Source organism: Calidris pugnax, unplaced genomic scaffold (assembly GCF_001431845.1).
Source record: "Calidris pugnax isolate Ruff unplaced genomic scaffold, ASM143184v1 scaffold470, whole genome shotgun sequence".
Taxonomy (NCBI): Eukaryota; Metazoa; Chordata; class Aves; order Charadriiformes; family Scolopacidae; genus Calidris; species Calidris pugnax.
This window is the reverse complement of record NW_015092761.1, coordinates 3,243-137,239: the sequence shown is the minus strand read 5'-3', so window position 1 is coordinate 137,239 and position 133,997 is coordinate 3,243. Positions and strand designations below refer to the sequence as shown.

At 45.7% G+C, this 133,997-nt stretch overlaps 8 protein-coding genes across 12 annotated transcripts in view; 6 read left to right on the top strand and 2 right to left on the bottom strand.

Annotated features, from left to right (window-relative positions):
- The window catches only part of MAP2K4 (mitogen-activated protein kinase kinase 4), a 92,051-nt gene extending 91,783 nt beyond the window's left edge, over positions 1-268 (bottom strand). The window contains exon 1 of the mRNA XM_014962667.1: positions 120-268. Coding sequence (XP_014818153.1) covers positions 120-195 — 76 coding nt within the window. The 5' untranslated portion in view covers positions 196-268. The remainder of the gene's footprint in view (positions 1-119) is intronic.
- Positions 269-9,774: 9,506 nt separating this feature from the next.
- On the top strand, positions 9,775-15,899 carry TMEM220 (transmembrane protein 220). Its single transcript, XM_014962683.1, has 6 exons — positions 9,775-9,864; positions 9,987-10,016; positions 11,462-11,522; positions 13,429-13,552; positions 14,346-14,405; positions 15,212-15,899. The coding sequence occupies exons 1-6, from the start codon at positions 9,793-9,795 to the stop codon at positions 15,342-15,344; spliced, it is 480 nt and encodes a 159-aa protein (XP_014818169.1). The 5' UTR covers positions 9,775-9,792; the 3' UTR covers positions 15,345-15,899.
- A 168-nt stretch (positions 15,900-16,067) lies between these two features.
- On the bottom strand, positions 16,068-18,182 carry ADPRM (ADP-ribose/CDP-alcohol diphosphatase, manganese-dependent). The gene is made up of 3 exons (XM_014962682.1): positions 17,607-18,182; positions 16,920-17,036; positions 16,068-16,674 (listed from the first exon to the last, which is right to left on the bottom strand). Exons 1-3 carry the CDS (start codon positions 18,169-18,171, stop codon positions 16,379-16,381), a joined length of 978 nt encoding a protein of 325 aa, XP_014818168.1. The 5' UTR covers positions 18,172-18,182; the 3' UTR covers positions 16,068-16,378.
- Positions 18,183-18,282: 100 nt separating this feature from the next.
- LOC106900569 (protein SCO1 homolog, mitochondrial) lies at positions 18,283-26,655 on the top strand. Of its 2 annotated transcripts, none has more exons than XM_014962660.1 (6): positions 18,283-18,328; positions 18,449-18,539; positions 20,375-20,572; positions 21,464-21,556; positions 21,670-21,785; positions 25,714-26,655. In XM_014962660.1, the coding sequence occupies exons 2-6, from the start codon at positions 18,509-18,511 to the stop codon at positions 25,840-25,842; spliced, it is 567 nt and encodes a 188-aa protein (XP_014818146.1). In that variant the 5' UTR covers positions 18,283-18,328; positions 18,449-18,508; the 3' UTR covers positions 25,843-26,655. The 2 variants fall into 2 exon arrangements, with proteins under 2 accessions (XP_014818146.1, XP_014818147.1); XM_014962661.1 differs by having other exon boundaries at positions 18,313-18,328; positions 18,446-18,539.
- Positions 26,656-43,248: 16,593 nt separating this feature from the next.
- Positions 43,249-46,329, top strand: LOC106900564 (myosin-3-like). The gene is made up of 6 exons (XM_014962651.1): positions 43,249-44,089; positions 44,176-44,332; positions 45,109-45,136; positions 45,214-45,322; positions 45,846-45,938; positions 46,258-46,329. The coding sequence occupies exons 1-6, from the start codon at positions 43,979-43,981 to the stop codon at positions 46,327-46,329; spliced, it is 570 nt and encodes a 189-aa protein (XP_014818137.1). The 5' UTR covers positions 43,249-43,978.
- A 930-nt stretch (positions 46,330-47,259) lies between these two features.
- On the top strand, positions 47,260-79,135 carry LOC106900568 (myosin-3-like). Of its 4 annotated transcripts, none has more exons than XM_014962657.1 (31): positions 47,260-47,972; positions 48,053-48,191; positions 48,754-48,872; positions 49,078-49,227; positions 49,657-49,827; positions 50,467-50,776; positions 50,946-51,022; positions 51,972-52,059; positions 52,151-52,268; positions 53,978-54,101; positions 54,193-54,329; positions 54,406-54,661; positions 54,848-55,090; positions 55,472-55,648; positions 55,729-55,874; positions 55,964-56,054; positions 56,436-56,825; positions 56,934-57,060; positions 59,304-59,422; positions 59,790-59,986; positions 60,187-60,370; positions 60,605-60,770; positions 61,388-61,512; positions 61,708-62,016; positions 62,102-62,305; positions 62,521-62,646; positions 63,975-64,145; positions 64,238-64,342; positions 64,419-64,514; positions 64,638-64,775; positions 79,030-79,135. In XM_014962657.1, the coding sequence occupies exons 1-31, from the start codon at positions 47,724-47,726 to the stop codon at positions 79,084-79,086; spliced, it is 5,109 nt and encodes a 1,702-aa protein (XP_014818143.1). In that variant the 5' UTR covers positions 47,260-47,723; the 3' UTR covers positions 79,087-79,135. The 4 variants fall into 4 exon arrangements, with proteins under 4 accessions (XP_014818143.1, XP_014818144.1, XP_014818142.1 ...); XM_014962658.1 differs by lacking the exon at positions 79,030-79,135 and adding an exon at positions 67,232-67,689; XM_014962656.1 differs by lacking the exon at positions 79,030-79,135 and adding an exon at positions 65,771-66,610.
- Positions 79,136-79,862: 727 nt separating this feature from the next.
- Positions 79,863-104,983, top strand: LOC106900570 (myosin heavy chain, skeletal muscle, adult-like). The gene is made up of 40 exons (XM_014962662.1): positions 79,863-79,981; positions 85,651-85,698; positions 86,978-87,218; positions 87,306-87,449; positions 87,545-87,701; positions 88,250-88,277; positions 88,376-88,487; positions 88,581-88,673; positions 88,799-88,862; positions 88,955-89,053; positions 89,153-89,256; positions 89,342-89,480; positions 90,448-90,566; positions 90,667-90,816; positions 91,195-91,365; positions 92,724-93,033; positions 93,143-93,219; positions 95,600-95,687; positions 95,782-95,899; positions 96,165-96,288; positions 96,731-96,867; positions 96,958-97,213; positions 98,549-98,791; positions 98,947-99,123; positions 99,209-99,354; positions 99,442-99,532; positions 99,621-100,010; positions 100,260-100,386; positions 100,481-100,599; positions 100,883-101,079; positions 101,445-101,628; positions 101,715-101,880; positions 102,043-102,167; positions 102,331-102,639; positions 102,799-103,002; positions 103,263-103,388; positions 103,484-103,654; positions 103,741-103,845; positions 103,989-104,084; positions 104,685-104,983. Exons 3-40 carry the CDS (start codon positions 87,012-87,014, stop codon positions 104,835-104,837), a joined length of 5,826 nt encoding a protein of 1,941 aa, XP_014818148.1. The 5' UTR covers positions 79,863-79,981; positions 85,651-85,698; positions 86,978-87,011; the 3' UTR covers positions 104,838-104,983.
- Positions 104,984-119,000: 14,017 nt separating this feature from the next.
- The window catches only part of LOC106900563 (myosin heavy chain, skeletal muscle, adult-like), a 17,561-nt gene continuing 2,564 nt past the window's right edge, over positions 119,001-133,997 (top strand). The window contains exons 1-25 of the mRNA XM_014962650.1: positions 119,001-119,207; positions 119,295-119,438; positions 119,534-119,690; positions 122,133-122,160; positions 122,259-122,373; positions 122,459-122,551; positions 122,677-122,740; positions 122,823-122,921; positions 123,013-123,116; positions 123,207-123,345; positions 124,071-124,189; positions 124,288-124,437; positions 127,313-127,483; positions 127,923-128,232; positions 128,380-128,456; positions 129,163-129,250; positions 129,341-129,458; positions 129,612-129,735; positions 129,820-129,956; positions 130,057-130,312; positions 132,534-132,776; positions 132,932-133,108; positions 133,194-133,339; positions 133,427-133,517; positions 133,606-133,995. Of these exons, the coding sequence (XP_014818136.1) occupies positions 119,001-119,207; positions 119,295-119,438; positions 119,534-119,690; positions 122,133-122,160; positions 122,259-122,373; positions 122,459-122,551; positions 122,677-122,740; positions 122,823-122,921; positions 123,013-123,116; positions 123,207-123,345; positions 124,071-124,189; positions 124,288-124,437; positions 127,313-127,483; positions 127,923-128,232; positions 128,380-128,456; positions 129,163-129,250; positions 129,341-129,458; positions 129,612-129,735; positions 129,820-129,956; positions 130,057-130,312; positions 132,534-132,776; positions 132,932-133,108; positions 133,194-133,339; positions 133,427-133,517; positions 133,606-133,995 (3,747 nt within the window). The remainder of the gene's footprint in view (positions 119,208-119,294; positions 119,439-119,533; positions 119,691-122,132; positions 122,161-122,258; positions 122,374-122,458; positions 122,552-122,676; positions 122,741-122,822; positions 122,922-123,012; positions 123,117-123,206; positions 123,346-124,070; positions 124,190-124,287; positions 124,438-127,312; positions 127,484-127,922; positions 128,233-128,379; positions 128,457-129,162; positions 129,251-129,340; positions 129,459-129,611; positions 129,736-129,819; positions 129,957-130,056; positions 130,313-132,533; positions 132,777-132,931; positions 133,109-133,193; positions 133,340-133,426; positions 133,518-133,605; positions 133,996-133,997) is intronic.

Below are 133,997 nucleotides of genomic sequence, written 5' to 3'. Positions count from 1 at the left end.
GGGGGGGTTATGGCCCACTCCGTTCGCCCGCAGCCCCCTCCCGGAGTCCCCGCCGCGGTGTGCCCGGCCCCGGCAGCCCCCGGGTCGGGGGGCCCGGTCCGCTCCCCCGCCTCTCCCACCTGCGAGCTCCGGGAGCGGCCCCGGGGGCCGACAGCTGGTCCGAGCTGTGTTATCCCGTTTCTCGTCTTCGCCCATGGCTTCTCCTCCCACTCAAGCAGCTACTTGCAAACTTCTCATGTCTTCCCCGGGACCTCTTCCCTGCCCACGGCACAGCTTCCTCCTCTGGTTTCCACGATGCCCAGGGCATCATCCTCTTCTGCCACCATCAGTCTCCTCCACTTTTTCTTTCCTCCCTTAAGCACTGCAGTTCATTCCAGCACATTATTTCTTATCCAACCTCTAACTCCAGCGAACTTACAGCCTTTATTCGTAGGGACAGCACGTGCCAGGAATTAGAGCAGCGAAATGGGTCCCCCAGAGACGTGGGCTCTCTCTCCAGCCCACTGCATGATTTGGGTGAGTCCACCTACAAGAGTCCTCATTTCCTCATCTATGTAACAGAAATAATATTGACCTCCTTTATGAGCTGAGATCCACTGATGACAGAGAGCTAGACAGCAGCATGCAGGCTCTCCCTCCTCCTTTGCCCAGGCTTCTTCATGCTTCTTGCGAAGGTGGTGGTGGAGCAAACACCTCAAGTCCTGAAAATGCACTGTATGTGCTTCCAGAAGCTCACAACCCTCACCTTTTGTGCAGATACAATGGGGAAAGAGATCTGGGGCAAGAGCTGCCTCCCTTTCTGACCTTCATTTTTTCTTCTGTCTCTACCAACTCAGCTCATATTTATTTATTGTGCCTCACGTTAAGGCCAAGATTTTTCTTTCCTCTTGTGTTTTGAGCTTGGGAAAGCATCTTCTCCCATCCTAGAGTTTTCTGGTTTCCCTGCTCAGCTGCATGTGGGCTCAGGGTGATGGGCTGAGACCCAAGCAGTAGTCTCTGGGGCACAAAAGGAGCCTGGCCTTCTGCTCGAATGCTGCTCTTCGGGGAATATCATAGAATCATAGAATTGTATCTCATGCTCCACAGAGCTCACCTTTGTCAGGAGGTGGGAGAAAGGCACAGAGCTGGTATTGACTACCTCCCTCTTTCTGCTCTATCCTCCCAACTGCTGCTAGTGCAGCAAAGTCATATTCTTCCCTGCCAGGGACGCAGTTTTCTTTTGGCTTGGGGAACACCATCACCACCTCAAGCACTCAGCCCAAAATCCCAGTAACCTATTTGCTAGGTTTGAACTTAGGCTGCTACCCTGCGCTGTCTTTCAAACCCACCACTTTGGTTGGAGAGGAGCAGGAAGCATTTGCACCCACAAGAACAGCCCTTCTTGAATGTGGTCTTTGTGGGCACCATGGGTGGTAACAATCAGCGCCAGCCCCTGGCAGATCCTGTAACAGAGGCCACAGACCCCACATGCAGCAGCACGACCACACGTGTCCAGGTGAAGGTGTCCCCTTATCCTCTCTCCCATATTCCCACATGGGACACCTCACTGCCTAGCACAAAGTGGGATCCCAACCCCTTATCTCTACCTACTGAACACCAGGGAGCATCAAGGATGGCTGTTCTGCGTGGAGTGGAGCATCACACAGTGGACGGGCAGCAGCCTCAGCAGCAAGACCCCAGACCCAGGCAGGGCAGGTGCCATGGCAGGAACCAGGTTCAGCCTGGACTCCAGACAAGTCTCCTGCAACAAGGCAGGTCTGAGGTTAAGTCAAGTCCCAGGGCAGTCTCTGGCTAATGGCCCCAGGACACGGCCAGGCACAGCTCTCATGTAGTTTAGGTGGGGACCAAAGTAAAAGCTTTGGCTAAAAACAGCTCCCAAGGGAAAGAGTGAAGAGTGCTTCTCCCAGTTTTTCTTCAAAGTGCTCCAAATCCACCTGATGCTTATTAAACTGCTTGCTCTTACCAGCAATACGCCTGAAATGATGAGAGTTAAACCTGGGGGGGGAGGGGAGGAGGAGATGTAGTCCAGGTCCTGACACAAAAGACCTTCCCCCCACCCCTAGTTCCACAACTTTCCTTTCGCTTCCCTCTCACTCCAGCCTTACCCGAGCGCACAGGTCCAAAGCTGGCATCTTGCAGGCTACGATGCAGAAACCCAGCGCTGGTTGCAAATGCTGGCCTCCGCCTCGTGCCACCTGCCTGTGGTTTGCTTACAATTACGTAAAATCATACTCTTTATCCTTCTCCCCCCTGCAAATCTGGGAGGATCAACACTACCTGTCCTGACAGATGTTTGTGAAACCTGCTCTTAAAGACCTCCAATTGTGGAGATTGTGCCATCCCCCAGCAATCTGTTCTGGCACACTTCTATCCTGACGTTATCTGAAAGCCTAACTTAAGCTTTTTTGTCTGAGCTGAAATCCTTTCTGTCCTGTGCTGCTTGCTGGGGCCATGGCCTTTGAAATGACCTCTTGAGGCACTTGATGAAAGTGGTGTTTCCCTTCCCCTCCTCGCTCCCGCTTTCTCTACTACAGACTACATCAACTCGATTCTTCACGTTTTCTGTGCCTCCCAGCCTCCTCACTGACCCCCTCTGACTTGTTTTTTCTGTTGATCTGTAGTTTTGAAGTGCAGTGTCCCCAGCTAGGCATGTCACTCCAGCGGGCCTGGGGGGCTCCACCGCTGGCTCACAGGCTCTAGCGTGGTGCCTTTCCCATTGCTGGTGTTCCGTTTGCTCTCCATTACACCTCGGACTCTTTTGTGAAAAACTGCATCCCCCTGGTTGTTCCCTCACTTGTCTTTGCTGCTCACTGTTCATAAAGGTTATGCTTGAAGTTGTACCTGTTGGATTCTCCCTCAGCGGTTTCAGGCCATTTGTCACTCTAGTGCTGAGTTCCGTTGTCTTTGCCGTCTTTCACAGCCTGGAGTAATTTGCAGGTTTAATAAGGCAATCGTGGCTGTTAATCATCCAGGCTGTTAACTGAAGTAATTAAAAAAGATCTGGCATCAGAATGGACTCGGGAAAAAATGCCTTCAATATGTCCTTCCATTTTGACAACTACTGATAATTAGCACTTGAGGTACAATTATCTCATGTGTGGTCGTATCTCCTTAAGAGAGGTCAACATATGTGACATCTACTACTTTTCACTTTATGCCGAAAAATTTGTGCCACACTAGACTGGTTTGTCAGCATTTGCTCCTGACGAGTCCATGGTGGCTCTTGTCTATCCTGTCGTACTTTGGGTGCAAACAAGTGCCTTGTTTAACAAGTTGTTCCAGAACTTTTCTAGGAATTGAGAAGGATTGTAAATTAGGATTAAAGAAAGCAGCTGAGAAAGCATAAACAAGATCTACTTGAGTGAGCTCTATAGAACTAATGAGGCAGGAAGAAGGTTGTTAATATAGATTTATAATAATGAGGAGGAGAAGGAGGTCTTGAACACTTCAGATGTGTATCCCCCAAAGGCAGTAAATCGGGTAACGTGGGGCTCCTCCCCTTCTCAGTGAGGTGGGCTCCATCCTGTCCTGCTCATGGCTCCTGACCCACCTGTGGAGGAAACTAAAACCAAAGCCCTTTTGGCTCTATCAGCTGTGTAACCCTGCATTGTTCCCGCATGTCCCCATCTGAATTGCAGTCGGGGTCCTAGGGCCAGGACACACAGCAAAGCCCTGAGCCCTTCACCAGCCGCCAGGAACCTCTGAACCAGCTTTGATCTGATCAAAACCAATCTGTGGTCCTTCATGGCAGCATCATCAGTGTCCACCGGGATGAGTGTCATTATGGAGTGGGTCCCTGGGGTGGGTGTCTTTGGCAGTGTTTCAGTAAATCTTTGGTACAGGCTCTTGGGAAGCAGCCTGGCTCTCCCAATATCACAGCTTGGCTGCTGCATCCATCCCAGTGATACTCTTATTTAGAATCTTAAAATCGTTATGATTGGAAGAGACCCTTAAGATCATCAAACCCAGCCATGAACCCGGTGCTGCTGAGTTACCACTGACCCACGTCCCTCAGCACCACGTCTGCCCGGCTTTTAAATACTTCCAGGGATGGCTACTCCCACTGCCCTGGGCAGCCTCTTCCAAGGCTTTACAACCCTTTTGGTGAAGAAATTGTTCCCAATATTAATCCTAAACCTCCCCTGGTGCAACTTGAGGCTGTTTCCTCTTGTCCCATGGCCTGTTCCTTGGGAGAAGAGACCGACCCCCCCCTGGCTACACCCTCCTTTCAGGGAGTTGGAGAGAGCCAGAAGGTCTCCCCTCAGCCTCCTTTTCTCCAGGCTGAACACCCCCAGCTCCCTCAGCCTCTCCTCACAAGACTTGTGCTCCAGACCCCTCTGAAGCTTCTGGCCTTTCCAGGAGGAGCTGCTGAACTGAAGATAAGCTTGGGCTTCTGAGGGCAAAGTAGCAGACTCCAGAGAGGAATAAGGAGGGAAAATGTTTTATCTAATATTGAGGAACTAATTTTCAAGTAGCTCTAATTATATTCAAGGGCACTAAATGTTCTTCGCCTCCCTCTTACGGGAGAAAGCAGTATTGCTGGAGACTCTTCAGACTGAGTCTCCTCTGTCCCTGGAGAGGGGTGGTTGTGGGAAGTGCTTGTGACAGTTGGTAAAGCTTTAAAGTCAATAGCCTCGACCTTTTATTTTCAGTAAGAACAGCAAACACTCTAAATTCTTTTTATTTCTAAAATATATACTACAGCTGGATTGCTTTGGAATTAGAGCAACAGAGAACCAGACAGATACAGATGCCACGGTTGGTAAAACAATCCCCTCTTTCCCCCCCATCCTCATGGGAGACAACCGGCCTTTTGCCCTCTCCTGCTCCTGAGCCTCTGGACTTTGCTCACTAACAAAGCTGCCAAACCCTCCATACCATCCCCCCCGCGTGCCCAGGTGTCCTGGGTTGAGAGACAGGACTAACTTTTCTTCTAATGCTGGGGAAAATGGCACTTTTAGAAGACTCTAGTGTCTGAATTTGTGAAAATATTTACTTGATAGCCAGCCAGGCTCTGTGGGATTCAAGGTTTTAGTCTTTTCAAGCCTTGCCAGGTGCAGGGACAAGGAGGAGCAAGGCCTGGGCATTTGACCCAGGCTGGCCAACAGGATTATTTCATACCATGAACGGCACATTCAATATAAATTAGAAAAGTTTGCTGCGTATCTCTCTCTCCCTTGATGGCGGCGGGTCCAGACAACTCCTTGCCTGGTGCCGGAGCCCTGAGGCCTTCCCTTCCTCCTGAAGCCATTGCGCTGGCAGTGTCCGCCATTTGCTGTCCCTGCTGGGAGTGCACGGCTTCCTGCTGAGAGAATGGGCTGAGTATAATTCTTTTATATCTTATATCAGTATTGGGATTAATACTGTTTCTTTAGTATTATTGTTGATTTTTTAGTCTTAGTCTATTAAATCTATTTATATTTCAATCCTTGTGTTTCCTTGTATTCCCCGATTCCCCTTTCCGGGTGGGGAGGGGTCATCGGGTGATAAAATAATTGTCTAAACGACAATAGATTGTTACGGGTTTTCTCAAACCGTAACACTAGGAGAAGCTGCTTTCTGCCAGCCCCTTCCCCTCAGTAGAAGTCCTGTCCCACCCCACGCAGAGCCTGCCCAGCTGTTGCTTTGCCTCTCTCCCAGTCTCCACCAGTTTCTCCCAGCTGCTCTCCCAGCACCGAGCAGCACAGCCACAGGAGGGCTGTGGGTTTGTGCAGTACCTTGTGACCAGATGAGTGAAAGAGCCATGGAGTTCGTCACAGCTGAGTTTTCTTTTCTATTCTATATATTACTCTAATGAAAAACACAGTCTCTTACATTCTTCTCTCTTCTTAACGCCACTGTTACTTTTTAATCCTTGACACTTCCATTTTCTAGCTTGAGATACCTCCCCTGCCTTAGAAAATACATTCAAAAGCCTATCTTGGACCTGGAAACGAAGCCTGGAAGCAATTAATCACGCAAACACATTACTGGGTTCATTACTTGAGCTCTGCTCCTTCTGAGGTGAGGGGAAGGGACAGAAGATCTGGGGATGGAGGTTACACTACAAAGACAAATGGGTGGTGAGTGCTCTCCAGTGAGCTCCTGCCTCCTTAAAACACCCAAACCAGGAGCGTGGTGCAGCCCATGGTGCCCCAGCAAGGGCGTGCAGCTCCATGGGGACCTGCTGAGAAACTGCAGGAACGTTTGGACTGTTGCTCTTGCTAATCCATGCATAAAGCTGAGTTTGGTAAGAGGACAACAAACTGTAGCGTGTAGTTCCCCAGCTTTCCTTAAAGCATTTGCAGTCCCTTCCCAGAGGACTTGTGAACAGGAGCTGTACTCTTAAGGGTGCCTGTATAGAGTGGTTTAATTTTTCCTGGGCTTCGGGATGGGAATGGGAATAAATTTAAATGTCGGGAGGGATTTAGTTATAGTGAACGTGGCCTGCTGTTCTGCCCGCAGCTGCCAGCAGTTGTTTAATGTACAGAATAACACAATTATTGTGAAGCATAAAGCCTACTCAGTGGAGCTGTAACAATGGCAGCCTTTTACAAAGATGGCTCTTACTTCTCTGCGACTTTCTCCGCAGTAATTTCATCTCTCATAACCCACTTGAGGAAAGACTCAGTTGAAAATAAGAAGAGATGAGCATTAATCCTCTCCGCAAATGGGGACACATTCACACGTCCTCTGCACAACAGTTCAGCAAGATTTAGTCCTAGGGGACTTTATTATGCTGTTACTGAAATCAGTGGGAGAAATGACCCAACAGAGACTCAGGTTTGGTTGATGGATGTGGTAGATAAAACATTGCCAAAGGGTCCACCTTTGGTTCATCTTTAATTATCACTTTCGGTCATAAATGATAGGCGAATGATGAAGCAGGACTGTTCTGCTGGGTTCTCCTTTTTGTTCTCCAGACAACACAAAAAGGCCGAATCTCTTCTTAAATACAAAACTAATCCTGGACCACTGAGTCATTACAAAAATTTCCATTTAAATCTCAATCTCTTGGCAAGGAAAAGAAAGAAGTCTCCTCTTACCCCTGACTCATTACTCCTCCCCCACACCCACGGGTCTTCAACATCTCCAAATTTCCCAGCCCTGGCATAGCTGTGACACCCAGTGCCACCTCTGTTCATGGCCCTGGGGCGACAGAAGACACTTGCGACAAGCTCATTGGGCATCCTGGGGGTGCTCACTTTCACCAAGTGACAGGAGGCCTTTCTGGAAATGGTTCCTTCTCTCTTGCTGTGCCAACTCTCAGGCAGCTTACTGATTTCCATGGTAGAGAAAAAACACTTTCAGATATCTACTGCCAAAATCTCTCTCCCATGTGGGTGGATATCGGTGGGCTCATAATGTCCTTCGCAACCAAACAGGACGGTTCTTGGCTGTGAGGACAGACTGGACAGAAACTCAGTCAAAACCTCCCTGCTCGTAGTCAGTTTTGACACAAACTGCAGGATTTGCAGTAGGTCCTCATTTTGCCTTCCCGATGCTGAAAAATGAATATCTAGTCTTGCATAGTCCTGCCTGACCTCAGGTATCCCTCAGAATAGCAGTAACAATTGGTCCCTGCCCAGCACTGTCACCATCACTATCTGATCCTCCCATCCAGACTGTTCCCAACCCCTGCCCAGGGACTCTCCGTGCTGAGGCATGTCCCACCCCCATCAGCCCCCGTGGTGACAGACAGTGCAGCTCCACAGCCTCTCAGCCTCAACCAGTCTGCCCCCGGGCTCTGCACCCCAGCCCTCCCTGCTGCCCCAACACCACCTTCCCACCCCCCGGCCACCAGCACGCACCTCCCAAACTGCTCAAGGAGCTTGGCAGGGAGCAGTGAGGGCCAGCTGCTGCCTAAGGGACGGGTGCTGGGAGACACCATGGCCAATGCCCGTCCCACCACCCTGGCATGGGGCAAGCAGTGCAGGCGGAGGGGCTGCAGCCAGATCCAGCAGAGAGCCCAGACCATCAGCCAAGTTTGTGGAGAAAAAGCAAGCCTGAGGTCAAGCTGAGAAGTCAACCTATGGGCCAGGGTCAGGATAAGACCAGCACCAAACATCGCCCAGTGCTGGCCAGTGAGATCCATGGTGATGAGGCAGCTCTGAGGGCAAGCTGGGAAGTCAGCCCATGGGCCAAGGACTAGATCACAGGTTCCAAGGGCCAACCCAGGGCAGGCTGTGGCGGAGCTGGAGATAGGAGCTCCTCCGGCCGCGCGGTCAGGGGCCGTGGGGCCCCTCGCAAGAGGCTCATACTTTTGCGTAACTGCTTGCCAGTTCTCCAGCACAAGTTTGTTCACGTGTATTCACTGAGACAAAGAGGGAATTCTCTTTCAAGTACATGAGTTACCACAGAAAGATGAAAATGTTGCTATGAAGGCATAGCTGGAGGTCTTGAGTCCAGCAGCCCACTTGAAGCAAGACTGTCACATCAGATCAGATGAACTTTGCCTCAATAAGCCTTGGAAGTCTCCAAGGAGGGAGATTACACAGTCTGTCTGGGTCACCTGCTGCAGGCTGCACAACCCTCCTGATGAGGATATTTGTCCAGTCAAAACCTTCCAAGAAACCATTTGTGGCCGCTGCCCCTTGGTATATCACCTGATGCCAGAAAGGAAAATGTGGCTCTGTTATCTCTGCGGCCCCTGCACAGTCAGTTACACGGTATTACTGGATTTTGCTTCCTCTTTGCCCACTTCTGCTCAGAGGCCATGTTCTCTGAACTCCTGACCATCCTGGCTACCATCTGCAGAACCTCAATCCAGGTTTTCCACATCCTTCTTCAGGGGGTCCCTGGGCAGGACTGAAAGTTGCAGGAACACCAGCACAGGGTCAAAGAGGGAATTACAACTCCCTGCAATGTACTGGTCACGCTTCTCTTCATGGAGCCCAGGACCTACTTGGAATTATTTGCCTGAGGAGCTCACTGATGGACAACCCGTTTATGTGCAGACTGGCTTGTGTGATACAACCAGTGATACAACTGGTGATGCAACCGGTGAAGACAGAACAACCCTTGCTTTCCTGTAATTACTGGAATACACACATTGTAGCTAGCACTGCTTAATTTCATAGAATCATAGAATTGTCTTGGTTGGAAGAGACCTTGAAAGATCATCAAATCCAACCATGAACCTGGCACTGCTGAGTTACCACTAACCCATGTCTCTCAGAACCACATCTGCCCAGCTTTTAAATACCTCCAGGGATGGTGACCCCACCACTGCCCTGGGCAGCCTCTTCCAAGGCTTGATAACTTTTTTGGTGAAGAAATTTTCCCAAATATTCATCCAAACTTCCCCTGGTTCTTGTCCCATGGCCTGTTCCTTGGGAGAAGAGACCGACCCCCCCTGGCTACACCCTCCTTTCAGGGAGTTGGAGAGAGCAAGAAGGTCTCCCCTCAGCCTCCTTTTCTCCAGGCTGAACACCCCCAGCTCCCTCAGCCTCTCCTCACAAGATCTGTGCTCCAGACCCCTCACCAGCTCTGTTGCCCTTCGCTGGACCCGCTCCAGCACCTCGATGTCTTTCCATAACTCTGGATTTTGGCTCCATTTTGAAAACAGCTATTTTTCAGTCTCTAACAATCTCTCTAAAGTACCACTAGCTGTGACCGACCCGGGCTCAGCAGCCACGGCCCCACCGCGCCCCCCGCCTCTGCGCCGACCCGCGTCCCCCGGCAGGAGCTGCGGGACCCGGCACCACCGGGCGGGACCCCGGAGCCCGGCTCCGCCCCGCGCCCTGTCCCGCGGCTCCGCCTCCGGCCCCGGAGCCCCCGCCTCGTCCCGTCCCGGCGGCGGCGGTGCCGGCCATGGCGGGTGGGCTGTGGCGGCTCTGCAATCTGCTGATGGCCGCCTTCTTCGGGCTGGCGGCCGCCGTGCAGGTGAGGGCGGGGCGGCCCGGGCTGGGGGGGGGCCTGCCCCGCTCCCCCGCCGTGCCCTCCTGCGGAGCGCGGCCCCGGGCGGGCGGCGGCCGCCGGTCTCAGTGCCCGTTTCCCGGCTGCAGGTGAACGACCCCGACGCCGCGCTGTGGACAGTGAGTACGGGCCACCGGAGCGGGGCGGGCGCCGGGGGCGGCCCTTCACCGCCCTACACCGCCCCTCCCAGGGGGCCCCGCCGGCCCCGGCCCCGCTCCGCCGCAGGCGCCTGGTCCCACCCGGGGCCGCCGGAGGAAACCGCCTGCCTTCGGCCGAGGAGCGAGCAGGCACCGGGAACACCGTCTGTGCTGCAGCTACAGCCGGAATCCCAGCCTGCTTCCAGGACCTCCCGTGTTCTACCCCGGCAGAGCGGTGGTTCCCTGTGCAGAAGGCCCCAAACTCCTCTCCACCGCCCAGCTCCGGGCCCCAGCCTCCCCCGACCGGCCCGTGTCCCCACGGCCACCTCTGCTTGCCTTGAGCCACCGGCTGGGCTGCCTCCCGCCACCGCTCAGCTCGGCAGGGTCTCCTCGCTCTGGCGGGGAAATCTGGAGACAAACCCTCTCCCTCTCCGCTTTGCCAGCCCTTTCTCGGGCACCCGAACAGCCCGGTGGGGCTGGCCCACTGCGTGTGGGCCTTGGAGCTGGGGGGCAAGAGGGAACGGCTCTGTCTGTGGCAGGAGCTGCTGGGTGGGCAGGGGCCAGTCCCTTCACATCCCTTGTGCCGGGGAAGATCCCTTGTACAGGATGATCCCACTGGGCTGCGGCAGCAAAGGGTGCTCTTGCGCCTAGGGGAGCCAGCTCAGAACGGGTGGAGGGTTTGAGGGTGAGGGGGTGCCCCATAGAGGCTTTCCCTGGGGGATCAAGATGCAGGTCAGGGCCTCTGCAGGGGCCGGTTGGGCAGCGATGACTTGGTAACCCAGAAGCTGAGGAGCAAAGACTGGCACTCAGCTGATGGCCCAGGGTTTGGGGTGGTGATGGTGAAAATGCTGGGAGGGCTGGAGCCCCTCTGCTGTGAGGACAGGCTGAGAGAGTTGAGGGGGTTCAGCCTGGAGAAGAGAAGCCTCCGGCCCCTTCCAGGCCCTAAAGGGGCTGCAGGAGAGATGGGGAGGGACTCCTGATCAGGGAGGGGAGTCATAGGATGAGAGGGAATGGTTTTAAACTGAAAGAGGGGAGATTGAGACAAAAACTCAGGAAGAAATCTTTCACTCTGAGGGCAGTGAGACCCTGGCCCAGATTGTCCAGAGAAGCTGTGGCTGCCCCATCCCTGGAGGGGTTCAAGGCCAGGTTGGATGGGGCTTTGGGCAACCTGGTCTGGTGGGAGGTGGCCCTGCCCAGGGCAGGGGGGTTGGAATGAGATGATCTTCGAGGTCCCTTCCAATCCACACCATTCTGTGGCTCTAAGACGGACGCTGGTGGTGCCAGAAGGTGCCAGAAGGACTGGGGCTGGTGGCTGTCCTGTGCTTCTGACAAACTGCTGTGAAGGAAGAGGCATCCATGTGGATGGGGCTGCTGCTTCCTTACCCTGCTAAACTCTGCTACAGAGCAGACTTACGTCTCATTAACAGGTTGTCTACTTGGTGCCAGCTGCCCTGACGCTGCTTGTCAGCATTAAGCCCTCAATAACAGGTATGATATTGGTGTCCAAAACAGAGTCTTTGCTTAAATTTTGCCTCCAAGAGGTTTGTTTTTTTTTTTTAATTGCATCACAGTCTAAGATCAGGCCACATGGTAACACGTCCTGCTATCTTTTGAGGGCAGAAAGCTGTGAGACCTGCTTCTACAGAAGCTGGTCCCTGGTTTAGTGCTCATGGCAGGCCATGCTGCAGCTGAACAGAGGAGCCCTGCGTGGAGGCCTTCTGCTGGATGGACCTCTGCACCCTGGGTCCAGAGCCTGAGTGCAGCACAGGCCTGGGAGCGTGCTGCAAACCTGGCTCTGTTGCTGATGTTAGCACATTTTGCTTATCTACCTCATAGAGGAGCAGTTGAGCCTTGCACAGTCCTTTGAAAGAGCTGAAGGTCCTGCTGAGTATGAGGTGTTCCAGCATGGGCAGCGACGGGGACCTGTAGAGGCTTTGGTGCGGTGCCTGAGTTTCCAAGTGCGCGTGCCAGGGGGGCTAAGGCCACATCACACCTTGAGAGAATCTGGCAGATCAGATTTGGTACAGAACTCCAGAAAATAGTTCACTTTTTATATTTTCATCCAGTAGAGATAACTGTAAAATAATGCCATTTTATATACACAAAGTGACTGTATCTTTTCTGGATGTATACTTACTCTGAATAAACTAAACCCACACTTAGCCAAAAAAGCAGTTCCCCCCACATGCATGCTGTTGTCACACATCTCACCGGTGCAGTCTCTCAGCGTTCTGGCTGACTGGCACATATAGAGTGGTTGCATTCATAAAGCCAGAGCCCATGAGGGTTTTGTTGACCCTGGTTTTGAACATTTCGGGGGGGGTTATTTGTGTGATGGGTGTAGCTTTGACATAAGGGTGTTTCGCTGGTCAGGAGAATCTCCATGTTCAATTCACAAATAGGTTTTTGTTACTTGTGCCGAGATCTGTGGAAAATAAAGATTAAAATAGCACAGCTATTGTAGAACTGGACATCTCTGTAAATTCACTAAGGGGTATTTGCCGTTCGGGTCTGTGGAAGACCCAGATTCTGCCTCTGCTGAGCTGCAGTAAGTTCAGCCACATGGGGAATCAAGTACACCATTGGGTCATGCTGAGCTCCTGAATTTTGGCAGCTCATCATCTTTTCTGCTTGACTGGAGGGTCACTGCTCAGAAATGTCTGCTTTGTACTTTACATTTTTTTATGCTGACATTGCTGAGATGAGCGAGAAGTACCCGTGTCGTTTGCTCACCTCTCCCCAACAAACCCCTGGGAATGGACATGGGAAACCACAAGCATCTGTGGGCCCACTGAGATATTTCACATCATCTGTATTTGTCTGTTTGAAAACATCAGTCCCTGGGTAGAGATGCCATTGGTGTTGCTCATTGTCACAGGCAAAGCTCAGGCAGAGGCTCCAGGGGAGCGTGAGGGAAGATGCTCCTGCAGGGGGGTGGTGGCCTGGTGCCCAATGGCTGGCTGGGAGCTGGGCTCCCTCCCCGGGCCCTGGTGGTCCCCTGGGTCACGCTGAACGTCTGGTTATGGCTGTGAGCTCCGGAAAGGCCATTCCTCCTGCTTAAGAGACCTTTCAGTTGTAATCCACTTTGTGATTATTTTTTTTCCATGCCTGTTGAATGCTGGAGCCTGTTTTGTTTGCTGGAGAGAACAGGAAGCTTTTCATTGAGGTGCTGCTGCCAAGAAGTTGCGTTCCTGGCATAGCAAGCCCCAAGCCCACTAGTGTTTATTTTCAACAGCACATTTTAGCAGCTTTCACTGGTCTAAATTCCACCTTCTTGCCCAAGATTTGTGTTTCCTGGAGGCATCTTTTTTAGCAACTCAGTTGCTTTTTCATTTCTAGGCTGTATTTCATGCTACGTCACAATTGCTGGCGGTCTATTTTTTTTTTTCCTCAGATAATAGTGTTTGGAAGAGCCTCTGTGACCTTCATTCTGCTGGTTGTATTGTTGGGACTATTGCCTTGGCTTGCTCTTTGTTTGCCTATGCTCAAGGAAACATTTTGCAGGAAGAGGAAGGCAGGTAAGCAGGGACTTTTGTTTTGCCCTGCAGGAATTCAACTCGCCAGGCTCTCTCCGCCTGGTCACCTTTCTAAACTGGATTTGTTGGGTTGTGTCAGTGAGTGCTGCAGATCCTGGGGGAAACAAACCAAGGAGGAGGGACCATAGTGCTCCAAACCAGCGATTTGTTGGACAGAACTGCTGAAGGGCGAGTGAACAGTCGTGACTGATGATCGCAGCAGTTAGATTTGAGCGGGGGCAGTTCTGGCTTTCAAAGGTCAGGGCACAAGCACAACGAGACAGCTCTATGTTCTCTTGCTGGAGCTGTAGGAATGGGAATTAACGTTTAAAAACTCTGGAGGTGATACCATATGCACGATATCGCAGCATGGGCTGCGAGTCTCCCAATTGCAGGGGAGGATTCTCATTCGGTTGCTGCCTGAAGCAGGCGCTTGCGCAGTATGGAGGGGCAGCGCTGGCAGCTGCTGTGGCTCCTCACGGTCTGAAGCTGCTTTGCTCTGTGTTAATGGGGGAAATGGGCTGTGGAATGTAAGTTTAGCAGCAGAACAAAGATTGGAAGCATGAATTTCTGCAGCTGTATAGTCAGGTCATGTGTGTTCACAGATTTGTGGTGAGAGGCCAATTTATACCACGTAAATACCTTTATAATTATAGTCCTAGTAAAATATATTGAACTTCTCCAAAAGGAGGCAGTGCATACTTACACTACTGTTCTGGAGGCAAAATCTGTATTTTTTAAAAGTAAACATCTGCTTGTATTATTTTCTGATCTGTTTTTTTGTTTGGCTTTTTAGAGAGTTATTTGGTCTGGTGATTATTACAATATGGATGAGTCTTTGTCGCAGTTCAGCAAAGTAAGTTTTGTTTCCTCTTTCTTTAATCCAGTCATATGTTCACAGTTAGTGACCTGCTTCTTGAAAACACAGAGTTGATTTATGCTGCTTGTTTTTCTGCTTCTCCTCACTGTCTGAACCTTCTCAGATACCTAAGCAGTAGTAGCTGCTGCTACAGCCTGTATATCTTGCACAGATAAAAGTCTGTGGGGGGTAAGTAAAACTACACGAAACTTTTTTCTGCTCCCCCTGCCATAATGGGCAGGGGACATTCTCCCTTTGCCCCCTTTCTGTTGAGCAGGCTCATGAGCGTTGGCCACAACTGCTAATGAACTGCAAAGCCTTTTTGGCCGTTGCTCCCAATTTACAGAACTTTCTGGTGAGGGTCTCTGTACTGGTGTTGGCTGCGCCCACCGGAGCAGGCGGGTGATGCAGACAGGGCTGGCAGAGGGCTCTGGGCTCCAGCCTCCCCAGGACTGTGCCCCAGCAGCTTTGCTGAACTCCTGTCAGCTGGGAGCGTGAGAAATCCCAACCTGCAGAACAGGACCTCTGTGCTGGGAACACACGTCACAGGGGCCTGGGGCCAGCAGGGTGCTTCTCTTCTTTTTCACCTGGTTTATGTAGCCTGAGGTGGCAGAAAAACCACTTCTGCTGGCACAAGGTGCCTCTCCAGTAAGGGACTCTGCTGCAGCATCCACGGGAGCTACATCGACGTGGCCAAAGACTCTCTGTTGTCTTCGGCGAATGTAGTCTCATTCCAACCGCAGCCAGGTTGTGAGTGTTTCACAGCAGTCTGAAGGAGCTCTGATGGATTTGCTTCTTTACAGGAGTCCCCTGGGTGGAGTTCGCCTGATTGCAGCAGTTGTGGTCACCCTCTGCCCCTTTGTTTCGTGGCTGTACATTTATGTGAACAAAGAGATGCGAGCATCGTGGCCAACGCACTGTAAAACAGTGATTTAAGCGGGTAGGAGAAAGCGTACAATAAATATTCTGACCTTACTTGCCTTTGCTTTTGGTTCTTAATAAAACGTTAGTGTCAGTGTGACAGGACCCGAAACTGCCTGGTGGCTTCTAGTAATGTCATTGGAGATTTGTTAAAAAAGTTGAGGAACACCGTCAAATCCGAGTAGAGAATTTTTCTATGGAAACTGTTGTTCAGAAGCTGCCTTCTTCATACGTTTTCAAAGCACTGTTGGTCTAATGTGTGTTCTAATGATATATTCAAGATACCTTGGCATCCCTGGATTGCTCTCCAACCCCCTTGAACTTTGGGAAATCTTTTCTATAACATAAGGGAAAAGTAAAGCATTTGTTTCAATAAATGACTATTTACAACCATAAAACTTGCAGATATTTGCCTGGATGGTCCCTTGAGCCTAATTGAAAAATTCAGCTGTCTGTATTTCTGTTCCTACACTAAAATCATACGGTAGAATATATCTGAAGAAATATTTTTGCTGTTATCTGAAAATCACTGGTTTTACAGAATGATAAATACTATTTTTCTAAATGAAAGCTTCTGTATCTTTATTTTCTGTGAGATGTGTGCTCAAGACTGCCACCAGCAGACACGGTCATGATCACAGCTCTGCTCTCACAGAGTTTCTGTCCCCCGAGAGCAGGACAACCCACAAGGCAGCCAGTGACAGTCAGTCCCAGCCAAGGAAGCAGAGGCAACTGCTGTGGACATTCGTAATATGGTTTGCATTTTTTCACAATAAATAACAACCTAGTCAGGATTGGGTGTTTCAAGTCAACATTCTACATTCAAGTATATTGATTTCAAATGTGGTTACTGGCCTTCTCTCTTCTCCATGAAGAAACCAGGCCTGTTTTCTTATAGAAATGTAATTTCTAAAATTCTGTATCTGAGAGAAAAATGTTTGAGTTAAAGCTATAAGGATCAGCCATGCACATCTTTGTACAAACAAATAATAAGCTGAATCCCCTGCTTTCGTTGGAGTACTTTCTGAAGAAAAGCAAGTTGTATTTGCTTACTGTCTCCAGAAACGCATAACTCTCTCTGAAATCCTGCCCCTTCCCTTTAACACCATTTTATCTTCATAGACATAAACAGTTCCAAAGGCATTGCTTTCTGGTGGGGTTTCAATAACCCCCTCCAAAGTCAGATGATGAATTCCATGAGAGTCTAAGCAATAGCCACCATCGTGCTGGTGCCCTGCAAGAAAGCAGACCACGCTCTGATGGGAGTGTATGACTGAAAGGGCGTCTTCGTAATTCCAGGCCAGGGAAACTCTGTCTGAAGCATCAGGATGAATGGGCAGGTGACCTGCAGTTGAGAGGGAAAGAAGCAGCAGAATTACTTTAAGCATAACTAAGCTGTGCCTTCCTTGCTGGGAAGCTCAGACAGCCAACTGTATGCAGAAAGCTCACCGGAGCGCGAGACATGGTTGCTCTTCTGCTTCACAGGTTACACATGTACCTCAGTGGAGCTACAAAGCTGCTACATGTTTTCCTCAGCTGACGTACATTGGCTAAATTACTTTTTTGCATATATCCCCCATATCTACCTACCCATAACTATAACTTTTTCTTGGTTTTCATCAGAGAACTTGAGGATTTCATTGAACCAGTCCAGCTGGGCTTGGCTAAATCCTCCATTAAACTCAACAAACTGAGGTTCTTTGAGTCCTGCAATGAAGAATAAGAGAAAGTTAGGCATAGGCGCATACACCTCTTGTGGCTTCCCAATTTGCTTGCCTTATGTAAGTCTGCTTACAATAGATGGTTTACTCTTATAACCTTTTTTTTTCTTTCCCTTTTTCATCTCTTGGATCAAAATTCCAGCCTTCTTGTACAAAACAAGAGAAGATTCAGTTTTGGTTACACTGCGCACACAGGATTTCCACACTTGTGTCCCTCCCCAGGTATGGGATAGGGTGGGCATCACTTGGTGCTTTGCAATAGCAGCTGCACCAACTGCCTTTTGCTCTGATACCACAGAGCACGCAGCACAACATAAACCCATACCAAAAAGCACCAGAGCAGCATGACAGGGATGGGGAAGCATCTGCTGTACTGCTTAGAGACCCACTGACCGTAGTCAGGCGATAGCAGGGAGGCAGAGGAGGTGGGCAGAAACATGGCAACACACCTCAGCCCCCCGGGAACCAGATGTCAGCCCCAGGAGCTGCCATATAGCTCTGGGAAGTGGAGACTCAGCTGTCCATGCTCCCTGGCAAAGGCTGTAACTGGGGGTACCTGCAGGGCTGTTGAGGTTGTCGTTGGGGTTCTTCTCCCGCAGCAGCTGCAGGGACTCCTGGTAGCGGGGGCTGTCCGACTCCCTGCCAAGGATGCTCAGGTCATAGGCGTCGAGCACCACGACACGGAACCGCACAGCGGGGCTGAAGTGATAGGCCTGGCAGTCCCCAGCTGTCGGGCCAGCCATGGCACCATCGGGCCGGCTGTTGAGGCCGGTGTGGGCCAGGCGGGCCCGGCTGAAGTTATAGAACTCGTGGTTGCCCCAGGCGTGATGCACCGGCACCTGCAGCCGCTCCAGCGCTGCCAGCACCTGCGCTAGGGCACCCTCGGCCTCGCCGCGCCGGGCGTTAAGGCCATCGATGCTGTCGCCCAGCTGCAGCACGAAGGCGAGCGGCGGCCTCTCAGCCGCCCACGCTTCCACAGCGTCCCGCAGCAGCTGGAGGCTCTGCCGGTAATACCGCCGCCGGCACCCGCTGAAGTCGTAGCCGTCCTCCGCGTCCGCATACTGGATGTCCGCGATGACGCCGAAGGCGAATAGCGGCGGTGGCGGCTGCACCGCCTCCATAGCGGCGGCGGCGGCGGCTTCCGGCTGAGGGGAGGGCGGAAGGGGCGGGCGCGGAAGAGGAGGACACAAGATGGCGGCGCTGTGCTACTGGCGGGCCGCGTTGTTATGGCGGCTGCCGCCGTCGGGCAGCGGCCCACGGACGGGTGCGGAGAGGAGGGTGAGTGAGGGAACGAGGGAGCCGCGTCCGCAACTCATCGGAGGAGCCTGGGGCGGCGGGACGGGCTGAGCACTCCCCTCACCTTCCCTTTCCAGTCACTAACCAGCTTCTCCTCAGCAGCTGGTGTCGTGGCGGTCGCTGGCGGCCACCTTCGTGCTGTGCGGGGCGCTGCTGGCCGCCATGAAGAAGGTGAAGCGGCAGAAGGAGGAGGGTGAGTGTAGGCCGTGGGGGAGCGGACCCTTCCCGCCTCAGGGGGACCCGGCCTGGGCTGCCGGCCTGGAAAAGCAGCGAGAGTGTCATATTTAATATTCATATGTTGTGTTGTTTTTTGGGGTTTTTTTTGGTGTATTCAGCTGTATTTTAGCCACTTAGGGTGAATTGCGCCCTGCTACACCCAATGCAGCTTTGCACCTCTGTCTAGATAAGTGCCACAGACAACTTCTTCAAAAATTCAAAAACACCTTCAAGGTTAAGCGTTTTAAAATTCTTCAAATGTGTGTTTTGCCGCGGGAATGGCTGCATTTGGCTCCAGACGCTGGGTGGGGTCCCCGTGCAGGTGGAGCTCCTGCTCTCTGGTATTTCCCTGTCCTGCTGGGACTGCCCACTGGCTTCATCTTCATGTTCTTAAAGCTGAAAATCAGTTGAATTAAAGAATAAGGTTAAGTATGGCTTGAAGGTTTGTTTGACATAACTAGGCTGCTCTTGCCCTATATATGAGTTAGTAAATATTGTGTGTTTTTGTTTCTTTAACGTGGCTGAGCACAAGCAGGGGCCTAACCCCCTGCAGAGCTATGCTAAGTAACAAGACAGGAAGGTACATATGCAGGTAGCAATCGTGTAGGCCAGCGCAGTGTTATCTTGTAGAAAAAACTTATCTCTGAAGAATGGGGATCTCCAAGAGGGAGGTAGCACATGGTAATGAATTATTGGAAACTAATGAATATGTTAATTAGTTCTCACATGAATATGTATGTCTGGTGCATCAAGAAGCATGTGACCAGCAGGTCAAGAGAGGTTATCCTGCCCCTCTGCTCTGCCCTGGTGAGGCCCAGTCTGGAGGACTGTATCCAGTTCTGGGCTCCCCGGTTCAAAATGGACAGGGAACTGCTGGAGAGGGGACAGTAAAGGGCTACGAAAATGATGAGGGGCCTGGAGCATCTCCTTTACGAGGAGAGGCTGAGGGACTTGGGTCTTTTTAGTCTGGAGAAGACTGAGGGGGCATCTGATCAATGCTTGTAAGCACTCAAAGGGAGGGTGTCAAGAGGATGGGGCCAGTCTGTTTTCAGTGGTGTCCATGGATAGGACAAGAGGAAATGGGCACAAACTTGAGTATAAGAAGTTCCACCTAAACATGAGGAGGAACTTCTTTCCTGTGAGGGTGACAGAGCCCTGGAAGAGGCTGCCCAGAGAGGTGTTAGAGTCTCCTTCTCTGGAGACATTAAAAACCCACCTGGATACATTCCTGTAGGACCTGCTCTGGGTGGACCTGCTTTGGCAGGGAGTTAGACTAGATGTTCTCCAGAGGTCCCTTCCAACCCCTGTGATTCTGTGGTGTGCATATTTGTTGTTAAACTAACTTTGTCTGGCACGCGTATTTGGAGGATCGATTCCCTGTGTGTCTAGCACTGCAGTAAAGGATACCTGCTTAATAGTCATCCCGACTATTGAGTCCTGATTTTGTCTTTTGCAACATCACAGTGATACTTTTAGCTTTTAGCTACAGTTTGCAAAGTATTCAGTATTGCAGTTCAGCTTGCAAAGGATGTTGATTTTTCTGTCTAACAGCAAGCTAGAGAGATTCCTCCTCCCCTCCCCTCCCCTCGACAATAAACTAAATTATTATGTTCCAAAAAGAATTTAGTGATTTATTTGATTTTACTGAAAATGGAACGCTTTCTGGAAGTCTTGTCCCCATTAGGCTTCTGCAGGATGGGTACTGGTAGATCTGGAAGCCCCGGCCATGGCTCTGCGGCGGCTCCTGAGGCTCAGCGGGGGAGCAGCACGGATGTGCCAGGGCTGTGCTTGATCCCCTCCTGTTGTTTGTAGAGCTGGAGAAGGAACGGAACCGAGGCATTGGGAAACCGCTGCTAGGAGGGCCCTTCTCACTCGTTAGCCACGAGGGACAGCCCAGAACCAACAAGGACTACATTGGCCAGTGGGTGCTGATCTACTTCGGCTTCACACACTGCCCGGACATCTGTCCTGATGAACTGGAGAAAATGATTGAAGTGGTAGATGAAATTGGTAAGGGAATTCAGCTGGCATAGTGGTCCTTTTCATGGGAGGTCCAGTTTACTGTGGTAAAATATCACAAACCATAATAAGTGATGATCTTTTTAAAAACAAATGCTGTTGGCTACTCTTTCATAGTTGAATTAATTGCTAAGTGATACATACATCAGTTTGTCTATCACTAGGATCTGATATTTAGAGTGAGACAGGACAGATCTTTCCATAACAGGGGACTTCTTGTTAACAAAATTTGGCAGTGGCAGGTTACAGGGAATGGTGCCATTGCATTATGTTTTTGCCAAGAAGTGGCTGTGGGGTGTATTTGTTTTGTTTTTCCCTCTATACGTTCTGAGAACAAATGTCAGTGAGAGTCCCTTCTGAGAGCGACTGTGCTGTGGAGTGGAGGTTGAGGGAAGGATGTGTGACAGAGGAGGGTTTCTCAGCCTGCAGGCCCTGCAGAATTACGAAGCAGGGTAATGGCAACCAAGCAGGGACTGAAGTGAAGAAAATACAGTGAAGGCTGTGGCTGGAACATGAGGGAAAGAGCCTGAATTGTGTCTTTGCCTATGCTGCTCCACCATGACAGGTGTGCTTTCGTTGTATCAGCCAGCATGCTTTGATAAAGACATCGTGCCCCGGCATTTTCTGCATCGGAGCCAATTTGTCATCTCCCCTAAGCAGGGCAGGGTCTCCAGGTGAGAGGACCCAGCACAAGCACAGAGCATTGGATTTCATGGCATTTGCTTCATTCACAAACCATGTAAATTAGGCTACACAAACTGGCTTTTTTTGGTCATGTAGGGTAGGCTTGGATTGAGGTTACGGTAGCTTGGCTGTGAGCTTGTTTGAAGGGAGGTGAGAAATGACTTTTTCTAAGAAATATAACAACTGTTAATGTCACAGATAGAATTCCATCTTTGCCTAACCTGACCCCACTCTTCATCACCATTGATCCTGAGAGGGACAACGAAGAAGCCATTGCCAGATATGTTAAAGGTATTACTATTTTCTTCCTCCATGTCTTACAGAACATTATAGAGAGCACTGAAAAGGAGGCTCTTGATGGGATTCTTTTCACTAAAATGCCTAAATGTCTTCTTTCTGTCTAGAATTTTCTCCGAAGCTGATCGGATTGACTGGTACCAAGGCACAGATTGACCAAGTGGCCAAAGCTTACCGTGTGTATTACAGCGAAGGTCCCAAAGATGAAGACAGTGATTACATAGTGAGTAAATGTAGGGCCTTTGCCTAATGAAAGGCTTTGGATAAGAGCAGAATATAGATTTTAAAACCAGAAGGCATTTGTTGCAATCTGCTGAAGTCCTACTTGACAGAGCCCTGTTGCACCGCTGTGTTAAGCTGTATTTTAGAGGTCTTGCTCAGAATCAAGGTGCCCTCTTACAAGCTCAGAACCTCACTGAAACACGTTTTAAAAATGTACAGTCCCAGGCCTGCACACAGAGCAGCGTGGGAGCCAGCAAGCCTGGCAGTCATTTGAACTTTTTGCTGTTGTACAGTGTTCTTGTCTGGCTGTTTTCCTTTGTGCTCCAGAGTGAAAATGGAAATGGGGAATTAAGACAATAGGAAGAGGGAGAAATGAGTGGTGAAATTGAGCGACAACTCATTCCCTGCCAAACTGAAACCAAGGAGTGGGGTTTTCCTGGCAAGAGGCTTGGGTGATGCAAAGTCTATGTGCAGATATACTGGAGCGGTCTTCCTCCTGCATCAAATGAGCTCGAAAAGAGAGCATGTTAAAGCTAAATTAAGTGGGAATAAAATAAATAGAGTAATGGTGTGAAGGGGAGGAAACTGAGGTTTAAGTGAGGCAAAACTGAGTGGTTGAAGTCTTGCTCTCTGGAAATGAATAGGACTGGCCAGAGAGCTCAGCTGCTGCCAACACCTTCCTGCTGCCCCATCCTGACCAGACTGGAAGAGTAAAGTAGGTACAGGTAATATGACGAGTGCGGATACATGTTATATGAACTTCAGGTTTTTTTTTCATCGTTACAAGAAGTAAGGACATCAGAGAAAACTAAAAACAGGTTCAAAAGGTGATGGTTCTTGTTGGAAATGGGCACATGAGAAGTGGCATCCCTCACTTCAGATGCAATAGTAGAAGTTTATGGGAGTCCACAGGAAGAATTGTTGGTAGTCTTTGGAAAAAGCAGTCTGTTGATGATTATGAAATACACAGAAAGCTTGCCTCACTCAGGAAGTCTGTGGGATAAAATGTTTTGGAAACTGGGAGATGATAGATGAAGGGAGCATATTTTTGGTGCTGGTTTTATACTTTTCTTTAAAACCACCACTATTTCAGGTAGGATGCTGAGGCAAATTGGTCTTGGTCTGATCCAGTATTACCTATTCTTAATCTGTTTTATTTGCTGCAGTCAGGTGGTTTGAAAAATTATCCATGCGGACAAAAAGATTGGTGGAACAAAAAGGTGGTACATAGAAAGAAAGCAGGTGATCTCAGTAGAGCAAAGGTGGAGTCACACTGGTGATGTGTGCTGAGCTGCGGTACTAACGGGTGTGAAGTGGGAGATCAAAAACTTGTTTTCACTTAAAGTGACAACTCAGTAGCTGCTGACATCTGTGTCTAAGATACTGTGTTTCAATGGAGGAGAGAAGCTTGCTAGAGCAATTCAACATGAAGGGAAACCATCAATCTGAAGATAGTGCTTAAAATCAGATTTGTAAAAGGGAGCTGGCAGAAATGCAAGAATAGGTAATAGGAACAGGATTGGCAGAGGATGCCTGCTTGGGACAGGGGAAGAAATCAGTAGAATCTGACACGAAATGAGTCAACTGGGGTTGAGGAGAGATGATGGGGAGAAGCCAAAGAGCTGAAGGAGTGCTCCTCCTGATGAAGTAAACCACACCTGGATTCCAGCAGACCACACCTGGATTCTGGCATGGCTGTGAAGGGGTTTGGCCAAGGAAGAGAACAGGTGACAGCAACTTTGTGGGAGGCTGGAGGGTGAAACCAAGCTGGAGAGTGTGACTAGAGGTGTCGTGAAGTAGGAGAAGGGATTTGGGATCCAGTGGGAATACTGCTGGTCTGTGCTGGGGTCGTGAGAAGGGAAGGGCTGTGAGGAGGAAAGGCCAGTGAGCTGGCAGCAGGAGGGCAGCCCGAGAGCCCCAGCTGTGGTGCCAAGGAGGAAGAGGGTTCCCGCATCTCCTGGGGACTTGTGGCAGGCTCTCGGTTGAGAGGCAGTGAGCTTTGTGTGCCCAGGGCAGGAGGGCCAGGCGACACGGAGCTCAGTAGCCACAACAGCAGACCTGGGAGGGAGAGCTTGAAGCTGGGCTTGTGCCTGCCTGAGACTTACCCAGGAAATTACTACTCTGCCATTGCTTTTTTTCCCTCTCACTATGTTGTGCCGGTTGGTGATTAGGGCTGACGGTGGTGCAGGAGCGGGTTCTGTTTCCTTGCAGGCTGCTGGGAGGTGGGAAGAAGAAGAGGGGCACTATGGCCAGTTAAACTTCGCAGCTCGTTCTGGCTTGAAAAGAGCATTGAGATAAGCATTTAGAAATTATAATTTCTAAACTTGTGTTTGAAGTTTTCAAGTATTACTTGATTAGTACAACTTCCTATTTAATAATCTCAATTTTATAATTCTCAGTACCAGAATATCCAATTTACTTGTTTTAGTCTGTGGTTTAGAAGATGGCATTGAAACCTGAATGATGATTGTACGTGCATAGAAGTGGGAACAGCACAGGCTTCAGGCACAGCTTGAAGAACAGTGGTGTTTTTCACACAAACTGCACTCCATCCTGATGGTATTTAATCTTCCATAGGCCGGGGAGTTAAGATGCTCTGAACAGGCTATCTGGTTTTTGGTGGTTTTTCTTTTTTTGGCTAGTTTCCAGTTGAAGGATCTAAGTTGTTTGATTTCCAAATTGAACATTTGAAATTAGATTAAAATACTTGAATTAAACATTCTTAAATAAAATTTTGAGAAACGTTCTTTCAGTGACAGAAATCCCATTAAGTTTAACGCATACTTTTAGCTGGTGGTACTGGAAATGTTTATGTGATTTCTTAATTTCAGACACAGTTGTACTCTCACTGCATAAGTACATTTCAGTTCTTTTTCTTCAGGGGCAGTGAGGAGATGTAGTGACTTGAGCAGCTGCAGGTTCATTACCTCCATTTTCGTTATTTTGTGATTTTCCTTATGGTGTCACAGTTAGATGCAGACGGTACTTACAGTGGCATTTTAAATAAATCTACAGTGGAGTTAGTTTTTACATGAATCAAATTGGAATACCTTGAAGGATTAAGTAATTGTTACTTTGAACTTTTTTTAAAGTTATTTCACTGCGGACGGTAGAGGGAGCCCCCTCCCAGCACATGTGTTTCCTTCTGCCCAGCTCCTGTGTCCCCGTGGTGCTCTCAGTCCCAGTGTTTGCACTGACAGTAGGCTTGGTTTAACAAAATACTTCTGTTTGTATAGATTTATGTCATAGTAGCAGCAGGAGCTTTGAATACCTTGTAGGGGTCATGAAGCTTTATGAGAAGTAGAGGGAAACTGGGAAAAGTGGGCGGGGAAAGACCATTACCCCGCAGGTTTGCCCCAGCCTGGTCTGTGCTGCACAGAAGACCTGTCTAATGCTTATGCATTCCTCACACGTTCTGAGTATGCAACTAGTTTTATTTCTTTTGTTGGCTAAAACAAGAAGAGGTTGGTGGGGTGGTGCTTAGGTTTTCCTTCTCTTACTTTACCTTCTTGGTGAGAAGCCTTGTCAGACCACTGAGCCAAAGCCTGGACGGGTTGCTGGGGCTGCTGACTTTGAGAGATGTGTGGGATGTTGCAGTATTTAAAGGGTGGCCACAAAGATGATGGAGACTCCCTTTTTACAAGGTCTAACATGGAAAAGATGAGGAGTAATGGGTACAAGTTAATCCTGGGGAGATTCCAATTTTTCACAATGGGAACAATCAGCCATTGGAATAATCTCCCCAGGGAAGTAGTGGATTCCCCAATATTGAACACATTTAAGATTCAGCTACAGGGTGCAGGGCCATCTTGTCTAGACCATGCTTTTGCCAAGAAAGGTTGGTTAATATGATCCTTGACGTTCCTTCCAAACTGATGTTCTATGATTTTATGGTCTTTTTTACCAAGCCACGATGTGCTCTCTTGCAGGTGGATCACACGATAATAATGTACCTCCTTGGGCCAGATGGCGACTTTGTGGACTATTATGGCCAGAATAAGAGGAGCACTGAGATTTCTGCTTCTATTGCTGCACACATGAGAAAATACAGATCCTAAAATGCAAGGTCCTCAAAGATTGATGTGAACATCACCTGTAGGTTGGCTACAGTTAAAGCAGAAGCATATGAGTGCAACCTCCTGTCACCACATGCCTCCTTTCTTCCAAATAGGAAGGGCAGCCATACTTCTGCAAAATCCTGTTATCAAAAATCTCTACAGAGCCTTCACTATTATTTGCAGCAAGATCTAGGCTACAGAATGAAATTTGGGACTTCTCTGAAACATAGTTGGAGCAAAAAATGGAAAACACTTCTTGTTTGGAAAGACCATGTGTATCAGTAGTAAAATTAATTGGTATATGTTGGCAAGACATCAGGACAGTTAATGCAGAAGGATGATTACTTGATGAAAAGCCATATGGGCCATGCATTCTTGGAGGACCCCTGCCTTCTTTTTTTCTGCACTGTTTTGCCTTCTGGGAGAGACAGTTACAGTATTAAAAGCAGCAGAGCCTTAAGAGTAGTTCTTTGTCAAGGTTAAGAACGTGAAGAGCACTGAAAGCATCAACAGCTTCCACACATGGGACCAGCCCTGTACTGTGCCTGATCTCTTCTTCATTTAAGTACAGAAATGTTTTTTCTGAGTGATTTTTCCTGGTGAATGCTGTTAACTTACAAGGTAATGATTAATAGGTGGCAAATAGGTTATTCTTCTGGTCTAAATGGTTTTATGTATAGTTGGCCTGATTGTGCTACAGTGAACAGTGATGTGGGGAGGATGAAAGGGGTCTGTGTCCATGCATAGGGTTGTCAGTCAGATAAATTTTATGCAGTGCAGCATTTGAAAATAAAGATTGCTTTGTATAAGTAATTTGTATATATTTTTTTTTTCCCCTTAGGGTTGACTAGAGTATCATCAGAATTTTGTATACTGGTCAAGCTTCATATTCTTGTGCTGTTTTCTCTCTTACTAGAAGGTAGTGTTTCTCTACAGGACTGCGAATTGTAAGCTGAATGTGCTTTTTTAAAGTAGCTGAACCCCAGAGAATGGCCCACGGGAGACAAAAGTCCCAGAGTGCTTCAAACTGAACACACGCATTTCTGCTGGTAGCACTGGCATTGTGTGTGGGGCTGGAAGAGAGCATTCCTGTCCGAGAGAAGGTGCAACGTCTATGGTAAATTCCCATCTTTCCAAAACCCTGAAAAACAATAAACTTAGCCTGTTCCAGTGCAATTATAAAACATGATAAAGAGATGTAGATCCACATCAGCTGCCCTATACTGTGGTGACCTCCTGAAGGTATAGGGTAGGTTACTCTGATAGAGTATGTCTAAGGCAATCTTCTGATAAAGCTCTGTCAAGGCAGGAAGATTCTTGAAGTTCTAAGATAGATATTTTATTTCCCTGCCCACCCACTCTCCCTCAAATTCTAGATAAAGAAGAGGTTTTTTTTCTGTTTTATAGGATCAGCAATAATTTTTCAGTATCATTGTACAGTGGGAGTTGAGTGTCTTAGTAGAACTAAACTCAGCAGCTGAAAAGGAATTTAGTTGTTGTTTTGGGTTTTTTTTTTTTTCTTCCTTGTGCTTGCTGGCACGATTGCAGTGGGCAGTAAGAGCGGCTACCAAAGGAATTTCTTCTGTCAATTTCAGGCTATGTGAGATCCAAGGTGTTATCAAGAAGATGAGTGTCTGTGGTAAGTGGCACCCTGGAAATAATGATTTTTATTTTCATGGGGTGGTTGCCAGTGTCAGCGTTGTTTCTGAAAAGCCTTTCCTCATCTTTTTTTTTTTTCTTTGCAATCCTGGAGGTAACTTATTTTCAAAACTTTCCTTACGGAGCTGACTTTTGGCACCTACTACTCTGCATTTTTTTGTCCGGGTGGCTGTGCAGCAGTTCATTCTGAAATAAGACAGGCCATGGTTTGACCTGCTGGTTCGGGGGAAGCTGGGCCGGGGGCTTCCGGAGCTCCCTTCCAACCGGCACTTCTGTCTTTCTATGAAACCTGCCTTGTTGGGACTGTGCTCGCTTAGTGCTCGGAGCCTCCCCGCTCCAGAGGAGAGTGTGTTGGTTTCTTTTTTTCATTGTTTCATTATCAGGGAAAATCGCCTCCTTTTTGAACTTCTGGTGGAGCTGTTTTGAGGATGACTTGTGCAATACAGTGCATTAGGGTATAGAAAGTGGTAAATGATATTTATCTGTTCTTTTAATGACCTCTCATGTAGCGTAAGTCCCCAAGTTCTTATTTACTTGCATTGGGGAAATACTTTTTTTTTCTCTCTGAACAAGTCAGAAATAATCTGAATATTTTCCTTGGGGGTCGGAGGGAAATTTTTCCTGTCTTGCTGCAGCTTCTGTATTAGAAGCATTCCTCTCTATTTTGTGTTAATTGAAAATACTGATGTAGAAGAGTTGGTGGGAATGTGACTAAGAAATGGAGCGGCTGATCTGGGAGGGGATTTTGTTTGCCTCGTTAAAGTCTGTGCTTCTCTTGATTACAGCAAAATGCTCAAAATACCCTGTGGAGAAAAGATGAATTTTAATACTACAATTTGAGTCTTTCAGGACTGAAAAGATTCATAATACACATTTTTTTCAGCTATATCTGTCTCCAAAAGGAATGGGAAAGAGATGATATTTCCAAGCTAAAAATGCAGCAGGTTGATCATAGGGCTAAGGGTGAGAGAGGGTATATTTATTTAAAACTCATTTTACTGAACTGACCACTGAACAGAGGAGTGCTTCCAATGTAAAGTATGCGGTAGCCTCTGCCAGGAGCAGGGCTTGGCCTGGGGACCCCTCTCCTGGCAGCGTGAGGGGTCTCTACCAGCAGTGGTCACCGAAATGCCAGGGCTGCACATCGTGCCCTGCAGGGTGTCTCCCTGCCACCCCGCTGTGCAGCCTCCTGGGCCTGAGACCTCCCTTTGGGTTTGGGGGCTCTTATTGCCCCTCCACTTTTCACATGTGTTAAAAACGTGGCAGCTTCCTTGAGTCTTCCTCTGACTTGCTGCACTGGTGGGGCTTTGCGTGGCGTGGAAGGGACGTGTTTGCGCTCTGCAGCAGGAGGTGGGTTTAAGGGAGAGGGTTTAACTGATGTAAAGAAAACTAGTTTCAAAAATGTCATGAGAGGGACTGGGCAGGCGGGGTCTGGGCACAGTGATCTTCAGCAGGTTCTGGTCACTTGATACCAGCAGCAGGAAAGTGTTGCCATCTGCAGAATTTATAAGCAAGTGTGGTGTTGCCTCTGCCAGGTCATGGATAAAGGTGTTAAACGGGAAAGCTCTGAGGACTGACCAACACATATCACCCACTGCAGTCATCCCCTGATTTTTATTGCCCAGCTGGGTTCTCCACCCAGCCAGACAATAAACTCCCAGCTGGGACACAGGAATGTTGTGGCAGACACTTCTGAGAGCTGAGGTTGGGCAGCATCCACTGCTTTCCCCGCAGCCCTGGCTCTGGCCCTTCTGTCAGAGAAGCCTCGGGAATATCAGATGGGAGTTACCTCTTGGTAAATCCACACTGACGGTTCCTGGTCACCTTCTCTTTTTCATGCCCAGAAGTGTGCTCCAGACACATCTCTGTGGGTTTTTTCCCTCTTCATTGATTTTTTTTTTTTTTTTTTTTTCCTCGTGCACTTCACAAAGAAGTCAGGAAAACGAGGCCTTCTCTTAGCTGGATTCTTTGGAGAGGGTCCGGGAGCCAGACTGGCTGTTAGTCCACAGTCATCAGGGCAAAATCTCCAAATCAGGTTGTATTTTTCAATACTCTTGTCATGTGTGCTGCCCGTGAGTAAACACTCCGTATGCCTGCCACAGTAGCCAGAAGGGCTCAGTCCACATCCGGGTTTGATCCTAAGGAGAATTGCTCTGGATCAAATGGCCTGTGATACAGGGATTTATCTGGGGCTCTGGACCCACCTGCATGGCCACGGCAGAGAGGACATGGCTCCCTGGCCTCATCCAGTTAGTGCCTGGTCCTTAGCATTCCCTTCAAAGCAGCTTATTCCAACCAGGAGCTGCTGAGCAGCCCCACTCCCTGCTTGTCTGGAGCAGGACCTGTGTCCCAGCATGGGGCTGGCCACTTTTGGAGCCCATCTCCTGCTTCAGCCTTGCCTTGCCTGGGCCGTTGAGGACTCGCCTGGGCCACGTGTGCTCACACGGTGCTGTGGCTGCAGTCCCCTGGGTCTCTGAATGGTGGTAGTGTCTTTACTCACTTGTGACTGTCCTCAACCAGAGCAGCCTGCTGTGCCCTGGAGGGACTGTCCAGGACAAATCCCACAGCGCTGGATGCTGCCTCCGAGTGAACTCCCCATCTGAGGGAGTAACTCACACAAGAGAGGGAAAATAGACATCTCTGCTGTCTGGCACCGAGGTACAGTGTCCTGGTAGACTCCGGATCCACGGACATCGATCATCTTCCTTGAGCACTTCTGTTCAGGAAACGCTTCCTGAGGGGCTGACGAGTCTCTCGAGGAGGAGCTTGCAGGGGCTCCTGAGCTGGGGGCTGACCTGTCACCAGGCATGCTCTGCTCAGCATGGATTTGTACCAGCACCTTCTTGGACACAAAGATAAGCCCAGGAGCGCTCCAAAGCGCGAAGCAGCCTGCCTGGCTCAGGGACAGCAGCAGTGAGGGTGCCAGGGGGCAGGGACGGGCTCTGACTGCACAGCTCAGGATGGCTCCTCTGGCCTGGGTGCGGGGCTGCTCGCTGGGAAGCTGCCTTGGTCCATTGCGTCCCTCTTCCTGAGTGCTAGGGGTGCAGGGAGGGAGCAGGGAGGTTACTGCAAGGCACAGCAGGATTAAATATGGGCTACAGCAGATGGTGCAGAGGGCACCAAAAAATGCTAGTGTGAGGCCAAGGGATGGGACCTGGGGCAACAGCGGGGTGCAGAGAAGACCAAGGTGTGCAGTTGAGCTGACCCCTGGCCATGTGGCTGTCCCGCTGCTCGTCTCCTCCATGGTGGCTGCCCCACACCCTGCATCCTTTCAGGCTTTTCCCAGCCCTATCGCTTTTCCCTGACCCCCCTGGGGTGCTGCTCACCCAGGGGTTCCGCTGATGGAAACTCAGGCTCCTGAAGCACTCGGGGCTCGGGCTCAGGCTCCTCAGTGCTGACAGAAACCCCACAGCCAGCCCTGCTTGCTGACATTTTATCATAGAATAGAATCATAGAATCATCTAGGTTGGAAGGGACCTTCAAGATCATCTAGTCCAACCGTCAACCCCACTCTGACAAACCATCACTAAACCATGCGCCCCAGCACCATGTCAACCCATCTTTTGAACACCTCCAGGGATGGTGCCTCAACCACTTCCCTGGGCAGCCCATTCCAATGCCTGAGAACCCTTTCACTGTAAAAATTTTTCCTTATATCCAACCTGAACCTCCCCTGGCACAACTAGAGGCCATTTCATCTAGTCCTGTCACATGTGACTTGGGAGAAGAGACCGACCCCCCCTGGCTACACCCTCCTTTCAGGGAGTTGGAGAGAGCAAGAAGGTCTCCCCTCAGCCTCCTTTTCTTCAGGCTGAACACCCCCAGCTCCCTCAGCCTCTCCTCACAAGACTTGTGCTCTAATATTGGCAATGACTGTCTGAGCACTGCCAGAGCACTGCAAGCCACAGTGCAACGAAGCCATTGTCCTGGCAGTCCTTCAGGAGCTGCAGCTGGTGGCACTGAGCTACCTGGTCATTGAAGAAAGCTGGCTGAAACTTAGTGTCTTCCTGCAGCCACCCAAAACCATTTAATCCTTGCTGCTTGTTACTTATTACAGTCTGAGGAAAAAACAGAATCATCATGGTTGGAAGGGACCTTTGAGATCATTAAGTCCAACCATAAAAAAAAAAAACCCAAACCAAAAAACCCACACACACCACCAAAACAAAAAAACGAACACCCTATCACCACAACAATCACCACACCCAACAATCCCAGGCACTAGAGCATGCCCTGAAGAGCCACATCTACACGTTTCTTAAATACCTCCAGGGATGGTGACTCCACCACCTCCCTGGGCAGGCTGTTCCAGGGCCTGACCACTCCTTCACTAAAGTAATTCTTCCCAAGATCTAATCTAAACCTCCCCTGCTGCAACTTCAGACCATTTCCTCTGCTCCTGTCATTATTCCCTTGGGAGAAGAGGCCAACCCCCACCTCTCTACACCCTCCTTTCAGGTAGTTGTAGAGGGCAATGAGGTCTCCCCTCAGCCTCCTCTTCTCCAAACTCAACATGCCCAGTTCCCTCAGCCTCTCCTCGCAGGACTTGTTCTCCAGACCCCTCCCCAGCTTGGTGGCTCTCCTCTGGACACCCTCCAGCAGCTCAATGTCCTTCTTGTGGTGAGGGGCCCAGAACTGAACCCAGCCCTCGAGGTGAGGCCTCACCAGTGCCCAGTCCAGAGGCACCATCACTGCCCTGCTCCTGCTGGCCACGCTGCTCCTGACACGGCCGGGATGCTGTTGGCCTTCTTGGCCACCTGGGCACCCTGCTGGCTCATGTTAAGCTGGCTGTCCACCAGCACCTCCTGTTTTGCTGGATTTGTCCTCGGTTTGTTGGCCTAAAAAGAAAAGCAAAACGCTTACTATATCCCCCTAGAAGAAAATTTAAAACATTTAGTTTAGTTCAAACAGAAACTGATTTTTTTGAAGCAAGAGTATCTAGCCCCTGACTTCTAGCAGCTCTGCATCAGCTGGACACATTCCTGGGAGTGTGAGGATCCGTGCTGATGAGACCTGGGCAGGAATGATTGCATCTGTCTCTGTGCAAGAGCCAGCTCATTCCGTGTTTTAAGCTGTGTATTACTAGTTTAATAAAGAAAGTTCCTTCAGCGTGCCAGGGAACTTACTCAGCTGCAGCTTACAAAACCTCCTTGTTCTCCCAAAGTTCTTTGTGCAAAAATAGATGGGCACCAACCAGTAAATCCACCTTTAATTTGTGGGGGTATATTGAGTCATGAGTGCCCTTATCTGACTGAAGGGCAGTAATAAAAGCTCCCTGGCAGAACCAGGAGCAGAGAGCCTTGCAAGGCAATGCAGTTTGCTGTGACAGCACCCTCGTGACCTTCACCTTGGGACAGCTCTTTGTCTACAAATGGTATTGGCAGTGTGGAGCAACAGATAGAACTGCAGCTGCTGTTCCCTAGGCCTCTTAGATGTGCACCTACAAGTGTGCTCTGGGGGCTTTCTGCAGTGCCCTGGGGCGGGTTTTGGCGGTGAGGAAGGTGTCCTCTGCCTGTGAGGACTTGAAGCAGGTTATTGTTGCCCTCGGTCTCACCCTAAATTTCATCTTTCCCTGGGACATCATCTCACGCCTGCCCAAACACCAAGCAGCAGAGCTTATGGCAGTCCTGGTTGGGTGGGATGGTGTCAGTGCTTCTTCACAAGGGGCAATCTTGTACCCTGTTGTGAGGCAGCTGCCCACTTGCCCCAACCCGCCGAGCTGTTGGCCCATTAGCAGGAGCAATCTGCTGGCGTGGTGGTGGGGAGAGGCAGGGTAGCCCTGGGCACAGGGAGTGCTGTGTCCAGAGGAGCAAGGAGTCCAGAGTCTGAGCTAAGAAAGAAGATCCAGGCACTTGACAAGTAAAACCAAAAGGCTGCTTTTCCCTATCCAGCTTGTGCAAGACCAAGAAATAAGCATCCTTGGCTTTTAAAAGAAAATACTAGGAATGAATGTTGCCCTGTGTAACACCGTTGGCTCCCATATCCTCTGAAATGGCCTGTGTGTGCTCAGACGTTTCTTCATCATGGTTAGGGTTACCTAAGGGTAGGGTTGTAACTGTGGAGCTTGGGTGTAATTTGCTGGGATTTGGCCCTCTCATTTTCCATACCTACTAGGGGCATTTTGCAGTAACCAGCATCCTGGGCAGGCACTGTTGTATCCTCCAGCAAGCTGTGGTCCCTGCAGCTCTTTCTGGGTCTTCTCACCAGTGGCTGGGACAGATGCAGCAGATGCCCCATTGCTTGCCATGACTCATCAGTTCAGCCTCAGCCAGCTGATGAGATGCCCTCCTGGCCAGGTCCTGCTGGCTCCAGGGCAGAAGAGAGCTGCCACCATTCCCTTGCCCACCCTGTGCATGGGAGCTGTGTCCCCCTTACTCAGGGGTATGAGACCTACATCCCACATCCAAGCCTTGGTCCGTGAAGTGAGACACAGAGGCACTCATCAGCCTGGGAGACATCCCTGGAAAGAGAGGGATAGCCCCAGAGCATGGAGGTCTCTGGAGGGTGATTAGCAGGACATTAGCAGGACTATGCTGGGTCCCCATATGGTACTCTGCATTGGATGATCTTAGGGACCAAATCAGAGAGAAGGGCTTTGCAAGGAGTGGCACTGTCTGCTATTGGTATTGACTCTGTGGTCTTCATTTTGGTTTTGGCTGTGTTAGATACAGGCTGGTGAGAAGATAAAACATCCCTCCTCATCCACTGATGCTTTGTACCTGTCCTGGTCTGAGCCACACAGGACTAATTTATCTTCTAATGCTTGGGAAAACTGAACTTTTAGAAGACTCTAGTGTCTGAATTGGTGACAGTATTTACTTTATAGCCAGTCACGGTATGTGGGTGTCAAGGTCTCAGTGCTTCTGAGCTCCCCAGGTGCGGGCATGAGGAGGAATTAGACCCGGGCACTTGACCCAAGCTACCAACGGGGTGATTTCATACCATGAATGTCATATTCAATATAAATTAGAATGTTTGCTGAGGAGTTTGCTCTCTCTCTCTTTCTCTCTCCCTCTCCCTCTCCCTCTCCCTCTCCCTTGATGGCTGCCATCCTGAGAACTCCTTGCCCCGGTGCCGGAGCCCTGAGCCCTCCCCTTCCTCCCGAAGCCGCAGCGCTCGCAGGGTCCCACACGGGCTGTCCCTGCGGGGAGAGCACGGCTTCTGCTGGGGAATGGGCTGGGGATGGTCCTTGTGTATTTTATATTGGTAGCGGGAGCAATAGTGGTTCTTTAGTGTTATTAATGTTAATTATTTAGTCCTATTCTCTTAAATATGTTTATATGTCAGCCCTTGGGTTTCCTTGTTTTTTCCCAACTCCCCTTCCTGGATGGGCAGGAGTCATTGGGAGAGAGTGATTGTCTAAACGACAATAAATTGTTGAGGGTTCCTTAACCATAGCAGCACTACACTATTTCTTAACTTCATTTATATTTTTAGTGCGCTTTGTTCACATTTGAAAAGAGGCCTATTAAAGGGAGCCATTGCTCTGAACATGGGTGTGCAGCTAAACTCTCGCTCCCAGGCAACAGGCACCTTGAATCAAGATTCTGGAGGACTGCGATGACCTGGGTTCACAGCAACAAGCTCTGTTCATCTCGCCCAGACTGCTCTGCCCCAGCACTGGCAGCTTTGGGTTTTCCAGAGGGCCCACAGGATCCTCCACAAATGCAGAGGTGGCACTTGTGTGTGGCATGCGTAGGTAATGGCTTTGTGGGTAGAAGACTGATCCTGCATGATCTAGGGATTTAGGCGAAATAAATGAGCTGTCCTTCAGCCCTGGGAGCCCAGTAAGAAGTTCGTCTCTACAGGAATTGTACCAAAATCTAGATGTTATACTGGGAGAAAAGTGGCCTTCAGCTGAGCTCCTGGAACCAGGTTTTCTTCAGCTGCCCCTGCTTCTGACACTGGCTCTTAACATCTATCTCCACTTATTCTAGGAAGGTGAGAGACATCAGCTGAAAATCCCCATGATAAGGGGGATAAAGGTCTGATTTCAGGTCTCCCCTTTCCTGGCTGCTGGTCCTGCTGGGAGCGACCGAAGCCAGCCTGGTCAGATGGGCTGATCTCCCCTCAAGCCCTCCAAAGGCAGTGCCAGTCTCCGGGACCATTGCTGAGGGCTTGGGTTCTCAGCATCGTCACTCAGCTCAGGCTAAACAGATCCCCCCTTTTTTTAGCAGAGTTTGTGAATTGTCCTTCTGAGGTGCTTAACAATCCCCTGCACAGTACAAGGAGCTTCATGTCCAGCCCCTGGGGTTTGGATTTCACCCTGAAAGTACCCAGAAGCTGGCACCCAGATGTCCACAGCCTGCTTTGAGCCTGGCCCAGCCTCTTTCCATTAGAGAAGGCAAATCATTCATGTGTGATCTACTCTGCAGAGCAGGAAGAAAAACCACCTTGGCAGAGTGAAAAATTGAGTATTTCTAGAGCACTGAATCACAGAATCTTCATGGTTGAAAGGGACCTTTGAGATCATTAAGTCCAACCATACACACACACAAAAAAAAGAAAAAAACCAACCCAACAATCTCGGGCACTAGAGCATGCCCTAAAGTGCCACATCTACACGTTTCTTAAATCCCTCCAGGGATGGTGACTCCACCACCTCCCTGGGCAGGCTGTTCCAGGGCCTGACCACCCCTTCACTAAAGTAATTCTTCCCAATATCTAATCTAAACCTCCCCTGCTGCAACTTCAGACCATTTCCTCTGCTCCTGTCATTATTCCCTTGGGAGAAGAGGCCAACCCCCACCTCTCTACACCCTCCTTTCAGGTAGTTGTAGAGGGCAATGAGGTCTCCCCTCAGCCTCCTCTTCTCCAAACTCAACATGCCCAGTTCCCTCAGCCTCTCCTCGCAGGACTTGTTCTCCAGACCCCTCCCCAGCTTGGTGGCTCTCCTCTGGACACCCTCCAGCAGCTCAATGTCCTTCCTGTGGTGAGGGGCCCAGAACTGAACCCAGCCCTCGAGGTGAGGCCTCACCAGTGCCCAGTCCAGAGGCACCATCACTGCCCTGCTCCTGCTGGCCACGCTGCTCCTGACACGGCCGGGATGCCGTTGGCCTTCTTGGCCACCTTGGCACACTGCTGGCTCATGTTAAGCTGGCTGTCCACCAACACTCTTAGGTCTTTTGCTGCTGGACAGCTTTCCGGCCCCTCCTCCCTGAGCCTGTAGCGATGCCTGGGGTTGTTGTGACCGAAATGCAGGACCTGGCACTTGGCCTTGGCCCATCAATCCAACCTGTCCAGGTCCTTCTGTCAAGCCTTTGCTCTACAGTTGCTCTCTGGAAAACTCCAGACACATGGAATGCAAGCAGTAATCTTTCTTCAGATATTGCTGAAATTTTGGGATTTCCTTGGTTGCGTTGAAGGACCTGCAGTGTCCCATTCATTCAACTCCCATTGCAATTTATAAAAAAAAAATCTAAAAAGTTTTAGATCTATCATTCATACAACTTGTCAAACACGTAAAGGCTCCAAAACACAGGCAATTTTAAACATAGAAAAGTTAGTACACTTATTTCTTCAGCCAGAAAAATCTAATGCATGTCTTTAAGACAAAAAAAATCCTCAAAAATCTAGATGTGAAAATTCATCTGCACTCTCCGAGCCTCTCGGCTTTCCTGCTTTGTGTAGTGTAACATGCACAGTTTTCATGTCTCAGCCCTTGATTCAGGCTTCCTTCTGAGAGGATTTTACAGCAACTATTATCTTGAGAAATATTTTCATACAATAATGGAGAACTGCTCGAAATAAGACTGTGACTGTTAAAATGAGAAGTGGGGCCTTTTCAAATAGCAGTCATGTAACAACAATGGCTGTTGTAGCTGGTTGCCTAGTCAAAGATAAGAAATACTTAGAGATCTGCAAGTAATTAATGTGTATTTTTTTAGCTACTAACCCTTACTGGGCTGGGTAGAACATGAAATGATGCTACAGCTTGTGGTTACACTGGATGGCCCTGGTTTAGAGCATTTGAGAGAATGGCTGTGTGCAAGTGCTTTTGAACACTCCTGTATGTTGTTGGTGCAGAGCTCAGCAGGTGCCTGGGACTAGTTGGTAGCAGGGGCTGGCTACCTGTGGGTCACTGCTCATTGGTAATTGTTTTCCTGCACTCTGCTCCCAGCAGGGCACCAGACCCAGCGAGAGGACATGGGGAGGGTGCCTCTCACCCCCTGCAGGCACTCTTTGCTGGGACCCTGCAGCCAGGTGTGGGGAGTGGGTCCCGGCCACCTGCTTTCGGGCATGTCTGAATCACACTGACAATTCAGTACCAGGACAAAGCCCCGAAATGATGGGTGGTCTGATGTGTGTCGGCTTTTTGCAAACACTCAGTACATCCTCTGTCCTGAGATCACAGCGGATGCTTGCTAAAAAAAGGTTTCCCTCATCCTCCAGGCTTAGGGGGATTCTAGGAATTCATGGTTCATGAGATATGTGGCTGTGGTGTCCATTTTTAGTGACCTTAAATGAAATTAAGGGCAACATGGAACATGTTTGTCAAAACACCAGTGACAATGACGCTCCTGCATAACCACAGGGTCAGCTTTCCTTGGGCAAACATAGGCAGGGCCAGCCATCTGAGAGATGACACGATGTCCCGCCTGCTGCAGAAGCAGCTGCAGGTGCCCCAGGGTGCTCCAGCTGGGAACAGTGCTTGGGGTGGGAGCTGTTTGGGGTGGGCCTTGGGCTTCATGTGAATCCTGTAGGCTTTGTCCTGGGGAGGGAAGGCTGGATCTGCAGCCCTGGACAAGTGTGTATTCCGTGCAGAGGGCAAATGGGTGACACTGAACAGTGACAGAAGATGACCAAATCAGGCAGGATGGCTCGGGGCAGAGGACACCCTTCCGCTCATGCACCAGAAGCTACCTCTACCCGTTCAGGCATGAAGGCTCCCACCTCTCCTGCCCACTGCTGTCCTCACCAGCCCTGCCTGGTGAGCTCAACTTGCAGCCACTGCAAGTTTGGTCAGCTCTGTACTGACCAAATAGAGCATTTGGGACTGGAAGACCTCCTTTCAAAGCCCACCCTGGCCCAAGGGGGGTTCATACACACTTTGCAAGAGTTTATGAGTTGTGCAGGAGTCAGTGAGGGGTTTATCTCACTGAAAACGTGCAACCGAGAGCACAGTTTGTGGGGCCAGAGAGAGAGTAACCCAGCAGAGACCTCAGCTCTGGGTCCCGCCTGACCCCCGACCTCTCCTGTGGAGCTGGAGAGCCTCACTACAATTTTGTTTTTCTCCATGTTTTCCCATTTTTTTCTGTGCTTCTCAGGGCACACATGTAGAGTGAGGTGGACTTTGTGATGGTTTGGCAGCGTGGTCCTGGGAGTCTGTGGCACAGCCCTGCTCTGGGGGAAGGAGGAGGGTGTCTGAGCCTGTGCTGGCCATGCCTTGCTGCCAGCCCTCAGTCCGTGCTGCCCAAGCAAGAGTTGCATTGGTGCAGTGGATGTTTGCACAAGCTGCTTCTCCTCAGGCACCGCTCTGCCTGTCCGCAGGCATGGCCGAGGCTGTGGCCCTGGGGATTCACACGAAAGCAGTGGTCCGAGTCACGAGTGCTCAGTGTTTTGGTGGTACTATGGCCCCTTACCAATAACCTTCTCACCTGGGAATTGCAATCAGTTGTGTCTGAGAACCTGATAGTACCATGGGACATGGCTGCTGCAGCTGCTTTTGGCAGCAAGGGTAGTGAATGTCCCAGGCAGCCAAAGTGGTATTTGAAGCTAAATTTCTGTAGCATATTCAGGGTTTGGCATTCACAAAATATCCATCTCTAGCTAAGATTTGGGTGTTGTTCTTTCTGATTAGCCTCTCTTTCGCCATGATTTGTCACGGCATATTTTAGTCACGGCCTCTCCTCCCATCCTCCCTGACCCATGCAGTGATGGGAAGCCACAAGGATTGCTACAAATGATCCTACATGAATTCTTATCACCTTTTTCCCCTCCTGTGGCCTTGCCCTCCACCTCACGGGTAGCTACTTTGTGTTCCCTTGCCACTGTGCAACTGGCCAGCCCTCCCGTGAACAGGAGCAGTGGGGCAGGTCTCTCCTGGACTATAATTTCTTTGACATATTGGTGAGAGCAAGTGTGAGTGAAGTTCTGGCTGTGGTCATAGCTGGCAGAAAAGCATGCTCTCAGCAGAGGAAATTCTCACAATAAAGAGCCTACAAACCCCAGTTAGGTCCCGAAGTTACTAAAATTGGAAAAAAGAGCTTCTCCTTTCTTTACATACTGTATATGGCAGAAAATGAACATGAATTGGTGAGCACACAGGAGTGCCAATTCCTTCCTTCCAAATATAGGGAAGGGGCCGAGCTAAGGGAAGGGGCTGAGCCTATTTAAGCAGTCAGGTAGAAAGCCCTTGTTGGTGGCTCCTGATGCCCTGTCCATGCTCATGGCCATGCTGTGACCTGCAGAGTGTGGGAGGCTCCTGCCACAGGTGCTGTTCCCCATGCCTGGGGTTTCCCAAGGCTGTAGCACTGTGGTGGGAAATCTACCGTAAATTCCCCGCTGGACCATTCCTTGGGTAAGGAACAACTGGTGTCTGTGGTTTGCTTTGCTAGTCCTCAGCTGGACATAGTGCTCGCAGTAAGTCAGTGGGAGGTACTGGGTCTTTGGAGAGGCTGTAGCTCCACTGGAGTCTGACTTTTCACTTTTTCTCTTTCAGAGATCAGAAATGTCAGCTAGTTCCATCCTTCTTTCTGTTGACTGATTGTTAAGGTGAGAATTTAAGCCACGAAAACTAATAGCTTGCCCAGACTGGCATTAGCTGGCTCTTCCCTTGCACTCACTGTGGGCAGGTCCCCATTTTTCCCCCTGCATGAGCTGCTCTAACAGGCCATGGCACATGTCCATTCCTGCCGCGATGGCTGTCTACCAGAGGACTAGGACAGGCTCGCTGTTAAAAGGGAGTGGGGGAAATCATAAATGGAGAACTCAAAGAAAAACGGGCTCCAGGGATTCAGTCTTACTAAAGACAACGTGAGTCCTTCAGAGATACCTGTCCTTTGCCGCACTTCCCCAGGGAGCTCTCCTGTTCTTTCAGCCATGCGGTCCCCAACCCTTTCCTTGGGGCCATGAAGGGTGGCAGCTCTTCTTTGTTCCTTTGTACATTCCAGCTTTGAAAGGCAAGTATTTCCCTCAAGACCTTGCAGCATGCATCCAAGAGATGGGAAGGGTGCTCTCAGAGCATCCAGCTTGGGAGAGCAGGTGGACGTTCAGCTCCACTCTGCTTGACTCTAAGGACAGCACCACAGCAGGGTCTGTCTTTCAGCTTCAGGCATGAGCAGAGACGCTGTCATGGAAGTTTTTGGTGAGGCTGCACCATACCTTCGCAAATCAGAGAAGGAGAGAATAGAAGCTCAGAACCAGCCATTTGATGCCAAGACCTACTGCTTTGTGGCTGACCCCGAGGTGGAGTACACCAAAGGGAAGATCAAGGCTGCACAGGATGGGAAGATAACTGTTGAGACAGAGGATGGCAGGGTAAGTGGGTTCCTCCTGGCCCTCCTCCCTGCCCAGGATGGCAAGGAACACAGAAAGACCTAGACTAGCTCAGGTGAGAAATCTGCACTGCCCAGTGTCTGTCCTGCCCTCTGACTGGGATCAACCCAGCCTCCAGAGGAAGGCATTGCTCTGGATGCTGGGATGAAGGTATCCGTTGGGTAATAACTCTTGGTTTAGGCTTTAAAGACCAGGAAATACTCTGGTACAGGTTGGGTTGTAGCCTTGCCAGTTTTAGTATTCCTCAACCTTTGCTTCTAACTCTTTCTCATCTAACACTGTCATATCCACCGATAAATTCCTTCCTTTACTGGTGGCAGAGCAGGAAGCCACTTTGAAAGTCCCCTTTGCATGTGAAATTCTTCTCAGTGTCACTGGCTGTGAACAGTTTCCTAAAAGAGCCTCCCAGATGTTCATCTTGCAAAAACACTGCAATGTCTTATCAGCTTTTGTCAGAATAGCTGCAACAGCCCAAAGAACTACCTCAACCCAACATCTTGACTGTAGGTGCTACCAAATTATTAAGAATAAAGCAAATAAAGATTAAAGCAGTCGTCATTGGCTCAGCCCTGGCCTCCAGCAGTCCCAGGTGTGTGATGAGCAGATGCTGCAGCAGACTGCTCTGTGCAAGGGTCTGCCTTTCTCAGGGCCAGCTTTTTTACATCCATTTGAGCTTTTTGGCGCTGTAGTGTCCTGTGGGAAAGATTTCCACAGTTTAAAATTGGAGTCTGTCTAGAGTGTTTCCTTTTTCTGCAATATGCAGCCTGGTAATTTCTGCTTATTTTTTCATAAGGAGTAAAAATGAGTAATGCTTCCTTGCTCTGCCATTCCTGACTTTGCAAACTTGAAAAGTATCTCCTTTTCACCCCCAAATCCCAATTGAGTTATGCTATCCTCATAGAAAAGCTGTTTCATACCTGTGACCTTCTTTGTTTCTCTATATATCGTGATCAGTAATGAAGGTGTTAATGAACTGTCAGACACATACCACATAAAACTCTTCTACCTTTCTTTTCTAATAATTCCTACTATTCTAGAGCTTCCTGCCCTCTTCTGAGCATTGACGTTATGATCGAAAACTCTGTAGTGACTCCCATATATGTCCTGTGAGTGGAAGTTAATGCACGATCTCTTATTCTATGCAGAGACTTCCTGTGAATCCTAATGACTCAAGTGTTTAGACTTTAGAAAGGTATTTCTTTAGAAAGGTAAAGAACACTTTAGAAAGGTATTTAGGGACACATATCACAAAGCTACTTTTGAAAACTGTGGCTGTAATTCTTGCTTTGTCAAAAAAAGGCCAAGATCATTCCACTAGCCAGGACCTGATCTTGGAAATGGTGTCAATCTTTCCAAATCAAATATGATTGCAGTAACACTACTTCCTCCTTGGATTGGACTAGTCAGCTTGGACCAGTCCACGGGAGCAGCAGTTACAGCATAAAAGCAACAGATAAAAACAATGGGAAAAGCCACCTGGAGAAGTGATGTCCTGGTTTGAGGTAAAACAGAACTAATTTTCTGTTCAGTAATTTTACTTTTTGAGCTAGGCCTCTTCTGACTAACTAAACTCTGAAATTAACAGCATATTGTTCAGAAACTGTTCACTCTTACAGTGATAAGACCTGATTATACCAAGGAATGGTATGCAGAGAGGCCCCTGCTTATACTTATTGCTATAACAACCAAGGTCAGGTAAATTTGTTATTTGCCCCATTGGAGGGTCGGAAGCAGAAAAGCGTAGAGGGGTCCCACCTGTAGGGAGGAACGGACAGGACAGGTGACCCAAACCTGACCAACAGGGTATTCCATCCCATCCGCATCATGCTCAGTATAAAAGCTGAGGGATCAAAGGGTCAGCTCTCTTCCTTCAATGGCCGACGTCCGAGGAGGACCCTGTCTGTTCGTCTGCCTTTGATCCCGATCCGAGCGCTCCTGACTCCAGATCTGGAATCTGGCTCCTGTCCATCCCTGAGTCCGGTCTGGGACTTTCCCCTGTGCGCCGGCCGGTGACGTGATCGTCATGCTGGGAGCTTGATACGGTTTTGTATATACTGTATACATTTGTATTTTATTTTACTTTTTTTTTCTCTTTCCTTTTTTTTTCTTATTTCATTATTTATTTATATTTTTATTAAAGTAGTTTAGTTTTTTTTTTAAACTCATAGTTTTTTTTATCTCCCTCTTCCTCTCCTCTCTTTTCCTTGTGGGGGGGGAGGGGCCATCTGTCATTCTGGTTGGTCAATTTGGTCAAAACCACGACAAGTGACTACGGGATTTTCATGTTACTTCATGGTTCAGTGTGGCCAAGATAAGCTGCTGCCATCTGTGTACATCTGCTTTCCTTCACATCTGCCCCCTCAGCACACCCACAGGCTCTGGCTGTGTGACAGGGCACTCATCCACAGCATTAGACCAGTAGACGGTGCCATTTGGTAGGGCAAGAGCCTTTGTTTAATTAGGAATGGCAACAGGCCAGAGTGGAACAAATCTGTTCTAAGGAAAGACTTGCTGCTGCTGAATCTCATGCCGTTAGTGTCTGTCATCTCCGGCATCGCGCGATGTGAGTCTCAGAGCATGAAAGGTTCTCAGCCAGCAGTTGTGAGCCCAGCAGTTACAGCCATGAGCAGCAGCCACCTGAAGTTCATAAGCAGCAGTAATGTGAAGAAAGATCTGTTCAGCACAGACTCTGCCTGTGTGGTTGTGGCAATTCCAGGACAGTAAGTTTACATCCTGTAAATTTGTCAGTGTTGTAGAGTTCCCAGCTGGCAGCAGTATCTGCCCTGTAATAGCCATATCTTGTTTTACACAGTTTAATGAAAGAAAAATATGAATTCGAGAAGTCTTACAAATGTTATTACTTCTCTGTGTTTGTGTCTCTGTATAAACATGGAAGGAGCATCAAGAGTTGCTGAATCAAGGTTAACTCTTTCTTTCTGAATTGTAGACGCTTGCTGTCAGACCTGAGGATGTATATGCCATGAACCCACCTAAGTTTGACAGAATTGAGGATGTGGCCATGTTGACCCATCTGCATGAACCTGCTGTCCTCTACAACCTCAAGGACCGCTACAGCTCCTGGATGATCTATGTAAGTTCCCTCTTACAGCAAAGAAGAAAATCCAGCTGCTAGGAGATGACTTCAGTGACTCTTCTGTTCTGTTTTTTTTCCTGCAGACCTACTCGGGTCTCTTCTGCGTCACTGTCAACCCCTACAAGTGGCTGCCGGTGTACAACCCGGAGGTGGTGTTGGCCTACCGAGGCAAGAAGCGCCAGGAGGCCCCTCCACACATCTTCTCCATCTCTGACAACGCCTATCAGTTCATGTTAAATGGTGAGCTTTTCTTTTTTGACTGGACTCATAGAAAAAAACTGCTTCAGAAACACTGCTTCTACCAAATGCCTTTCCTTATCTGCCACACACTCAGTTGCCTTTGCCAGCTCTTACAGTGTGCTGCCCTAATTCCTTGTTCTGTGTCGTGTTGCCGATTATCTGCTTAGGCTCCCAACTATTATGCTATGGAACTAGATGTGCCTATTTTATCGTTAGATGATGCAAAACCCTCTCAAGACAGTTTTCCCTGTCTCCTGAAATGGGTTTTTTATTTTTTAAATGCTGTACTGTTGTTCTGCACATTATCTGTGTTTCTGGTCTAAGTACCAAGCTAAGCACTGTAATGGCAACCACTGCAGAGGGTAGTTGCAGTTGGATAGGATGCGCTATCGGGAGGTCCCTAGTCAGCACACCAGCACATGGCTTCAAGCAACAGCAGGTAGGTTCAGAACAGAGCTGGAAGAAATATTTTCACCAAAATACGTGTATTTATTTTGAATCAAGACCTGTCTTGTATTAAATAGTACTAAAGGCAAAGAAAGGTAAAGACAGAAGCAAAGAGGAGAGTGCAGGATGGAGGAAAGGTGAAGGAGAGAAGACAAAAAGTGGAGTACAGGGAGGGGAAGAGAGAAGAAGAAAAAGACCATGCATCTTTTCAGTTTTGCTTGCAGAGATTTTGTTTCTTTCCCTCTGATGGGCACTAGGTCATGGGTTTCCTGAGAAGCAGCACTTTTCCCCCCAGCTTTTCTGACTGCAGTTATTTTTCTCTTTGACAGATCGTGAAAATCAGTCTGTCCTAATCACGTAAGTACATCTGGCACTTTGAGCTTTGTCTCCAACAAAAAGTGGGCAGATAATTCTTCTGTGTTTTCTTTTGACAGTGGAGAATCCGGTGCAGGGAAGACAGTGAACACGAAGCGTGTCATACAGTACTTTGCAACAATTGCAGCAAGTGGGGACATAGCCAAGAAGAAGGAGTCCTGGATAAAGGTGTGAGGAAGGAAGTCTTGGTAGAGAGGCAGTTCGGGATGTTACCGACTTTTGGCTGCAGACAGCACTGGTGACAAACATTTACCTCAAAATATGAAGTATCTTTTATTAGCTTCAGCCACTCCCTCAAAGGCAAGTAAGGCAGGGACTGATATGCAGTTAGGACCACAGCAAATACCAGAGCTGCCACGGTCACTGCCCAGGTGTAGCTTTATCTGGACTGAGACCAGGCCTGGGAGTTTGGTGTTCTGGAAGAATCAGATGCTCCAGTTTCCTCACATGAGGAGTCTGTCCCTGTGGCTGAGAGATGAGAGTGGGAAAAATTCTGAAAAAGAGCAAAATTAATTATTTACACATACTGGTGGTTCTTGGCACTACAGTTGAGAAGATGCCATGGTAACGCTGTACCGCTGAAATGGAGGGCACGTAGTTGCACATGTAATCAGGCAAGCCACAGCGGAGTAACTTTTTCCTACCACATAGTCCATGGTGCTTTTCAGTAATTATTCAAATATTCTTGCAGGGTACACTTGAGGATCAAATCATCAGCGCTAACCCACTGCTGGAGGCCTTCGGGAATGCCAAGACTGTGAGAAATGACAACTCCTCGCGCTTTGTGAGTTGTCATTTTTCTCTCTGCCCTCCTGCATTTCTAAGCCTGTTTGCCTGCTTCTTACTTGCAACTGGGAGTCACTGGGCTGGGAGAAATGTTCTCGCTAACAAATTTCTTGGTTGGTTGTCAGATACTGATGTGTTTACAGCTCATGCTCATAGCTGTGTGGGCAGCAACAAACTCTTTCCCTTTATCCATCTTTGAATATCTAAGATAATTCAGTCTGATTTGGAGATTCTCTCACTGGGATTGAAGACAGAATCACTCTGGCATGTTAACCTGAGAATCCTGTGCTGACAACTACCTTTTGTCTGCTTCCCAGGGTAAATTCATTCGTATTCATTTTGGTACTTCTGGAAAACTGGCCTCTGGTGACATTGAGACGTGTGAGTAAATGAGGGAGACTTACTGCTTTCCTGTAAAGTAAAAAAGAGCTTGAAAAATTTGTATGTTCATACATATTACAGACTTGCTGGAAAAATCAAGAGTCACATTCCAGCTGAAAGCTGAGAGAAGCTACCACATCTTCTACCAGATCCTCTCTAATAAGAAGCCTGAACTGCTTGGTAAGGACTGTCATCACCTGGTGATATTTTACAGTATAATCAATATGGGAAACTTTTCCCAAAAAATGTCAGCTCAGTGACAGAAGGTCTGTCACACCTTGTGTCCCAGGCATCCAGCTTCCCCTTTTGGCAGATGCCGCAGGCTGTGCAAAGCACTGAAGCTTTGATCATATGTTTATTTATGTCATACACATTCCAACATCAGTGATGACTGGGCAACCATAGCTGTACACAGCACTTTTATCTCTGTATAATAGTGTTGCACTAGGGTTTACTTCACCTCCAATTTATCTTTCTGGGTAAGTTCTAACGCAAACTTTACAGGCTGGGGGTGGGTGGCAACTTTACTCTGCCTTAGACCTTGCGTTTCCTGCTGGTGTGGAAAGTCCAACTTATGTGGGCCAGATCCTGTGAATAATCTTCAGTAGAAAGGTAAGAAATTCCATGGTTGCAGGATGGCCAGATACCCTGATCTACAAACCATTTATCTGAACTCTTCACCATATGGGCAAAAGTTCTCCCCCCTTCTCAGCATAGCCCCTCCAGCCTTTCCCCCAATCCCACACCCATGGCATACCCTCCCCGTGCCCGCATCTGTCCCAAACCCTTTTGCAACACAACTACTGCACTCATCCTCACCTCACTCTGCCCATCCCTCCCAACTGCCCACTGAGCATTTCCCAAGGTGGACCTCCGAGCCCCACTCTCCCTCTTTGTGCCCTGCCAACATTTAACGTCTCTCTCTTCCCTTCCCAGAACCTGCCGTGTGCCAGGGGACTGCCTGCCTATGCAAGGACACAGGCTGATTTATCTTCAGTGTATGGAGGGCTTTCTCTCCTGCACCCTGCACAACCCCACTGCACATCCGCACACCTTCACTTCTCCTCTTACTCTGCCGTAGGATTCAGGACTGAAAATGAGTTGTTAATTTTGGCCTCAATTAGGTGGAGATAAATGCATGTGTTTGCATTACTTATGTGCAGAAGCACACAACTCCAATGGGTGCAAGGGACATTCAGGATGGGTTAATATATGTCATGTATGAGGATAAGCACATGAACTCTTACCTAAAAGTATCTTATTCTTAAAAGCTGTTTCTTTGGATGGCTCTTCTTCCTTGTCTGCCAGTGCTGAACGTTCAGCTCCCAGTTCAGAGCATATTGAACTGGTAAGACCAAGAACCTGTCCGGGACTTTCTGCTTATCCAGGGGAAGGCAGATGAATGGCTTTACTCAGTCTTTCTTGTCCTTTAATAGAAAACCATGGATTTGGGGATACGAAAGGAAAAAGAGCCTGTGAAACCTTGCTGAGCCACTGTTTCATTTCACTGCCAGAGTCTGGCTCTCACTCCTTTGTTTGCCTTTCAGAGATGCTTCTCATCACAGCCAACCCGTATGACTACCCCTTCATCAGCCAAGGGGAGATTTCTGTGGCCAGCATTGATGACCAGGAGGAGCTTATTTCCACAGATGTGAGTACACTTAGCAAGGAGAGACAGTATCACTTTTATCATCACCACCATTATAATCAGTGGGTCCATCTGGTGCGCAGGCAGCCATCGACACTTTGGGCTTCAGCCCTGATGAGAGAGTGGGGATTTACAAACTGACAGGGGCAATTCTGCACTACGGGAACATGAAGTTCAAGCAGAAACCACGTGAGGAGCAGGCAGAGCCAGATGGCACAGAAGGTAATGTCTTCATGGCTTGGAGTGATGCACTCCCAACTGTTTTCATACCATTTTTCACTAGATATACAAAGAGTCTTCCAGGAAAGAAGCAGTTGTTCCTTGATAAACATAAAAAGGAGGTTCAACCTTCAACTTACCACCTCCTGTAGAGTCACTTTCTGCATCCACTTTACCACTTTATTCCTGATGGCTCTGCTGAACCACCTTCTGCCTGGGCCACATTACCGTAGTGTTCACCAGTTTCTGGTAACATGTCCAGATTTGTTCTAGTTGGGTGACATTGTGGAGAAGTGAATTGAAGGGAAAAAACACTCCGTTGTCTCATCACCAGTGCACTCACTGGCTTTACCGCACTGTTGCGGCTGCTGAAGCCACTCAATCATGAGGACCAGGCCTACCATTTACTTGGAAAAGTAAATGAGAATGTTGGGGAAGCTTTGTGGATTGGGTAAAACCAACAAGTTTGCCAGGTTTCAGAGTGAGCTCTGGCTGGCTCCAATGCATTCTGTCTGTCCCAGCTAAGAAGAAAGTCTTTCGGTTTTTTTATTTTTTTCTTCTACAGAGGCTGACAAAGCAGCATATTTGATGGGCCTGAACTCAGCAGACTTGCTGAAAGCTTTGTGCTACCCCCGGGTGAAAGTGGGAAATGAGTATGTCATGAAAGGCCAAACAGCGGATCAGGTGAGTGTCAGGGAATGGCAGGGACTGGACTGTCCTCTCCTTAGTGGACAGGAGGGGGTGCAGGTCAAAACCTAGCATGGTCAGGACTATTAAGGCCTATTAATGCCCTTTGTGGGCTGGCAGTATCTGTGCATGGTGGAGGGGTTTTATTCTGGTGACGCACTAGCAGTGCCCTGACAAAGCTGTGTGAACCATCTCCCTGCAGGTGCACCAGGCAGTGAATGCCATTTCCAAGTCAGTCTACGAAAAACTCTTCTTGTGGATGGTGATGCGCATCAACCAACAGCTGGATACAAAGCTGCCAAGACAGCACTTTATTGGAGTCTTAGACATTGCTGGCTTTGAGATTTTTGAGGTTTGGTTTTACATAGCACTCAGACTTCCGGCTGTCTTTAAGTGCTTTTTTCCCTTTGGTTGACTTTTCTCCTTACCCTCAGGCAGCCCTCAAGAACAGGGCTAAACTCTCTGAAACTGCTTCTGCCTTTGTAGATCCAACAACCACTTTGTAAGAGGAAAGAAATGGCAGAAGCATAGCCATGAAGCTTCTGTCTCCCTCCCCATAGAATCTGTATTTAGTGACATTAGGATCACCCAAAAACATCACTACATCAGCCATGTGCTGCACAGTGCAACTTTTCCATAAGCCTCAACCACCCATGACATATCCTTTGTGCTATTATCAAAACGTTTCAGGGATAGTCTGGCTGGCCTTGCCTTGACATCTGTATAAAATAAATTGATTTGAGTCAGTTTAACAATATTAACACATTTACTCAAATATTAGTTCAACAGCTTTGAGCAGCTGTGCATCAACTTCACCAATGAGAAACTGCAACAGTTCTTCAACCACCACATGTTCGTGCTGGAGCAGGAGGAGTACAAGAAGGAAGGAATTGAATGGGAGTTCATTGACTTTGGGATGGACCTGGCTGCCTGCATTGAGCTCATTGAGAAAGTGAGTTTCTTCGACAACTTGTGCAATCACACAAATCAGATCTGGAAGGGGTTCTTGCGAGTGTCTGCACTGAGCTCCTTCCGTACATGCTCTCTGTGAAGCTTCCAGGACTCCTTAGCTCCCCCTTTCCTTTAAACATAACCCTTGCGATTAGTTATCCAGTGACTGGAAATGTATTCTGTCTTGTAAAAAGACATTGTTTTTATTTCTCTATTCTGTCTTTCTCTCTTCCAAATCATTATAGATCATCATTTAATTGTCATATTTACCCCAGTTGTATTCTGGATTTGCATATTGGTTCCTCCTCAGATTTTCCTCTCAATTAAATTCAAATGCCTCATGACTGCTTGCTTTTAACTCCTTTTGCATAAGGAGAAGTCACTACTGTATTCCAAGAAGTTACTGTACAGTTTTTGCTTGGCTTGCTTTGTTTTCCAGCCATTGTCTAGGTAGTTCAAAATCATGTTTATGAAAATCTTGTGCTTTTAAGTATCTTGCCAGCACAAAGTCTTGCTTACCTGCTCCTCCCAAGATAATTCTCTATAAAATATGTCCAGTACTTTAATTTCAGCATTTCTTTCAGTCCGCATTATTATAACTTGAATTAATCTCATTTGATAACAATTTTTTTCCCTTCAGCCCATGGGCATCTTCTCCATCCTGGAAGAGGAGTGCATGTTCCCCAAGGCAACTGACACCTCTTTCAAGAACAAGCTCTATGATCAGCATCTGGGCAAGTCCAGCAACTTCCAGAAGCCCAAACCTACCAAAGGCAAGGCTGAGGCCCACTTCTCCCTGGTGCACTATGCTGGGACGGTGGACTACAACGTCACTGGTTGGCTGGAGAAGAACAAGGACCCCCTGAACGAAACTGTTGTGGGGCTGTACCAGAAATCACCTATGAAAATTTTATGCAATCTTTATGCCAACTTTGTTTCTATAGATGAAGGTAAGATCAGAGAATTATGTCTCCTGTCTGGTGTTTCCATCTGTACCTATCACCTGACTGGAATCGGTGTTGCGTCAGTGTTCATGCTCTATGTATCAGATACACAATTATAATGCTGCGAAAGGGATCTACAGCGGAACCTCAGTTGGACTGTCATTTTATTTTCCAGCTGAAGGTGGTGGTATTAAGAAGAAAGGAACCAAGAAAAAGGGTTCTTCCTTCCAGACTGTCTCTGTACTCTTCCGGGTAGGTGTGTTCTCTGGCACTGCATGGGCCAGCTGCAGAAAATGCCAAGAAGGTGGTCCTGACAGACCTGCCTGCACTAGTTCACCATTCCCAACACTTTGTTGCCATACCATACTGTGGAAATTTACCTTTGGGATCCAGTAAAAATTAATTTGATTTGTGCTTTGCTGATATGGTCCGAAGGGATGATGGTGGAGAAGGGAAGTCATGTTCCCAAAGACTTTCTTGGTTTTTACCTTTGGTTCTCCCAGCATCCGTCCCTTATTTGGCTGCAATTGGCTGCGTCCAGGATGTGTCTTGCTGAATACAGGGATTTGTGTGGCAACTCGTGCCTTGTGGTCACACAAATTATGTGTTGCAGCCCCTTGATGCTGAGGTCACAAATCTATATCCTGGGGCCAGTAACAGGCACAACCCTTCCTGGCAGATTGAGGAGTGCAGCATCTATCTGGCTGTGACGTTGGCTTTACTCACTATGCATGTCATTATTGCATGGGATGATTCAAGAAATGCAGTATTAACAAAAGACATGCTGCAGAGCGGGTGACTTCTGATGTCATAAACAAACATTGAGTTTGTGGCTCAATTATCTTTTAAATACACATAGCTAGTACATCTAAATAATAAAAACAACAAATCAACCCATTCATTCATTTGATCAAGAAAGACAAGAATATTGTTCGTTTCTTTCCATCCTCATCCTGTTTAATAGCTCTTGTGATTAGCTTCTAACTGTTAAGGTAATTTTAAGACTGGAGGAAAGTTTATCAATTGTGTCCACTGATAATAGCTATTTACTTTGCTGATGCCTATGCAGGATTGTAGAATATTCACTAGAGGAGTAAGGAAAGACTTCGGAATATTTTTTTTCATCAGAGACAAATCATATTGAGCATATTTGCATTGTCTTGAAGTAATACAGAGATTGCAAATGATTTCTTTTTTACAGGAAAATCTAAATAAGCTGATGTCCAACTTGCGAACAACTCATCCTCATTTTGTGCGTTGTATCATTCCCAATGAAACAAAGACCCCAGGTAATTCCCAAAACACAGAGCAGAAATTGGCAGAAAGACCAATTGACCAATGCTAGAAAGACCAATATATCCCCATGTTGCACTGTCATAGGCCTGATGGATCACAAGCTTGTTCTGCACCAGCTGAGATGTAACGGTGTTCTGGAAGGCATTCGAATCTGCAGGAAAGGATTTCCTAACAAGATATTGTATGGAGATTTTAAACAAAGGTCTGTAATAACATTCTTGTGTTTGCTTCGAGCCCAATTCATTTGAAAAAAGAGTCTTACTAAACAAGTCAATGGTATAGTTCTTAGGAAAAGGCTATTTTAATATTTAACAAATATGGAAAGTATGAAGACATATCTAATAGCAGGGGCTGTGTGGGCAGTGCCTTCCTGAATATCATATGCCAAAAGGTATTTTCACTTCATTCATGCTCATCTGAGTATTTGGGTATTCTTGCTTAAATTCTCAAATTTGACACAAACATGTTTCAGTAAAAATATGGAGGGTGGTCTATACCGCATCCTATATTTAACCTATATCTAGCATCTATATTAACCTATATCTAGCAGAATTTTGAAGTGTGTTATTTAAATAGTTCTAACTAGAATGGTTTTACTGAAAGGAAATTGTGTTAAACCTGATACCACTTTTCTGATGAAATGACAAGCTTTACTAGCAAATGTCATTAACAAAAGAGACTTCAGCAGGACATTTATATTAGCTCCACATGGCACTCTGATTTTGTACAGGGCTAACATTTCTACACGGTAACATTTCTACAGCACCTTAGCTACATTGAATTATAGATTGAAAAAAATCCCAATTTTTACTCAGGAATTTCCATGCAAATAGGACATTTGTAAAGGGTTGCTAAATTTAGGGCAACCCAGCTGGGGTCATCCAGATGTTGTGTTTGAACAAAGGCAAATGAAGGGTCAGATCTCTAAGAATGAAGAAAGCCCAGCACACTGACTGCACTGCACAGGGTGTCCTGGAGAGCGGGGACACTGAAAAGGGAGAAGTGGCATTTTGGGCACTCACTGAAGAAGTGATGTGTGTGGGCAGGTTTGTATGTGGGCAAACAGAGGCATGCTGAAAAGGATAGGAGGTGGAATAGGGGGTCTCTTAGTTCTAGTTCTGGTTTGCTTACTTCAGGAGGAAAGTGAGAAGCTGGAGCTAGTTCAGAAAAGAGCTACAGAATAAATGTGAACTTAATTGCAGTGAGAGATTTTAATCAAACTATTTAACTCATGAGCCTGTGTGTTAAGAGATGATTTATTTGTGGTGTAGAGAACCTACAGGTGTAAAGATTTCTGAATATGCAGGAACCTGTCATTTAAAAGACAGACTCAAAGCAGGTCCAAGGGTGGGACCTGAAAAAGGATGTTGTTAAAATAGAAGTGAAGTATACCTGTCCTACAGTGAGAGTGAATAGCTTACCTGGGAGACTCTCAAAGTTTGAAGGCTTCAAATAAGACTGAAATGTCTTCTTTAAAAGAAAAATGTACTAGATTAATTACAAAATGGGGGGTGGATGAACAAGGGACTGAGGGGACTGTGTACCTGTGTTGTACAGGAGGTCAGATTAAGTAATTGTAGTAGTCCCTGTGTTCTTAAAACCCATTATTTTTTTTGAATTTACAGCTAACCCAGTGAGCTTCCCCCCCACCTAGATTAGTGTAAATGACTGTGGCTCAGATGAGCAGAGTCTCTCAGGTCCAGAGAACAGACCGTCCATGCCCTCAGTCTCAGCAAGAGCGGTAACATGTGCTGGAAACCTACTAAACTGACCTGCTGCTCGCTGTTTAAGGCTGGAGGTGTGAGTCAGACTCAGCCTTCCTCTGTGCCTTCAAAGTGACAGCTGTTCTTGTAGCATCCTGTGTGCTCAAATGATACCCACAGTTAAGCTTTTCTTCCTTTATTTTGTCAGATACCGCCTTCTGAACCCTAGTGACATTCCAGAAGGACAGTTTATTGATAGTAAGAAGGCGTGTGAAAAGTTGCTGTCTTCCATTGAAATAGATCATACTCAGTACAAACTTGGACACACTAAGGTAAGCATTTCATTTTTGCACACAATTTAAAATCATTCGTTGCATTAAAATATAAGCCCAAGGATGACTGAACTCTGTTCTTTGATTGCAGGTGTTTTTCAAGGCAGGTTTGCTAGGTGTCCTGGAAGAGATGCGAGATGATTGCTTAGGACAACTAATCACGCGGACACAGGCTTTATGCAGGGGATACCTCAGGAGACTTGAATTGAAAAGAATGTTTGACCGAAGGTGTGTGTTTTCTGCAAGGTCCGGTGTCTCAAAGATGTGCTTTTTTCACAGTACTAATGGATTGCTGTGATTTCAGGGAGTCCATCTTCTGCATCCAGTACAACATTCGTGCATTCATGAACGTCAAGCACTGGTCCTGGATGAAGCTGTACTTCAAGATAAAACCCCTCTTAAAAAGCGTGGAAACTGAGAAAGAAATGGCTGTGATGAAGGAAGAGTTTCAGAGAATGAAAGAAGAACTGGCTAAATCAGAAACCAGGAGAAAAGAACTGGAAGAAAAAATGGTGACTCTGGTGCGAGAGAAAAAGGACCTGCAGCTGCAAGTACAGACTGTACGTAATTTAAAACTGGTTTTGGATTGTCAGATTACATCAGTTTTGTCTGATCAGTTTTGTTCAGGAAAGGGCTGAATGGAAATTCTTTTATTTCATGTTCCAATTGCATAATGAGCAGGTCATTTCTGCAAGTGTCAGTTCCAATGTGTGACAATGAAACACATTTCTGTTTTCTATAAAAAGGAAAATGAAAATTTGGCTGATGCTGAAGAAAGATGTGACCAGATGATCAAAGCAAAATTCCAGCTGGAGGCAAGAATAAAGGAAGTAATGGAAAAATTGGAGGATGAAGAGGAGATAAATGCCGATCTGGCAGCCAGGAAGAGGAAACTGGAGGATGAATGCTCTGAGCTGAAGAAAGATATTGATGACCTTGAGTTAACATTGGCCAAGGCTGAAAAGGAAAAGCACGCCACAGAAAACAAGGTACTTTTGATTTCTGCTATTTGCATGTTTAGTAATAGTTGTTCTGTCTATATATAGGATATAAAGGTGCAGTCAACTTGAACAATAACATGATGTTATATAAGGAAATCTATGGACCAATGTAGTTACATTTGGTCACCTCTATAGTGCAGGAAAACCAACACATAAGCATACAAAATGCATTAAAATGAAAGTTCAGAATTGCTTTGTAGCTTCAGAAGGGTTGATACATAATAGAGAGATTGTATTATTTGACCATATAATGCAACTAATTAAGTCTCTTTGGTAGATCTGGCAACATGCTTATTGCCTTTGTGTGATCACTAACCTATACAAACACCAAAGTTATTAGAGACTTTCAAGTATATTGCTTTAAAACAGGTCAAAAATCTAACTGAAGAAATGACAGGTTTGGATGAGACTATTGTGAAGTTAGTCAAGGAGAAGAAGGCCCTGCAAGAAGCCCACCAGCAGGCACTGGATGACCTGCAAATTGAGGAGGACAAAGTTAATACCCTCACCAAAGCCAGGATCAAGCTGGAGCAACAAGTGAACCACGTGAGCATGATCAACACAAAGAAAAGTGGCAGACTCTTCAGTTGTTCTGTCAGTCATTTTTATATATGTTTATGTTACAGGTTGAAGGATCTTTAGAACAGGAAAGAAAAGTTTGTATGGATCTTGAAAGAGCAAAGCGAAAGCTTGAGGGAGACTTGAAACTTGCGCAGGAAACCATAGTGGATCTGGAGAATGATAAACAACGTTTAGACGAAAAATTAAGGAAGTATGAAGAAAAACAAAATAAGTGGCAAATTTAATATTTCTTTTTATTGGACATATTTTCTTTTTATTAAAAGAACATTTCCTTTACAGGAAAGACTTTGAATTTAACCAAATGCAAAATAAAATTGAGGAACACCAGAGTTTGAATATTCAATTCCAGAAGAAGATCAGAGAATTGCAGGCAAGAGGATTTCTGTAACTACCTCATTTATTTTTACCATTTGCTTGTTTAAACTGTAGCTGCATGATAATGCTTGTCCGCAGTTGGTCACTGATACAATGTTTGATCCAGTCACAGTAATTCACTCAATAGGTTGTAATAATTTTCTCCACACAACTGACAGCTGTGATCTAAAGGTAGTATGAGTTGATTGATAGGTCTTTTCCTGTTGGTAAGCCTTCGCCTAAAAAGGCAAAAGAGTAAAATTGAAAGGAACTTTGTTTTGCTTATATTCTCCAGAACAACGGGTTTGGTATTCTCTATGGCAATTGTGCATTAACCTAAGCATTGAGTTATCTGTCCCCTTATTGATTCCTGCTGCGCTATTCTCTCATTATACAGGCCCGTGTTGCAGAGCTGGAAGAGGAGACCATGAGTGAGAAAGCGATGCGGGCAAAAGCAGAGAAGCACTGTAATGAGCTGGCTCGTGAACTCGAGGAAATCAGTGGAAGACTTGAAGAGGCTGGGGGAGCCACCACTGCTCAAACTGCAATGAACAAGAAGCGTGAGGCAGAATTTCAGAAGATGCGTCGCGACCTCGAAGAGGCCACGCTGCAGCACGAAGCCACGGCTGCCGCCCTGCGGAAGAAGCACGCGGACAGCACGGCCGAGCTCGGGGAGCAGATCGACAACCTGCAGCGAGTGAAGCAGAAGCTGGAGAAGGAGAAGAGTGAGCTGAAGATGGAGATCGACGACTTGGCCAGTAGTACAGAGACCATTACTAAGTCCAAGGTGTTTCTTTATAAGTGAAATACTTGAATTGGCAATATTTCTCTCTGGTGGGAATTTAATGCAATACAAACACGCATACAAAGATTCCACTTTCTTACTCTCTTTCAGACTAATCTGGAAAAAATGTACCACACCCTAGAAGACCAGATGAGAGATTTGAAAGCCAAATTTGAGGAAAACCAGAGAAATATGAATGAGATGCTGATACAAAAATCTCAGCTCCAGACAGAATCAGGTAAGGAAGGCACAAAGATCTGCTGAGGGGGTATTTTTTTCCCCTCAGTTGTAGAGAGACCCTTTATTGTGTACCATGAGTAAGACCTAATTGTTCCTACGTGCATATTCTACTTCTGGAGTCATTAGTACAGGCACAGACAACATTAGAAACAAATGAAAGGAAATGAGTTAATGAGTGACACTTTAAAGTTCACGTGCCAATTGCAAGCATTATTTGCTAAGGTAAATAATTCCCAGAATGATGTGACATTGCTCACTGATTCCATGCAGTGGGATGAGGAATTTGAGACAGTCCCAAATGATTTGAGCAACTTGTTAGAACTGCACTTTCTCCTCCAAGTGTGCACATATCCACTGTATGTACAGTATGTTTGTGCTGCTGCCCTCGTGGTGCTTGGTACTGCTTCCACGCGGACTTCTTGTAAGATTGAGGGTGAAAGCTCCTTGATCTGGTTGACTGCAAGTTCAGACATCTCAAATTAAAATGCCACTGAATTGGCTTCAACTAACCTTCTGAACTATAGGGATTTTACACAATAGCAGATCAGGGAGTGCTGACATAGTCTCGCAGCTGATCCATAGGGCAACACCTGCCATGAAAACACTTAAAAAGTGGTTTATATGAATTTATGTGAACGAACTCTACAGGCACATCTGTATGTGGATGGAGATATAGTTACAAGGAAACAGAAGACCAAAGAGGGCATAGCATGTGAAAGTCTCCCAATATCTGGTAATCTCCGGAAGACAAGAAGTGCCAAGGCTTGCCAAATCAGCCCAAGGCTGCTGGCAAACACCAGCTTCAACAGTGGGTTGTATGACTGGGACCACATCCAAGAGGGCGGTGGCTGCTATATGCAAAGACTACAGGATTATACACACCCCCTGATGAAAACAGGAGCCTCTGAGGATGGGGTTGGCCTTCCAGGCATCGCTGCTACTAGGGAGATATGTGTGGGGGTGTGTGGGGGTGAGCTGCGAAGAAATACGTGAATGTGTTAAGTTCAGAGTTGCCTAGCATTAATATTAGCAGCCTGAGGCTAGTAACTGTAGCAACTTAACTGGTAAAATGTTATATAAATACTGGTTGTGATCTGTGACTCCCCTATCTCCATCCCTTATCAGGGAAAAGGGAATTTACAACACCTTTTGATGGAGTACCACACACGTGGGGAGACGTAGACCATAACCAAATTCTTTCTTCTTTTCTTTTGAGTCATCCCTTTTAAGTGATCATGCTTGCAAGAGGATTCTATAAATCTGACCAGTTTGTTATAATGTCATTGTGTGCAGTGCTCAAGGGGAATCTTAGAATGAAATTGAAAGCTTGAGAAAAAATTAAAATGGCTCAGGAAAAGTCTGAAGGAGGGCTACAAGAAGACCCAAGAATTCTAGAGATGACAGCATGGACTATAGGCACCTCTCCAAGAAAGGAGAGAGGTGTTACTTCAGCCCACAGGACAGAGGATGACGTAGAACAAAAGTTTTCCAGTTATTGTAAAGCTTATGAAATAAAACTTTAGGATATACCTGAAACAAATAGAGAAAGGAAAGGTCAAGTAAACATTGATAGCAGGGGTAGGAAAGCTAAAGAAATTACTAAACCTGTCCAAAATGTTGGAGCATATTTAAGTGTTTAGTTGAAGATACAGTCAAGTGGAATGGGAAGAAACCACAGAATAAACTTGAAAGAGTGATACGACTTAAAGAGAAACATCTTGACCTGGAGACAGGGTTGCCAGTTCCCATAACATTCTTTTAAAAAAGATTGTGGGTACAGAAGAAATTTAGAATTTATAACAAACAAGAAAAGAAGGAGAATGGAAAGTTTGAAACTAAGAAAATAAGTGCTATGCACTTGTGTAGTTAAAGCTGAGAGAATTGTGGGTTAAGCATGTGGATATGGAAGTCTGAATGAACAGTAAACCTTATGATTAAAACAAAATAGGACTAACATTCAAGGAGATAGAATAGATAAATGTAGGAGGAGACATGCTGTCTCATAATTTCATTACTAAACCCTGCATTACACTAAGAGTAAAGATGACATGGTAAAAAATACATGTAAAGAGAATGGTAAAATAAGAATAGTAGAAGTATATAAATAAAGGTAACAACTGATAATGTAAACAACGTTGTGTGGTTCCACTTGTCTGTTACTGATTATTATTTAATTATTTTTTAAGCATTTCAGGACGCTTAGTCGGGACAGTACTGGAAACATATCTTCTCTTATCACAGGTGAACTAAGCCGTCAACTTGAGGAGAAAGAAGCCATCGCATTGCAGCTGACCAGAAACAAGCAGGCAGTTACACAGCAAATAGAAGAACTGAAAAGGCAGCTGGAGGAAGAGATCAAGGTAGGGCTAACCTACTGTTTAAGTGCTTTGCTAAGGAGGTCTCTGACATGTTAAAAGTGGTTTCACTTTCGGTTAAATTTTTCACATGGTTTTTAACTTTAAAACGATGGTCTATGTGATTTGTTTTGCTTTTGTAGCCTCAGGGAAGAAAAGCTACAGCATAGGTGGGAGCATCGCTCTTGGTCTTTTCTAGTGTTAGAGCTGAGAAAAGTTGGTTGCAGCTGAAGACTGCTGCCTGAACACATGTAAACCTCTAGGCCTTGTCTTCTGCCCAACCTGCACTGACCATGTTTTTAGTGTGCAAGGTCATGGGGTCACCTGCTGGTCACAGATAACATAAATCCTTTATATTATGGGTAATTTTTAGGCCAAGAACGCCCTGGCCCACGCCTTGCAGTCTGCTCGCCACGACTGTGACTTGCTCCGGGAACAATATGAGGAGGAGCAGGAGGCCAAGGGGGAGCTGCAGCGTGCCCTGTCCAAGGCCAACAGCGAAGTGGCCCAGTGGAGAACCAAATATGAGATGGATGCTATTCAGCGCACGGAGGAGCTGGAGGAGGCCAAGTAAGTGATAGATAGAATGAACTGTCCAGATGTTATGTATATTGTGCAGAATATAGACCTACTTTCAGTAGCCAGACCTAAATTATTTTATTGGAGTTTGCCTATACACTTAATTTAAAAAAAAACAACTTCCAATATTGTACTCGTTCAATTATGTACAAAATGCACTGATTTTTTAAATCATATGCTTATTTCTTAAGGAAAAAACTCTCTCAGCGTCTCCAGGAGGCAGGGCAGCAGGCAGAGAGTGTGAATTCAAAGTGTGTCTCCTTGGAGAAGGTGAAATTGAAGTTGCAGAGGGATGTGGAGGATCTGACAGCGGAGAAAGAAAGAGCAAATACATTGGCAGCTGCCCTTGACAAGAAACAGCAGAACTTTGATAAGGTGATGAATGAGCACAGTATTTTTTGTCTAGCCTTCCTAGAAGGCCAAACTAATACTCCTTACTTAAGTCAATGTAGAAATCAGGTTGAGTCTAACAGTTATAACTCCTCCAGAGCATGACAATGGGAATTTGTCCTGTTTTCAGAGACTGCAGGATTTATCTAGTACAGAAAATAGCCACAAATAAAATAACATTTTCAGTACTAGCAGGGAACAAAACACGATGTCTTTCAGGTTGTGACAGAATGGAAAGGCAAGTACGAGGAGAGCCAGCTGGAACGGGAAGCTCTCTCTAAAGAAACACGCTTGCTGAACACAGAGCTTTTCCAATTGAAAAATGTCTATGAGGAAACCTTAGCTCAGCTTGAAACAATCAAACGGGAAAACAAGACTCTCAAGCGTAAGTGTTTGGCTCTGATTCCCCATTAGCTGTTTGCAGTCCACAGCAAGGAGAAGCATGCTCACGTCTGCACAAGCTACACAAAATTACAAGTCTGTCATTTCTATTCTCTCCATTTTAATGGAGAATATAAATGTCTCAGCAGAAGTTGTTGAGCAAGTTTGTAAAGTGACTAAGGTAATAAAGCAGATGTCCTGGCTCTCCATTATCTGCTGCAGAGATTTAAGATTGAGGGCATTTAGGCGCCACTCCCAGGTAAAGGTGGTGCCCTCAAAAGGCTGTACAGCATGTGGAGATGCACTGTGACCATATAATGACAAGACCTATAGTGTTACTCTGGTGGCGGGTCCAGAGACATAAGCAATTGCAGGTATCTTACAGGCTCTCTGTAAGAAAGGCTATGAAACCACACTGATGCCCCTGTGTTTGTCATCCTGCATGAGCTGGCTCTACCTGTTATTATCTGTACGTAGATACATATACACATATACAACTATGTACACATGTACATATGTGTATATATATGTATATATACAAAAGAGGTGTTGGACACAGTCACAAAGCACAGAGTTCAGCTTCTCTGGCTACCCCAGGCTGATGCTGCTCTTATCTCACAGAGGAAATAGCTGATTTGACTGAACAAATTACTGAAAATGGCAAAATGATCAGAGACCTTGAGAAAGCCAAGAAGCAGGAAGAAGCAGAAAAATCTGAGCTGCGGTTAGCTCTTGAGGAGGCAGAGGTGAGTTAATTTAAATATTAGTGGCAAAAGTAGAGAGCAGTCTGCATGCTGCCTATTCTCTCTCCTGGGTAGTGGCTGTGTGCAAGGCTGATTGCCACAAACTTAAGGAGCTTGTGTGAAGTCACTGAGTAACATCACAATTACTTTCACTGAAATGTTACTTCTGTGGGTTTTGTTCCGGTTTTTCTTTTAAAGGCAGCTCTTGAGCATGAAGAAGCCAAAATCCTTGGTGTCAACCGAGAACTGACTCAGATTAAATCAGAAATCAACAGAAAGATTGCTGAGAAAGATGAGGAGATCAGTCAGTTAAAAAAGAACCATCAAATGACTGTGGAGACAATGCAGGGCGTTTTGGATGCTGAGATCAGGAGCAAAAGTGAATCCTTGAGACTGAAAAAGAAGATGGAGGGAGACCTGAATGAAATGGAGATCCAGCTGAGCCATGCCAACCGCCAGACTGCCGAGGCGCAGAAACACCTGCACAGCATCCAGGGTGTTCTCAAGGTCTTGATTTACCTTTCTAGTTGATTTGGTTTTAAGCAAAGTATCCAAGAAATTTATTGGGATAAAATTGGCTCTTCATACTTAGGACACGCAGCTGCACTTGGACGATGCTCTCAGGACACAGGAGGACCTGAAGGAGCAGGTGGCCATGGTGGAGCGCAGAGCAAACCTGCTGCAGGCTGAAGTTGAGGAGCTGCGGGCAGCCCTGGAGCAGACGGAGCGCTCGAGGAAGGTGGCTGAGCAGGAGCTTCTGGATGCCACTGAACGTGTGCAGCTCCTCCACACCCAGGTCAGGCTTGGTACCAAAAGCAGTTGTGTTGACACTCAGCAAACACGGAGAGCTGGTCTGTACCAGAGGATAGGTACACGCGCAGGTAGTTTCCTTTACTGACAGACATATTTTTGGGTCCTGAGATTCAGAGAGTATGACCAAATAGCAATTCATTGTCTCTATGTGTAAGAGACCAAAGACAGGCACTCAAAGCCTCTCTTTCTCCTTTACAGAACACCAGCCTTTTGAATACCAAGAAGAAGCTTGAAACTGATATGGCACAAATCCAAACTGAGATGGAAGATATTATGAATGAAGCGAAAAATGCTGAGGAAAGAGCTAAGAAGGCAATTACAAATGTGAGGATGTTACTCTGCTTTTCTCTTTGAATTTTCAGGGCTTCCCCATGGCATTGCTGCTCGGAGTTAATGTAAATATTCTTGTCACAATGCAGACAAAGAACCAGTCTGTGGGCTTGGTTGAAGAGGCCACGTGTCAGAGGAGGATTAGAGCAACAGGGATATTGTCCTGCTGACAGATGAATTACTGGGGCTGTTGTCATCACAATGAACAAACCCACATTTAGTCAGTCTAAAACAAGTAACTTTCTCCAGTGCTGCATGAAAATGTAAACCACAAAAAATCCTGCAATATTGAAACCAGTAAAGTATCTAATCAATTTAAATATTTATCTTTTCAAAATCCCATTTAAGAAATTTTTAATTGAGAATTGTGAGTTTCCATTCAAAATTGGTGCTATATCCTCCTGTGCATGGTCAGTGAAGCTCAGCCAGGCAGTAGGGCTGCTCTATTAGGCGACCCAACCTGCTAATGATTTTTTGATGCATAGGATCAAAACAAAATCTTAAAACTTAAAAACATTATTTGGAGTTAAAATAGAAGGAAAACGTACCCACTTGCTCATGAAAATGAAAAGAAAATATTAAATAATTTCTATTCTGTTTTAATAAAACAGAAATAGAGCATTACAATGAATTATACACAGACACACATATTTTTATATATTTATAAAATTTCTAATGCCATTATTTTATTCTCACATTTTTTCAATTTAGGCTTTTTCAGGTATTTTGCTGCCAAAGCTATTTGTTGAATTTTACACTATTTGTAAGTAATGTCACTCAATATTTCACCAAAATGCTCAATTTGATTTTGTGGGAATCAAATGTTTGAGACCGAAACATATTCTAGTTTTGTCTTAAATACTATAGATTGTTTTAAACTGTACTCTGCTTTGTAACGCTGGCCAGCCGGGCTATTGTGGAGGTAATGGGGTGCCCTGAGGAGCAGTGTGGAGACTGGCACGCTCCGTGTGTGTTACGCAGATGCACCCTGCTGCCCAGCTTTGCTGTGGCTCCTGCTCTGCCCCACGGCACCTGGTGCCAATGAAGGTCACAGGAGTGACCACACAGCGGGACACAGTGTTTATGCTTTCTGTCATTCCAAGCTCCATGTGTGCAGCAAGAAACAAAAGATTTGTTTCCCATCCTTTTTCCTTCTATTTCCTATCATGTTCCTGCCACTATCACATGTCCCAGGAAAAAACAAAGCAGGAAATGCAGTGGCAGGAATGGCCAGCAGGAACCAGGGATGAATCTTCAGATGGTGCCCAGCATGCACTGTTCTTTCACATAGTTCCAGTTTCTTGTATCATCTCCCTTCCAAGGCAGCCATGATGGCAGAAGAGCTGAAGAAGGAGCAGGACACCAGTGCCCACCTGGAGAGGATAAAGAAGAACCTGGACCAGACAGTGAAGAATCTGCAACACCGTCTGGATGAGGCCGAGCAGTTGGCACTAAAGGGAGGCAAGAAACAGCTCTTGAAGGTGGAAGCCAGGGTGGGTACTGGCACTGAACACGAGTGTCAAAGATACCTTTCTTCTCTGAGTTCTCTGTGAGGGCTCAAGCCAACTGATGATTGATTCACCAGATCAGAGAATTAGAAGCTGAGCTGGAAGAAGAACGTAAACAATCCGCAGAGGCTATGAAAGCCATCCGCAAATATGAACGGCGTGTCAAAGAGCTTACTTTTCAGGTGGGTATAAATAGAAAGCAATTCTCCTGATGTTTTGTCTCCCAGGAACGTGTAATTACACATTCCTTTTCCACAGAATGAAGAACACAGGAAGAACATGATGAAATTACAAGATCTGGTAGATAAACTGCAGATGAAAATCAAATCCTACAAAAGACAAGCTGAGGAAGCTGTGAGTCACTCAACTGAAGCAAATACTTATTTGCCATTTTCTAGGACTGTCAGTTTAAAACTTGTCTCTGTGCACCAGTGTGTTTCCAGGCAGTTTTTAGTTCCTTTTGTTTTGCCATTTCAGGATGAACAAGCCAATACTAATCTCTCCAAATTCAGAAAAGCACAGCATAAGCTAGAAGAGGCTGAGGAAAGGGCAGATATTGCTGAGAGTCAAGTGAACAAGCTCAAAGCTAAAACCCGAGAAGTCCCTTCTACAAAGGTAAGCCTTTATTGCAGAAGGCAGATGTGTTTGTACTGTTTGCTCAAGTAAGTAAAGCAGTAGATTTGTGCCTTGCAGGTGGGTAGAGCCATCATTTAGAAAGGACAGTTCTAGAAGGAAGGGATTTTGGAGAAAGGGTTGGGATTCTCCAGCCTGTAGAAGAAATGGCTCTGAGCAGAGCCTGTCAATATATATTCTGGCATATTCTGGCCTTTCAATATATAAAAGGGGCTTATAAGAAAGACAGAGAAAGACTTTTTACCAGGGCCTGTAGGGACAGGACAAAGGGCAATGGTTTTAAATTGAAAGAGGGTGGGTTTAGGTTGGACATAAGGAATAAATATTTTCTGATGAGACACTGTAACAGGTTGCCCAGATAAGTTGTGTATACCCCATCACTGAAAGTGTCCAAGCTCAGGTTGGACAGGACTTCAGAAAACCTGATCAAGTAAAAGCTATCCATGTCCATGGCAAGGGTTTTGGACTAGATGATCTTTGAAGGTCCCTTCCAGCTCAAACTGTTCGGTGATTCTATGACTGGTATTTCAGGTTTTGGTGCCAAGCATGAGCCTTCTGGCTAGTTTCATCACATTAGTTTCAGATTTAAGAAACTGCCTCTAAAAGTGAAAGAATGAGAGCTAGTCTGACTCTGAACATACCTAAAGGAAACTTCCTGGGAGTCTTAGGCAGAATTAAAGTTCTGGTTGAGAAATATGCAGCAGCATTGTGTCCTTAGCTGAACTTCCCAGGCAGTTGTCTATTTCCAAGTCAAGACTGTTTGGTAAAAGATCTAGAGCCTAATTTTCCTAATGTGATCTGAGCAGGTGGAACACCTTTTGACTGTACTAATCTAGCTCAGTTTGTGGTTGGAGGTAAAATACCCTCAGTCCACATTTTGAAAAAATTACTAGTGCCTAAAGCACGTATGTAGGACATGGAGAGCCTTGGCTCCAGGCTGCCTTCTGCTTACCCACAGCATCCTCTTAATCATACAGCATTTTAACTCTAGAAGAGACACTACGGAGAACATGCTTTCTCCTGAAGGCTCGGGCCTGAGACTCAATAGACAATGTTGGTTCTGCCAGAGGCTGGTGAGCAACTTTCAATGAGTCCCTTAATGCCATGGTCCAATAAAAAGCTTTGACTCCTCAGTGCTTGTCAGAGTATCTTGCCGAGACCCTAGGGGAAGAACGTGGAAGGCTGGGTCCAAGCAACATCTCTAGACATGAGATTACCTTAGAGAAGGAACGCTGAATCTTGAATTGAAAGCCTGGACAGGGAAAACATTTCAGATATCTCCTATTTAATATCCCCAGGTAAAGGCAGGTTGAACATACGAACTACGGGAAACTCATTCAGCAATATGTTAAGGTTTTAGATCTTGCTTTGAGGTGCCTGATACTGTGCAGTGTATATGGAGCCCGCGTACCTGGGACAAGTGATGGATTCTGCTCTGAGAGGCCTAAAATTAAACATTGTAATGCCTGAATATTTAAATAGATACAATGGATCAGTGCATCCTTTTGCTCCCTTCCATGCTTTACATTCACTTTTGGGAATACTGGGATACTCCTTGGCCCAGAGTATGGAGTGTGGGTTGTTTAAACACTGCAACAGCGAAGTAGCACTTCAGAAAAGCCAACAGATATGTTTCCAGAAATGTGACCATGTGGCCAAGAAGGCCAATGGCATCACAAAAAAGCGTGACCAACAGGTCAAGGGAGGTCATCCTTCCCCTCTGCTCTGTCCTGGTGCGGCTGCATTTGGAGTCTTGTGTCCAGTTCTGGGCTCCCCAGTTCAAGAAGGACAGGAAACTGCTGGAGAGGGTACAGCAGAGGGCTACAAAGATGATTAGGGGCCTGGAACATCTCTCTTATGAGAAAAAGCTGAAGCACTTGGGTCTTTTTAGTCTGTAGAAGAGAGGACTGAGGGGGGACCTGACCAATGCTTATAAATAATGGTGGGTGTCAGAAGGATGGGGCCAGTCTTTTTTCAGTGGAGCCCAGGGAATCATTCTATGATTCTAAGATAAAATGAGCACAAACTTGAATATAAGAAGTTCCATCTAAACATGGGGAGGAACTTCTTTCCTGTGAGGGTGGCAGAGCCCTGGCAGAGGCTGCCCAGCGAGGTGGTGGAGTCTCCTTCTCTGGAGACATTCAAAATCTGCCTGGACACATTTCTGTGCAACCTGCTCTGGGTGGACCTGCTCTGGCTGGGGGGGGAGGACTAGATAATCTCCAGAGGTCCCTTCCAACCCCTTGTGGGTTGATTCTCCATTTCAACCTATTGGTCCGAGATCGTAACGTTTGATGATGTGTCTTAAGGGCTACAGACACTGCTACCTGGGCTCTGCTTGGCACATCCTAGCTGGATGTTTCATTGAGGCAGATGATTCTAGGGACCAGAAGACTCATCTTGATATGTGTGGATTAAAAAAAGCCTCTCCTTTCCAGGTGGTGTTATGAAGTAAAAAATGAGCTTCCTCTGGGATAACCAGTACTTATGCCAAGTATCTGTCCAGCTGCAGATTTGCAGCAGCTGGAGCTACACTGGTAGCAAGTAGTCTTTCATTTGCTTATGGACATAAACATTTTCTGTCAACTCTGCTGGTGTACCAGTGTCAATAAAGCAGATATCTGCAACTTCAGATGCTCCAAATGTTGATGTTCAAATGAGTAATTTTCTTTCTAAGTTAACCATAGCCAAAACTGTGGGTTCAATTCTTATTGCTGCTATGATTATGTTTGAGCAATTTTGTCATGACTTAAAATCTAGGTGTTTGACAGCTTTCCTCCATATTTTCTGCTTGAAAGCAGATACCATGACCTTGTTAAATGAAGCTGAGAATAAACTACTGTATGAGCAGATGTGCTATGTCAAACATGCAATATGAACAAAATTGCAGCATTCATGCTTAGTTTCACTGCTGTATCTCTGCATGGAAGAACAAGACTGGTCCAGCCTGTAAGCCCACAGCCATCTGTGTGCATTACAAATCAAGTATTTCTAATTTCCTTGTAGTCAAACAGCACTTCAGAGTGTTGGTTCACTTCTGAGCTCCAGTGTTGCAGCTCTGAGCAGATGAGGACTCAAACTTTGGTGTCTCACATACTTGTTACATTGGAAATAGTTATCAAATGGTCTGCAATGTTAGCAGGAAAATCTGAATAGCTTCTTGAAGGTTATCTCCCCAATGACACTGGGCACCATAATTCTGCTTGGTATTTCCCAAAGAGAAATACTTGTTCAGCCACTTTGTGGTGTTTATGTGGTATAGTTGAAACTTCAGGATCTCAGGTAGAGAGAAAACCCAGATACTTTGACACTGGTGAAGGCTGCTGAGGAGACATACCTGGCAGCACAGTAAGGGCTACAGAGTGAATAGGTTACCATTGTGCAGAGAGGACAAATTTGTACACAGCACTGGACAGTGAGTCAAATAGGATGCTGACAGTGTTGGGAAGTTCCAGCTGACTGCTCCATCTCTGTGTGCCAAGGAAAGGTATATCCAAATGGATCACCTTACCTGGCTCCAGGACACAGCCACATCAGCACTCAGAAAGCAGCCTGGCGTGCTTCTGCTGTCAGTAACAAGGATGGGAGAGGAGAAACCCAAGATGTTCTGTGACTCCTGTGTTAAAAAGGGATGGGCATCACCTCTTATTCAGTTTTCAACTATGAAGCTGTTAATAAAACCAAAAGACACCTGTCCCTCCCATGACACTTTTGAAGGTTTCACCATGGCTCCATATTAGACCTCCAATTTTTTCCATTCCTCCTCATTCAGTGCATTCATGCTCCTTGGCAAAGAGTCAGGATGGCCCTACCGTCATGGTCAATGTCTCTGCCTAATCTTTACTGGTCCAACATTGCCTGTGTATGGGCTGCTCCTGTTTGGTGGCAGACCTATTTCTTCCATTACCAGAAAATAATCAGGAGCCTTACTCATTTGACTGCCACTGCACCAGATCAACAGTTCACTCATATGTAGCAATTTGCCATGCCCCTCTGTACTGAGCTCCTACATGCCAGACACATCTGGCTCACCTGACCTGGGAGCTGTACTTCACTATGAAGAAAGGGAGGTAGAGCTGTGCTATAGATGGGACCTGCTGATGAACATCACCTTGTCCAAATGAACAGTGCCCACTGGCAACCTGTTAGTAAATCACTTCCTTGCATTAGATAACCTGGAGATTTGCATCCCTGGTTCAGTCTGCATGAATTTCAAATGGTTTCTCAGTTTGAGAGCAAAAACCTTGAGAGTTCTGTGCCAGAGGTACCACCTAGGAACCACTGCAAAAACTAAGGTCGTGTGGCATGGCTTCCCAGGTTGCCAAAGACATTGTCATGCCTGCAGAGCTCAGCAAAGCCAACTGACAGAGCAGTCCATCAATCCATCATTGTTTGGACTCCAGGAGATGGAAGGCCTCTAACATTTCTGTGCTTCCACATATTACAGAACAGTTGAAGTTGGAAGGCATCTCTGGAGGCCATCAGGTCCCTCCCAGCCACCCCTGACATCACTCCCCTCTAGCCCCCATGGAAACACAACGTACACACACCTTAGAAAGTGTCTGATTTTTCATTTGTTCTAGCAAAAGCTTATAGCAACGTATTTTCTAACATAGATGTTTCTCTTGTCACTGACAGTTCTCCCTGTCACCTGTGCACTTCTGATATTCACAAACACAAGCTCAGTTTGATCTCTTTAGCTGCTCTCTAAGATGGGGCTCACAGGACCCTGCCCATTGTTTCTTCCTTTATGTGGCTGCCAATGAACTTGTGCTCACTGACTGGATTGACTGGTGCTGCAAGTGGGCTCCCAAAGTGTGGGAGTGGGTTTCTTAATCATTGGGATGGTGTCTGCAGTGCTTCTATGTGTTTTCTAACTTCTGACCTCCTAACTCTGTGGTGGCATGTACAGTTTCTCATAGCTTCACACAGTACTTTAGTAGTGCCACAAAGAGGAGTCTCTCAGGGATTCCTTGCTAAATCTAGTTACTCCTGCTGAAGTTGCCAGAATGTACTACATAGCACCCCTTTTTAGGTAGTTTAGTCAGTCCACTGGTGAATTTATTTTTTCCAGTTGCAAGATTTAGAGCATCTGTTATTGGGTAGGAAGTCTCTCAGTTACACACCATTTCCTTGGCATCACCTTGGCATCATCCCATGGCATTACGGGATTGAGGCTGAGATCATTAAAGTTGAGTGTCTCATTTTTATCTCCTGCATTCAGCCACATTTTCTTGTACCCATTGTCAAATCCATGCTTCAGGACACTCTGATGAGTTGCCATGTTTCTGAGTTAGGAAGTCTGTGCAAGCAAATGAGGATGTAAGTCCCACCTTTTGTTACTGAATACAGAAGACTTATACGTGAACATGGAGATATGGAATGCTCTTTTTGCCATGTACTGGTATCCAAAAAAAGTGAGTGTCATTTATATATGAAACACAGTCTAAAATACACAGGAATTTTCGTCTTCTGAGTGGGTTTAATCTACAAGTCTAGTTTAGCAATGACATCTCATTTTGAGGGTCCAAACTATGAATCCACCCTCATACCCAGTTATTTCTCTAAACCCACTGAGACCATCATGTTTAGTGCTTTGGTTACTATTCTTAAACCTTCACAACTGTTCATCATGAATGAGTCAAATGCCGAGGTGCTATAAAGCCTGTGGCACTTCCTTGCTTGTGTCCTCATGCCAGAGAGCTTGCAACCAACTCTGCTGTCATCCGTCAAGTCATTCGTTCTGTCCCAAAACCTGGGAAGCAGATCATCTGCCAACACCAGTACAGGGACTCTGTTTTGCCCAGATAATTAACTGCTGCCCTCAGATTCCTGGTCTGAGATAAACAGAACTGTTGCTAGGTTGAGCAGGGTCTGGGATTACCAGTTTCTTCTCTCACCTTGTTCTCCAGAGGTCTGTGAACTACTGCCATAGTTACAAATGGGTTTTCCCATTTCCTTGTGTGTCTTTGACGATGATTGTCATGCATTGTCCCAAGCTTTCCTATCACTCTGGCGAAAAAAAACCCTCATGAGATACTGTGTTGATGAGCTGCAAGATCTTCAACTTGTCTGAGAAACCTGGAACTTTGATAAACCTTCTCAGTGAGTGTAGCCCGCAGTTTCCTCAAAAACTGTCCCAACATCATGATATTTTCAAGAGGGGGTCTCTGTCCACTGTTACGGACCTGTGATTTGGGGAAATCAGAATTGAACAGTAGTTTTTCACATCAGTTGGGACAGATCTGGATGTGTTGCTCTTTTGCTCTCCCAAGGGAAGACTTCTATTTCATTTCCTGCTGCCTTTAAGAGGTGCTTTCCCAGGAGAGGTGCTTTTCCCAGGAGACTGCCTGCATGTCATTCTCAGCAGCTCACTGTGCGCCGCTGTGCTTCTGGATGCAACCGAAAGTCCTGCTTTGCTTTTAGGTCACATCACTGAGCCTAACCTACAGTGTAAAATGGCTGGTCACATAGTACAATAATCCACTTCAGTCCCTGGGGAATGAGGATCTGCAGGGATGAGGCTTGAGCAGGGTAATCACTAACCTCATCCCACTAGCTCCTTTCTGCTGGCAGTGGAGCTCTTTCCAATTTCAAGAACGGGAATTCACTTTCTTTTGGTTAGTGCTTTGGCTCTGACTCACTTCCAGGTTGGATGAACGGCAGGTGAGGGAGCCTGGCTTTCCCACCTGGTGGCCTTGAGTCCTTAGGTTGACCATATCTGGAGACCATTGTGCCTGCATTGGCATAAAATGCCATGTGTGTAGATTGGTCTGGAGAGTTTGGAGTTGAGGATACTGAGAGCATGACTACAGAACTGAGCTCAGGGCCTGCCAGTAGCAGTGCAGCTCTGTGGAAAGCCTGTGGTCCACTTTGTGTACTGCCAATTTCATGCAATAATAATAAAGCAAATTGAAAGACATGTATGCTCATGGTCACAAAGCTTCACAGCTCGAGTTAATGCAAGGAATCTTAGCTCATGCTGAGTGATGATGGTTCAGGGCAGCACAAACGGAAGCACTTTGCTGCTGGAGAACCTCAAAAAGATGCCTGTCTGGCATCTCCATCACACAGCCTGCCACACCGGGGAGAAGGTTTTGAGATCCTGGTTGAGTCTCCAGCTGGCAAGGCTGCTCTGTAGGAACCTGAGCCTCATCCCATGGCACCAAGATGAGGAGGTAAAGTGAGTAGCTGAGAAGGGGCTGTTCACACCGCCTACACCCAGTTGTACTGTCTTGTGATAGTCACAGGGAGGTACCCTGTGTGCAGAACACAGTACCCTGTCTGCACCCTTAGTGCAGAAGAGCTAGGCAAAACAATACTGCTGGGGGTTGTAGGAGGAGTCAGTTTAACTTATTAGGCTGCTGGAAAAATAACTTGCTGGAAAAATAACTTGAATTCTTTTGCCCCTGTTCTGCCAGCTGAACCAGCTGAGTCTTCATCTGCAGGAGTCCTGGACATGCCTGGGAATGGCTCAGGGGTTGGGACTGAGCCAAGGGCCATCTTCCAAGAACTAGCATCAGATCTAGCCCCTAAGACTGCAGGATTGTATTTAGTGGCAGCACTTTATGTAATGCCTAATACGCATACAATCCCCTGACCACTTGTTCCGGCCTGCAAATGCTGCTGCTGTGCATCAGTCCAGCTGAACATGGAGTCCTGAGGGAGACTTACTTGGCCAGTTGATCCAGCTGGAAAACTTTTCTAGGAGATTGAGTTGTTTTTTTTCCCCAGAGAGCTTAATGTGCAGATCCTGTTTTCACAAAGAAATGAAAATAAAACATAAATAAAAAATAAGAGAGCCATAAAAAATAATTGAATGGAAAAAAAATTTCTATAACCAGAACAAGAAAGAGCATGTTATAAGAATGGCGATTAGTTGGGGGGGAGATTTGCATTGGCTGGCAAGAGGAAAAGTGGCATTTCAGACACCCGTGATGCCAAACATCATGCCAGAAATAGAGAGCTTCAGGTGGCAAGAGAATACCCTCCTGGCTGAAAAGTATTTGTGTTTGTCTCGGTTTTGACCTACTGTAGCTTGCTTTAGACTCTGTTTTGCCAAGTCAACTGGTTCTTTTTCTAGCCTCCTGCATCTTCCCCTTGCACGCCGTTACACACCTCTGCTATCTCTCTAGGTCTCACGGGTGCCGTCCAAAATAAAGCAGGCAGCCGTGAGCCCTAAGCTGGGGGACCCGTGCACAGCCTCAGGCAGGACTTGCCATCAGCACGGCGGGCCGTGTGATGGGACTGAGGCCCGGCCTTGCGTCCCCCCAAGTTCACAGCTCCCTCCAGGCCCCCGCCTCCTGGGCTCTGAGGTCCCACCAAATTGCCCAGCAGCCTTCACAGGAGTCATTCCCAGATGAGGAGGGCACAAGGGCGCAGGGAGCTTTGGGGGTTGCCCGTGACAGGAGGATCAGGCCGTCATTTGTCTCCCTTCATCCTCGCTGTCAGAAGCTCAAAATAGCCCCGCTCCTGCAAGACTCCTGTGCGGGGTCACGCCTGTTTGTGTAGATGATACGCTTCCACTAATAGCGCTCGAAGACATTCCTCGGCGGGTAGGTTGCCTTCTATATCTCAGCGCAACGTGCTCCCATGTAGGAGCTGGACAACTGTGTTGTGTCCTAAGACGGCAGATGCTATTCTTACCCCAGAGAGCCTTGCTCCGGCACAGCTCCTTTCTCAGCTGAAATGTTAAAAGTCAGAAGCAGGCCCGAGTGTGCTCTCCCTGGAAAGAGCATCAATCAAGAGTGGCCCCTTTGATGCCCGTGCAATGACACTGTGCCAAGCCAGCGCCTGGGTGCTCGCCGTGGCCTCCTGGGACGTGCTGTCCCATGGGGAACACAGCAGCTGCCCAGGTACTTCCAGCATTTGGCTGGGGCTCATTTTGGGGTGCAGGGGGCACCAAGAAATTAAAGCAATGCCTGTGGACCTGAATGCCCATTTTTTGCTGATCATCAAGAGGCCCCGGTCCATGAGTCCCTTCCCTGGTGAAGAAAACAGAGTCAAGGCTTTCTCCAAGCTTGTTCCAGAACCTGCAGCATTGCAGAAACCTATGTCCCCTCTCAGCCAAGTGGAGCAGCCCGTGGACATGTTCCGGTCAAACACAGAGCTGGGACACCAGTGCTTTAACAGTGAGGCCAGCAGCTGAACTTTATGCGAATTTTGTCGCAGAAAAAAATTAATAAGCTAGTAAGAGAGGGTGTAAGTTAGAGAAAGCACAGTGTTGAGGTAGGGCTGGAAGTGTGCTGGGGTCTGGGAGGAGGAAAGATGTATGTGAGGATAAGCGATAAGATGGTAGAGGATGTGGGGGTGGAAGAAATGACAACTTAGCATCAGGTTTGGGGAAAAAATGTCAGGAGAAATCTGAGGGGAACCTGCTGGGAAGCACTACAATGATAATGTAGTGCAAATGACAATCTAATTCATAGCTTACTGCAAGAGAGCTTTGTAAAGCTTAATTTTACTTTTGAAGAAATATTTTACAGTATTTAATCTGTACAGTAAGTTGGTATGTTGTTTCATTACTGCTGCACATGGCTCATTGCGCTGTGCTGTGGGGAGCTGGCATCCTCAGGCAGCATTTCTCAAACCCAGGAGCACAAGCTGTATTGGGAGGAGGCATTGAAAAGCCAACCTTCCCAGAGGACTGAAGACTTCAGGGCCTTCTGGCAGTCCCCAGCTGGAGTCTGGAAGCCCCTAGACATGGCCCTGCAGCAGCCTGCTCCCCAGGCAGGGAAGGCAGCCTGGGTTGAGGTCCACTGGCCCCTGGAGCTGCTGCCATCTCTGGCTGGAGGTAAGTGGATGGGGACGGTGCATAGTGGCCCAAGTTTTGAGTTGCTGCTGTGGCCCACCCCACAGGGACCTAGCTTGTCACTCTGTGTGAGCCCAGCCTGTGGCCACCCCCCTTGAATTTGTTTTTTGAAGACCCTTCCAAGGAAAATAAAAACACAACCAGAAGTGGAGGAGAAGGTGGGAACAGAAGCTCAGCATCTGAGTGATGCTAGTCACTGCTGCCCGTCCTGGGAGGAGGGGGTAGGTACGTAATGGGGAAAGGAACAAATTAGCAGTTCTGAGCTGGGGGTGAGTGTATGCGGGAGGAGCAGAAGCTGGGAAAAAATCCCCACTGACAGCCACTGCTATAAAGCCTGCTGGATTATCAGGATCAAAGTGGGACACTGATGTAAGGAAGATGAATTCCTCACTGCTTTATGGAGAATGAGGGTCATTTCACATTGACACTCTATCTGTGGAGTGAGGTTGCCTGTCACCTGATAAAGGCTTGTGCAAAGGTCTTGAGAAAAACATCAGTCCATCGTGACCATAAGCGAACATCTCTGAGAGAAAGTTTAAAATAGATGCGGCTGATGGGCTCATATAGAACTGCTGTCCCACATGGAGGGCCAGGGATCTCCTGAGCTTAAATTCAGGGTTCCAGTAATAGTAGAGCAAATGTTTGAAAATATTCCCCTTCATAAACTCTTTTGTCAGGAGCCCCAGGAAAGGAGAAATCACCGGAGCTTTGCTGTTAGGCTCTCACAACTGAGGTCTCACAGGCCCTGTCCCGTGCCAGCAGCACAGCCCCAATGTCAGCACAGCACTGCTGGGAGAAGTGCGGTCCTGCTTTGGGATCAGAGCCCGGAGAGCTCAAGTCCAAGCTTAGCTAAGGGAAGGGGCAGACAGCAGACCCTACAAGCACTCTGTGAGATACCGGCCACCTGGAGGCACTTCTCAGGGAGCAGCATGCAATTTGAAGGACCTGAGGGACTCATTTGGAATGAAGGCAACATATGCCTGTGTCACTCAGCAAAGCAGTGGTGGAGTGAAGTTGGCACTGCATCTTGAGCTGAGGCAGACTTAGCATGTATTTTCTCAGGCCGCAGCCCTGAGATGTAAAACACCCTGGTAGGTGTCTATATCTGGTGACAGGTCACTGTCATTGTCTCCTGCTGGAGTTGGTCTGCTTTGCACGACTGATTGTTCCTTCAGGAGGAGCAGGGGCTTGTATCCTTCCCTCGGCGTCTCAGATGGATGCAGAGAGCAATTAAGAAAGCGTTTAGGCTGACCACTAAGGAAATAAAACTGCCAACATAAAATAATGTCGCTTTTAACAAATTTCCTGAAGCTGCAAAAGAATCTTTTCTGCAACCTAAAAGTTAGTTCAGAAAATGCCACTAGAAAATTCTTCAACATATCCTGTTGGTAACTTCACTGCAGTGACCCTGGTACTCAGAAAATCCTGTGGAAATCCAGTAAGCTGTTTTAACCCAGAAAGGTCTAATGCTTAAAGTGAACAGGTTTATACAAATCCCATACCAGTATATTTCCATTTACTGAAATCTGCTCAGAAGTGGGATTTGTGCATCTGTCACAGATGAGTGTCAGCCCGGGAAGATATCACCTCATTGCTCTCTTTTTTGGGATACAGTTGTTGCTAGTGCTAATATTAAGCACCTAATCCTGATTTTCCTTCCCTCCCCCTCTTGCCACTTGCTCTCTTTTTTCTTTGTCTTACCCGGAGGTGTCTTAGCCTGCCCACTCCACTCCCCTACTCTGTAACAGGAGCCCCTCAGCTGCTTCGGTGGGTGATAGAAAGGGCATCCTGAATGTCACCTCTTCAGCCAGCTCTTCCGCTGATGTTTGCTGGGAACATGAGAGGAGTCTGAGTAACGCACAACTCTGAAACTCAGTGAAGAGCTGCTCACCTCCAGATAAAAGTCTGCTGCTTTTCCTGTCCCTCCACTGCTCTGTTAGTGTGGCTGTCCCATTGTCCTTGTAAGGCAGACAATATAGTCATCAGTTGTAAACATCCCTTAGGCAGATGAAAGAGAACATCAACTTCTCTGTCCACATGAAGACTCTGAGCCATACATATATGTCCTATAGAAATTCAGTCTCTAAAAGGAGGACCAGGATTAGGAGATAGGAAGGCTACCAGAATAGTGAATAGTTGCCTCCAAATGTCCAGTCAGTGCTTACTGATAGCCCAAACTATCAGGATCAACTGAGAACAAAATAAAAATCGTTGTACCAGGCCCACAAAAAAGAGAAAGATAGCAAAACTGATGGGAGCACTGGAGAGGCAAACTGTTTGGACCATGATCTTTCACTTTGGGAAAGGAACAACCAGGTAGGAAGATGATATGCTTACATAATATTAAAAATAGCATGGAAAAAGTAAAATTGTATTTTCACTAAGCATCCAGTGTACAATCATGCACAAAATACCAGCTGGACCTTTGCTCTAGGCTGATATGGCTGTCTGCTTATTTTCAAATTTATGAGGCTCTCTTTGCATGATGCTTTTTTTCTGCTCTGGCTTTCTCACAGCTGAGCAAGCCTTACTCATCCTTACTGCTTTCAGCTGGGAGATGGATGCTGCTGTTTCATATCCTCTCAAATGAGGATGAGTTTAAGTTTTGTAGAGCAGCTGGAAAAGCAAATTATTTGGGATTAAAATTTTCTGAAGACCTGGGGAAAGGGAAGGAAGGGAGTAAAACAAAACCTTACTGTTTAAGAAAGCCTGCTGTAGTCACAGTGTTCAGAAGCAGGGGATATTCATCACGGTAATGATCACAGCAAAATGGCTTTGCGTATGCCACAGCTCTGCAAGGCCAGATTACCACTGCGGGAAGGCATATTGGAGCAGTGGGTAGTGCTAAATAGCTGCTCCCAGAAACCACATCCACAGCTTTTTCCCATCTAACCCACCAGCAAGCCTGGAAAGTCGGCGATCTTCCTACACTTACCTGTTCGACCTCAGCCATTTCCACCTCCCTCTGCAGGAACAGGCTTGTCCAAGTGCATCAAAATTGCTAAAAATCCCCTTGCTCAAGTGCTGTTTATCAGCTAACAGCAAGGCAAAGGAGAAGATAACTTGAAACAGTATCAGACTGTCTTTAATTAGAAAGCATCCTAGTGCTATAGCATCTATCTGAGGGGGTTTTGTCAATCAAAAGAAAAGAAAAGATAGCAAATGGGTTTGCTGTGCAATCAGTTTCTTCTGTCCTAGTGAGTAGGCAGGGTGTTCTTCCTCTGGAGATTTTGTGAGAATATATGATAATAGATGCACAGATGGACAAAGATCTTTGAACTTGTTCAACACCAGGTCATATTTGGTCATTATAAATGAAAGGAACCTAACTTCAGAAGCATGTCCAAGCAAAGCCGCTTGTCACCAAGTCTGGCACCTGTGTAACAGTGTTCAGAGACAGTAACACATCAAAAGTTGTTGTATTATGTATAAAATTCTGTATAAAAACAGAACAGATGTATATAAATTCTACCTTATGGAATATTTACAGTGTTTTATGAGGGTCTGGAGAGCAGTCATCCAATATGCCGGTTAGGTTGAAGCAGGGCAGAATAATCACCAGTAATTACCTACCACAAGCAGGATTGACTCCATTCACCTTGGCTCTGGTGTGTACTCACAGGACCAGCACATCCATGCAGACATTCCCTGTCCCATGTCCTTGAGCACCTCCCAGGCACCTGACCCTGCTCCCCAGGCCATCAAGCTACAGGAGGAGGTTTCCTACCAGAGCAGAAGCTCAGCAGGTCTGGGCTCTCTCCAGCCTCCCAGGGCTCACTAGGAGGGTGTGCAAGGGGATCCCTGTTAAAGGGGATGTCTGCTGTATCCCATGAGCATTACAGGATCCATGTGCGCAGACAAGTAGGTCGCTGAGACCTGAGAAGGCCAAAGGCTGCTTAGACTTCATACAGAGATAGTAGGAATGTGCTTGTGTTTCTGTCTCCCATGACTGGCAGCAGCACAGAAAATATATTGCTGTTTTCAGTATGGTTTCCCATGTATGCCTGGTTTGATTTTGCTCCAGTCACAGACATTTTTCATCAACTTGAGGAAATTTGTGCTCTAGGCTTAACCACATGGGTGGCACATTATGTAGAGGAGATTGGGATGATGAGAAATGTCTTAGGTGGGAGAGTCTACATATTTCTTTGATCTCACCCAGTACAGCCATTCACAGAGTCACACAGAATCACAGAACAGTTTGTGTTGGAAGGGACCTTCAAAGAGCACCAAGTCCAAGACCCCTGCCATTGTCAGGGACATCGTGTAATCTTATTTCCTTCAAAGTTATGCTGTGATCAGAAATAACACACAGCGGTGATGTTAACTGCTGTTCACTATATCATACACACATTTTCTGACAAATGGTATTTGGTGACTCAGAATTAAAAAGGTTTGTACCAGATCTCTATATTCCTGTAACAGGGCTGTGGAAATTCTTACCAGCATACAGTTGCCACCTTGAATGTGTCCAGCCTGTGATAACAAGAGGACCCTCCTGTACTCTGCCTACCCTGCTGCTCCTCACTTGATGGAACTTCTTTTTGAGGTGATGGGATCCACTTTGTTGCCCCAGTGAGCTGCACAGTTTTTTGACTGTCTGCATGTCATGCAGGCAAGGACTGAAAGCTACTGAAGCCTACCGCTACTGAGGATGTTTCCAGTGACATACTTGAGAAGTGATATTCTGGAATTGGTGTTCTGGAGAAATATGCTTTGACAAGTTGCATGGAATTAGCTGTCTCCAACAATGTAGTGATATCGAAGATTCATGCCCAGTGGTTCGCTCAAGAAAAGCTGTTTTTCATGATTCCAGGAAAATTTCTGTTTCTTAGCACAAGATGTAGAGCTGCGGATACCTTCTCTGCTTAGTTTTGACCATTTGTCTACTTCGGATGGATAGAGGGAACCTCCACTTTAAAGCCACAGAAATGCCATTGTGAATGAACATTTCGAGGTTTTCACTCTCCCACTTAAAGCAGATCTGTTGCCAGTGTTGGTCAGATCAGTCATGGCTTTGATTAGCCAAGCTTTTTGGTCAGAGGCTCCATAATCTCTCTGAGTAGCCTGTGCCATTTCTCCGTTACCCAATAGGCAAGAATTTTCCCAATGTCTAACTGGAGTTTTTCAGGCAACAACCTGCGGTCATTTCCCCTTGTTACATTGCCTGCTACTCTTGAAAAAGGAACACATGGTCTTTGTAGCTGCCACTCATGTAAATTAGCCCTTTTTCCCTCAAACTAAACACTCTCTCGAACTCTTCATAGCAAAGTTTTTCTAGACCTTTGCCTATTTTACTAGCATTCTGCTGGACCGTCTCCTGTTATTTCATATCTCTCGTGAACTGGGGAGCCTAAAATTGGACAAATTGTTTCAGGTGAGGACTCAACAGTGTCAAGCAAAAGGGATAATAGCTTCCTACAATCAGCTGGTACTTGATTTGTCTTGTTTGCAGTGAGAGCACTCACATTCCTATCCACCATAACCCCACAGTCCTTACTGTTGGAGGGCAGTCTGTTCTAGTTAGAGCAGCAGAGGACCTGAGAATAGCTCCCGGGGTGAAAGATCGGGGATCATGACTACAGCAAAATATTAATTTTCCTACTGCAAACCCTCCTGCCATACAGGTACATTCTCATGTTTCAGTTCATGAGCTTGACAACCCTGAACAGACATGAGAAGGAGGTTCCCACCAGCCAACATGCAGCAGTCTGTAGACACTTTCCCTTTCCAGTCTGGCTGTGCTGCCCAGCTCAAAAATGTCTTCTCACTCCTTGTCTCCCAGCTAACCACAGGGATCAGGAGAAGAAAATACACATCTTAAAGGCTGGCAGAAAGGGAGGCAGCTGCCTGATCTCTGTCTCAAGAAGGATCTATTTTCAGCATGACTGAATCCTTTCTCCTCCATGGGGAATGTGCACTTTGCCGACACCGCATTGTGGTGCAGGACAGTCTGTATCCAGAGATGGCTTTCAGTCTACTTCTTCTTTTCTAACTGTGTCGTGATTTGCTTCTAGTCCCAGTGGAGTCCAGCCCTGCAGAGATGGAAATAGGATTCACATAAAGTTAATGGCTGGCAGGAAATGTTGCACTCTTCTTTTAGCATCCTTCTTGGACAGATTTCTCCTTGGCTGTGCCTGAATATGGGAAACAGGGCAGAGGCTTCCCTGATGTAACTTACTGGGATCTACAGAGTTAAACTACATGAAATCTGGATCATCTACTCCTGTTTAGAGACTGCTTCTTTGTAAGAAGCCGCTATGCCAGTGACATACAAGTGATAGTTGGGTAGGATAGATGAGCTTTGTAAATTAAAACAAAGCCAAAGAAGATGCTCAGTAGCTTAGAATCCTTTTCAAGGATGCTTATACCAGCTGATCAAATACCTCGCTTTTCTTTTTGTGACGTTTATGGCATACACTAAAACACCAAATGCTGGGCTATTCTCCCAACCTTTTTTGCACTTTCTCCTGCCTCCTCTTCCAGCCTCCACAGACTTAGTCCAATTGTCAGGTGTCTTTATCCTCTAGACATTCACTGAGAGTTCATATACTACCTGTCTTCACAAAGTGCTGTTACAGCTGGCTTTCTTTTAGCTCATAATTTCCTTAAAAAATAAATTTTAAAAACATCTACTGAAAACACTGAATGAAAAATTCTTGTTTTCCCTGTTTAATTTAGTTAATCACAGAATCACAGAATCTTAGTGGTTGGGAGGGACCTCCGAGATCATCGAGTCCAACCATATTAAAAAAACAAACAAACAAACAAACAAAATCCAAACAAAAAAAACCCCACAACCAACACAACAAACCCAGAAACACCACCCACCAACTAAACCCCACACCCACAACCCCACACACAACACCCCACCACAAACCAATAATCTCGGGCACTAGAGCATGCCCTGAAGAGCCATGGCTACACGTTTCTTAAATACCTCCAGGGATGGGGACTCCACCACCTCCCTGGGCAGGCTCTTCCAGTGCCTGACCACCCTCTCAGGAAAGTAATTCTTCCCAATATCTAATCTGAATCTCCCTTGCCGCAGCTTCAGACCATTTCCTCTGGTCCTGTCATTATTCCCTTGGGAGAAGAGGCCACCCCCCGCCTCTCTACACCCTCCTTTCAGGGAGTTGTAGAGGGCAATGAGGTCTCCCCTCAGCCTCCTCCAAACTAAACATGCCCAGTTCCCTCAGCCTCTCCTCATAGGGCTTGTTCTCCAGACCCCTCCCCAGCTTGGTGGCTCTCCTCTGGACACGCTCCAGCAGCTCAATGTCCTTCCTGTGGTGAGGGGCCCAGAACTGAACCCAGCCCTCGAGGTGAGGCCTCACCAGTGCCCAGTCCAGAGGCACCATCACTGCCCTGCTCCTGCTGGCCACGCTGCTCCTGACACAGCCGGGATGCTGTTGGCCTTCTTGGCCACCTGGGCACACTGCTGGCGCACATTAAGCCGGCTGGCCACCAACACTCCCAGGTCCTTTTCTGCTGGGCAGCTTTCCAGCCACTCTTCCCCAAGCCTGTAGTGTTGCCCAGGGTTGTTGTGACTGAAATGCAGGACCCGGCACTTGGCCTTATTAAACCTCATCCCATTGGCCGTGGCCCAATGATCCAACCTGTCTAGATCCCTCTGTAGAGCCTTCCGACCCTCAAGCAGATCAACACTCCCACCTAGTTTGGTGTCATCTGCAAACTTACTGAGGGTGCATTCAATCCCCTTGTCTAGATCATCAATAACGATATTGAACAAGACTGGCCCCAAAACTGAGCCCTGAGGGACACCACTGGTGACCAGCCGCCAACCAAATTTTACTCCATTAATCACAACTCGCTGGGTATGGCCATCCAGCCAGTATGCAAAAGGGGAAAATGGAAATGGGTCTGAATTTAGAGTTTTCAAGTGAAAGTAGTCAATGTTTGAACATTTTATCTTCTTGTTCTGACTGCTTGAAGAGTTTTTCTAATGCTGGTTCTTCCAAATAAGTTTCTAGAACAGCCTTGATATTCAGTTTGCATGGCGCTGGACTGTTTAATGCTGAATTCAGTCAGGCCCCTCCACCCCTGTTCTCTAAGCCACCAGGATTATTTTTGTTTTGCAGTGCAGCTGACAGAAAAGTAAGCAGACACACTTGGTGTCATCTATAAATGCTGCTTCATAGTGGAGGTAGTATTATTTAATGTAAAGTATATAAGTTTTAGCTGAACTCAGTATGTTCTTAGCATGAGGGCCTGGAGAATTTCTGGAGAATTTTGCTAAATTTCAGTAATCCTTCAGACTCTTGCACGATTAATACCAAGCACCCTTCAGGGATTTCACTCCAAAACACCAAGCAAAGCCCACATACCCATAGTCACAATAGTTTCTTCTTTTCTGAACTTAAGTCAGCATATGTATTCACACTGTGGATTTGCTTATGCCCACAGAACCTTTATTAGGGCTGAATGCTGCTGTCTGGGAGTCCTACCATCCCAATTCTCCTCCAAGGATCAAGCAGAGACTAGCTTCGGTGAGCTGGATAGAACAATATGTGAGATGGTGAAGGCCAAAGTCCCTAAAGTAGATGGCAAATGATTTGGTCTCTAAGCCAGGATATGTATTCTTGCCTCTGCGGACATTATATTGAACCTACAGGCATCTCACCTGGTTTGTATGTAAAGCAGGGAGTTTACTGGGGAACTGTAGAGACACACATGCACTTTAGTTTCTTTAATGTCACAAAGGGTCTTTAGCTGTGAGTCCTTGCATGATTTAGTTAACTCAGTTAACAATACTGGTAAATTTAGCAGCAAGACTTGAAGTCTTTGTGATTCTGCAATTCCTAGGGCCCATTTAACATAAAGTTTTTTCTAAGTTAAAGATAGTGTGCAACTGGGTATCAGTTAGGCAAAACCCAGAGATGAGTACTAGCTCCAATAGTGCAAAGGAATTGCATAGTCCTGCATTTGGAGAGGAACAGCTCCAGGTACCAGTACATGCTGGGTGCTGACCAGCTGGAAAGCAACTTTGCAAAAAAGGATGTGGGGGTCCTGGTAGACACCAAGTTGAACATGAACCAGCAATGTGTCCTTGCTGCAAAAGAGGTAGATGGTGCCATGGGCTCCATTTGCATTGCCAGCAGGTTAAGTGAGGGGATCCTTCCCCTTGACTCAGCACTGGTGAGGCCACACCTGGAGTGCTGTGTCCAGTTCTGGGCTCCCCAGTATAACAGAGATATAGAGCTACTGGAGAGAGTCCAGCACAGGGACACTAAGATGACTGAGGGGATGGAGCATCTCTGCTTTGAGAAAAGGCTGGGAGAGCCGAGACTGTTCTCCCAGGAGAGCCTAGGGAAGAGAAAGCTCGGGGGATCTTAGCAATGTATGTAAATATCTGAGGGGAGGGCACAAAGAGGATGGAGCCAGGTTCTTTTCAGTGGCACCCAGTGACAGGACTTGAGGCAGTGGGCACCAACTGAAGCACAGGAGGCTCCCTCTGAATATCAGGAAATGCTTTTTCTCTGTAAGGGTGAACAAGCACTGGCACAGGTTTCCTCGAGCCATTATGAATATCTCCATCCATATTCAAAAGCCATCTGGATAAAAGCTTTTCCTTCATTGTTATGCCCCGCTTCAAAACCATTTTTTGAGATTCAGACGACTTTAAAAAAAAGACTTCAGGCTTCTAACACTGGCTCATGGGGACACTAAGTTCAATCCCTCAAAAACCTGGAGACACCTCAATTTACTGGCTGCTTTCCTTTCAAACCAGACCTTCCCTCGGCTCGCTGCATGACCTGCCTGGCCATTTGCCTCACTCCTACCTGTTACAGAGCTAGGTCCACACCACGGACAACACAACAGCAAAAACCCAGAAGAGGGGTAGTCATCTAGTCATCCAATGATGAGGGGTAGCCTCTAGTCATCCAATCATTTGTATAAGCATGGATGACTAGAGGATTTCTCTATCAATTTTAGGTAGGAAAAAAAACCTGTGGCCATTCCTAGATCAGAATTATCTTTCCTAGGGTTATAGGCATGTGAATACGTGGATAAGCTAAGAACTTGCCAGCAAAAGACAGGACTATCACTTGCTCACTGGTGTTGACCTGCAGATCAGAAGTCTCAGCAGGTATAACCCCTCCCGTAGAACAAGGTGGTGCACAGGGTCACAATAACATTTCTTGGAAAATCTCCCACTTTTTTGCAGTCTAAAGTGTCTACGGAGAGGCACACATGCCTCTGTGTGTGTGTGTGCACACTCTTCCTGATATCCCTGAAGCTGCCTCATGTCTTTGTCAGATGTGCCAGGTAGAACCCAGCTTCCCACTGCTGAATGATTGGCTGACCATCCTGCTGTGCCTGGGACACTTGCCAACTGTTTACATCTGCACTTCTGCTTTCAGGACTTTACCATCACAATTACCAAGAGCTTCTAATAAGGCTAATTTAACATCCTGCTTTATCTATTGTGCAGCTGGGGTATCTGCAGCGCAGACATACCAAGCAATCCAGCCTGGGTCATACAGTGAGTCGGTGGGAAAGCCAGCAATAGAATCCATAAGTCCTGCATCCAAGTTCCCTAAGTGCCTTGACTAGTCCAGATTCCCTCCTTAACACCCCTGTCAGATTGTTTATAGGAGATGTATTCATACAGTCAGTAAGACATCAAAATTTTCTAATTATATCTAGTAATGTCAAATGACAATTATGCCATTAGTTCAGTTTGCCAGACAATGCTTTACCAAAGAAGGTTTGCCAAACATTTTTTGACCGAAGAAAGAGCAGGCATCTGTAGCATCTGCAGACTAGATCGTATAAAATGTTCCTGCGACAAATCTGCCCTGTCTCCACGGGAAGCTTCAAGGTAAGTGCATGGGGTCCGCAGGCTCACAGAAAGGGGATGGTGCCTTTCTGTGCCACAGCATTCCTGCTGTCTCTGGTGCTCGTTTCCAGGAGGGCACTCAGTTTCTCAGCTCAGGTTTTAAATCTGCTTTCAAGACACCTGCATATTTTTACTCCGGATTTCTGTGCAGCAGCAAGTAGGGAGTTGCCATTTCTGTTTTACAGAACTGACCAGCTGCCAGCCTGCAAGCCATCCATCTGGTGTCACGAGAGGTAAGAACTAGATTTATTAATTCTATGAGGGCAGAGAAAGATCTTTTTGGGTGGGATTTCTGGAAGAGCAACTGTTTCTCCCTATATTCAAACCTAGTGTGACTACAGTAGAAGGTGGTGGGGTGCCCAAGGTTTTCAAGTGGCTGTGTTTGAAATCTCTGACCACTGATGTCAGAGCAGAAAATCCCCATGGGGAAATTCTTTGCTGCTAAACTGACCTAACAGGGATCAAGGTGTGCTGGCTTCTCATCTTTGCTATGGCAGCAGTAGGGCTGGACCAAGATGAGCACAGCAGGAAAAAGTGCAAAATTCCGCATTCTACCTGAGAATGTATGAATTAACAAAACATAAAGCATACAGACCTCCCAACCACCTCTGTAAAATACAAGAGCTCTCTTAGAGACACGTTTTCTTACTCCAGACAAAAAAAACCCCATATTTATTGCCTAATGATTAAAGAGGGAATAAATTTTACTAATGTAGCCAGAGAATTTTCAAGTGCAGTTGGCTAAATTTAGATACCTACATGTTTAATAAAGCATCTGAAGAAATATTCTTTTTTAAAAAGTTTTTAGAAACCTGTTCCTAGAGTTTTTTTCAATAATTATTTGTTTGGGATCTTAATACAGACTTGGAAATTCCAGTTTCTGTGTTCACCCAACTCAGAACTTTGGGCTTAAATTATTTAGGTATTTTACTAATGAACCACAAATGAATGCAACAAAATAAATTATGGCAGAAAATTAAAAAGTCACAAAGCGTGGCCTTTTCTTTCAGTCAAGAACTTCATTAGCAAATTTAATTAATATCCCACTGCCTTTTCATTACCATTATATTTAATAGGTAAAAGTCTGACATGTTCAATGTTTTCCAAGACTGTAGGACACCTAAACTGTACTTTTTCAAAAATGTTACTTCACTGTTCATCCTTTTAACAAAATTTCCTAGCTGTATTTCCATTCCAAATAGTGATGTCTTAGTGAAACTTGCTCAGCAAATTCGCACATATCATATAGACAGGGTATTCTTAAAGCACTGAACTCACAGTTCTGAAAGGTCATTAAAATTTGTTCTCTTAAATGTTTGAAGACTGACAGTACATCAATGAAAACCTCTTATTCTCTAAGTTGACCTAAACATTAAGTCTCTAGTTAGCTCATGTTAGGTGCTCCAAATACTCATATTGTGAAGAGAAACCAAGGCACAGGAAATAACATTTTTCCTAATTGTACAGAATAGATGTAAATAATCAGTGCCATATTGTTCCTCCCCATTACAGTCCTCTGCTGACGTCTCTTCAGTAAACTGCAGCCATGGCCTCTGCAGACTCTGAGATGGCTGCCTTTGGGGAGGCGGCTCCTTACCTCCGAAAGTCAGAGAAGGAAAGAATTGAGGCCCAGAACAAGCCTTTTGATGCCAAGACATCGGTCTTTGTGGCACATCCTAAGGAATCCTTTGTGAAAGGAACAATCCAGAGCAGAGAATCAGGGAAGGTCACCGTCAAGACTGAAGGTGGAGAGGTGAGTAGAAACAAGGCCGAAGGACACCATTTGATTCCCACTCTGAGCTCTTAGCTGACATACATGGATCTTTTGTTACCTTGGTAGACCCTGACTGTGAAGGAAGATCAAATCTTCTCCATGAACCCTCCCAAGTATGATAAAATCGAGGACATGGCCATGATGACCCACCTCCATGAACCCGCTGTGCTGTACAACCTCAAAGAGCGTTATGCAGCCTGGATGATCTACGTAAGTACCAGCAGCGCTCTTCCCTTGGCTAGCTGGGAGGAACTGCTCTGGAAGTGGCTAAATGGAAGCCAACGTGCTGTCTGCCTTCCTCACAGACCTACTCGGGTCTCTTCTGCGTCACTGTCAACCCCTACAAGTGGCTGCCGGTGTACAACCCGGAGGTGGTGTTGGCCTACCGAGGCAAGAAGCGCCAGGAGGCCCCTCCACACATCTTCTCCATCTCTGACAACGCCTATCAGTTCATGCTGACTGGTGAGTCCTTGACCTCCCTCACAGAAATCTAAACCAATAAGCCCAACGGATCTCACTGGAGCATGGGACAAGCCAACTAAAAACTTCGTAAAGCTGTATGACTGAGAACTTGATAAAATTATGCTGGAGTTCATTTCAAGTGAAACTGACCCCATGTATGGACTTAGCACTGTGCATTGTTTGCACTTTATTGTGCGAAATTCTACATTCTCCCATTGCAGAAATACTACTTGACTAAGTTTGCTGCTTTTTACTGATATGATTCCATATAAACCCTTATTTTGAACACAGGCAATTTGATTAGATTTCTTGATGAGAATTGTGTGAAGGGCAAGTAGATGCATAGCTTGTCTCAGGATCATACACCTCTGACAGATCTATGCATCCATTTGGGCTTATACTTACTACTGCTAGGACCTGGAAGGGGATCTGGTAGTCTTGGGCTTTCTGAGCAAACCCCAACTTATATTTGCAGCTTTACTTCTCATTTAGCTCAGTGCTACCCAGATCAACTACTAACACTACCTTTCATTTTGCCACTTTCACAGATCGCGAGAACCAGTCGATCCTGATCACGTATGTACACCCCCTGCTCGGGTCTCTGCGGGGCTGCCCGGTGCCAGGGGACCTCCTGCCTGACCACACGCTCTCTGCTTCTCTCTTTGGTTGGACAGCGGAGAATCCGGTGCCGGGAAGACTGTGAACACAAAGCGTGTCATCCAGTACTTTGCAACAATTGCAGCCAGTGGGGAGAAGAAGAAGGAGGAGACATCTGGCAAAATGCAGGTAAATTATGACATGTTGGCTTGAATTAACGTTTCCCTTTGTACCTGACATGATTTTTGGAAAGAACAACCAGGTATAATTATGATCCTGCAGGGAACGCTTGAGGATCAAATCATCAGCGCCAACCCACTGCTGGAGGCCTTTGGAAATGCCAAGACCGTGAGGAACGACAACTCCTCACGCTTTGTAAGTTGTTACTTTGGACAAATCCCTCCTCATTGTAGCAGTAGTGTTGGGCTAGTGGTATTCTCACATAAGGTGATGGCAATGAAATGCATCTAGGTTGAAATGCTGCTTCTTCTCCTTAACAGGGCAAATTCATCAGAATCCACTTTGGAGCCACAGGCAAACTGGCTTCTGCTGACATTGAAACCTGTAAGAGACTCTCCTGGCCTGATCCCATTCCTTCCTAAATTCCCACCTCCATGTGCATTCCTGGGCCAAACTCTTTCTACCTTCCATGACAGATCTGCTGGAGAAGTCCAGAGTCACTTTCCAGCTTAAGGCAGAAAGAAGCTACCACATATTTTATCAGATCACCTCCAACAAGAAGCCGGAGTTAATTGGTAGGAGTCATCACTCAGGTTTTTGAAGGAGGATCACTGAGCAACATTTAACTACATTTCCAATAATGAAATTGCACTCATGAACCCATTTGTTTTCAGAAATGCTCCTCATCACCACCAACCCATATGACTACCCATTTGTAAGTCAAGGTGAGATCACTGTTCCCAGCATTGATGACAAGGAGGAGCTGATGGCTACAGATGTAAGTAACTTACAAAACAGGTCAAGAGACACAGGTCATACATCACATAATATGCAAATATTCGCTCTGCTGTTTGTATTACCAGAGTGCCATTGACATCCTGGGCTTCTCTACGGATGAAAAGACAGCCATCTACAAGCTGACAGGGGCTGTCATGCACTACGGGAACCTGAAGTTCAAGCAGAAACCAAGAGAGGAACAGGCAGAGCCGGAAGGCACAGAAGGTATTATCAAACTCAATAATGAACCCTTCTGTAAGTCACTATGGATGTGGAAGTCAGCAAAAGTTATTCTTGGTCGGATTTCAGGTTCCCAAAGAAAACAGTAAGTTAGAAAAAACTTTCACTTGTTCTCTTCTCATGAGGAGAAGTTCCCTGATCTCATGGGATTTTTTTTGTCTCTTATGCTATGAGCAATTAACAGTTTAAACTGTCCTTTATAAACTTCTAGGAAGTCTGAGCAACGGATGTCCTTCCTGTAACATTATTAGTCATACCTTTGTTGGAATATGGCTTGCAATTGTGAAACAGCCAAGTGGTTCAGCTCTAACAGGATGGGGGATAATGTTCCCATTCACCCTCACTTGTCAGACACTCAGGGATCTCTGGTTTGAGAGGTGTATTTGATTCCTCTCCTTTGCTGGGGCAGGACCTACAACCCACTTCTCCAGCTCTCAGACCAAAGGCTTCTCTTGCTAAAGGACTAGGCATAAGGTGGGAAGTACCACAGGTAAAAGCATAAACACCTGTGAGTTTTACGGAACATCAGAAACCAAAGCTCAGAAAGGGTTGTAAAGTCTGGATCTGAAAGAGAACAGATATCCTCCCTGTGTTCCACCCTAAATACTGAGTGGTTTTGATCACCTGAATGTAGATCAGTACCTGACTGTTGTCACCGAGGCTCCTGAGCTATACGTGTACTACAAAGTTTCAGACTGGCAAGCTGCAGCTTTTTGGTTTTGTGCCAGATTTTTGAAAACATCGTTACTTTCTACATGTTTCAATGAAGACTTTTGAACAGAAGAGCTCAATATGTATAACAATGACTTTGGTGTTACCAAGATTCCCTCGATGAGAGTCTATTGAAAGATTTCAAAGAAAAAAAGACCTGAACCCCACAGCCCTTAGAGAATATTCCAGGATTCAAAGTATATATGACACTAAATTCTTCCTTTTTCCTCTGTCTTTTTAGTTGCTGACAAGGCTGCCTACCTGATGGGTCTGAATTCAGCTGACATGCTCAAGGCCCTCTGCTACCCCAGAGTCAAGGTGGGGAATGAATATGTGACCAAGGGTCAAACTGCACAGCAGGTAAGAAACCTGTGGTAACTTGGAATAATGTTATGAATTAAGATCCCCTTGATTCTCCTCTGATCTGTATGGTAACTCCAGGCATTTATTTTTCTTATAGGTGCACAATGCTGTAGGTGCTCTGGCAAAGGCTGTCTATGAGAGGATGTTCCTGTGGATGGTTGTTCGTATCAACCAACAGCTGGATACCAAGCAGCCCAGACAGTACTTCATTGGTGTCCTGGACATTGCTGGCTTCGAGATCTTTGATGTAAGTAACAAAGATCTGGTAAGAATGGTCCAATCAGAAAAAAAATCGTTGGTTTAAATGATCAAGGATAAGAGACGATAAAAACATATATATCATGATAGACCTAAGCTTGTTTTTTTTTTTTTTTCCTTGTACTTTGGTCTCAGATTATACAGGAATATATTGTATCTGCACATTTTTATCAATGAGAAAAAACAATTCCTTGTGGACAATTAATTTGATGCATTTCTCTGTTTGATTATGTAGACATAAAGCTGAAGAAATGCACAGATTTGACAATGAAGCCAAGATAACTGTGTTCTGTATTTTTAAAGGATGAGGCTTTGCAAATATCGCTGCATCTTACAAATATGGGTCTTTCTTATTTTTTTTTTTCAGTTCAACAGCTTTGAGCAGCTGTGCATCAACTTCACCAATGAGAAACTGCAACAGTTCTTCAACCACCACATGTTTGTGCTGGAGCAGGAGGAGTACAAGAAGGAAGGAATTGAATGGACATTCATTGACTTTGGGATGGACCTGGCTGCCTGCATTGAGCTCATTGAGAAGGTATCCTTGCTGTTCAAATACATTACATGTGCGAAAACTCTCTAACTACTTGGCCTCATTTTTCAAAGGGATCTTCTATGTTCTTGTTCAAATATTCACCTTTTGCTATTTGAAATACCTTGCCATGTAATTTATTTTTTTCTGTCCAGTGAGACATGAGGGAAATTTCACACAGCTTTGTGGCAGCAAGTCTGTACTGATCTCTTTTCAAATCCCAAAAGATTGTTAAACTCCCAGTAAGAGGTTTTTTCCAAAAAGCTTGAGTCAATTTCTAGGACAGCATGTCCTCCTCAACCTCCAGCTCTAACAGACTTGTGCTTGTACAGCAGAACAGCTATATCTTTGTAAAATTTACATAGACGTTGGACATACTTACATGTGCATCCTTTGACTGACAATGAAAAGGCAGTTGCACTGTCCATGAGATGAAAAGTTCAGTGGCTGGCAGGACAGTAAATAGTTAGAATCACAGAACTGCTGAGGTATGAAGGCAGCTCTGTACATCACTTAGTCCAACCCCCTTAGTCAAGGCAGGGCAGCTAGAGGAGGTTGCTCAGGACCATGTCCAGTTGGATTTTTAATATCTTCAGGGGTGGAGACTCCCAGATACCCTGGGGAATCTGTTCCAACTTTTGACTACCTTCACAGTAAAGAAGCATTTTTCTTCTGTTTAAATGGGATTTCTTGTATTTCAATTCATACCTGCTCCATCTTTTTCTTGTCACTGGACAACACTGAGAAGCCTCTGGCACATTAGGTATTTATATACATTGATAAGATCCCTCAGAGCCTTCTCTTTTCCAGGCTAAACAGTCCCATGTCTCTCAGCTTCTTCTTGTATGTGGCCTGTCACTGGGTTCACTCTACTATGTCCACATTCCTCTTGTACTAGGGAGCCAAGAACTGGACACAGCACTCCAGATGTTTCTCAGCAGAGCTGAGTAGATGGGAAGGATCACCTCCCTTGAACTGCTGGCAACACTCTTAATGCAGCCAGGATGAGTTGGCTGCCTTTGATGCAAGGGTCTATTATGATTTATGTTCAATTTGTCTAAGACATCTGTGTGTGCTTTGAGTCCCTCTGGATAAGAAGGCAGTGCTCTGCTTTTATAAAGCACATTCTCAACACAAAATAAAAGAAATTCCATTAATATTTACAGTTTATTTGGTGTTAAAAAAATGTATGTAACAATATGTTTAATCTCACTTTCTAGCAGAAAATATAATTGAATAGTAATATTTTCTGATGTGTCTGTTCCTGTGTGAAACAGTAGTCTGTTCCACTACTCTGCCTGGGAGCAGGTCATTATTGCCATATTGCTAAATTGCAACCTGTCTCCCCTGTGAATTTCTTCCAGCCCATGGGCATCTTCTCCATCCTGGAAGAGGAGTGCATGTTCCCCAAGGCAACTGACACCTCTTTCAAGAACAAGCTCTATGATCAGCATCTGGGCAAGTCCAGTAACTTCCAGAAGCCCAAACCTACCAAAGGCAAGGTTGAGGCCCACTTCTCCCTGATTCACTATGCTGGCACGGTGGACTACAACATCACTGGCTGGCTGGAGAAGAACAAGGACCCCCTGAACGAAACTGTCATTGGGTTGTACCAGAAATCATCATTGAAGACACTGGCCTTACTCTTTGCCAACTATGGTGGAGCAGAAGCAGGTTGGTTCTATGAATCCCATATTTTCACTGATGTACAGCTTAAAAAAGAAAATCGTAAAAGGCAAAGGCAAAAATCCAAATCCCGTTTTATTTATTTTCAATTTTGCAGAGGCTGCCGCTGGTGGTGGCAAAAAGGGTGCCAAGAAGAAGGGTTCTTCTTTCCAGACTGTCTCAGCTCTTTTCCGGGTACAGTAGAGAGTTCACTATTTCTTCTTAAGATGAGGATCAAACCCACCATTTAAAATGGCTACTCTTTTTTTTTGGATTAGTTGTGTTAAAACACCTTGAAGTTCTTGGGCCATATTTTGCTAGGAATATATCCACTGTAATCTATTTATGCTCCATTTCACACACAACTTTTCTTTTTGTCCACTTGCCCCATGATGATATTTCCAGAAGGAAGACTGTTATACAGAAAACTTCTAAAATAAACCTAAAATATGGCAGATTTCTTTCAGATGCCCATGGGCAAAGCCAGACATGGCTTTTTATTGCCCTTTAACAACATTCCGCCTACTGGTCTGGAGGATGATGTGTTTGCTCCATTTATATCTCCAGTTTTTCTCCATGATTCAAGGGATCAATCTCTTACAATAGAAATATCACCACTCCTTGAGTTATGGATTTTTAAGATGTCAGATCCTTGATAGTTCTTTGTCATAACCAAGTCTTGCTGCCTGGCTGCTCCATACATTTCTGCCAGGTGAAATATTTAGTCTCTCCTCACCTAATTTATTACCACATTCATCCTTCATTTCATAGTATCATAGAACTGGCTAGGCCGGAAGGGACCTCCAAAGGTCATCTAGTCCAACCTCCCCGCAGTCAGCAGGGACACCCCCAACTAGACCACTTTGCTCAGGGCCTCATTGAGCCTCACCTTGAATATCTCCAGGGATGGGGCCTCAACCACTTCCCTGGGCAACCTGTTCCAGTGCTCCACCACCCTCACAGTAAAGAACTTTCTCCTAATCTCCAATCTAAATCTGCTCCACTCCAGCTTAAAGCCATTGCCCCTCGTCCTGTCACTGCAGGCCTTTGTAAACAGGCTCTCCCCAGCCTTCCTGTAGCCCCCTTCAGGTACTGGAAGGCTGCTATTAGGTCTCCCTGGAGCCTCCTCTTCTCCAGGCTGAACAACCCCAGCTCCCTCAGCCTGTCCTCATAGCAGAGGTGCTCCAACCCCCTGATCATTTTCGTGGCCCTCCTCCAGACCTGCTCCATCAGGTCCATGTCTTTCCTATATTGAGGGCTCCAGACCTGCACACAATACTCCAGGTGAGGTCTCACCAGAGCAGAGTAAAGCAGAAGAGTCACCTCTCTGGACCTGCTAGCAATGAATCTTTTGATGCAGCCCAGGATGTGATTGGCCTTCTGGGCTGCAAGTGCAAACTGCCTGCTTGTGTCCAGCTTCTCGTCCACCAGAACCCCCAAGTCCCTTTCCTCAGGGCTGCTTTTTAATACCTCACCGCCTATTCTGTACTGATGGCGAGGATTGTTCTGGCCCAGGTGCAGAACCTTGCACTTGTTCTTGTTGAACCTCATGAGGTTCACCTGGGCCCACCTCTCCAGCCTGTCCAGGTCCATTTAGGACTTCCATCTTGATACAGCCTAATTTCTTCTACAGATCTGCTGTCATATGGTTTTTGACTGCCTGACAGTCTTTAGCCAGTGCTCTGAAACAGGACATGGGAGTGTGTGTATATGCCCCAAGAAAAATAGTCATAGCTGTAGTGCTTTGGCCTTGCAAGTGGGAAATTACTGTCAGCATGTATCATTAAAAAATAATGCAATAAGGCTATGTTTAAAAGTCATGAGGCTTTAAGAGGTAATGTTACAGGAGAAAAACATTTAGGTTGCATTTCTCTTATGTTTTCAAACTTTCTTCCACTATCCCTTTTGTTTAGATACGTTAGTGTTTAGACACGTTAGTGTTTAGACACCTTAATGTTTCGGCTGCTTAATTTACATACTCTGAGATGTCCTCTGGAGACACCTGCTTCCCTCCACTAATTATAGGCAATAATTATTTATAAATAAGTATGTAGATATAAATTACAAAACAACGCTGGGATTCATGTCACCTTATTCTTGTCTTATCTTAGGAGATAAACATGCAGTCTAGACATGTAAAACTCAGCTTTTTTTTGTTTCTTTCAGTGGGGAAAACAAGAAGCTTCTATACAGAGTGATCCATATGACCCATCTTAAATGCCTACTGTAGTATGCTTCAAACTGCCTCATAAATGTACTAGTTCACCTCTCTGGGTACATCCAATGGAAGATGGATATAATTTCTAATGACGGCATTCCACTAGTCAGTGAAAAGTATTAAAATCCAATATTTAAGAGTACAATATTTCCTATAGATTAATCAAAAGAGCTTTACATATTTAGTTAATAACAGCAAAGATCTGTGGAAAGATAGAAAAACTGAGGCAAGGGGTTTCAGTTAAGGATTCTGCAAGCTAATTTTTGTCTGATATCTCATTATGTCATTTCAGATGGCTTGATACTTATAGCGGAAATTACATTTGCTAATATAAACTTTTGTTAATGACTCTCCCAGGAGAATTTAAACAAGCTGATGACCAATCTGCGAAGCACCCATCCTCATTTTGTACGCTGCATCATCCCAAATGAAACAAAAACACCTGGTAAGAGACTCACATATAGAAGGTTTTCATTATGGTCCAGCTCTTCTCCTCTTTTTTACAGAATATAGCTTATATTTGTGCTCTGAATTTCTAGGTGCCATGGAGCATGAACTGGTGCTTCACCAGCTGCGGTGTAACGGCGTGCTGGAAGGCATCAGAATTTGCAGGAAAGGATTTCCCAACAGAGTCCTGTATGCAGATTTTAAACAGAGGTCAGGCTTCTTCCCCTTAATCATTTTGTCCATCTTTAGTAGCTTGTGGAATTCAAGTTTCACCTCTGATGACAAAAGCCTTCTCTAAAATTTATGTTTAGCAGGGCTGTTATGTTTGCAACAGTTTTTAGACTCTTGCAGTTTGTCAGTCAATTGGTCTCAACAACTGACCTCTTTATGTTCATGGAATCATAGAATCATTTAGGTTGGAAAGGACAATTAAGATCATCGAGTCCAATACAAGTCTTTCCATTTTTTCTCCCAGATACAAAGTATTAAATGCAAGTGCTATCCCGGAGGGACAGTTCATTGACAGCAAGAAGGCTTGTGAGAAACTTCTTGGATCAATTGATATAGACCACACTCAATACAAATTTGGTCACACCAAGGTACAAGAACTGCTCGTTTCAAGTACTATGTAGTTTTGGTTTGCAGGGTTTGAGAATGATATTCAGATTCTCCAGATAGTATGTGAAATCATTAAATAGTGTATTTAAAAGAAATCAACTAAGTACTTACTGACTCAACACTTGAATAAAACTGAAATTCATTGCCATCAGATGATTTAATTAAGGGTTTCCAATTTATGACAGAGTTGTAGAATAAAAGAATCAATGCTAATAAAAACAAAGACAAAATACCTGGCTTTTATAGTTCCTCAACTGCAGGTAACTGGAAGCTGGAGATATAAAAAAAGGCCTATCACTACATACATTCTTTGTGATTTTGTTCTTTCTCTTAACTTACCATATTATCTGCCATGGGGGAGATACGGGGCTACGCTAAACAACGAGCACATAAACTGCACCTATTTTCATGTTCGTGCCTAAGGTGTTCTTCAAAGCTGGGCTGATAGGCCTCTTGGAAGAGATGAGAGATGAAAAGTTGGCACAGATCATCACTCGCACACAGGCAAGGTGCAGGGGCTTCCTGATGAGAGTGGAGTACCAGAGAATGGTGGAGAGGAGGTAGACATTTCTTCAAATTATGTTCACTGTATTTTGCTAATTATGTCATCATGGTGCAAATACTTAATATGAACTTAACGTACCTTTCAGGGAGTCCATCTTCTGCATCCAGTACAACATTCGGGCATTCATGAATGTCAAGCACTGGCCCTGGATGAAGCTGTTCTTCAAGATCAAGCCCTTGCTGAAGAGCGCCGAATCTGAGAAGGAGATGGCCAACATGAAACAAGAGTTTGAGAAAACCAAGGAAGAGCTTGCAAAGTCTGAGGCAAAGAGGAAGGAGCTGGAGGAGAAAATGGTGAAACTGGTGCAGGAAAAAAATGACCTGCAGCTCCAAGTGCAGGCTGTGAGTACCACCAGTGTGCCTCATTCTAAGAGAACTGTGACAATCAGGCTGATATTTACAACTACATTTTCAAAAGAAGCATAGGAACTACAATTAAATTAAATTTAATTATATTTCTTTAAGTGGTGTTCTTAAGAGTACAACTAGATTCAGTAAGGACTGTTGGGAGGCCATAGTCAAGATATTACATGAGTGAGACTTTTTACGATGTATATTTTATTTCTATTAATATATTGTTTGTTCTTCTAGTAATTTTTTCCTACCTCTCCAAAAGTGAGTATCCCTATCCTTATAATTACATAATCAGGAATTCTTAGGACAAGTTAAGATGACATTTCTTTCCTCTCTTTATTCTCCAATTGAACAAGGGGACTCATTATTTTCCAGTGTAGATTGTGGCTTGACGTTGCAACATTACTGTGTCATGACACTGAACTGAGAAGGAACAGAATTTAATATTCTCACTTGCCTCCTAAAACAATCAGCATCATTACATAAAATTATGTGGTACATCTTTGGTGTTGTAATGCTGTGATTTCTAAATTGAATCATTCACAGAATAGAAAAGACTGTATCCTCAAAGTAATACTATGAGGCATATGCGACATATAGGAAAATTTATAAGCCCTTATTTTTAAAGAACCTTAAATTGCAAAAATATAAAAAATCTGATAAAATTATCATTCTTCTTTGTTATTATTTCTTCCAGACTGAAACTTGAGACAAAACATAATAAGTACCACAGGATATCTGTTGCAAAGAAAGCTTAGAGACAATTTTTCCAGAAACTCCTTTTTTTCTTGACTGATGAGGGACTCACAGAGAAAAGCCAAAGCTGCTACATAATATTTCTTGGCCGTGGTAATGAAAATCCAAGCTAGAAACAGTTGCTACAAAAAGACAATAGGTTGAAAAAATATAAATACAGGAATGATGTGAGCATAACTGTGACTGTGGTATTTAAAAGTATTTTGCAATAAGTTTAATATGCAGCATCTCTTAAATGTGGGAAAGATTCCTATGATTAAAACCAAATGTATGTACTTTGTGCTAATGTTTGATATTACGGGATAATATTGGATTCTATATCTTGCACAAATATGTAAATATTTGGGCCTTCATACAGATGCAAAATAATTTTATTTAGTTTTAGCTTTCAAAATTCACTGTTGCAAACCCAATAATATAAAATCAATTCCATATTATGTTTCATTATGTTTGCACATAAACCAATTTTTTAACTACAAAATTGCTATCCAGGACTCTAAACTAGGCAGGTAAGCATCTTGATATGGCCTCAGAAATATATCCTGAAAAATGGTATTTTCCCACAAGGAAGCTGATGCTTTGGCTGATGCTGAGGAAAGGTGCGACCAGCTCATTAAAACCAAAATCCAGCTGGAAGCCAAAGTTAAAGAAGTGACTGAAAGGGCAGAGGATGAGGAAGAAATTAACGCTGAGCTGACAGCCAAGAAGAGGAAACTGGAGGATGAATGTTCAGAGCTGAAGAAAGACATTGACGATCTTGAGCTAACACTGGCCAAGGTTGAGAAGGAAAAGCATGCCACAGAAAACAAGGTAAGCCCACAGCGAGTCACATAAAGGGCCAAGACATCACTGCTGTGATGGTAAAAGTCCGAAGATGTCACTCCTAGAGAAATGGCCTGTTTTGTTACACAGAATAAAGTTTTAAACAAGGTTTTTTATGTGCACTTGCTCCCTTCTTCTCAAAGGTGAAAAACCTCACAGAGGAGATGGCAGCCCTGGATGAGACCATTGTGAAGCTGACAAAAGAGAAGAAAGCCCTCCAAGAGGCCCATCAGCAGACACTGGATGACCTGCAGGCAGAAGAGGACAAAGTCAATACGCTGACCAAAGCTAAGACCAAGCTGGAGCAGCAAGTGGACGATGTAAGCACACAGCCATACAGCAAGAACAGGACCGGTACGGACTTAGACCTGGCTGGTAGAGCACTGATGGCCTTGTTCTCTTTAGCTGGAAGGGTCCCTGGAGCAGGAGAAGAAGCTGCGCATGGACCTTGAGAGAGCTAAGAGGAAACTCGAAGGAGACCTGAAGCTGGCCCATGACAGCATAATGGATTTGGAAAATGATAAGCAGCAGCTGGATGAGAAACTGAAGAAGTGAGTGTGGCTGTGGGGCACCTGAGTGCTGGGCTGGTGGACTTGTCTGTGTTCTTTGAGCTCTAACGTGGTTTGCTTTGCCCAAAGGAAAGACTTTGAAATCAGCCAGATCCAGAGCAAGATCGAGGATGAACAACTTCTGGGCATCCAGTTACAGAAGAAGATCAAGGAGCTGCAGGCAAGTCTCTGTTCCTTCCCCTCTTTCATCCAGTCTTGGGTCAGGAAGGAGAAGGGCATGGGTGTGAGGGGTGCCTAATGTTCCCCAGGCGCGTATTGAGGAACTGGAGGAGGAAATTGAGGCAGAGCGAACCTCTCGGGCAAAAGCAGAGAAGCATCGTGCTGACCTCTCGAGGGAGCTGGAGGAGATCAGCGAGCGCCTGGAAGAAGCAGGAGGGGCCACTGCAGCTCAGATTGAGATGAACAAGAAGCGTGAGGCAGAATTTCAGAAGATGCGTCGCGACCTCGAAGAGGCCACGCTGCAGCACGAAGCCACGGCTGCCGCCCTGCGGAAGAAGCACGCGGACAGCACGGCCGAGCTCGGGGAGCAGATCGACAACCTGCAGCGAGTGAAGCAGAAGCTGGAGAAGGAGAAGAGTGAGCTGAAGATGGAGATTGATGACTTGGCCAGTAACATGGAGTCTGTCTCCAAAGCCAAGGTACATACACAAATATTTTAGAAAACAGAAATTTGAAAACTATGTAATATTTGTCTTTAATCTTGTCTTATTTAACTATTATCAGGTTATAATATAGCTGTTTTCTTCAAATCTTATGTGTAGAATTGTGGGTGTATACACATGGTTCCCAGATATGGGTAAACTGCATGTTCTGGACACATTTTCCTGCTGTAACTAAGACAGAAATGAAGAATTAACTCCATTTTCTTCTGTGTGACTGACATCTAGGCAAACTTGGAGAAGATGTGCCGCACTCTGGAAGACCAATTAAATGAATTTAAAACAAAGGAGGAGCAGAATCAGCGCATGATCAGCGATCTCAGTGCTCAAAGAGCTCGTCTGCAGACAGAATCTGGTACAGCACTTCAATCTCTAGTTTGCTAATGAGAGAAACCCCTAAATGACTTACTTGGCTGTTAAAATATTTTCTTTATTAAAATTTTTTCCAGGGGAATATGCACGCCAGGCTGAGGAAAAAGATGGTTTAATTTCTCAGCTGTCTAGAGGGAAACAGGCTTTCACCCAGCAGATTGAAGAATTGAAGAGGCAACTAGAGGAAGAGATAAAGGTGAAGATATTTCAAATTACGTATGAAATAAATATTTTACGTCAAATTGGGTTTGGTGCAATGTTCGAGTTAAAAAGATGATCTAAGTTCAAGATATCCCATTAGGTCATGCAATCTAGTCTCTGTCAATGCAGGACTCCAGCTTTCTGCAGTATAACAGAACTTTGGCTTTTATTTTTTTCATGCAGTCAGTTAATCACCATTTCTTTGTGATATATGCCTAAGTACCAGTAAGAGAAAAATTCCCAGGATACATCTACTCCTTACAATTTTTTCCCCCCAGGCCAAGAATGCCCTGGCCCACAGCTTGCAGTCTGCTCGCCACGACTGTGACTTGCTCCGGGAACAATATGAGGAGGAGCAGGAGGCCAAGGGGGAGCTGCAGCGTGCCCTGTCCAAGGCCAACAGCGAAGTGGCCCAGTGGAGAACCAAATACGAGACGGACGCTATTCAGCGCACGGAGGAGCTGGAGGAGGCCAAGTACGTGAGGAATGTGGGGAAGACTGGCAGAAATCAATTACAGAAATTAAAAAGACCACTAAAATACTGAAAGGCAAAAGCATAGCGGAGGCTATAAAGAGTGTGGTTTTGAAAAACAGAAGGAAAATACACAGGAAAAAGAATTCAGGAAAAAGGCAATGTGAGGTGTCTGCAGAGTGCAGAGTGATAGCTAGACTCTGGGAAATGAAAAGACGAACAAGTGAAGAAAAATAACTGTCTGGGACAGACTCTGTGCTGTGTTCATTGGGACCAAATACTGCCAAGTGCCTCAGCAATGTGGTGAAAATTAAAAAAAACGTTTTCATCTCAGTCCCCAATTATGACCTGTACTTAACACTTCCCAGGAAGAAGCTGGCACAGCGCCTGCAGGATGCAGAGGAACACGTTGAAGCTGTCAATGCCAAATGTGCCTCCCTGGAAAAGACAAAGCAGAGGCTGCAGAATGAAGTGGAGGACCTGATGATTGACGTGGAGCGATCAAATGCTGCCTGCGCAGCTCTGGATAAGAAGCAGAAGAACTTTGACAAGGTGCTTTGGGCTCCAGGCCTGGGGCTCCTGGGCAGAGCTTCCCCTCCTCATTGCCACATGCATACTCACACCCCGTTTCTCTTCAGATCCTGGCAGAGTGGAAGCAGAAGTATGAGGAAACGCAGGCTGAGCTGGAAGCCTCCCAGAAGGAGTCTCGCTCTCTCAGCACGGAGCTCTTTAAGATGAAGAATGCCTATGAGGAGTCCTTGGACCACCTGGAAACGCTGAAGCGTGAGAACAAGAACTTGCAGCGTAAGTCCCTGGCCCTCTGCTCCTGGCAGGGCTTTCTCCAGGTCCACCATTCCCTATGGGTCTGTGCCCGCAGGTCACCCAAGAGGCTTGTCACCTTGGTGTGACGGGGCCCTTCCCATTCTGCTCTGTGCCTGACCATGCCATTGGTCTTTGTTCCCACAGAGGAGATTTCCGACCTCACGGAGCAGATTGCCGAGGGAGGAAAGGCGATTCATGAGCTGGAGAAAGTCAAGAAGCAGATTGAGCAGGAGAAATCTGAACTCCAAGCCTCCCTGGAGGAAGCCGAGGTAGACACAGTGCTAATAAATGGTGTCTGGACTGAAAGTGTGGAAGTAACAATTTCCTGCAGAGATGGCAGGAAATCCATCTTCGGTTTCATGAAATACTGCATAAGAGATTACTTAGAAAGGAGTCAGTAGTTTAAGTCACTGTTCCTGCTGATCTGTGCAGGCTTCTCTAGAACACGAAGAGGGGAAGATCCTGCGCCTCCAGCTTGAGCTCAACCAGGTGAAGTCTGAGATTGACAGGAAGGTAGCAGAGAAAGATGAGGAGATCGACCAGCTGAAGAGAAACCACCTCAGAATCGTGGAGTCCATGCAGAGCACCCTGGACGCTGAGATCAGGAGCAGGAATGAAGCCCTGCGGCTGAAGAAGAAGATGGAGGGAGACCTGAATGAAATGGAGATCCAGCTGAGCCACGCCAACCGCCAGGCTGCAGAGGCACAAAAGAACCTGAGGAACACACAGGGAGTGCTCAAGGTTAGAAGGCCAATATAAGCACACAGGTAGCTCGCTTGCCTAGTAGAGGACCGACGTCAAAATCACACACACACATTAGGAAACGAACCATGCATGTCACCACCCAACATTGCTCCCGTGCTGTGCCATCTCATAATTTTCATTTCTTCTCTTTTACAGGATACCCAGATACACTTGGACGACGCTCTCAGGACACAGGAGGACCTGAAGGAGCAGGTGGCCATGGTGGAGCGCAGAGCAAACCTGCTGCAGGCTGAAGTTGAGGAGCTGCGGGCAGCCCTGGAGCAGACGGAGCGCTCGAGGAAAGTGGCTGAGCAGGAGCTTCTGGATGCCACTGAACGTGTGCAGCTCCTCCACACCCAGGTCAGTCACTAGGCTTGAAATTAATCCCGTCAGCAAGGGATAACACAGAAAGCAAGTGCTATGCATCTTGTAAGTGATTACCACAAAACACTTGAAGAGCTGTGCCATAATATTGCCAGTCCAGACAGGCACCTGTGTCTGGTTTGCACCTATGGCTCTAAAGAGCCTTAAAGACGTTCATAAACAGTGCTTACACTTTCAACTCTTGACGTGGAGGCATTAGGTCTAAAATTACAAATCACATCTTTCTTATTACACAGAACACCAGCTTAATTAACACCAAGAAGAAGCTGGAAACAGACATCATGCAAATTCAGGGTGAAATGGAGGATACGATCCAGGAAGCGCGCAATGCTGAAGAGAAGGCCAAGAAGGCCATCACAGATGTGAGTCGGGGGCTCCTTTCATGGCTGGTGGTGGGTGCATTCTCCCCCAAAATGCCTCCAGCCCCAAAATGGCTTTCATCCTTTGTTCTCATCAGGCAGCCATGATGGCAGAAGAGCTGAAGAAGGAGCAGGACACCAGCGCCCACCTGGAAAGGATGAAGAAGAACCTGGACCAGACGGTGAAGGACCTGCAGCACCGTCTGGATGAGGCGGAGCAGCTGGCTCTGAAGGGAGGCAAGAAGCAGCTCCAGAAGCTGGAGGCCAGAGTGCGTAGGGCTTTTATTTGTGCATGAGGGAACACGTCCCCTGGGGAGATACCAGGGGAGCTCCAAAGCTGGGCTTCTCGTTGCAGGTGCGGGAGCTGGAAGGGGAGGTGGATGCTGAGCAGAAGCGCAGCGCTGAAGCCGTGAAGGGTGTGCGCAAGTACGAGAGGAGGGTGAAGGAGCTGACCTACCAGGTACGGCCAGAGGCCTCCTTGGGCTGAACAAGTTTTCTCACAGCAAGTCACATTTTGTGAACACCACTCCCAAGGGGAATTGATAACCCCACCTGGTGGGAAACCAACAATTCATTCCCTTTCCTCCCTCCTGGCCACTCTAGTCTGAGGAAGACCGGAAGAATATTCTGAGGCTCCAGGATCTGGTGGACAAGCTGCAAACGAAGGTGAAATCCTACAAGAGACAAGCTGAGGAGGCTGTAAGTATTGCCTGGAGAACGGGCAAGAGACACCTTGCATCGGGGCAGCACCCTCATTGAGATGAGTATGAATACCAGGAAGGGAGCATGGAAGAATCTCCCATGACACAAATGACTTGACCACGCCGTTTCCCTACGGTGTCATGAGGCCTTGATCAGTTCTGGGCACCCTGCGTCAAGGATGACGTGAGGGAGGTTCTGCAGCCTGTTCTATACAGGAGGTCAGACTGAAAAAAAACAGGGGCCACATCCCCTGATGGAGAAGTTTGTGAATCTCTGCTGCTGATCGACAGCAGAATGCGTCAGGCTCTTTCTCAACTTAGTAAGTCACACTGGTGGCTGGGCAGCAAGTAGTGGGAGAATAAGTACACAAATGTCAAAACCAAGTGATGAAGCAGCTCCTCAGGAGTGACACGGTAGTGGAGGAGCTTGTCACGGTGGGATCCTGACTAAGGATGGATGAGGAGGTCTGTGCGAGGCTTATGTGTAAGCAGTGGGGGGTGGGGGGTGGAGGTCTGGGCGTTCCCACAGAGAAGAGGCGCAGGAGGAGCCCAACCCCTGCCCTGGGCTCCTCACCACCGACTCCCTCTCCCTGCACAGGAGGAGCTCTCCAACGTCAACCTCTCCAAGTTCCGCAAGATCCAGCACGAGCTGGAGGAAGCCGAGGAGCGGGCTGACATTGCAGAGTCGCAGGTCAACAAGCTGCGAGCGAAGAGTCGGGAGTTTCATAGGAAGATAGAAGAGGAAGAGTGAGGATGCCATGAGGCAGCAAAGTGACCTGAGGGTGGCACAAAATGTGAACCTCTCGGTTACTTTCTTCTGTAATTAGTCTTTGTAGCCATGTCAATGTCTAGAGAATAAAGACCGTAGATTCCTCTGCATGCACACTATGAACAGTGCCATCTTGGGTTTTGTTTTTTGTGTCAAATCTTGGGACATTGCATTGATTTTCTTGCTTTCCCTGGCTGGGGAAAAGGAGAAGCTAATGCAAACTCTGGATCGTGGACTCTCAAACTTAGAGGCTGACCACTGCTGCAGAGGATATTGATAGTGCGGCCTGTGCTCTCTTCTGTTCTCCACAAGCTCCTTGCCCTGCTCCTGCCCTCACATACCCTTAATGCTTCTCCCATTGGCCTTTCAGCACAGCTTACCACCCATGTGAGAGGCAAGAGAGGTTGATCCCTTTCCTTTTTTCTCCCCCTGCTTTTGTTTCTTGTTTCGGCAGTCACAAACCCTAAACATCAGTCTCTGAGTAACTTATTGGAAGTCACAGTTCACCACACCATGAAGGACTGACAGTTCCTGAGCAGATATGATTTTTGGTACACAGTGCAGCATTACAACACATTGATAGTGCCCCTAAATCATGCCATCTCCCCACCTGCTCCTAGTTTCTCTGCCGGGGACAAACATTGAGCCCTGCCTGGGGCCACACGCTGGAAGGACTGCTCCTTAGGGTCCATTTCTCACAACTGTGTGACACCAGCACCCTCCTCAATGCACGACTTCAAAGGTCAGCCTTGCCACCTCCCACACCACAGGCTGCACATGGCGTTGCCTCAGGCAAGAAAGCTTTCCACCTCTGTCTACTGTACAAGCACTAGCATTCAGAAGCCCCCCAAGTTCACAGCTCCCTCCAGGCCCCCGCCTCCTGGGCTCTGAGGTCCCACCAAATTGCCCAGCAGCCTTCACAGGAGTCATTCCCAGATGAGGAGGGCACAAGGGCGCAGGGAGCTTTGGGGGTTGCCCGTGACAGGAGGATCAGGCCGTCATTTGTCTCCCTTCATCCTCGCTGTCAGAAGCTCAAAATAGCCCCGCTCCTGCAAGACTCCTGTGCGGGGTCACGCCTGTTTGTGTAGATGATACGCTTCCACTAATAGCGCTCGAAGACATTCCTCGGCGGGTAGGTTGCCTTCTATATCTCAGCGCAACGTGCTCCCATGTAGGAGCTGGACAACTGTGTTGTGTCCTAAGACGGCAGATGCTATTCTTACCCCAGAGAGCCTTGCTCCGGCACAGCTCCTTTCTCAGCTGAAATGTTAAAAGTCAGAAGCAGGCCCGAGTGTGCTCTCCCTGGAAAGAGCATCAATCAAGAGTGGCCCCTTTGATGCCCGTGCAATGACACTGTGCCAAGCCAGCGCCTGGGTGCTCGCCGTGGCCTCCTGGGACGTGCTGTCCCATGGGGAACACAGCAGCTGCCCAGGTACTTCCAGCATTTGGCTGGGGCTCATTTTGGGGTGCAGGGGTTGTCACTTCTCTTGGGCACCAGCAACTGGAAAAGGTGGGCTGGGCTGTAGCTCTGAAAGTGCATGATTTTAAAACTGCCTCCCACTGAGTCACTGTCTGCATGAGGATGAAGCTGGAGAAGGGCTTGCTCAGAGGTTCAGCAGCATTGCAGAAGGCCATGTCCCTTTGCTAAGGCTGTGCTTTCACAGCACTCACTGAGGAATGGTAGTAGGGCTGTCCTCCAGAGACCCCTCAAGAGCCACCAGAGCATCAGATCTGCAGAAGAACCCCTGACCAGGCCGGTGGCTACTGTGTGATGGCTGTGGAGACACAGCTCTACCTGCAGCCTGATTCCACGAGCCCTTTGGAGAACTCAGTAAAGCCAGCGTCACTGCCTGGAACAGTCACCACAGGCAATCAGCAGAGGAAAGCAAGGTGCAGAGACATCACTTGGGACGGTGGCCGTACCTTTCACCTTGCCACTTAGAATTGCCGCTTAGAATCTTGTTCAAAGGACAGAAGCTCCATCAGCTTTCTTCTGGCTTGGGACTCCAGCAGGTTCCTGTCAGTCCCAGGGAGCTCAGCCAGGCAGCAGCTGACCGGGCCCACGGCTCAAGGCACCCGTTGCCAGGTGGGGGCAGCATGGAGCCATCGAGGTGGACCCTCCTCTGAGTGGCCGGCCTGAGACTGAACGGTCACTAGGTCTCATTTAAAAACGGGTGCTTTAACTTGTACAAAAATACCTCTCTAATAGTGCAATATGATCTATAGCAATATGCTAGCCTAAACAAGATACATCACATATAGCTAGAACATACAGATTAAAAAAATCGCATTCTCAGGTTTTGTTTCATGCTGAACTAACAGTACTATTCAATTGAGGAGGCCATAAATTGTGATAAATTACCAGGATAAAAATTGCATATCAAGGGGAGGGAAACCAAAGATTGTTGCATATTTATTGCTATAACTGCAGAATTAATGCCTTTTGAATTAACACACTGCTCGTGGAGTTGGGCTGCCTTGTCAGCTAACAAGTGCTAACCAATCACGGGGAAGACGCTGCTCCGAAGTGGCCATGTAGGACCCCTTCTGAGAGAAAGTTTAAAATAGATACAGTGCATATGTTCCAATAGAACTCCTGCTCCACTGCAGAGGAATTCTGACCTGTGAACTACTGCTCTGGAAGGACATCGATATCTCCTGAGCTGACTGTTCCAGTTACAGAATTTTTTGAAAGAAATCTATATTAAACAAATAAACTTCTTGACAAAGAGTTCGTGGAAATAAAATTAAATTCAACAGATGAATTCTCCATGAATTTACCAATGGATCTGCCATACATCCAGGCGTACAAAAAGGCCTGGAAAGAGGTCCTTTCTTTCTCCTGTGTTTACATGCGTTAGTTTACTTGTATTCAGAGTTCTCTTGGTTTAGTTCTCTTGAAATCACAGATAGGACTGCAGGCAACATATATACATATATCACGTATACATTTATACATATATCAGGGCACTAAGGGATGAAATCCAGGCTTAGCAAATATGAGGCAGGCAGCAGTGCAGCCGACAGATGGCTCTGCTCTGACACCTTGCACCCTGTGAGATACCGGCCACCTGGAGGCACTTCTCAGGGAGCAGCAGGTGCTTTGAAGGACCTGAGGGACTCATTTGGAAGGAAAGCAACATATGCCTGTGTCACTCAGCAAAGCAGTGGTGAAGTTGGTACTGCATCTTGAGCTGAGGCAGACTTAGCATGTATTTTCTCAGGCTACAGCCCTAACTGAGATGTAAAACACCCTGGTTGGTGTCTGTATCTCGTGACTGTCATTGTCTCCTGCTGGAGTTGGTCTGCTTTGCACGACTGATTGTTCCTTCAGGAGGAGCAGGGGCTTGTATCCTTCCCTCGGCATCTCGGATGCAGAGAGCAATTAAGAAAGTGTTTAGGCTGACCACTAAGGAAATCCATCTGCTAACTTTGTCTCTGAAGTGACAGGAGCCTTAGTGCTTGGAAAAAGAATTCCCTTGAAAATGCTATAAGGAAAATATCCTGCTCTAGTATAAATATGTAGTGCAGATTAACTACAGCATAATCTACCTTGGCACCTGGGATATGTTCCCTGCATTTTAATGTCTATTTTTACTTCTTCAAATCTGTGACTTCATATGAAAACTTGGATGAAGTGCAAAGAAGATATGTATTTGTAACAGTCAAAGTTAATTGAACTGCATATGTGGATGTTTGCTTTCTATGACAGCCTCAGTAGAGGATCACAGTAACATGTCATACATTCAGAGAACAGTTCATGTGTTCAAAAAGTGTTTGGACAAATTAATCAGTTAAAAATCCACACGAGCTTATAAATACCTAGACATCATGTCCTGCTCAGGGCTTTCATAAATACAAATTACTGGGAATCTGGAGAGTTTTAGAGAAGTGCCACTTTATGTTGCTTTAGGCAAGATGCCGCTCCTTCCTGGGCATCACTTTCAAAGACAGAAAGTTGAGCTACACGGGTCTTTGATCTCACAAGTACAGCTTATTTTAGGTCATGCTACAGTTGCCTGCAGGGTTTAATACCATACTGCTTCCTAACTTTCTTTCCCTTCCCCTTCCTTCCTCCTCTTCCAGCTACTTGCTATTTCAACTACCTTTTTCTACCCAGTGGTCTCCCAGCTTGCCCACCCCACTCACCGGCTCTGTAACAGGAGCACCTCAGCTGCTTTGCTGGATGATAGAAAGGGCATCCTGAATGTCATCTCCTTGGCCAGAATATACTGCCCAGATCTCTTCCGCTGATGCTGCCTGTGGAGACAGGAGTGTGAGTAATGGTGCACCTGTGGTGCACATTTGAAAGCTGCCCATCCTCTAATCCCAGGTTGTGGGTTTTATTTGCCTCTCATGTTCAGTTAAGTCACTCTGAGCACTTCCAAGAATACCACTCTGTGGGAAGCTACTTAGTAGCAGGTTCATCATCAAAGTTCCCCCTAGGACAGAAACATTCAATTTCCTTGACATGTTGTGAAGGTAAATCACAACTGCATTAAGATCTGCAAAATTTTTTTTTCTGAATAGAGCAGAAGGGACCCCTCATGGCCAGCTTGTGACATCCGCTTGTCTACATGTTCACATGTAGACCCAGAAATTTTAGCTTACATTTGCCATGGTGAAGCAATGGCCCACACTGCTTTTCAACCTGCAGATTTTAAGTCTCATTAGTCATGTTCTTCCGTAGTTCTTCCCAGGAAATAATTTATTGCTTCCAGCAATTTGCTCAGCCCATTCCTTCAGTCACATTGATCAGAAATATTAGTTTAATGGTGAATTTCTGAACCGGATGACACAGCAAAAACATGTACTGAGCACATTCTGCACATAGAATTGAAAGCATGCGCCTTAGCAGATCTACACTGAATTGACAAATAACCTTGTAAAATGGAAAATGTGCTCTTACCATCTCCAGGGTTCAGTGTCCAGCCACATAATTGCAGAAGTGTAGGGATGAGCAGTTTTGCTACAGAGCTGTGTTCTGACATTTCTGCTTGTCCTGTGGTAACATTCCTGTGAGCTCTCATTTTACACAGAGGGCAGGAGAAATGCTGCTACAGCAAAGGCTGAGCATTCTCTTTCAGACTGTCCATTACAGGCTACAGAGCAAACTGATCATTCTAGACAGGCCCTACCATGACAGCATGGCCAACAAGAGCACTTGCAAGCTGAAAATCCTGCAAGGAGCAATTTGAGGTTGTTCTGGGGGGAAAATCATGAGCAAGTCAGGGAATTTCAGACTCCATCCTATATCATTGTTCTTTCTAGAAGAGTCATAAGTGTTTCTCTATTCCACATAATTTTTGTCTCTCTTGGTAAAGGGCCTGTCACTGTCCTTGACTCTGGTGCTTTGGGGTGATGGTTTTTGGATGGTTGGTTAGTTGATTTTTTTTTACCTGGAAAGGGCTATATGTTAATACCCTGATTCCAAAACAGAAATGATGCCATTTATTCTAGGAGTGATACTATTCCACTCTCTTTGAGTTACAAAATCTGGCAACAAAAGCCATTAGACTATAAAGTGGTCTTCTTGCAGCTAGGTCTCACATTGCCATACATGTTTTTAAGGCAGAATCAAGGCACTGAACAAAATATTTTTTTCTAGAATAGGAGAACACTGATAATAAATACTCGTTTTGAGGTGGAAGTAAATTTGGGCAATCCATGCTGAAACCACATCCCTTTTGAAAGTTTCTTGCAAATACTAAATGATACCTAAGAGGACGGCTTAGGCAATGGCTGCAATTCACTCTTCTGGGCATAATGCAAGGGAAAATGAAAGAGGCGAAGGCAGTGTCTCAGCATCCTAAAGAGAAAGACTCTGCAGAAATAAAAGCACGAAAAGAAATCAGAACAGTTGCTCCTCAAGCTGAATACTTTCTTTCCTGCTGCCTGAACTCTCAAAAATGAGAAGCTGTTGGGAGGTCTCTGTAGAAACACCTAGTGGCCTCTTCAGCAATCCCCTAGGGCAAGTCACCCTGCTTCAAAATCAGCTTTCTGTCTGCAATGTCCTACAAGTATTTGCATCATGCTCTAGTTTCCAGCCTGGGTTTCAATTTGCATTATTTGCTCAGGATCCGGTGTATGCAGATGTATGAATATGGATTGAATTATACCTTTTCCTCCTGAACAACAGCACACCTAAAAACCTCAAACACTGTTAAATGCATCCAGTTATTCATTGGTAATCTCTGTAGAACAGAGACTTTGTTCATGTGAGTCAGATTGCAGAGTGTTCCCTGTGACTTCTGTGGAACACAAATAATCTTATTTATCTCACCACCTGGGTCTCTCACCCTGTCTGATAAGTGAGAGCTGATAGCTCATCTTACCATAACCTACAATATAGACAATATGGGAAAAAAAATCACAATTTTTGAATGTTTAGCTTCTTGGTTAAATTTCTCAGGATGATGAAAGGAATCTTCAATATGCTTCTGGAGGTGTGATTTAGCAGAAAAGGCTGTTAAAGCTGATCAAAGATCTCATAGCCTAGTAGAGGACTATAAATGGCCTAACCCAAACATAACAGAGCAGCCCAAGGTAAAAAGCATATTTTCACAAATGTATGCCAGCAAAGCACCTTTTCAACTCTATCTTCTCAACCTACTATCTCTGTTACTAATGTATCCCACTAGCTTTGTTTTGGAGAGAAGGTAACTAGATCTTCTGTGCTCTACTTGGAACTCATTGCTCTTTGTGCTGGGCCTCACCCTTCCCACTTAGCAGGCATCCTGAGAATCAGCAGAAGTGTGATACCAAAAAGCTAAATCCAAATTCCAGAATGCCGTACATCCCACGAGACAGACAATCTACTCTACAGTTGGTACTGGAGCATTCAAAATCTTCTCTGACAACCCAACTTGTTAGTCCACGTTTGGATTCCAGAATCCCTGGGTTTCCTCACAGCTCAGATGCTGCAAAACAGGGAACTGCAATTCTTACAAAAAATAGTTGACAAGTGCTCAATCTCCATGTGCTAATAGAGTGAGAATGTATTGTCAGCTGCCCAGTTGCTCCACTCCTTATTTCATGGTGCAGAGCTCCTAGTAACACAATCACTTTCCTGGAATGCTTATTGAAATTTCTTTGGCCAAGGTAGCACAGAGTCTTCAAGATACTGAGGGCAATGACAACCTAAGGGATGCAGGAACTTTCGGACAACCTCTGAGGTACTCAAGGACAGTTGGGTGGTTTCTTGCCTGTCGCACAATTACTTTGATTCTGTGTATCTCTTCAACCTTCCCTCCTGGATCTGATCCTACTGGTGATGTATAGCAGAAGCTGCTGAGGGAGTAGATGGACTCCTACCCCTTGGAAGTGCAGATACTTGGCTGAGAAAAATATTCATCCAGCTGTGTGGGACTGGGACAGGATGGGTGTGTCAGTGCAAAAGGTGGCAGCTCACTGGACCGTGGCTACACAGACCTTGCACATCTTTACCTTCATAAAGGCAGTACTTGGCCAAGCTAGAGCCATACCTGGACAGTCTACCATAGTGCAGAAGGCAGCCACCTGCACTTCCAGAAGGGACTTGTGCCAGCAATTGTGTTTTTCTTGCAATAGGTGTGGCCTGTCATGTGGACAATCATAGGGAAATCATTGATCCAAAAGAGCAATTTCCTTAGGAGGACCTAAGCAGGAGGCCTGAAGGTGGTTGTATGACAATGACATGAGGACACTGAGACTGAAATTTCCTACTCACTAGACAGGTTACAAGGCTGAAGCAGAACAGTGAGGTTTGCATGGGGCCACAAACTCAGAAGCCTTTGACAGTGCTCCACTTTCACACTTCACTTGTGTGATGGTTTGTGCTCATGAGTGCCCCTTCTTCTCCCCAGATCATGCTCAATGAATACAAGGGAAGGGAAATCACATTGTGGAGACTCACAGAAAGTGGGAGGGGATCTGTTTTCAGCACTTCTGGATGTCATCACTCCAGTACTTCGCCCACACCGTATGTCTGTGCAGGAACATCTCTATGCAGAGATTTCTCTCATTCTGCCTCTTCTGACTGTGCTGTGGTTTGCTTCTAGTCCCAATGGAATCTGGGCCCTGTAGGGACGGAGACAGAAATGGCAGAATGTCAATGCTTGACAGGATTAATTTCCTTTGTTTTGCATCAGGACATTGCTGCTTCTTTCAGCTGATTCCTCTTCCCAAGGACAGGTGTCATCTCAGCTGCCTCATGCTTGAGCAGAGGAAATTAGTCAGTTTGCTGTGGCCTAACTCGCTGAGAACTGTGGAGCTAAATCTGTATGGAGTCTGGATCCAGTAATGCAAATTACAGAGTTTTGCATCCAGTTTTGCAAGGAAGTAGAATGCCCAATAGGCCATGTCACAGAAATGTATCACTTGGGCAGGATTGATAATCTCTATGAATTAAAAAAAATCCAAAGCAGATGATGTATATCCCAGATCTTTTTACAAAATACCTCTCTGTGAGTGTCCATACAATCAGGATTTTTAAATCTGTGGAAGAAAATTCTTCAACTTAATTTGCCTGTAAATATGAATTAATCGGTCTTTATCTTCCCCAAAGAACATCTGGAGGAAAGGGTAGAAGTTTAGGTGTTTAGGTCTTGTTGTCTCCTGAAAATTCCCCTGAACTTCCCATGTTGGCCTCCCAGCCTTTTTCTATCTACTTTGTCACAGTTTCCTTCTCATTTTCTAATCCCTCCGAATCTAGTCCAAAGATGAGGGGTTTTCCCTTTGAAAATTGCTCTGACAGCTAATGCTCCATTTTTGTGACCAACATGCACACAGATGTCAGCGCTGCAGTTTACAATTTTATCTTCATACCATTCTTTAATGCCAACTATTAAAAACTTCAAGGGAGAAGCTACACCTTTATGCTTGATGTAGTTGGTATGAAAGTGGGGCTTTGCTAAACAGCAGAGACCCAAGCTAAGGGTTATGCAGTGCTGCAGCCAGAAAGTTCTGGTGGTTACAAGCACTGAGGGCTGGCTATAAGGCATCCTGCACCATTTTGTCTAATATCATGATTGTACTCAGGAGTAGATTTATTTAGCATTACAGCTGCAGTCCTGATAGTTATATCTGCATGCTTTATCTGGCCTTCAAAGAAGGAAACAGGTTTGTGAAGACTTCCCTTTACAAATATGCATGAAAGACACTCACTTTTCCCTGTGTCCATTAATATTGCTCTATATTATAATTTCTACTGATTTGTCCAGTATACCCATCAGCCTTACTGCACTGTAGTTCCCTTGATTTGCCCACAAGCCCTTTTAACACCACAGGCTAACATTAGTCAACTAGCAGTTCTGTGATATCCAAAGGGATTTTAAAGTAGGAGCTTTCACACCATCTTTGGAAACTTGGAAACTTCATCTTTCAGTTCCTCTAGATTTTTGGATAACTGTATTTGAGGATTAGGGAAAGAGGTCTTTCCAATGAGACCACTAATAAGATGACACGGGTGTGAAATCAGTTTCATCATGGGCAGAGGACTTGAGCCCAGGATTGACAGAGCAATAACTGCAAATACTGGAATTTTGCAAGGGAGAAGGGGAACATGGTTAAAATAATGGAGATATGGTGAGATAGCACGCACTACTGGAACATGGTCATAGGAGGGTACAGACTGCATAGGAAGAATAGAGAGGGAAGATGAGGAGGATATATGCTTTATGTTAAAGTACTCCTTAACTGTGCAAACCATCACTGTGAAACTGTAGACATCCCATGAGAGACAGTAAGACAATGAAGGATGTTGTGATGGGGGCTGTTATAGACCACCTGACCAAGACAAAGTAGTGAAGGTGGATTTCTACAAGTAGTAGAAAGGCAGAAATCTCTGCTGCATTAGGGAGGATTTCAGCCATGTGGACACGAGCTGGGAGGGAAACAGCACTGGGCAAGTAATGCCAGAAGTTCTTAGACTGTACTAATGACAATATTGTAATGTAAATACTGGTAAGGTAATGCTGAGTACTGGAAGCATGGATGAACTAGTGGTAAGTATGATCCCAGATGGGCCCAGATCCTCAGGCTGCAGCAGCCACATGATGTTGAAATGAAGAACCTAGTGGAAAGATGTGGAGGTAAGCAATAGAATCAGCACTCTAGACTTTGCAAGACTGGAATTCATTGTATTCAGGGAAGTGCTAGTTAGAACACCCTTGGCAGCAGCTGAGAAAGAGAAGACTGCTCAGGACAGATGATTAGGATTTAAATGGAAAATTATTGAGACCTGAGAAACAAACTACCTTGTTCTGCAGGAAGACTGGGAATTTCATTTTAGTGAAGCAGCAAACTTCTTTGATAAACGAAGAGTTTGGGGCAAGGAGGACTGACAACAAAATAGGAATATGTAACATTTCTTGGGCACTTAAGGACATTAAGCATAACAGTTCTGCATGGATGATGCAGAAGGGAATTCAGAGAAATATGTCTACCACTGAATGTGGGAGTCCACCTGGTGAGAGATGATACAAAAAGTATGCAGCACCTTTTCTGCATCAGTCTTCATAGGCAAAGCTTGTCCCCAGGCATCTGCATTTTCCATCAGAGTTTGAGAAGGAAAGGTATAACCAATAGTGGGGAAGTCTTAGCCTACTACTTAGAGAAGATGGAATTACTACAAGAAGCTGAATGTATTCATATCCATGGGGTTGGGTGTGACCCATTAAAGGATGATGAAGGAGTTTGCCCATGTAATTGCAAGGCCTATATTTATCATTAGTGTAAAATGATGACACAGAGAGAACGTCCCATATGACTGGAAAAAGGCTAATGTTATGTCCATCTTTTAAAAAGGCTGGAAGAAGAATCAGTGAAACTGTAAGCTGCTCAGTTTCACTTTAGTTATTTGGAAGATCACAAACTATGTCCTCTTGCTACTTATTCCTATGACTGTGAAGGAGAAGAAGATAACTGAGAGCAGCCAGCATGTATTTAGCAAGGGAAGTGCTCAAGCTTAACCTACCTGATTGGTCTCTATGATGAAGTGACTGTTGTCTTTTATCAGGTCTTTTCTGATAATTAGCATTCCTTTGCCCTGGACCTCTGCTATGGTATCTTTAAATGATTTTCAGTGTACTAAAACTGAACTGCTTCCCTTTGAGCTGCTATTTCTATGTGCTTTATAAACACATATCTATTGGATTTTGGAGGCTATTTTAACTCTTCCAAGGATGTTATATTACATGCATTGCCAGAAGTCAATTCTTAAACAGCTTTATTTTCAGTTATGTCCACAGCTGTATTCAAATCAGGTAAGCCAACACTGCTTTTCCTTCACACTCTAACTAGTGGTTTCATGAAGCACTTGCTGACAGTGTCCACAAATATAGTTTTGGTACTACAACCCAAAATAAAATTTGCCCATTCCGTATGGAGTAGTTGTGATTTCCTATCAGTGTTACATTCATTGCTCTAGCAGTCCAGTAGTCCTCTCTTAACTGCAGTTGGTGTTCCTGTCCTGAGAGGACAGCTGTTAAGAAATGAGGAAAGGCTTGGTGAAGGTCCCTGGAGTAGGAAACCTGAGAGACCTGAATTCCCTGAACAGCATGAGCATGGAGAAATATTAACACAGGACTTCAGTGCTGAACATGGCAAGAGTTGGAAGGAATTTAGCTTCACAATTTCCACCATTCTTGAGTGCAATCTATTGGGTATGAGCCTATTGTTCAACTAAAAAGGAAGACAGGGCCATTGTCAGTATATGTTCCCAGTAACTGAATGCCTCATCTTTCTCCAAGGATCCATGAGTGGCAGCCGAACACACAGGGAACTATGTCAGGCTTCTATTCCTATATGAAGGATTATTTTGAGAAGGTTGCGTGATCAAATCAGATATTAAATGCTCTCTAGATTATTGTATTGCACTGGACAAAAATTCAAAATTATCGCACTAATCCTTTCTTCCTAATCCATGTAAAAAGGTTAGCCTTCTGAGATATTGAACTGTCCCCATAACATATGCAGTGAGTTCAGAGATAAGCTCTGTGCTTGGATTCCAGTCTGGGGCCCAAAACATGGGTGCTGCAGTGCCACAGCCCTCTTGGAAGGGGCTCCTACATCACAGGGCATAGTCTGATGCTACATATTACACTGGACCCCAGGCATCGTTTTTCTAACCTCTTCCCTGTGTTATTCACTGAGATATTTTAATGACTGACCAGGAGGAGAATGTGTTTAGACCTGGAGGATCTGAAGAAATTTAAGTGACTAAGTTAGTCTCTTGGACTACCACTAAATTTCCTTTTCCCAAACCATCAACATTACAGAAAAACTGCCTGCTATCTCTAATGCAGTACTCTCTATACGGGCAGTACTATGTTTTTAGATTTTTATGGCACTGTGAATGTGTAAATATGTGTATTTTGATGTCACAGAAGTGCTGGACTGACTATTAGAATGCATAGTATCTGGAACTATATTCTGAGGTCATATGTGTGATTGTGTGTACAGGCACGGCAGGTAAGGGATGTTGTTCTGGGGAGGTGTAGCTAGGGAGGGGCTATGGGAGTGTCTGGATCTTCAGATTTGGCAGAAGGAACTGGTTATTTATGCAGATGATGATAGGAACAAGCAAATAGTATAAGAGAGTGAACTGTAAGAAAGCTGAGTTTCTTGGAGAACTGCTTTTTAAATGAAATATCCACAAAACCATATATTATCTATGCATGCACAAGTATGCATTTTAATTTGATACCCCAAAAGTCAGCTCAGGAATCTATTCAAGAGCTCCATTTCAATATAGAATCTCCCATTACTTGGGTTCAAGCTTCCAACTCACTGTATTTTGAACCCTCTCAGCTATTGAGTGTCCTACACAGAAACTTCATACATTTTAACTTTCTGCTTAGAAAATACCACTGAAAAGTGGGTCTTAAACACAATTATTTGCTTTTTTTTTTACACACTTTTCTGTTCCTCTCAATGCATGTGTTCCTAAAGCATCATAGATGTTATCATCCCCATTGCATGACTGAAAAGTTGTGGTATAAACATACTGAGGAATCTACCATGAGTCAAGCAGCAAATCACTGAGAGTCAGCCATAGGAATGATAAGTCTCTGCATCCAAGTTCTCTAAGTGCCTTGAGTAGTCTAGATTCTCTCCTTAACACTCTTGACAAATTATTTATAGATGTATTCACATAGTCAGTAAGATATAAAAATGTTCTAATTATATCATTCAAATCAAATGACAATTATGCCCTTAGTTTGCCAGACAATGCTTTGCCAAAGAAGGTTTGCCAGAAATGTTTTGACCGAAGAAAGGGGGAGCATCTGCAGCATCTGCAGATGAGACGCTATAAAATCTCCCAGGGACAAGTCTGGCCTGTCTCCACGGAAGGCTCAAGGTAGGTACATGCATTTTGTGAGCTTAAAGAAAGGGGACAATGTCCATGCAATATCCCATTCCAGTTCTCCCGCCTCTGGAAACCATTTCCATGAGGGAGTGCCCATCTGAACAAAAAATTTCAATATAATTTCAATGCATGTCTGTATTTTCAATCTCTAATTTGTCTCTGAAATTCCACACAGCAATAAGAAACAACTGCTATTCCTATTTTACAGGGTTGGCCAGTTTCCAGGATACAAAAGCCTTTCTCCAAAGGTAACATCCTGAATAATGCACTCCTATACAGCTGCATGAGTTCTTGTTGTAAAACCTCCTGTATTTCTGATGACTTTTATTTAGGCTAGACTATTGAAAATAGGGAAGATCTAAGAAGTGACGTAATTTTTCATTTTCAACACACTTTTAACAGGAAAGTACTCTCTTGAATATTCATCATTAAGGACCAGAACAGAGTGATTTTCTCTGGCTGTAGATTCTTTTATGAGAAGACCACAAATCTGGTGTAATTCATCAAGTTACAAATAGTCAATATTTAGAAGATGTTCTATTTACTGTTATAAGGCCTATGAGGTTTAAAAGACTAAGTCTTGCTTTTGAGTGGAAGTTAGGTAATTGTAAGTTAAAATCAAAGTGGATTTCAGTGTTTACTTCTAAGACATTTCCTGGGATAATAGCTAGCAATTTATTAGATGAAAAGCATGGAGTTTTCTCACTGATATGGATTTTATTATTATTCTCAGTGATCCAAAACCTTTTTTTCTGCACCAAACCGCTCTGCTGACGTGCTTTCAATAAAGTGCAGCCATGGCCTCTGCAGACTCTGAGATGGCTGCCTTTGGGGAGGCGGCTCCTTACCTCCGAAAGTCAGAAAAGGAGAGAATCGAGGCCCAGAACAAGCCTTTTGATGCCAAGACATCGGTCTTTGTGGCACATCCTAAGGAATCCTTTGTGAAAGGGACAATCCAGAGCAGAGAATCAGGGAAGGTCACCGTCAAGACTGAAGGTGGAGAGGTGAGTAGAAACAAGGCCGAAGGACACCATTTGATTCCCACTCTGAGCTCTTAGCTGACATACATGGATCTTTTGTTACCTTGGTAGACCCTGACTGTGAAGGAAGATCAAATCTTCTCCATGAACCCTCCCAAGTATGATAAAATCGAGGACATGGCCATGATGACACATCTCCATGAACCCGCTGTGCTGTACAACCTCAAAGAGCGTTATGCAGCCTGGATGATCTACGTAAGTACCAGCAGCGCTCTTCCCTTGGCTAGCTGGGAGGAACTGCTCTGGAAGTGGCTAAGTGGAAGCCAACGTGCTGTCTGCCTTCCTCACAGACCTACTCGGGTCTCTTCTGCGTCACTGTCAACCCCTACAAGTGGCTGCCAGTGTACAACCCGGAGGTGGTGTTGGCCTACCGAGGCAAGAAGCGCCAGGAGGCCCCTCCACACATCTTCTCCATCTCTGACAATGCCTATCAGTTCATGCTGACTGGTGAGTGCTTAATTTCCTCTGAACTGCTATTACAATGAGGTATATGCGGAGGGAAATGTAGAGTATCTCTGGAAATATTCTACAACACTTAAAATACCTTATCTTTGAAATTAATGGAAGATCAATGCACTTAGCTGTAATGGTCTGCGTGAGGTCCCTGTTACAATCAATAAAGACGTGGACTTAATGAAAATAATCACAGAATGGTCATGGTTGGAAAGGACCTCTGAGATTGTCAAGTCCAATCATACACACATAAAAAAACACCCAACAATCTCGGCCACTAGAGCATGCCCTGAAGTGCCATATCTATATGTTTCTTAAATTCTTCCAGGGATGGTGACTCAACAACCTCCATGGGCAGCCTATTCCAGTGCTTGACCACTCTCTCAGTAAAGTAATTCTTCCTAATATCTAATCTAAACCTCCCCTACTGCAACTTCAGACCATTTCCTCTGCTCCTGTCATTATTCCCTTGGGAGAAGAGGCCAACACCCACCTCTCTACACCCTCCCTTCAGAAAGTTGTAGAGGGCAATGAGGTCTCCCCTCAGCCTCCTCTTCTCCAAACCAAACACGCCCACTTTCCTCAGCCTCTCCTCGCAGGACTTGTTCTCCAGACCCCTCACCAGCTTGGTGGCTCTAATAGTCTATAAGGAGTAAATTCAAAGGAAAGAAGACACCTATTTGCTGGTGTAGACTTTACTGACTGCAATGGGATGTTACATATATGCATAGTTTTATTTATCTTAATCACTAAACTAGTCTCAGTCAGAGAGTGCAGAGTACAGTAATATCACACATATCTTATAAACGATGTGTCTACAGCTAAGTCAGGAACAGTGTGGCGAGTAGGGCCCGAGAAGTGATCATCCCCCTGTACTCGGCACTGGTGAGACCCCACCTCGAGTACTGTGTCCAGTTTTGGGCCCCCTACCACAAGAGGGACATTGAGGTGCTGGAGCAGGTCCAGAGAAGGGCAACGAAGCTGGTGAGGGGTCTGGAGCACAAGTCTTACGAGGAGAGGCTGAGGGAGCTGGGGTTGTTCAGTCTGGGGAAGAGGAGACTGAAGGGCGACCTTATAGCTCTGTACAAGTACCTGAAAGGAAGCTGTAGAGAGGTGGGGGTTGGTCTCTTCTCCCAAGTTACAGATGTCAGGACAAGGGGCAATGGCTTCAAGTTACGCCAGGGGAAGTTCAGGTTAGATATTAGGAAACATTTCTTTACTGAAAGGGTTATCAGGTATTGGAATGGGCTGCCCAGGGAGGTGGTGGAGTCACCATCCCTGGAGGTATTTAAGAAACGTGTAGACCTGTTTCTTCAGGGCATGCTCTAGTGCCCAAGATTATTGGTTTGTTGTGGGTTGCTGAGTGGGTGGGTGATGGTTTTTTGGTTTGGTTGTTGTTGTGTGTTTAGGTGGTGGGTGGTGTGGGTTTTTTTTTGTTTTGTTTTGTTTTTTTGTGGTTGGACTCGATGATCTCTGAGGTCCCTTCCAACCACCACAATTCTGTGATTCTGTGAAGTCAAATTTGCAAGCATCAGTGCTAACAGGTTAAATAGAGTATCTCTGCATTGAACAAGTACATAACCTTCACTCGATTTTTTTGCAAATGGTATTTATGATGAAGAAGATGACGGTGGTCTAAAGTACATACAACCTTTAATGATCTACGTAACTCCTGTACTGGTCTATGCAACTGTAAATCAATTGCACCTAACGGTGAAAAGTAAATCTCAGAAAATATTGTCAAGGAAAAAAAATAAAGCTTTTAGCATTTAAGTTGAATGGCTTAAAAAAAATTCTTTCTGCTTTCTCCTCTTCCTTCCACCTCTTATTTTCTCTTCCCTATGTGTGCATTAAAATCAAAGATGTGCAGGATTTTAGATATTCTTTTCCTGTTCTTTTGTTAACAAACTGGGAAATAGATCCAGAATAGAAAAATGAAAAATTAACTGTCTATGTATGACCTCAGGAATACATAATTTCTATACATATAAGGGTTCAAAAAAAAAAAAAAAAAGATTTGAAAAATAGTGAAAGAGGTTGGTCAGATGATATTTCTGTTGCTCGTGACACCTTCAAATTTTCATAAGTTTACTCAAGAAAATTTTAGCTTAATGATGTCAAAGCCCAACCTAAATATTTTCATTATATATATATTTACCTAATAAAAGAGAAATACATTACCTGATGAAAAGACAGCATCTTGAAAGGCATAAGACTACAAAAGCTACTCTGAAGTGACGTCTTCACTGATTCAATTGATAATAACTGAAGTACTGCTGGGAGCATCAGAAGTACCCACTAGAATTCCCAGGGTTTTTCATTGTCTTCCATCCCTGAACCCTTTGGAGGCTTCAGTTAATATTTTTCTTCTAGTTTTTGAGTTCTTTGTTATTCATGAGTATTAGGAAAATCTTTTTTATCACTGTCTTCTCACAGATCGCGAGAACCAGTCGATCCTGATCACGTATGTACACCCCCTGCTCGGGTCTCTGCGGGGCTGCCCGGTGCCAGGGGACCTCCTGCCTGACCACACGCTCTCTGCTTCTCTCTTTGGTTGGACAGCGGAGAATCCGGTGCCGGGAAGACTGTGAACACAAAGCGTGTCATCCAGTACTTTGCAACAATTGCAGCCAGTGGGGAGAAGAAGAAGGAGGAGCAGCAGTCAGGCAAAATGCAGGTGAGTCAGGAAGAACATACTGAACATTCAATGTGTAATTGTCATGTCAACTAAAAAATGTAACTGAGTAATTATGATCCTGCAGGGAACGCTTGAGGATCAAATCATCAGCGCCAACCCACTGCTGGAGGCCTTTGGAAATGCCAAGACCGTGAGGAACGACAACTCCTCACGCTTTGTAAGTTGTTACTTTGGACAAATCCCTCCTCATTGTAGCAGTAGTGTTGGGCTAGTGGTATTCTCACATAAGGTGATGGCAATGAAATGCATCTGGGTTGAAATGCTGCTTCTTCTCCTTAACAGGGCAAATTCATCAGAATCCACTTTGGAGCCACAGGCAAACTGGCTTCTGCTGACATTGAAACCTGTAAGAGACTCTCCTGGCCTGATCCCATTCCTTTTACCTGTTCCCAATTCTTGTGGTAACTCTGTCCTACCTTCCATGACAGATCTGCTGGAGAAGTCCAGAGTCACCTTCCAGCTTAAGGCAGAAAGAAGCTACCACATATTCTATCAGATCACCTCCAACAAGAAACCAGAGCTAATTGGTAGGAAGGTTACTAATTTTTTGAGCAATAGCTCATTGTGTCATCTGGAAAGCTAAAGTAAGATTATTTTTTTCTCTTGTATTGCTTTCAGACATGCTCCTCATTACCACCAACCCTTATGATTTCCACTTTGTGAGTCAAGGGGAAATCACTGTTCCCAGCATTGATGACCAGGAGGAGCTCATGGCTACAGATGTAAGTAATTTACAGATGTAAGTAAAACAGGTCATCTGGTGGATGTGAGCCCTGTTACATATACATTTCCTTCACTGTTTCTGTTGCCAGAGTGCCATTGACATCCTGGGCTTTTCTGCTGATGAAAAGACGGCCATCTACAAGCTGACAGGGGCTGTCATGCACTACGGGAACCTGAAGTTCAAGCAGAAACAACGAGAGGAGCAGGCAGAGCCAGATGGCACAGAAGGTATCAGCAGATTCAGCATACTTTCCAAAAGATAATGTCTTTGTCATCAAAAGAACCACTTAGGCATATTTCAGGCCTTAAATATGCAAAAGTGTAAACAAAACCAATATTTGTTCAATGGCTAGATGAGAGTTAGAACATGTATCTCATGTAATGATACATGTCATTTTATTCTGGCACTACTTCATAAGAGATCTGACGTACACTGACAGGAAGGCAGGAGGCATGTATGTTAATTCCTGTAAGATAATTAGTTATGTTTTCATTGGAATACACCTTGCAATCTCTGCTGTACTGTGGAGTAGTGAAGTGGTTCAGCTCTAACAAGGTGGGAGACTGTGCTCCTATTTACTTGCACCTATTGGGGGAAACTCTGATGTGAGATGTGAATTTGATTAGTCTCTATCACAGCAGGAAGTACAATCCATGCCTCCAGGTCTCTGAGTGATGAGTCCTCTTGCTATACGACTAGAAAGTGTGAAGTCCCATAGTCACGCTTAAAAAGGATGAAAGCAATCTTGAAGAACATTTGTAGAAACTGAAGCTCAGAAAGTGTTGCAGAGTCTGAATCCTGAAGACAACAGAGAAATTAACTTTGTAGCTTTGATTCTCATCATTTTTGTGTAACAGGGAACATTGCTGTTACTTTTGAGACAGTTCCTCGAGGACCATATTTCAGGAATTCTTCAATATTTATTTCTCTCTTACTCCTTTCTGGTGTTTAGTGGCTGACAAGGCTGCCTACCTGATGGGTCTGAATTCAGCTGACATGCTCAAGGCCCTCTGCTACCCCAGAGTCAAGGTGGGGAATGAATATGTGACCAAGGGTCAAACTGTGCAGCAGGTAGGAAAAATGTGGTAGACTTGGACCATGCTTTAATGGTTCCTGTTGATTCTTCTCTGCTATCTATAGCAACCTCCAAACCTTTCTCCTTTCTTTAGGTGAACAATTCAGTGGGTGCTCTGGCAAAGGCTGTCTATGAGAAGATGTTCCTATGGATGGTTGTTCGCATCAACCAACAGCTGGATACCAAGCAGCCCAGACAGTACTTCATTGGTGTCCTGGACATTGCTGGCTTTGAGATCTTTGATGTAAGGAACACAGTTTTCCTAGTGTTTTCATAAGACAATTGAGAGTAATCTGAATTTTGAGACACATTTTTAATAGAAGTTAGTATCTTCCTACACTTATTTGCAGGGCTTTTGGAATCACTCTTTTAATTCCCCCCTAAAAAAACCAACAACAAAACTCCACGGATGAGGTCCTGAAGAGCAAAGGTGCCCAGGAAGGCTGGTCATACTTCAAGGAGGAACTCTTAAAAGCACAGGAAAGAGCCATACCCAAGTCCCCCAAAAAAAGCAGGAAGGGAAGAAGACCAGCCTGCCTAAATAAAGAGCTTTGGGTGGAGCTCAAGAACAAGAAGAAGGTTTATGATCTTTGGAAAAGGGACCTGGCAGGCAAGGAGAAATACCAGGCAGCAGTGAAGATATGCAGGGGGAAAATTAGAAGGGCCAAGGCTCAAGCTGTACATAAACAGTAAGAGAAAGATTAGGGATAATGTGGGCCCACTGATGAAGGAGATGGGCACCCTAGCAGTGGAAGACACGGAGAAAGCAGAGTTGCTGAATGCCTTCTTTTCTTCAGTCTTCACTGCTAAGGCTGCCCCTCATGAATCTCTGGCCATGGAGGCAAGGGGGATGGTATGGAGAGAGGAAATTTTTCCTCCAGTAGAAGAGGACCAGGTTCGGGAGCACTTGGCTGAACTGGACATTCATAAGTCCATGGGCCCTGATTGGATGCACCCGCGAGTGCTGAGAGAGCTGGCAGATGTTATCGCTGGGCCACTCTCTGTCATCTTTGAAAAGTCATGGAGAACAGGAGAGGTGCCTGAGGACTGGAGGAAGGCCAACATCACTCCAGTCTTCAAAAAGGGCAAGAAGGAGGACCCTGGGAACTACAGACCAGTTAGTCTCACCTCCGTCCCTGGGAAGGTAATGGAGAGACTCATTCTAGATGTCATCTCCAAACAAGTTGAAGAGCCGGGGGTTATTGAAGTGGGCAACATGGGTTTACCAAGGGTAAATCATGTTTGACCAAACTGATAGCTTTCTATGATGCTATAACGGGTTGGTTGGATGAGGGGAGGGCAGCAGATGTCATCTACCTTGACTTCAGCAAGGCTTTTGACACTGACTCCTATAACATCCTCATTGGGAAACTAAGGCAGTGTGGGCTGGATGAGGGGACAGTGAGGTGGATTGAGAACTGGCTGTGTGACAGGACCCAAAGAGTAATGATTAACGGAGCAGGTTCAAGCTGGAGACCTGTAACCAGTGGTGTCCCCCAGGGGTCAATACTTGGTCCAGTCCTGTTCAACATATTCATCAGTGACCTGGACGAGGGGACAGAGTGTATCCTCAGCAAGTTTGCTGATGATACCAAACTGAGAGGGGTGGCTGACACCCCGGAGGGCTGTGCTGCCATGCAGCGAGACCTGGATCGGCTGGAGAGCTGGGCAAGGAAGAACCTCATGAGGAAAAGTGTAGGGTCCTGCACCTGGGGAAGAAGAATGTCAGGCACCAGTACAGGTTAGGCGTGGACCTGCTGGAGACAAGTTCTGAAGAGAAAGATCTGGGGGTCCTGGTAGACAGCAAAATGACAATGAGCAGCAGTGTGTTCTTGTGGCCAGGAAGGCCAATGGAATCCTGGGCTGCACAGGGAAGAGTGTGGCTAGTAGGTCGAGAGAAGTCATTCTCCCCCTCTACTCTGCACTGGTGAGGCCACAACTGGAGTACTGCATCCAGTTCTGGGCTCCCCAGTTCAAGAGGGACAGGGAACTACTGGAAAGAGTCCAGAGAAGGGCAACGAAGGTGATTCAAGGATTGGAGCATCTCCCTTATGAAGAAAGGCTGAGAGAGCTGGGACTCTTTAGCCTGGAGAAGAGAAGGCTGAGGGGAGACCTTATCAATGCCTATAAGTACCTAAAGGGTGGTTTGAAGGAGGAGGGAGCCAGACTCTGTTTAGTGGCTGCCAGTGAGAGGACGAGGGGCAACGGGCACAAGTTGGAACATAGGAGGTTCCACTCAAATACGAGGAAAAACTTCTTCACGGTGAGGGTGACAGAGCCCTGGAACAGGCTGCCCAGGGAGGGTGTGGAGTCCCCTTCTTTGGAGATTTTCAAGATCCGCCTGGATGCAGTCCTGAGTAACATGCTCTAACATGCTCTCGGCAATCCTGCTTCAGCAGGGGAGTTGGACTAGATGATCTCTATGGTCTCTTCCAACTCCAAAAATTCAGTGAAATTCAGGGATGGGGCAGCCACAGCTTCCCTGGGCAACCTGGTCCAGTGTCTCACCACCCTCACAGTGAAAATATCTTCCTGAGATCTAATCTAAAGCCACTGAAGCCATCTTGAAGCTATTAGCCCTCATCCTACCACTATATGCCATTCTAAAAAGTCCCTCTCCACCTTTCTTATATGGCCCCTTTATATATTGGAAGGCCACTCTAAGGTCTCCCTGGAGGCTTCTCTTCTCCAGGCAGAAAAACCCCAAGTCTCTCACTCTTTCTCAGAGGAGAGGTACTCCATCCCTTTGATCATCTTCATGGCCCTCCTCTGGACCTGCTCCTATAGGTCCATTTCCCTCTTATGCTGAGGACTCCAAAGCTGGACACAGTACTCTACGTGGGGTCTCACAAGAGAGGAGCAGAGGGGCAGAATCACTTCCCTGGACCTGCTGTCCATGGTTCTTTTGATGCAGCCAAGGATACGGTTGTCTTTCTGAGCTGCAAGTGCACATTGCCAGCTCATGTTGAGGTCCTCATTAGCCAACACCCCCAAGTCCTTCTTCTCATCACACTCCTGATTTAAAGTATCAGCCATGATGAATTAGGATTTCACAATAAAACATCTTGATATTATTGCTCAACCTTGAAAAAGTTATGTTATTTTTTTATGTCTGGCAGTTCAACAGCTTTGAGCAGCTGTGCATCAACTTCACCAATGAGAAACTGCAACAGTTCTTCAACCACCACATGTTCGTGCTGGAGCAGGAGGAGTACAAGAAGGAAGGAATTGAATGGACATTCATTGACTTTGGGATGGACCTGGCTGCCTGCATTGAGCTGATTGAGAAGGTAACATTTCTGTTCAAGTGTATTATATGTTGGATCTTCCATTCTTGCCAAGAGACATACTTAAGATGCATGTGAGAATACTCTGGCTTTTTCAAATATATACCCTGTGAAACTGGCAAGAGGGTAGAAGTGTTTCTGGATATCATATTCAGATTTCAGGACTATTGGTTAGAGTATTCATTTCCAAATTACAAAATAAAGTTATACAAAAGACTACCATGTTCTGTAAGTAAAGAAGTTTTATGGAGAGGATAATATTTTGCAATGTTGTTCATTTACAAATGAAACAGCAACACTGAAAATACTTGAGCCTTAGTTAATTTTCTCTAACTTATTGCTATGAAATGCCCAGCACTCTCTTGACTCCAGGATCTAACCAACCGAGGAATGTCAGCTTTCTAATCTGTTTCTCCCTCCTGTCTGTTGTAATGTCTTCCAGCCCATGGGCATCTTCTCCATCCTGGAAGAGGAGTGCATGTTCCCCAAGGCAACTGACACCTCTTTCAAGAACAAGCTCTATGATCAGCATCTGGGCAAGTCCAGCAACTTCCAGAAGCCCAAGCCTGCCAAAGGCAAGGTTGAGGCCCACTTCTCCCTGATTCACTATGCTGGCACGGTGGACTACAACATCACCGGCTGGCTGGAGAAGAACAAGGACCCCCTGAATGAAACTGTCATTGGGTTGTACCAGAAATCATCGCTGAAAACACTGGCCTTACTCTTTGCCAACTATGGTGGAGCAGATGCAGGTCAGCTCTGTGAAAAATTATATTTTCAGTTTGGGACAATGTTGATATAGACTTAAAGCAGTAAAAAATTAAAGTTGTTTTGTGTTCTGTAGTTTCCAATTTGTAGCACCTATATTTTAATACTTTTTTCTTTTATGCCATTTGCAGAGGCTGCTGGTGGTGGTGGCAAGAAGGGTGGGAAGAAGAAGGGTTCTTCTTTCCAGACTGTTTCAGCTCTTTTCCGAGTACAGTACTGCATTTGTTTTCTCTTAATAATACAAAGAGAGGGAGTGAACTAATATTAAATTTGAAAGGGCTGTTTTGCACTGCTATAACAGTGGTAAAATTCTTTGGAAATTCCACATCAGGCTTCCCAGGATCAGTATCAATATTATTAATATGTCATGTTCAAAAATAAGCATTCAGTCTTTAAATATCATGAGAATCCTGGATTCTGGTTGTTGGGTAGGGTTTTTTTTTTGGGGTGTTGGGTTTTTTTTGAGAGGATATAATTCAGATCTTTTTACTTTTATGTCTTTGGGTCAGACTAGAAATATAATTTTAGCATTCCTACATTTCTGTGAGTTTGATAGGTTGGGGAATTGAAAGTCTCCTTATAAACATTTTACAAGGATTTATTTATCTTATTTGAAAAAAAAAACCACTACTTAAGTAGATTGATTTTAGAAAACAGGAAATGAAAAATATAAAAGTTAATTTCTTTGTGCAAAAGTGTGAAGTTTTATATTAGTTTACACTTGATCAATAGCAAGATAGTAGTATTTCAGTCTGTAAAAATGGTGTTCAGTGTCTTCAAATAGAAGAAATATTTGGTTTCTGTGTCTTTTCCTGAGTGTTCTGAAGCCCAGCTAAGTCATAAAGGTATTACCATGGGTTTAGTGCATCAAGCACTAGACACAGAAAACTGACATTACTAATTTACCCCTCTAGGAGAACTTAAACAAGCTGATGACCAATCTGCGGAGCACTCACCCCCATTTTGTCCGTTGCATCATCCCAAATGAAACAAAAACACCCGGTAAAACCCTCAAGCAGAAAGAGAAATTGCATACATCTATTTCCCTCTGTGCTGGAAATGATGGTACTCATTTACATTCTGAATTTCTAGGTGCCATGGAGCATGAACTGGTGCTTCACCAGCTGCGGTGTAATGGTGTGCTGGAAGGCATCAGAATTTGCAGGAAAGGTTTCCCCAGCAGAGTTCTCTACGCTGACTTCAAACAGAGGTAAGAGCACTGCACTTCTCCGCACCATTACAAGCAATGTTGGTTCATTCATATAGGTCCATTCAGGCTGGACTCTGTTGTCAAAAATAGCTATATATGAGCTGGTGGGTTGTTTGGAAAAACAGCCTTGTCATCCTCTTTCTATTTTCACAGATACAAGGTGCTTAATGCCAGTGCCATCCCAGAGGGACAGTTCATTGATAGCAAGAAGGCTTCTGAGAAGCTTCTTGCTTCAATTGATGTGGACCACACACAGTACAAATTTGGTCATACCAAGGTACAAACCCTCCTTGACTCATTCACTCTGTGCCTGTGCTTTGTCTACCTGACAGTGATGTGCTGCAACATTCCCTTTCTCAAGGTGTTCTTCAAAGCTGGGCTGCTGGGACTCCTGGAGGAGATGAGAGATGAGAAGCTGGCACAGATTATCACCCGCACCCAGGCCAGGTGCAGGGGCTTCCTGATGAGAGTGGAGTACCAGAGAATGGTGGAGAGGAGGTAGACATTCCTCATCTTCACCTAAAATCACTGTACTTGGGGGAAGTGTTGGCACTTGTCATACTGAAAATATTCAATGTACATTTGAATTATTCTTCAGGGAGTCCATCTTCTGCATCCAGTACAATGTTCGTGCATTCATGAATGTCAAGCACTGGCCCTGGATGAAGCTGTTCTTCAAGATCAAGCCCTTGCTGAAGAGCGCCGAATCTGAGAAGGAGATGGCCAACATGAAACAAGAGTTTGAGAAAACCAAGGAAGAGCTTGCAAAGTCTGAGGCAAAGAGGAAGGAGCTGGAGGAGAAAATGGTGGCCCTGCTGCAGGAGAAAAATGACCTGCAGCTCCAAGTGCAGGCGGTGAGTTTATCACCTTTAATTTATCACTCAGAAAAGGAGTCTATACCTCCAGACTGTTCTTTATGAGGCAAAAAGTCAGACTCTAGAAGACCAAAAGTCAGATATCTGGTGAATTATCCATCATATGTATGTTAAGTTGAGGAAATCAGCTTCTGGCAGTGGTGTGATTAGCACTCTGACAGATAGTGCAAAGAAACAGGGAGCGCCAAGTGGGAGTTAGGGCTCTTGCACTTTCAGAGGAAGGAGGCCGATACAGCTAGCCATCAGGAATTACTCAGAGCAGAGTTTTGGCTGAAGCCCCAACTCCCTCTGAACAGGTGAGTCCTGCAGGGTTCTCTGCATCTCACCAGGATGTAGAACAATGAATTCATTTTGGAGAGTAAATGAAAACCAGAGTTGAAAGTGATACTCGTGAATTCAGGTGCAAGAAGAGACATCCTTCTTTTGTTTAATAACTAGAAGTTAATCATTAACTCTGTAACTGGAAAATACAGCTGCAAATTTCTCCTTAATCTAAGACTATAGACTCAGAGTTCCTGTTTCCAAGAAAAAGTCACACCTTCCGGGGATGGGACAGGGTTGTTCTTCTTCCCTCAGTTGTTAATTACACAAAAGAGCTCTGTGTGCTTTAGGTGTAACCTGTATGAATCAATGTCATAACTGAAATTTATAATGAAGCAGAAGTTTTCAAGTTTTTTGAACATTGTTATTTTTTGCATCTCTAATCCGGATTTTCTACAAAAATATCCTGTGGTGGTAAAATTATTAATATTTAAGATTTATAGGTCTGTTTAAGAAGTTATCTTTATTAAAAGAACATTCCTTTCCACTAAAACCCATCTTTCCATAATGTACTTGTGTTGGGGTCCCCATTCTGGGGAGCAGAATTTAGAACACATCAGACAGAAGCTTTTTTAACTATAAACACTGTGAGAGAATATTTGGGCAGCATGTCCCCCTCTACTCCCCTTTTCTCTGCCAATTGATTGTCGAGACCAAACCTATAAACTCTATTAGATAAAAAGAAAGTGGTGAGGAAAAGCAAAAGTTTTAATGTTAACAATGCCTGGTAACCATCTACTTAAGTAGCTGCAACATTCTAAGGAATCAAAGAGTAAATGTGACCTCATCTATCTGATGATATCCCTGCTCATTGCAGGGCCATTGGACTAGATGACCTTTAAACGTCCTTTCCAACCCAAACGATTCTACAATTCTATGAAATAACATGACAATATGGAGAGACTGGCTCTTGGTGGAGCTTACAGGAGTGGCACACTTGGTGTTATATTACCTCAGAAGCGAGGAGTGGGAAGCATTCACGGACTGTTAGCGTTTAGCTGAAAGGAACATTCTTTTAGTAAAGATAACTTCATAGCCAGATCCCTCAATCTGGCTAATTTTACCACCGCAATCCTATGAACCTTGTAGACATACAGAACTTCACAAAATAGAATATTGCTTAAAAATATACACAAAACTATTTGATATTCAAATAACATCTTATAAAAGTCATCTTAATCTACTGATTAAATTACTTGTTAGCAACTAAAATGGGAACACTACATTAATTACCCAATTATTTGAACATTCCCATAGAAAATGGGTGTTACCTATTTTTTCCCTACTATATGGAGAAAAATCAATACCCCGTTGGACCTTCTTATAAGATATTTACCATTCAAATTCATTTGGGACAAAACAAATTCATTACACCAAAAGCCCACCAAAGAACAAGATGATGTGGTTGTCAGCTGAAACCAGCATATACCACTCCAGACACAGTATGGAAGGATGACACAAAGGTATGCGATTTACAAAGGTAAGGCTCCACTTACACAAGCAGCACTCTTAATACATTTAGAGATAAAGTAATCTTCTTTCTATTAAATTATTGCTGAGACTACCAGAGTTTTTATTCCCAACATAATAATGGGTTCAGAATGATTCAGTTACAAAAAGAAAGATTGAATATTCTCTGAAGAGTATGTCTCCAAGACTTTTCTCTACTAGGTAAATGAGAAATTCTCACACCTACCACATTAGGAGACAAAAAAGTTTAGGAATCAATATTGTTTCCAGCTGACGAGATGTATAATTCACCTAAGAAAAAAGGAAATATTAACAATCTTGAGGAGAGGCCAACTTCAGGCCATATTTTAAGAAGTTTGCATAGAAAGGTTCAGAAAACAAATGAAGAGTATCTGTGTCTTCCCACCAGGAAGCAGACAGCTTGGCAGATGCTGAGGAGAGGTGCGACCAGCTCATTAAAACCAAAATCCAGCTGGAAGCCAAAGTTAAAGAAGTGACTGAAAGGGCAGAGGATGAGGAAGAAATTAACGCTGAGCTGACAGCCAAGAAGAGGAAACTGGAGGATGAATGTTCAGAGCTGAAGAAAGACATTGACGATCTTGAGCTAACACTGGCCAAGGTTGAGAAGGAAAAGCATGCCACAGAAAACAAGGTAAGCCCACAGCGAGTCACATAAAGGGCCAAGACATCACTGCTGTGATGGTAAAAGTCCGAAGATGTCACTCCTAGAGAAATGGCCTGTTTTGTTACACAGAATAAAGTTTTAAACAAGGTTTTTTATGTGCACTTGCTCCCTTCTTCTCAAAGGTGAAAAACCTCACAGAGGAGATGGCAGCCCTGGATGAGACCATTGTGAAGCTGACAAAAGAGAAGAAAGCCCTCCAAGAGGCCCATCAGCAGACACTGGATGACCTGCAGGCAGAAGAGGACAAAGTCAATACGCTGACCAAAGCTAAGACCAAGCTGGAGCAGCAAGTGGACGATGTAAGCACACAGCCATACAGCAAGAACAGGACCGGTACGGACTTAGACCTGGCTGGTAGAGCACTGATGGCCTTGTTCTCTTTAGCTGGAAGGGTCCCTGGAGCAGGAGAAGAAGCTGCGCATGGACCTTGAGAGAGCTAAGAGGAAACTCGAAGGAGACCTGAAGCTGGCCCATGACAGCATAATGGATTTGGAAAATGATAAGCAGCAGCTGGATGAGAAACTGAAGAAGTGAGTGTGGCTGTGGGGCACCTGAGTGCTGGGCTGGTGGACTTGTCTGTGTTCTTTGAGCTCTAACGTGGTTTGCTTTGCCCAAAGGAAAGACTTTGAAATCAGCCAGATCCAGAGCAAGATCGAGGATGAGCAAGCCCTGGGCATGCAGCTACAGAAGAAGATCAAGGAGCTGCAGGCAAGTCTCTGTTCCTTCCCCTCTTTCATCCAGTCTTGGGTCAGGAAGGAGAAGGGCATGGGTGTGAGGGGTGCCTAATGTTCCCCAGGCGCGTATTGAGGAACTGGAGGAGGAAATTGAGGCAGAGCGAACCTCTCGGGCAAAAGCAGAGAAGCATCGTGCCGACCTCTCGAGGGAGCTGGAGGAGATCAGCGAGCGCCTGGAAGAAGCAGGAGGGGCCACTGCAGCTCAGATGGAGATGAACAAGAAGCGTGAGGCAGAATTTCAGAAGATGCGTCGCGACCTCGAAGAGGCCACGCTGCAGCACGAAGCCACGGCTGCCGCCCTGCGGAAGAAGCACGCGGACAGCACGGCCGAGCTCGGGGAGCAGATCGACAACCTGCAGCGAGTGAAGCAGAAGCTGGAGAAGGAGAAGAGTGAGCTGAAGATGGAGATCGATGACTTGGCCAGTAACATGGAGTCTGTCTCCAAAGCCAAGGT

Bases quoted from the DNA above. Each gene is read 5' to 3' on its own strand.
- ADPRM (XM_014962682.1), bottom strand. From the start codon at position 18,171: ATGGAGGCGGTGCAGCCGCCACCGCCGCTATTCGCCTTCGGCGTCATC. The intron at 17,037-17,606 runs GTACCCCCAGTT...TCTTCATTGCAG, and splicing joins CAACCTCAACAGCCCTGCAG to GACTCAAAGAACCTCAGTTT. The intron at 16,675-16,919 runs GTAGGTAGATAT...TCTCAACTGCAG, and splicing joins AGAAAAAGTTATAGTTATGG to GTCACCTGCCCATTCATCCT.
- LOC106900569 (XM_014962660.1), top strand. From the start codon at position 18,509: ATGAAGAAGGTGAAGCGGCAGAAGGAGGAGG. The intron at 18,540-20,374 runs GTGAGTGTAGGC...TGTTGTTTGTAG, and splicing joins GAAGCGGCAGAAGGAGGAGG to AGCTGGAGAAGGAACGGAAC. The intron at 21,557-21,669 runs GTATTACTATTT...CTTTCTGTCTAG, and splicing joins CATTGCCAGATATGTTAAAG to AATTTTCTCCGAAGCTGATC.
- LOC106900570 (XM_014962662.1), top strand. From the start codon at position 87,012: ATGGCCTCTGCAGACTCTGAGATGGCTGCCTTTGGGGAGGCGGCTCCT. The intron at 88,278-88,375 runs GTATGTACACCC...TTGGTTGGACAG, and splicing joins AACCAGTCGATCCTGATCAC to CGGAGAATCCGGTGCCGGGA. The intron at 95,900-96,164 runs GTCAGGCTTCTT...TTTTTCTCCCAG, and splicing joins TATGCAGATTTTAAACAGAG to ATACAAAGTATTAAATGCAA.
- TMEM220 (XM_014962683.1), top strand. From the start codon at position 9,793: ATGGCGGGTGGGCTGTGGCGGCTCTGCAATCTGCTGATGGCCGCCTTC. The intron at 9,865-9,986 runs GTGAGGGCGGGG...TCCCGGCTGCAG, and splicing joins GGCTGGCGGCCGCCGTGCAG to GTGAACGACCCCGACGCCGC. The intron at 10,017-11,461 runs GTGAGTACGGGC...TCTCATTAACAG, and splicing joins CCGACGCCGCGCTGTGGACA to GTTGTCTACTTGGTGCCAGC.
- LOC106900564 (XM_014962651.1), top strand. From the start codon at position 43,979: ATGAACCCACCTAAGTTTGACAGAATTGAGGATGTGGCCATGTTGACC. The intron at 44,090-44,175 runs GTAAGTTCCCTC...TTTTTCCTGCAG, and splicing joins ACAGCTCCTGGATGATCTAT to ACCTACTCGGGTCTCTTCTG. The intron at 45,939-46,257 runs GTGAGTTGTCAT...TCTGCTTCCCAG, and splicing joins ATGACAACTCCTCGCGCTTT to GGTAAATTCATTCGTATTCA.
- LOC106900568 (XM_014962656.1), top strand. From the start codon at position 47,724: ATGGCTTTACTCAGTCTTTCTTGTCCTTTAATAGAAAACCATGGATTT. The intron at 48,873-49,077 runs GTGAGTGTCAGG...ATCTCCCTGCAG, and splicing joins AAGGCCAAACAGCGGATCAG to GTGCACCAGGCAGTGAATGC. The intron at 56,055-56,435 runs GCAAGAGGATTT...CTCATTATACAG, and splicing joins AGAAGATCAGAGAATTGCAG to GCCCGTGTTGCAGAGCTGGA.